This window comes from Oncorhynchus nerka, linkage group LG20, assembly GCF_034236695.1.
Source record: "Oncorhynchus nerka isolate Pitt River linkage group LG20, Oner_Uvic_2.0, whole genome shotgun sequence".
Lineage (NCBI taxonomy): Eukaryota > Metazoa > Chordata > Actinopteri > Salmoniformes > Salmonidae > Oncorhynchus > Oncorhynchus nerka.
This window is the reverse complement of record NC_088415.1, coordinates 8,917,601-9,060,674: the sequence shown is the minus strand read 5'-3', so window position 1 is coordinate 9,060,674 and position 143,074 is coordinate 8,917,601. Positions and strand designations below refer to the sequence as shown.

Below are 143,074 nucleotides of genomic sequence, written 5' to 3'. Positions count from 1 at the left end.
AGATGGAGAGATAGAGAGAGAGATGGAGAGAGAGAGATGGAAGGGGATGGAGAGAGAGAGATGGAAGGGGATGGAGAGAGAGAGATGGAAGGGAATGGAGAGAGATATGGAGAACGGATGGAGAGAGAGAAAAGGGGATGAGAGAGAGAAAGAGAGAGAGAAGGGGATGGAGAGAGAGAGGTGGAAGGGGATGGAGTGAGAGAGAGAGGGGGAGGGGATGGAGAGAGAGAGAGAGAAGGGGATGGAGAGAGATCGAGGGGAAGGGGATGGAGTGAGAGAAGGGGAAGGGTATGGAGAGAGAGAGGGGGGATGGAAAGAGAGGGGGTGGGGAGAGAGAGGGGGAAGGGGATGGAGAGAGTGGGGGATGGAGAGAGAGAAAGAGGGGGAAGATGATGGATAGAGAGAGGGGGATGGAGAAAGAGAAGTAGAGAAAGAGCACAGTGACCTTTTTCTGATCCAATCTCACTGATGAATCCTAATGAAGGATTTAATAAAATCACAGTTTACAATCTGCCTCTGCATCAAAGCGTGCAATCCAATTCAAAACAGTCCCATCTACATTTCCAATATCATCTCCAGCCCCCCACCCCCCCACCCTCCACCCCCTCACAACCTGCAAAATAAACAAGTGGCTGTATGAGGCGGAGGTTCTCAAAATTGGCCTGACTGGATAGAGAGCGCCTGGCCCATTTGTTCCAGCTGCAGCCTAATGTCACAACTCGTCACATTCATTTGGGCTTTAATGAGTGTGCAGTCAACAAGGTACATACACGAGTAGAACACACTCACACACACTCCTAATCACACCCCCCCACACACACACACACACACTCCTAATCACACCCACACACACACACACACACACACACACACATACACACACACACACACACACACACACACACACACACACACACACACACACACACACACACACACACACACTCCTAATCACACCCACACACACTCTCACACACACAGTGACCTTGACTTAATAAAGGTTACCTGTATTACATGTTTTATTGGTGGAAATGACAGGTGATAGTGACAGGTGATAGTGACAGGTGATAGTGATGTAGTGACAGGTGATAGTGATGTAGTGACAGGTGATAGTGACAGGTGATAGTGACAGGTGATAGTGACAGGTGATAGTGACAGGTGATAGTGATGTAGTGACAGGTGGTAGTGACAGGTGATAGTGACAGGTGATAGTGACAGGTGGTAGTGATGTAGTGACAGGTGATAGTGACAGGTGGTAGTGACAGGTGGTAGTGACAGGTGATAGTGACAGGTGGTAGTGACAGGTGGTAGTGACAGGTGATAGTGATGTAGTGACAGGTGATAGTGACAGGTGGTAGTGACAGGTGGTAGTGACAGGTGATAGTGACAGGTGGTAGTGATGTAGTGACAGGTGATAGTGACAGGTGGTAGTGACAGGTAGTAATGACAGGTGATAGTGACAGGTGGTAGTGACAGGTAGTAGTGACAGGTGATAGTGACAGGTAGTAGTGACAGGTGATAGTGACAGGTGGTAGTGACAGGTGATAGTGACAGGTGATAGTGACATAGTGACAGGTGGTAATGACAGGCGATAGTGACAGGTAGTAGTGACAGGTGATAGTGACAGGTGGTAGTGACAGGTGATAGTGACAGGTGATAGTGACATAGTGACAGCTGGTAGTGACAGGTGGTAGTGACAGGTGGTAGTGACAGGTGATAGTGACAGGTGATAGTGACAGGTGATAGTGATGTAGTGACAGGTGATAGTGACAGGTGGTAGTGACAGGTGATAGTGACAGGTGGTAGTGACAGGTGGTAATGACAGGTGATAGTGACAGGTGGTAGTGACAGGTAGTAATGACAGGTGGTAGTGACAGGTGATAGTGACAGGTAGTAGTGACAGGTGATAGTGATAGGTAGTAGTGACAGGTGATAGTGACAGGTGGTAGTGACAGGTGATAGTGACAGGTGATAGTGACATAGTGACAGGTGGTAATGACAGGCGATAGTGACAGGTAGTAGTGACAGGTGATAGTGACAGGTGGTAGTGACAGGTGATAGTGACAGGTGATAGTGACATAGTGACAGGTGGTAGTGACAGGTGGTAGTGACAGGTGGTAGTGACAGGTGATAGTGACAGGTGATAGTGACAGGTGATAGTGACAGGTAGTAGTGACAGGTGATAGTGACAGGTGATAGTGACAGGTGGTAGTGACGTAGTGACAGGTGATAGTGACAGGTAGTAGTGACAGGCGATAGTGACAGGTGATAGTGACAGGTGATAGTGACAGGTGGTAGTGACAGGTGATAGTGACAGGTGGTAGTGACAGGTGATAGTGACAGGTGGTAGTGACAGGTGGTAGTGACGTAGTGACAGGTGGTAGTGACAGGTGATAGTGACAGGTGGTAGTGACAGGTGATAGTGATGTAGTGACAGGTGATAGTGACAGGTGATAGTGACAGGCGATAGTGACAGGTGATAGTGACAGGTGGTAGTGACAGGTGATAGTGACAGGTGGTAGTGACAGGTGATAGTGACAGGTGGTAGTGACAGGTGGTAGTGACGTAGTGACAGGTGGTAGTGACAGGTGATAGTGACAGGTGATAGTGACGTAGTGACAGGTGGTAGTGACAGGTGGTAGTGACAGGAGGTAGTGATAGGTGGTAATGACAGGTGATAGTGACGTAGTGACAGGTGGTAGTGACAGGTGGTAATGACAGGTGATAGTGACGTAGTGACAGGTGGTAGTGACAGGTGGTAATGACAGGTGATAGTGACAGGTGATAGTGACAGGTGGTAGTGACAGGTGGTAATGACAGGTAGTAGTGACAGATGATAGTGACAGGTGATAGTGACAGGTGGTAGTGACAGGTGGTAATGACAGGTGATAGTGACAGGTGGTAGTGACAGGTGGTAATGACAGGTGGTAGTGACAGGTGGTAATGACAGATGATAGTGACAGGTAGTACTGACAGGTAGTAGTGACAGGTGATAGTGACAGGTGATAGTGACGTAGTGACAGGTGGTAGCGACAGGTGATAGTGACAGGTGGTAGTGACAGGTGATAGTGACAGGTGGTAGTGACAGGTGATAGTGACAGGTGATAGTGACAGGTGATAGTGACATAGTGACAGGTGGTAGTGACAGGTGGTAATGACAGGTGATAGTGACGTAGTGACAGGTGATAGTGACAGGTGATAGTGACGTAGTGACAGGTGGTAGTGACGTAGTGACAGGTGATAGTGACGTAGTGACAGGTGGTAGTGACAGGTGGTAATGACAGGTGATAGTGACGTAGTGACAGGTGGTAGTGACAGGTGATAGTAACGGGTGATAGTGACGTAGTGACAGGTGATAGTGACAGGTGATAGTGACGTAGTGACAGGTGGTAGTGACAGGTGGTAGTGACAGGAGGTAGTGACAGGTGATAGTGACAGGTGATAGTGACGTAGTGACAGGTGGTAGTGACAGGTGGTAGTGACAGGTGGTAATGACAGGTGATAGTGACGTAGTGACAGGTAGTAGTGACAGGTGATAGTGACAGGTGATAGTGACGTAGTGACAGGTGGTAGTGACAGGTTATTCATTCCATCTATATCAACGTTGTACACTACTTAACCTGGCCCTATCACAACACATACCTGTTTCAAAATCGAACAACATTATTAAGTCTATATGAAGCCAAATACATATGTTTCTCATAAATACACAGGTCATATGTGGACATCTGATCTGCATGTCCTTGGTCAGATGAATATCCATATGATATAAGTAGATGAGGAGATTTAAATATATCGTAGTTAGATGAGGAGATTTAAATATATATCGTAGATAGATGAGGAGATTTAAATATATATCGTAGATAGATGAGGAGATTTAAATATATATCGTAGGTAGAGGGGGAGATTTAAACATATCGTAGGTAAATGAGAAGGTTTAAATATATATCGTAAGTAGATGAGGAGATTTAAATATATCGTAGTTAGATGAGGAGATTTAAATATATATCGTAGGTAGATGAGAAGATTTAAATATATCTTAAGTATAGGAGGAGGTTTAAATATATAATTCATAGAGTTAGTTAAACCAGAAGAGAATTCTGAATGCAGCATCGTGAAGACCTACAAATACTGTCGGTTTGTAATATCCCTCTCTTCAAAGACGAACACAAACGTGTTCATTCTTTGCAACAGGGACATCTGCTGGTGAAAGAGCACATGGAAACAAAGCACATGGCAACCAGCAAATTAAAAAAATATATGTATATTTTAATGCAATAGATTTTCAAGCACACTCTCAATGAATGAATCTTAGACAAACTGATTAGTGTAGCTTGTCATTATTTACACAGTGAATACATGGAAAGTAAAGGGAGTGAAATAACATTTTAAAGCATAAACCAACTCAAATAATAAACATGTTTATAGTAATAATATATAAGACAACAAACCAATAGTAATGACTACAGGTCATTTTATATAGTTTAATTAATAGACAGAGCTATGGATGCCAGGACTGACTATTATGCTGCAATAGTTTGTGTCAGATGGCGTGGGTCAGTTATATCTGGAGTATTTCTCCTGTCTTATCCGGTGTCCTGTGTGAATTTAAGTATGCTCCCTCTAATTCTCTCTCTCTCTCTTTCTCTTCTCTCGGAGGACCGGAGCCCTAGGACCATGCCTCAGGACTACCTGACCTGATGACTCATTGCTGTCCCCAGTCCACCTGGTCGTGCTGCTGCTCCCATTTCAACTGTTCTGCCCGCATTATGGAACCCTGACCTGTTCACCGGATGGGCTGTTTTCGACTCTCTCTCTCTACCGCAGCTGTTGTCTCTAACTCTGAATGATCGGCTATGAAAAGCCAACTGACATTTACTCCTGAGGTGCTGACCTGTTGCACCCTCTACAACCACTGTCAATATTATTATTTGACCCTGCTGGTCATTTATGAACATTTGAACATCTTGGCCATGTACTCTTATAATCTTCTCCCGGCACAGCCAGAAGAGGACTGGCCACCCCACATAGCCTGGTTCCTCTCTAGGTTTCTTCCTAGGTTCCTGCCTTTCCAGGGAGTTTTTCATAGCCACCGTGCTTCTACACCTGCATTGTTTTCTGTTTGGGGTTTTAGGCTGGGTTTCTGTATAAGGACTTTGTAACATCGGCTGATATAAAAAGGGCTTTATAAATACATTTGATTGATTGACCATCCATGATATCAACACTAGACAGAGCTATGGACACAACGGCTGACCATCCATGATATCAACACTAGACAGAGCTATGGACACAACGGCTGACCATCCATGATATCAACACTAGACAGAGCTATGGACACAACGGCTGACCATCCATGATATCAACACTAGACAGAGCTATGGACAAAGGGCTGACCATCCATGATATCAACACTATCAGTATAACTTTAAACCGTCCCCTCACCCGGGCGCGAACCAGGGACCCTCTGCAGGGACCCTCACCCTCGAAGCATCGTTACCCATCACTCCACAAAAGCCGCAGCCCTTGCAGAGCAAGGGGAACCACTACTTCAAGGTCTCAGAGCAAGTGCCGTCACCGATTGAAACGCTATTTAGCGTGCACCACCGCTAATTAGCTAGCTATTTCACATCCGTTACATATGGACACAAGGGCTGACCATTCATGATATCAACATTATAATTTTAACCATGTTTTGAGGCCATACGGTGTTCATTGAAATGTATAATGTTTACAAACATTGAAGTAAAACAAGCTTATATTTTGTGATATGATGGGGGTTTGACAGTTAAACTAAGCCCATGAGATTTATATTGTAATTCTTCAAGAATCAATAGGTAAAATACTGTATCGTTCATTTATTAGTCCAAAAATGTATGTAGCAACTGCAGATGGCCCCTTTAAGATGGTTTGTGTTTCAATGTTTGCTTAATATCACATTGTTGTTCACTGTATATTGTGTATATTAGTTCACTGTATATCACTGTATATTGTGTATATTAGTTCACTGTATTTCACTGCATATTGGGTATATTAGTTCACTGTATTTCACTGCATATTGGGTATATTAGTTCTGTATAAGGAATACCTAGGATAGGATAAAGTAATCCTTCTCACTGGATGTCATAAGGTGAAAGCACCAATTTGTAAGTCGCTCTGGATAAGAGCGTCTGCTAAATGACTTAAATGTAATGTAAATATATTGTATATATTTGTTCACTGTATATCACTGCATATTGTGTATATTAGTTCACTGTATATTGTGTATATTTGTTCACTGCATATTGTGTATATTTGTTCACTGCATATTGTGTATATTTGTTCACTGCATATTGTGTATATTTGTTCACTGCATATTGTGTATATTTGTTCACTGAATATTGTGTATATTTGTTCACTGTATATTGTGTACTCTGGAAGTTAATTCCTCTGTCCATATTGTATAGATCTAAGGTTGCTTTGAAAAAAAGACCCATTGATAGGAAACGAGATAACTAAAGCCAGACTGCTGTAACTGTGAAAGTCTGTCATTTCTCACTGATTATATCAAACATTGTAATTACTTAGGCCCATATCAACTACATGTGTAAGTGAGAATGTTTGTGCCAGCATAACAATCAACATGAACCCAAGTGTGTTTTGAGGTGTGTGCGTGTGCGTGTGTGTGTGTACGTGCGGGCGTGCGTGCGTGCGGGCGTGCGTGCATGCATGTGCGTGCATGCGTGTGTGTGTGTGTGTGTGTGTGTGCGTGCGTGTGTGCGTGTGTGTGCGTGCGTGCGTGTGTGCGTGTGCGTGCGTGCGTGCGGGCGTGCGTGCGTGCATGCGTGTGCGTGCGTGTGTGTGTGTGTGTGTGTGCATGCGTGCGTATGTGGTAAGTGAGTGTGTATTCATCCATAGAAGAGTTGTACAGAGTGTGGAATGACAGCTGTGCTACAAATCAGATCCCATTTACTAGTGACAGAGTCATTACAGCCTGCTCATCTCATAAAGCACAATGCACGTAGTCAACTACCAGCCCCCATTCACTCCCATAACTCAGTCTGCTGGACACACACACACACACACACACACGCATACACACACACACACACACGCGCACACACACGCACGCACACACACACACAAAGCTATACCGAGTGTATCGATGGGATTGTGTGTGTGTGTGTGTGTGTGTGTGTGTGTGTGTGTGTGTGTGTGTGTGTGTGTGTGTGTGCGTGCGTGCGTGCGTGCGTGCGTGCGTGCGTGCGTGCGTGCGTGCGTGCGTGTGTGTGTGTCAGTGGGTGCCTGTTTGCTTGTAGATGCATGACAAGTAGGTCACAAACCATAGCAGTAACAATGGATATTTGTTAAAAGCAGAGAAGCAGTAAATATTTTCACGCCTCGAGTCATTTATAGTTTACGATAAGTGCAAACCACAAAAACACACTGCTTTCCATTCCCTTTTCGTGACACTTCATCTAAGGCTTCTCCTCTCAATTAACAATTCCTGTCCTCTTCCTCTCAGTTCTCATAGTACATACGGATAGGGGACTATACAACATACTCTACACTACAGGGTAAACAACCTTCCATTCTGTCTGTCCTAACCCTGTGTGTCATAATAACCAGGACAGTACATACAGTGGCTTGCGAAAGTATTCACCCCCCTTGGCATTTTTCGTATTTTGTTGCCTTACAACCTGGAATTAAAATGGGATTTTGGGGTGGTTTGTATCATTTGATTTACACACCATGCCTACCACTTTGAAGATGCAAAATATTTTTTATTGTGAAACGAACAAGAAATAAGACAAAAAAAATGGAAAACTTTGTACAGCCACCTTTTGCAGCAATTACATCTGCAAGTCTCTTGGGGTATGTCTCTATAAGCTTGTCACATCAAGCCACTGGGATTTTTGCCCATTCTTCAAAACAAAACTGCTCCTTCAAGTTGGATGCATCCGCTGATGTACATCAATCTTTAAGTCATACCACAGATTCTCAATTGGATTGAGGTCTGGGCTTTGACTAGAACATTCCAAGACATTTAAATGTTTCCCCTTAAACCCCCTGAGTGTTGCTTTAGCAGTATGCTTAGGGTAATTGTCCTGCTGGAAGGTGAACCTCCGTCCCAGTCTCAAATCTCTGGAAGACTGAAACAGGTTTCCCTCAAGAATTTCCCTGTATTTAGCGACATCCATCATTCCTTCAATTCTGACCAGTTTCCCAGTCCCTGCCGATGAAAAACATCCCACAGCATCATGCTGCCACCAGCATGCTTCACTGTGGGGATGGTGTTTTCGGGGTGATGAGAGGTGTTGGGTTTGCACCAGACATAGCGTTTTCCTTGATGGCCAAAAAGCTACATTTTAGTCTCATCTGACCAAAGTACAGTCTCCCACATGCCTTTTGGCGAACACCAAACATGTTTGCTTATTTTTTTCAGGCCACTCTTCTGTTTAGCCCAGCTCTGTGGAGTGTACGGCTTAAAGTGGTCCTATAGACAGATACTCTAATAATTTCACTTCACCAATTTTGATTGTTTTGTGTATGTCTATTACATGAAATCCAAATAAAAATCCATTTAAATTACAGGTTGTAATGCAACAAAATAGGAAAACACCAAAGGGGGTGAATACTTTTGCAAGGCACTGTAGAGTACAATACCACAGGGGGAGCTGAGCCTTGGTCATCATCGACCCTCCGCCAACACACACACACACACACACACACACACGCACATGCACGCACACACACACACGCACGCACGGACACACACACACGCGCGCGCGTGCGCGCACACGCGCACACACACACGCATGCACACGCACGCACGCACACACACACACACACACACACGCACGGACACACACACACACACGCACGCACACACACACACACACACACACGCACGCACACACACACACACACACACACACACACACACACACACGCACGGACACACACACACACACACACGCAAACACGCGCACAAACACACACGCACGCACTCACACACACACATTGATTTATGCAGCGTGAGAGAGAATGCCATCCAAGGGCACTGAGTTGCGAAGCACCACTCACTGCCTTCAACCTGATCTGGAGTCAGTCAGACACCTAAAGTCACCAACACAGTGAACTCACAGCTGGAGCTGACCAGGGGAATTCACCTAGCTATATGTAACAGTAGTTTTGGGATACCATCTTATCTATACGTAATTTATTTTCAGCCCAAATGGAAACGAAACAAGCAAACACGCGTCAGCAGCACACAATATGTTCTCTCTCTCTAATACCAGTAATGATGTTATTCATGACTGTAGGCAAAAAGGCCTCTGAGATTATCTGGTCCTCTAGAGTCATCCTGTCCTCTATAGTCATCCTGTCCTCTAGAGTCATCCTGTCCTCTAGAGTCATCCTGTCCTCTATAGTCATCCTGTCCTCTATAGTCATCCTGTCCTCTAGAGTCATCCTGTCCTCTATAGTCATCCTGTCCTCTATAGTCATCCTGTCCTCTATAGTCATCCTGTCCTCTAGAGTCATCCTGTCCTCTATAGTCATCCTGTCCTCTAGAGTCATCCTGTCCTCTAGAGTCATCCTGTCCTCTATAGTCATCCTGTCCTCTATAGTCATCCTGTCCTCTTTAGTCATCCTGTCCTCTATAGTAATCCTGTCCTCTATAGTCATCCTGTCCTCTTTAGTCATCCTGTCCTTTAGTGTCATCCTGTCCTCTTTAGTCATCCTGTCCTTTATAGTCATCCTGTCCTTTAGAAACACCCTGTCCTTTAGATTCATCCTGTCCTCTATAGTCATCCTGTCCTCTATAGTCATTATGTCCTCTATGTTCTCTTTAGTCATCCTGTCCTTTAGATTCATCCTGTCCTCTATAGTCATCCTGTCCTTTAGATTCATCCTGTCCTTTAGAGTCATCCTGTCCTCTATAGTCATCCTGTCCTCTATAGTCATCCTGTCCTCTATAGTCATCCTGTCCTTTATAGTCATCCTGTCCTTTAGAAACACCCTGTCCTTTAGATTCATCCTGTCCTCTATAGTCATCCTGTCCCCTATAGTCATTATGTCCTCTATGTTCTCTTTAGTCATCCTGTCCTTTAGATTCATCCTGTCCTCTATAGTCATCCTGTCCTTTAGATTCATCCTGTCCTTTAGAGTCATCCTGTCCTCTATAGTCATCCTGTCCTTTAGATTCATCCTGTCCTCTATAGTCATCCTGTCCTTTAGATTCATCCTGTCCTCTATAGTCATCCTGTCCTTTAGATTCATCCTGTCCTCTATAGTCATCCTGTCCTTTAGATTCATCCTGTCCTCTATAGTCATCCTGTCCTCTAGAGTCATCCTGTCCTCTATAGTCATCCTGTCCTTTAGATTCATCCTGTCCTCTATAGTCATCCTGTCCTTTAGATTCATCCTGTCCTCTATAGTCATCCTGTCCTTTAGATTCATCCTGTCCTTTAGAGTCATCCTGTCCTCTATAGTCATCCTGTCCTTTAGATTCATCCTGTCCTCTATAGTCATCCTGTCCTTTACATTCATCCTGTCCTCTATAGTCATCATGTCCTCTATGTTCTCTATAGTCATCCTGTACTTTAGATTCATCCTGTCCTCTATAGTCATCCTGTCCTCTATGTCCTCTATAGTCATCCTGTCCTTTAGATTCATCCTGTCCTCTATAGTCATCCTGTCCTCTATAGTCATCCTGTCCTTTAGATTCATCCTGTCCTCTATAGTCATCCTGTCCTTTAGATTCATCCTGTCCTCTTTAGTCATCCTGTCCTCTATAGTCATCCTGTCCTCTATAGTCATCCTGTCCTCTAGAGTCATCCTGTCCTCAAGAGTCATCCTGTCCTCTATAGTCATCCTGTCCTCTATAGTCATCCTGTCCTCTAGAGTCATCCTGTCCTTTAGATTCATCCTGTCCTCTATAGTCATCCTGTCCTCTATAGTCATACTGTCCTCTATAGTCATCCTGTCCTTTAGATTCATCCTGTCCTCTATAGTCATCCTGTCCTCTATAGTCATCCTGTCCTTTAGATTCATCCTGTCCTCTATAGTCATCCTGTCCTCTATGTCCTCTATAGTCATCCTGTCCTTTATAGTCATCCTGTCCTCTATAGTTATCCTGTCCTCTATAGTCATCCTGTCCTCTATAGTCATCCTGTCCTTTATAGTCATCCTGTCCTGTCAAATCTTGTACATTTAAAACCATTTTAAAAGTAATTTAGGAGACGCTCTAATCCAGAGCAATTAGGGTTAGGTGCATTGCTCGAAGGCATTGCTCAGATTTTTCACCTTGTCGGCTACGGGATTCAAACCAGCGATCTTTCAATTACTGGCCCAATGCTCCTAACTGCTAGGCTACCTGCCAGCCTATACCAGTGTCATACTGTAAACACATAAAAGACAATGTCTTATATAAATAATGTTAGAGAATAGGAAAATTGGACAGATGAGTCAACTAATTTCCACCCACAGAAATAATACTTATACTTGACACACACACATACAAGAAGTGGTCAATACTGTAATATTGAAGAGTTTAATTATATATATATTTTTTACATTTGGGGTTTTAGCTCTTTATCAGGAGAAACCTATTACCTTACAATCCTTATTGTTGGGTATGTTTACAGTACATCAGCACAAGGATCCTACCTTTCTCTGAGAATTCACAGACCTCCATGACCTTGGCTGAGTCTCTCTGTAGTGTTACAGCTGCCACCATAACCTCTAAATCAGACCACTGACCCGGCATCACCGACCTCCTGATGAGAAGACACACAAAGTTACGCTGCCTCTTCAATAAACAGTATCTGAAATAAGACATCTTCTCGGCACTATCCCCCTGCCACACGACAAAGAAACTGCACTTGTATTTTACGACTAGCACTAACTTTTGCTTATAACTTCTTTATTGAGGAGAAATGTCCTTACTACGACTGTGATCTGTGGTTGTCTCACCCAGCTATCTTAAAAGATGAATGCACGAACTGTACAAGGCTCTGGATAAGAGCATCTGCTAAATGACTATAAATGAACCAATGTAAACATTTAACTGTATTGTTCACAACACCCAACACTGCCACTAATGTGAATTCTCTGTTTAAAAACAAAGCGTTCACTTTCTCATACCAACAACATAACCTGAAAACATCTGACAGTGCCCCCTTCGCCCCAAAAAAACACATTACACTTACAGTAAATCTTGTTGAAGTTTAGCATTAAATGTTAACCGAATGATGTGTCTGTAACTAGATTTCTTTTTAAAAATGTAACCTTTTGATAAAAAGCTTACCTCAGCTGCAAAAAAGGAGTTAAAAAGTGATTTCCTCACTCTTTCTTTACAGTAAACTATTACTTACAACATGCAGTGTAGTGGCCTAACAGGACAGAAGAAGAAAATGTTCCTATTTCCTGAAAGAATGCTGTCGGAGTGGTTTTGTTGCTACTTAAACATTCACGAAGAAAAAGTCTCAATGCTTTTCTTTCAGAGGGGAGCGCGAGAGTAAAACAAGGGGGTCACACAAACCCAAATATGTCTGGGGGCTGTAAAGCTCTCCTCAAAGAAAAGAATATATACAGAATGCACCTCTTTATAGAAGACCAAACACTCCACTTAAACAAATCCCATCCCAAGTCCCAGGGTTTGTCCAAAGTCCACAACCCTGGCTGAACTACACAATACAATGTGCCATTTAGCAACAGCTGGTACTGTATAGATTTAGTCTCTAAACCGCAAAAGAAAATGTGAAAGAACACATCTTGGTTGTGATTCTGTGACATTTATGGAACTTTGAAAGGCTGACAAAGGCCTGATTGTTCATATTATATTATACATGTAGGCCTAAATATGTTCTCATAATATGGTAAAATGTCACAGACCTTAAAATATACGCAGCAAGAGTAATATGTCCTCATATTCTCCCAAGACCGTTATAACACATATTCCCTCTGAAGTTCAAACTGACTTAGTGTGGAGCCTCATTCTGCCTCAGACACCATTAACAGTCTCTCATTTCAGAAAACAGAGTTACTTATTGTCATGTCTTGTGACATTCTTCCCAACCATGTTTTTGTTAATCAAGTTAACCCATGCTAAAAGAAAAGAGGGAAAGAGATCACAAGACATGTTTGAGAGAGAGAGAGAGAGAAAAAAAAAGTTTCTGAATGTTTTCAAAAAGTTGACCCTGTTAATTTACATAGAGAGAGTAGGCTACTGAGTCAGGCAGAGGCACAGTCAAGAACGAAGTTAGTCTGAGAAGGATACATAAATGACCCTAAAACACACATGACAAACACATTACACTACTCTTCTCACTGTGTCCGATAAATAAACCGTTATTACAGAAAACATAATACAGTAGGTAGTAAAAACAGTCTACCTGACATTTCCCATAATACAGTAGGTAGTAAAAACAGTCTACCTGACATTTCCCATAATACAGTAGGTAGTAAAAACAGTCTACCTGACATTTCCCATAATACAGTAGGTAGTAAAAAGTCTAGTCTACCTGCATTTCCCATAATACAGTAGGTAGTAAAAACAGTCTACCTGACATTTCCCATAATACAGTAGGTAGTAAAAACAGTCTACCTGCATTTCCCATAATACAGTAGGTAGTAAAAACAGTCTACCTGACATTTCCCATAATACAGTAGGTAGTAAAAACAGTCTACCTGACATTTCCCATAATACAGTAGGTAGTAAAAACAGTCTACCTGACATTTCCCATAATACAGTAGGTAGTAAAAACAGTCTACCTGACATTTCCCATAATACAGTAGGTAGTAAAAACAGTCTACCTGACATTTCCCATAATACAGTAGGTAGTAAAAAGTCAGTCTAATACTGACAGTTTCCCCATAATACAGTAGGTAGTAAAAACAGTCTACCTGACATTTCCCATAATACAGTAGGTAGTAAAAACAGTCTACCTGACATTTCCCATAATACAGTAGGTAGTAAAACAGTCTACCTGACATTTCCCATAATACAGTAGGTAGTAAAAACAGTCTACCTGACATTTCCCATAATACAGTAGGTAGTAAAAACAGTCTACCTGACATTTCCCATAATACAGTAGGTAGTAAAAACAGTCTACCTGACATTTCCCATAATACAGTAGGTAGTAAAAACAGTCTACCTGACATTTCCCATAATACAGTAGGTAGTAAAAACAGTCTACCTGACATTTCCCATAATACAGTAGGTAGTAAAAACAGTCTACCTGACATTTCCCATAATACAGTAGGTAGTAAAAACAGTCTACCTGACATTTCCCAATACAGTAGGTAGTAAAAACAGTCTACCTGGTATTTCCCATAATACAGTAGGTAGTAAAAACAGTCTACCTGACATTTCCCATAATACAGTAGGTAGTAAAAACAGTCTACCTGACATTTCCCATAATACAGTAGGTAGTAAAAACAGTCTACCTGACATTTCCCATAATACAGTAGGTAGTAAAAACAGTCTACCTGACATTTCCCATAATACAGTAGGTAGTAAAACAGTCTACCTGACATTTCCCATAATACAGTAGGTAGTAAAAACAGTCTACCTGACATTTCCCATAATACAGTAGGTAGTAAAAACAGTCTACCTGACATTTCCCATAATACAGTAGGTAGTAAAAACAGTCTACCTGACATTTCCCATAATACAGTAGGTAGTAAAAACAGTCTACCTGACATTTCCCATAATACAGTAGGTAGTAAAAACAGTCTACCTGACATTTCCCATAATACAGTAGGTAGTAAAAACAGTCTACCTGACATTTCCCATAATACAGTAGGTAGTAAAAACAGTCTACCTGACATTTCCCATAATACAGTAGGTAGTAAAAACAGTCTACCTGACATTTCCCATAATACAGTAGGTAGTAAAAACAGTCTACCTGACATTTCCCATAATACAGTAGGTAGTAAAAACAGTCTACCTGACATTTCCCATAATACAGTAGGTAGTAAAAACAGTCTACCTGACATTTCCCATAATACAGTAGGTAGTAAAAACAGTCTACCTGACATTTCCCATAATACAGTAGGTAGTAAAAACAGTCTACCTGACATTTCCCATAATACAGTAGGTAGTAAAAACAGTCTACCTGACATTTCCCATAATACAGTAGGTAGTAAAACAGTCTACCTGACATTTCCCATAATACAGTAGGTAGTAAAAACAGTCTACCTGACATTTCCCATAATACAGTAGGTAGTAAAAACAGTCTACCTGACATTTCCCATAATACAGTAGGTAGTAAAAACAGTCTACCTGACATTTCCCATAATACAGTAGGTAGTAAAAACAGTCTACCTGACATTTCCCATAATACAGTAGGTAGTAAAAACAGTCAGTCTACCTGACATTTCCCATAATACAGTAGGTAGTAAAAACAGTCTACCTGACATTTCCCATAATACAGTAGGTAGTAAAAACAGTCTACCTGACATTTCCCATAATACAGTAGGTAGTAAAAACAGTCTACCTGACATTTCCCATAATACAGTAGGTACAGTCTACCTGACATTTCCCATAATACAGTAGGTAGTAAAAACAGTCTACCTGACATTTCCCATAATACAGTAGGTAGTAAAAACAGTCTACCTGACATTTCCCATAATACAGTAGGTAGTAAAAACAGTCTACCTGACATTTCCCATAATACAGTAGGTAGTAAAAACAGTCTACCTGACATTTCCCATAATACAGTAGGTAGTAAAAACAGTCTACCTGACATTTCCCATAATACAGGTAGGTAAAAACAGTCTAAATTTCCCATAATACAGTCAGTCTACCTGACATTTCCCATAATACAGTAGGTAGTAAAAACAGTCTACCTGACATTTCCCATAATACAGTAGGTAGTAAAAACAGTCTACCTGACATTTCCCATAATACAGTAGGTAGTAAAAACAGTCTACCTGACATTTCCCATAATACAGTAGGTAGTAAAACAGTCTACCTGACATTTCCCATAATACAGTAGGTAGTAAAAACAGTCTACCTGACATTTCCCATAATACAGTAGGTAGTAAAAACAGTCTACCTGACATTTCCCATAATACAGTAGGTAGTAAAACAGTCTACCTGACATTTCCCATAATACAGTAGGTAGTAAAAACAGTCTACCTGACATTTCCCATAATACAGTAGGTAGTAAAAACAGTCTACCTGACATTTCCCATAATACAGTAGGTAGTAAAAACAGTCTACCTGACATTTCCCATAATACAGTAGGTAGTAAAAACAGTCTACCTGACATTTCCCATAATACAGTAGGTAGTAAAAACAGTCTACCTGCATTTTGCCAGTTGAAGCCCGTCAACAGAAGAAAGGAAAGAAGAGGAAGATTGCAGTGATTTCCCTAAGCAACCAGACAGAGGAGTCTACCTGACATTTCCCTAAGCAAACAGACGGAGGAGTCTACCTGACATTCAAATATAAGGTGATGTGGAAAGACCAGCTTATTTATGTATGCACACCTCTCATTTCCCTACATTTAAATATAAAAGAGCATTGTAATTGACATGTTTTGTGAAAGCCATTGAGAAACAATATGCTGTATTAAAGGAAATGGAATTAACAATAGCCTAATAACTCAGAGTAACACTAATCTACACACTATTTACTTTCACTGGCTTACACTGCTATGATCTCGGAGCAAACCAAATGAAGTGTGTGACGACTGAGCTACCCAAGCCAAAACAAAATCTACTAACGATTTGGCATATCAACAATCTACAGTAAATAGAGTGGTTCATCCGGTTTCTAGAAAGCTCACAGCTACTCACCATCAGTAAATGTCTGCCCTCTTGTGGTAATAAGAACACAATGCAGAACCTGGAAATGGGGAACCAGGTCAACAAATGAGTATTTTTTGCTTTGTAACAATCAAAGTCAATGCAACTGATGCTCAGTGTTTCCCCTATATTCATTTAGCAGCGGAGGCCCACTGCTGTAGAATAATATCACATAATTTTTATAGAAAATACAGTACTAGTCAAAAGTTTGGACACCGTTTTATTTATTTTTCATTTGACTATTTTCTATGTTGTAGAATAATAGTGAAGACGTCAAAACTATGAAATAACACATATGGAATCCTATATTAACAAAAAAAAAGTGTTAAACAAATCAAAATATATTTTGGATTTTATATTCTTCAGAGTAGACACCCTTTGCCTTGATGACGGCTTTGCACACTCTTGGCATTCTCTCAACCAGCTTCATGAGGTAGCCACCTGGAATACATTTCAAATAACAGGTGTGCCTTGTTAAAAGTTCCTATGTGGAATTTCTTTCCTTTTTAATGCGTTTGAGCCAATCAGTTGTGTTGTGTTAAGGTAGTGTTGATATACAGAAGATAGTCCTATTTGGTATAAGACCAAGTCCATATTATGACAAGAACAGCTCAAATAAGCAAAGAGAAACAACAGTCGATCATTACTTTAAAACGTCAAGGTCAGTCAATCGGGAAAATCTCAAGAACTTTGCGCTATGATGAAACTGGCTCTCATGAGGACCGCCACAGGAAAGGAAGATCCAGAACTACCTCTGCTGCAGAGGATAAATTCATTAGAGTTACCAGCCTCAGAAATTGCAGCCCAAATAAATTCTTCACAGAGTTCAAATAACAGACACATCTCAACATCAACTGTTCAGAGGAGACTGCGTGAATCAGGCCTTCATGGTCAAATTGCTGCAAAGAAACCATCACTAAACAACACCATAATAAGAAGAGACTTGCTTGGGCCAGAAAACACAAGCAATGGACATTAGACAGGTGGAAATCTGTCCTTTGGTCTGATGAGTCCAAATTTGAGATTTTTGGTTCCAAGCGCCGTGAGACGCAGAGTAGGTGAATGGATGATCTCTGCATGTGTGGTTCCCACCGTGAAGCATGGAGGAGGAGGTGTGATGGTGTGGGGGTGCTTGGCTGGTGACATTGTCTGTGATTTATTTAGAATTCAAGGCACACTTAACCAGCATGGCTTCCACAGTATTCTGCAGGGATACGCCATTCCATCTGGTTTGCACAAAGTGGGACTATCATTTGTTTTTCAACAGGACAATGACCCAACACACCTCCAGGCGGTGTAAGGGCTATATGACCAAGAAGGAGAGTGGAGTGCTGCATCAGATGATGTGGCCTCCTCAATCACCCAACCTCAACCTAATTGAGATGGTGTGGGATGTTGGACTGCAGTCGAAGGAAAATCTGCCAACAAGTGCTCAGTACATGTGAGAACTTCTTAAAGTGGAAAAGCATTACAGGTAAAGCTGGTTGAGAGAATGCCAATAGTTTTTTCAACAGGACAATGACCCAACACACCTCCAGGCTGTGTAAGGGCTATAAGAAGGAGAGTGGAGTGTGCGAAGCTGTCATCAAGGCAAAGGGTGGCTACTTTGAAGAATCTCAAATATAAAATATATTGTTTACTACATGATTCCATATGTGTCATATTTTTGATGTCTTCACTGTTATTCTAGAATGTAGAAAAAAAGTCAAAAACAAAGAAAAACCCTGGAATGAGTAGGTGTGTCCAAACTTTTGACTGCTTTTGACTATATTTGTGCCAAGACACACTTTTAAATGGATAGTCGTTGGCTCAATGACAGCTAGCATGTCATTGCGCTATCACTAGTAACAATGCACCCCCCTGCCCCACCCTAGCTGGCACAGCTAAAAAGGCATAAAATCTGTGTGTTTTTTTTACCCTTGCCCCCCACTGCTGAAAAAAATTCTAGGGGAAAGACTGATGCTGTTTTGTTTCTGTTTGGAAAAATAACACCGTCCCTTACAAAGTAATAACCATTTAGCATAAAGCATAATCTTATTAGTGATATATCTAGAAGCAATAGCCTTGTATTTCTATCAATTTCACAATCTAACTTACCAAATCTGACCAAAAACAAATCTGATAAACCTTTTTAGACTTCAGCAGAATGTGGCAATGTATGATGTAATCACTTCCATATGAGCTATATCTGATCTTCACCTACGCAGTGGGCCTAGCAGATCATAGAGTCATTAGCCTATAATAAAAACTCTTGTCAGGGTATAATCCCAAACTGTGTACAGTATGAATGGATGGTAAGACCTATGGACAGATTCAAACATGACGTTGTCAAAAAATGCATTGGTGATAACTGGCCGAGGGTAGGCCAGCTCTTTTAATATTATTATACAGTAATAATAACAAAGCCAAATGTTTGTTTCCCCCTTTATCTAAACTGTTGCATGTTTAAGCAATAAGGCCCGAGGAGGCGTGGTATATGGCCAATATACCACGGCTAATGGCTGTTCTTATGCGTGACGCAACGCATAAGTGCCTGGATCTTAGCCGTGGTATATTGGCCATGTACTATAAACACCCGAGGCGCCTTATTGCTATTATAAACTGGCTACCAATGTAATTAGAGCAGTAAAAATACATGTTTTGTCATACCCGTGGTATACGGTCTGATATACTGATATACTGCCCGCCAATCAGCATTCAGGGCTCAAACCACCCAGTTTATAATATAATTTTAAAAATGGGTGGTTCGAGGACCTGAATGCTGATTGGCTGAAAGCTGTGGTATACCAGGGGTATGCCAAAACATTTATTGTTACTTTTCTAATTAAGTTGGTAACCAGTTTATAATAGCAATATGGTACCTCGGGGGTTTGGTATATGGCTAATGTACCACAGCTAAGGGCTGTATCCAGGCACTCAGAGTTGCATTGTGACAAAGAACAGCCCTTAGCCGTGGTATATTGGCCATATACCACACCTCCTCGGGCCTTATTACTTAATTATAACATGATGGAAGACGCGTGTTCAGAGAAGGTTGACTTCCTTTCGCTATAGTATTCCTATTGGTAAGTGTCTATGCACCTGTTAAACCCGTCCGCCAATCACACGTCCATGTTAATGTACTCCAAGATGGCGACCTCCACCGTTCTGTATTATACTGTATCGGCAATTGCAACAAAAGGACATTATTGACACACGTCAAAACTTTTATTGTTGGTTGCTGCAAAGACAAGCCGGTTTAGTATATCGAATCTGAAACGCTAAAATCTTCTCCAATGCTTTGTACATTTGTAGAACTGCGCGCCGTGTTAGACTGAGGGGATTTGCATTAACTGAGCATGGCCACCGACAACATAATTCCTTTCTGGAGGAAAAGCGCGAAGGTTCCAGGAAGGTATGTTTCAGTTCTCCCTCTCGGTAATGATGAATAATATTTCGTGATTTTTTAAAGATTATAAATGTGTATTCTGATAATGAGTTAACTCTGTATTTTAGTGGGCATCGTAGCGTTGGTTTTGCGTAATTACAGTGTCATTAAATGTTAATAAAAACACATGCTTAACCTTGTTTAATTAGATAGCTAGTTTATGAAGCCGTTGTGCGCAGGTTATCATTTTTCGCCATGAATCTTGTTCTGGGGGCCGCTGTGCAGAGTGGTCACTAGCTGGCACAGCCACAAAGTCATACAATCGTATTTTAAACCTAACCACACTGCTAAACCTAATAACTAACCCTAACCTTAAATTAAGTCCAAAAAGCTATTTTCTTGTTTTCATACATTTTTACAGTATAGCCAATTTAGACTTTGCAGCTGTTCTATGGGGGAATCGCTCAGTTCTGCCTCCAGGACAAGACTCATGACAATAAACATAAACCTTCCCTTTAGGCAATACGGAAGTGGTGGTCTTTGTTGCATATTGGAGCTCATGAGGTAATCTTCATGCCTTTGTCTTGGCTACCATATGTCCACACAACATGTCAGGTGGTCTGTAATGGGTGAATGTTGACATCTAGGATAAGCAGGAAAGACTGAGAAAATACTTCAGAAACGTCCCCAATACAGTATTACCAAATAGATTGGCATATGGCCTTTCTTGTGGAACCTCTTTATGGCTGGGAAAATTGACAGAAATTGACACAATGTGTCTCTGGAGGCAGGTGCCAAGGTAATGTGAGTGGTCTCTAAGGATTGGGTGTTGTCTTTGGTGGTAGCCACAATGCAAACACTAGGGCCAAGAACAGGAAGTAACATTTTTCCCAATCCCTGACAGAACAAGCTATGTAATAAGCTGTTATGAGATACCAACCAGACAGGGTTATTGCCATTGTACAAATGAATAGTCTACTAAAAGGTTACTAGATCATGTCGATATCCTACAATATCCTCCTAAGACCCAGCTGATGAGCCACTTTACTACAACATGAGCTATTATTGTGTTAAAGAGGCAATCTGCAGATGCTACATATATATATATATTTTTTTTTTTCTTATACTGTATAGCATTAAAATGTATTGCCTCATGGTTAAAACTATAATGTTGATATAATGGATGGTCAGTCCTTGAATTTAAGAGTGGGTACATTTCTCCAGCCCCATCCCTCATCTTCTTACCGACACTGAGGCTTTGTTCTTGTTTTAACTGCTGATTGCCGTTTTAAAGATCCAGTAACTTGACTAATTTAGTCATCTACAACAGTAGGGCTATTTCTTCTCCAACCGAGCTTGGTTCACGTCAGAAACACAAAGGGAGACAGACACACGGGGGGCCGTTGGACTGTGTGTTGCAGCTCTCAGATCTTGTAGCATCATCAGATCGGTGGTGAGTGGATACTCTCCATGGGGTGTCACTAAGGCTCTCGCCTCACGTCACATAATGTGTTACAGCTGTACTCCTACTGTACCATTTTCCAAAACCCGAAGAGAATAGGTTCATATTTGAGGGGGGATAAGAAAAAATGAAGTCCTCTGTCTGCCCATAGTGGTTGCTCTGGGGAGTCTATGCTTTATGAACCTGGCAAATTCATAATGAGTCTGCTATAATGGCCAACATTGTCAATGAAAACATGAAAAGAGGCCTCAGTGAGCCCAGTGAAGTGCTGCTAGGTCACTGCTCTTTCTCCTCTACAGTATACAGCCAGTTTATGGAGCACAGCACCCTCCCCTTGACCCCAGAATCCACCGCACGTAAGTGCTCTGCATGCAGCCCGCAGGGATTCTTTTTCACCCTTCATTCAGCATTTTAAAAATGTTTCATTTCTATTTGTATGCTTACTTTAGATCGTGGATGTTCGTGTCTATATTGCCAAAAGCCCTTGAACATGTGTGGATGAGAATGGCACTGTTGGTTTGATTGTGTCACGTTAACACTTCCAAACACACCGACAGCATCATTGCATTTTTTTGTTTGTTGGTACACCAGAATAACATTCATTTCCAATGAAACGCTGCGTTTGCCTTGCAGCATTGTGCGTTGCAGAGGCAGTTGCAGTGCGCGTTCGGTGTGGTACACACACACACACACAATGGATTTATCGAACTCGGTGTGCAGTCAAACTGTGCGCTGTAGAGCAGGAGGTGAAAGTTGGAACTTGTGTTGTAGAAACATCCAGATGATGCTGCGTACTGTTGTTCGTAACGACGGCCGTCGGTGTGTTTTGAAGCGTAAAACACATTGGTCTTTCTTTTTACCTCTATTTGTTTTGTTGTTGGCCTTTTTTATGCCATTTGGTCAGCTGTTCCTTTTGATATTGTATGTTGTCAATGCATCGTCTTGTCTTTAACATGAGAGTAGCTGCAGCTACTCAATGGTATCTTCATTGTATCAGTGTCAATGCATCGTCTTGTCTTTAACATGAGAGTAGCTGCAGCTACTCAATGGTATCTTCATTGTATCAGTGTCAATGCATCGTCTTGTCTTTACCATGAGAGTAGCTGCAGCTACTCAATGGTATCTTCATTGTATCAGTGTCAATGCATCGTCTTGTCTTTAACATGAGAGTAGCTGCAGCTACTCAATGGTATCTTCATTGTATCAGTGTCAATGCATCGTCTTGTCTTTACCATGAGAGTGCTGCAGCTACTCAATGGTATCTTCATTGTATCAGTGTCAATGCTTCGTCTTGTCTTTACCATGAGAGTGCTGCAGCTACTCAACGGTATCTTCATTGTATCAGTGACACGTAGATGACATTTCTTTCCTCCCCCTTTTTCTCTCTGCAGGTTTCCTAAAGACACTCCCAAGGGAGACAATCTCAAGTCTAAAAAAGCATCCAGTTTCCACGAATTTGCCCGTAGCACCAACGACGCCTGGGACATTGATGACGAGGACGACGAGGACTTGTTAGCTCCCATTCACCCCTCATCTCTCCCGTCCACCCTGCACTCCGTGCACCAGGTGCCTCCTCTTCCTTTACAACAACCCAGTGACACCACCAGGGAGCCAGCAGACCGGCTGGCTCCCCCAACAGCAGAGGGCTGTCTTCAGCAGGAGGAGGACGCAGACTGTGGACAGATCAATGGCAGAGTGGTGGTGAAGTCCAGCAGTGAGGCCCAGCTCAACACCAATACAGGTGATGTGAACACTGGACGCTAAAGTCAGGGGTGGGGTGTATTTTAGGAAACATGTCTTTGCATTTAGTGTTCATATCCCATGTGGATGTATTAAAGATACTTCTCATTATCAACTAAAAACTGATATTGTTGATAGTCTGCTCTCTGCGACTTGTCCCATCATCCTCCACTCTTGGTCTCTTCCTCCACAGTACGCTCCACCCTGCAGAAGCAACAGTCTCTCCCAGTTCGTCCTATCATCCCGTTAGTCGCCAGAATCTCTGACCAAAATTCCTCGGGGGCCCCAATCATGACAGTGCGAGACAAGAGCCGATTGGACAAATTCAAATACCTTCTGTCCTGTCCTAACACCGACCTTGGTGAGAATAAACTGCACCTTATAGATTGAAATAACTAATACAAGGCCAATGTTGTGTTTACAATGTATGTACTGTATTCTCATTCTATCTCCTGGTCCTTGTGATCCACAGAGGAGCTCCGGAAGCACAGCTGGTCAGGTATTCCACGAGAAGTGAGGCCCATTACATGGAGGCTCCTCTCTGTAAGTACCATGATGACCTTTGACTCGCTCTCTATAAGTACCATGATGACCTTTGACTTCCCTCTGTATGTACCATGATGACCTTTGACTTCCTCTCTGTAAGTACCATGATGACCTTTGACTTGCTCTCTGTAAGTACCATGATGACCTTTGACTTCCTCTCTGTATGTACCATGATGACCTTTGACTTGCTCTCTGTAAGTACCATGATGACCTTTGACTTCCTCTCTGTATGTACCATGATGACCTTTGACTTCCTCTCTGTATGTACCATGATGACCTTTGACTTCCCTCAGTATGTACCATGATGACCTTTGACTTGCTCTCTGTAAGTACCATGATGACCTTTGACTAGGCAGGAGATCACACACAAGGAGTATGACGATTGACCCCCCCCCCCCACCTTTTGCCCTCAGAGCAGTCTCAATTTGTCAGGGCATGGACTCTACAATGTGTCGAAAGCATTCCACAGAGATGCTGTCCCATGTTGACTCCAATGCTTCACACTGTTATGTCAAGTTGGCTGGATGTACCTTAAGGAGTGGACCATTTTTGATACTCACGGGAAACTGTTGAGCGTGAAAAACCCAGCAGCGTTGCAGTTCTTGACACGAACCGGTGCACCTGCCACCTACTACCATACCCAAAGGCAGTTAAACCTTTTGTGTTGCCCACTCACCCTCTGAATGGCACACAGACACAATCCATGTCTCAAGTCTTATAAATCCTTCTTTAACCCGTCTCCTCCCCTTCATCTAAACTGATTGAAGTGGATTTAACAATTGACATCAATAAGCGATCAAAGCTTTCACCTGGTCAGTCTGTGTCATGGAAAGAGCAGGTGTTCTTAATGTTTTGTACACTAAGTGTATTATATATGACAACTGCACACACATTGGGTATTTGTTGAGATACGATCTACATAATCTTGACTGTAGTATTGACCCTTGACTCGTATCACTCTTCTACCCTGTTCCGGTACTGTTCACATCTTCAAGAGAATATCCTCTTTTCTTCTCTTTCATTGTCGTCCTCTCTGTCATGGTAGGGTTACCTCCCAGCCAACATGGAGCGCAGAGATCTGGTGCTGAAGAGGAAGAGAGACGAGTACTTTGGCTTCATTGAACAGTATTACCACTCCAGGACAGACGAAACTTACAAAGACACATATAGACAGGTAATACACGTGTCATCAAAGCACTAAATCCTAACAACCAATGCTACCCACTCTGGTGAGTCAGTGTTTAAGTAGGATATGCCTACTGTAGTGAGTCAGTGTTTAAGTAGCCCTGCCTACTGTAGTGAGTCAGTGTTTAAGTAGCCCTGCCTACTGTAGTGAGTCAGTGTTTAAGTAGAATATGCCTACTGTAGTGAGTCAGTGTTTAAGTAGAATATGTCTACTGTAGTGAGTCAGTGTTTAAGTAGCCCTGCCTACTGTAGTGAGTCAGTGTTTCAGTATCCCTGTCTACTGTAGTGAGTCAGTGTTTAAGTAGCCCTGTCTACTGTAGTGAGTCAGTGTTTAAGTAGCCCTGTCTACTGTAGTGAGTCAGTGTTTAAGTAGCCCTGCCTACTGTAGTGAGTCAGTGTTTAAGTAGAATATGCCTACTGTAGTGAGTCAGTGTTTAAGTAGCCCTGTCTACTGTAGTGAGTCAGTGTTTAAGTAGCCCTGCCTACTGTAGTGAGTCAGTGTTTAAGTAGAATATGCCTACTGTAGTGAGTCAGTGTTTAAGTAGCCCTTTCTATTGTAGTGAGTCAGTGTTTAAGTAGAGTAATTCTACTGTAGTGAGTCAGTGTTTAAGTATCCCTGTCTACTGTAGTGAGTCAGTGTTTAAGTAGCCCTGCCTACTGTAGTGAGTCAGTGTTTAAGTAGAGTAATCCTACTGTAGTGAGTCAGTGTTTAAGTATCCCTGTCTACTGTAGTGAGTCAGTGTTTAAGTATCCCTGTCTACTGTAGTGAGTCAGTGTTTAAGTATCCATGTCTACTGTAGTGAGTCAGTGTTTAAGTAGCCCTGTCTACTGTAGTGAGTCAGTGTTTAAGTAGAGTAATCCTACTGTAGTGAGTCAGTGTTTAAGTATCCCTGTCTACTGTAGTGAGTCAGTGTTTAAGTATCCCTGTCTACTGTAGTGAGTCAGTGTTTAAGTAGCCCTGTCTACTGTAGTGAGTCAGTGTTTAAGTAGAATATGTCTACTGTAGTGAGTCAGTGTTTAAGTATCCCTGTCTACTGTAGTGAGTCAGTGTTTAAGTAGCCCTGTCTACTGTAGTGAGTTAGTGTTTAAGTAGAGTAATTATACTGTAGCGAGTCAGTGTTTAAGTAGCCCTGCCTACTGTAGTGAGTCAGTGTTTAAGTAGCCCTGTCTACTGTAGTGAGTCAGTGTTTAAGTAACCCTGCCTACTGTAGTGAGTCAGTGTTTAAGTAGAATATGCCTACTGTAGTGAGTCAGTGTTTAAGTAGCCCTTTCTACTGTAGTGAGTCAGTATTTAAGTAGAGTAATTCTACTGTAGTGAGTCAGTGTTTAAGTAGCCCTGCCTACTGTAGTGAGTCAGTGTTTAAGTAGAGTAATCCTACTGTAGTGAGTCAGTGTTTAAGTAGCCCTGTCTACTGTAGTGAGTCAGTGTTTAAGTAGCCCTGTCTACTGTAGTGAGTCAGTGTTTAAGTAGAATATGCCTACTGTAGTGAGTCAGTGTTTAAGTAGCCCTTTCTATTGTAGTGAGTCAGTGTTTAAGTAGAGTAATTCTACTGTAGTGAGTCAGTGTTTAAGTAGCCCTGCCTACTGTAGTGAGTCAGTGTTTAAGTAGCCCTGTCTACTGCAGTGAGTCAGTGTTTAAGTAGCCCTGTCTACTGTAGTGAGTCAGTGTTTAAGTAGAGTAATTATACTGTAGCGAGTCAGTGTTTAAGTAGCCCTGCCTACTGTAGTGAGTCAGTGTTTAAGTAGCCCTGTCTACTGTAGTGAGTCAGTGTTTAAGTAGCCCTGCCTACTGTAGTGAGTCAGTGTTTAAGTAGAATATGCCTACTGTAGTGAGTCAGTGTTTAAGTAGCCCTTTCTATTGTAGTGAGTCAGTATTTAAGTAGAGTAATTCTACTGTAGTGAGTCAGTGTTTAAGTATCCCTGTCTACTGTAGTGAGTCAGTGTTTAAGTAGCCCTGCCTACTGTAGTGAGTCAGTGTTTAAGTAGAGTAATCCTACTGTAGTGAGTCAGTGTTTAAGTAGCCCTGTCTACTGTAGTGAGTCAGTGTTTAAGTAGCCCTGTCTACTGTAGTGAGTCAGTGTTTAAGTAGAATATGCCTACTGTAGTGAGTCAGTGTTTAAGTAGCCCTTTCTATTGTAGTGAGTCAGTGTTTAAGTAGAGTCATTCTACTGTAGTGAGTCAGTGTTTAAGTAGCCCTGCCTACTGTAGTGAGTCAGTGTTTAAGTAGCCCTGTCTACTGCAGTGAGTCAGTGTTTAAGTAGCCCTGCCTACTGTAGTGAGTCAGTGTTTAAGTAGAATATGCCTACTGTAGTGAGTCAGTGTTTAAGTAGCCCTTTCTATTGTAGTGAGTCAGTGTTTAAGTAGAGTAATTCTACTGTAGTGAGTCAGTGTTTAAGTAGCCCTGCCTACTGTAGTGAGTCAGTGTTTAAGTAGAATATGGCTATTGTAGTGAGTCAGTGTTTAAGTATAGTAATTCTACTGTAGTGAGTCAGTGTTTAAGTAGCCCTGTCTACTGTAGTGAGTCAGTTTTTAAGTAGCCCTGCCTACTGTAGTGAGTCAGTGTTTAAGTAGAGTAATTCTACTGTAGTGAGTCAGTGTTTAAGTATCCCTGTCTACTGTAGTGAGTTAGTGTTTAAGTAGCCCTGTCTACTGTAGTGAGTCAGTGTTTAAGTAGCCCTGCCTACTGTAGTGAGTCAGTGTTTAAGTAGAATATGCCTACTGTAGTGAGTCAGTGTTTAAGTAGCCCTGTCTACTGTAGTGAGTCAGTGTTTAAGTAGCCCTGCCTACTGTAGTGAGTCAGTGTTTAAGTAGAATATGTCTACTGTAGTGAGTCAGTGTTTAAGTAGAATATGCCTACTGTAGTGAGTCAGTGTTTAAGTAGAATATGTCTACTGTAGTGAGTCAGTGTTTAAGTAGCCCTGCCTACTGTAGTGAGTCAGTGTTTCAGTATCCCTGTCTACTGTAGTGAGTCAGTGTTTAAGTAGCCCTGTCTACTGTAGTGAGTCAGTGTTTAAGTAGCCCTGTCTACTGTAGTGAGTCAGTGTTTAAGTAGCCCTGCCTACTGTAGTGAGTCAGTGTTTAAGTAGAATATGCCTACTGTAGTGAGTCAGTGTTTAAGTAGCCCTGTCTACTGTAGTGAGTCAGTGTTTAAGTAGCCCTGCCTACTGTAGTGAGTCAGTGTTTAAGTAGAATATGCCTACTGTAGTGAGTCAGTGTTTAAGTAGCCCTTTCTATTGTAGTGAGTCAGTGTTTAAGTAGAGTAATCCTACTGTAGTGAGTCAGTGTTTAAGTATCCCTGTCTACTGTAGTGAGTCAGTGTTTAAGTATCCCTGTCTACTGTAGTGAGTCAGTGTTTAAGTATCCATGTCTACTGTAGTGAGTCAGTGTTTAAGTAGCCCTGTCTACTGTAGTGAGTCAGTGTTTAAGTAGAGTAATCCTACTGTAGTGAGTCAGTGTTTAAGTATCCCTGTCTACTGTAGTGAGTCAGTGTTTAAGTATCCCTGTCTACTGTAGTGAGTCAGTGTTTAAGTAGCCCTGTCTACTGTAGTGAGTCAGTGTTTAAGTAGCCCTGTCTACTGTAGTGAGTCAGTGTTTAAGTAGAATATGTCTACTGTAGTGAGTCAGTGTTTAAGTATCCCTGTCTACTGTAGTGAGTCAGTGTTTAAGTAGCCCTGTCTACTGTAGTGAGTCAGTGTTTAAGTAGAGTAATTATACTGTAGCGAGTCAGTGTTTAAGTAGCCCTGCCTACTGTAGTGAGTCAGTGTTTAAGTAGCCCTGTCTACTGTAGTGAGTCAGTGTTTAAGTAGCCCTGCTACTGTAGTGAGTCAGTGTTTAAGTAGAATATGCCTACTGTAGTGAGTCAGTGTTTAAGTAGCCCTTTCTACTGTAGTGAGTCAGTATTTAAGTAGAGTAATTCTACTGTAGTGAGTCAGTGTTTAAGTATCCCTGTCTACTGTAGTGAGTCAGTGTTTAAGTAGCCCTGCCTACTGTAGTGAGTCAGTGTTTAAGTAGAGTAATCCTACTGTAGTGAGTCAGTGTTTAAGTAGCCCTGTCTACTGTAGTGAGTCAGTGTTTAAGTAGCCCTGTCTACTGTAGTGAGTCAGTGTTTAAGTAGAATATGCCTACTGTAGTGAGTCAGTGTTTAAGTAGCCCTTTCTATTGTAGTGAGTCAGTGTTTAAGTAGAGTAATTCTACTGTAGTGAGTCAGTGTTTAAGTAGCCCTGCCTACTGTAGTGAGTCAGTGTTTAAGTAGCCCTGTCTACTGCAGTGAGTCAGTGTTTAAGTAGCCCTGCCTACTGTAGTGAGTCAGTGTTTAAGTAGAATATGCCTACTGTAGTGAGTCAGTGTTTAAGTAGCCCTTTCTATTGTAGTGAGTCAGTGTTTAAGTAGAGTAATTCTACTGTAGTGAGTCAGTGTTTAAGTATCCCTGTCTACTGTAGTGAGTTAGTGTTTAAGTAGCCCTGTCTACTGTAGTGAGTCAGTGTTTAAGTAGCCCTGCCTACTGTAGTGAGTCAGTGTTTAAGTAGAATATGCCTACTGTAGTGAGTCAGTGTTTAAGTAGCCCTGTCTACTGTAGTGAGTCAGTGTTTAAGTAGCCCTGCCTACTGTAGTGAGTCAGTGTTTAAGTAGCCCTGTCTACTGTAGTGAGTCAGTGTTTAAGTAGAATATGCCTACTGTAGTGAGTCAGTGTTTAAGTAGCCCTTTCTATTGTAGTGAGTCAGTGTTTAAGTAGAGTAATTCTACTGTAGTGAGTCAGTGTTTAAGTAGCCCTGCCTACTGTAGTGAGTCAGTGTTTAAGTAGAATATGGCTATTGTAGTGAGTCAGTGTTTAAGTATAGTAATTCTACTGTAGTGAGTCAGTGTTTAAGTAGCCCTGTCTACTGTAGTGAGTCAGTTTTTAAGTAGCCCTGCCTACTGTAGTGAGTCAGTGTTTAAGTAGAGTAATTCTACTGTAGTGAGTCAGTGTTTAAGTATCCCTGTCTACTGTAGTGAGTTAGTGTTTAAGTAGCCCTGTCTACTGTAGTGAGTCAGTGTTTAAGTAGCCCTGCCTACTGTAGTGAGTCAGTGTTTAAGTAGAATATGCCTACTGTAGTGAGTCAGTGTTTAAGTAGCCCTGTCTACTGTAGTGAGTCAGTGTTTAAGTAGCCCTGCCTACTGTAGTGAGTCAGTGTTTAAGTAGAATATGTCTACTGTAGTGAGTCAGTGTTTAAGTAGCCCGTGCTTTGTTTCCACAGATCCACATCGATATTCCGAGGACAAACCCACTAATTCCACTTTTCCAGCAGCCCACTGTGCAAGAGGTGAGCTTCTCTCTCTCAGGTCTTCATACTAGTCGCCTGGCTTGGATGGACAGTCTGCCAATTCCACGTTTTGATATTCTGGAGAGAAGTTTTGTTACAACGTAATAGACATGACATTTCACTTTGGATTGAATCCTGTCCTGTCTGTGCCTTCATGTGTTCAATCAGGTGTTTGAGAGGATCCTCTTCATCTGGGCTATCCGCCATCCAGCCAGCGGCTACGTCCAGGGAATCAATGACTTGGTCACTCCATTCTTTGTTGTCTTCCTCTCCGAATTTGTTGGTAGGTTTGGCTGGAGGATAAGGATTTATTTGTAGGGTTTGATAAATTTTTTGTTAGGGCAAATCAAGTCTGACATTTTAAAGTGGAAATTACAAACTTTAGAAGCCATTTTAAGCCACGAATACACTACAAGTTTGCAATTTCCTCCTGTGCAGTAAACAATTCTCAGCAACAAATGCGATCAAATTAAGATCCTATAGCTGTAGAGGAGGACGGGCTCAGTGTAATGGCTGGCATGGAATAAATTGAATGGTATCAAACACATCAAACCTATAGAAACCATGTGTCATTTATTCCATTCCAGCCATTACAATGTGCCTGTCCTCTTATAGCTCTTCCCAAGAGCCTCCTCTGGTGGGGGTCATAGATTTCTGTCCAACCAGATGAGGCTTGTCCATTTGAAAGGAAAATGACCTCTGAATCCTCTTGACAGGGTGTCCAATTATCTTTGTTTTATATTACATACAGAAGGATTAAAGCATACATTTTTCCTGTCTGGTTATTTGTCAGCATTACAAACCAGTCGGCTTCCCTTAGTGCACATGTCAAACTCAAATATATCTATTTTTTTATCAAACCACCCGTGTGGCGAATTTAATTGGTAATACTTTTTCTTTGTATCCCTCCCGGGAAAACTGTCTCAATCGACATTGAAATGACTAAAACCAAATGGAAACTGTAGAAATTATAATGGAGCTACATTTACAGTCTCTAGATAACAGTCATCTATAGTCTCTTCACTCTGTCCAGCTTCCTAACAGTCATCTATAGTCTCTTCACTCTGTCCAGCTTCCTAACAGTCATCTATAGTCTCTTCACTCTGTCCAGCTTCCTAACAGTCATCTATAGTCTCTTCACTCTGTCCAGCTTCCTAACAGTCATCTATAGTCTCTTCACTCTGTCCAGATAGATAACAGTCATCTATAGTCTCTACACTCTGTCCAGCTAGATAACAGTCATCTATAGTCTCTTCACCCTGTATAGCTTCCTAACAGTCATCTACTGTACACTCTCTTCACGCTGTCCAGCTAGATAAGTCATCGAAACGAAAGCTAGGCAGTCAGGGAGCATCGAAAATGCCAAAACTCTTCTTCTTTTTTTTGCAAATTTTTACGGCAAGAAAAAATGATCATCTTTAAGTGCGGCCCCCAGGACCTCGGTGAAGACCGAATACGGCCCGCAGAGAAATGAGTGACACCCCTGCCTCAGTGAACTGGAAGTAGGGTTGTGTTTCGCTGACCGTGCACTGATCGTTTGGGTTTACATCCACAGAGGAGGATGTGGAGAATTTTGACGTAGCTTCCCTGCCTCTTAACACCCAGAGGAACATTGAGGCAGACAGTTTCTGGTGCATGACCAAGCTGCTGGACGGAATACAGGTTAGTCATGTTAGTCAGTTATTTTTCTGTGTCTTCTCTTATGGTCTTCATTCTGACCCACTGTTGTCTCCAGCAGCAACCCCCACCCTCCCCCTCCCCTTTACAATCACAAATAAAATCCTCCTGGTGACGTGTTGTTGATATTGTTGTTTAATCTGTGCAGGACAACTACACTTTTGCTCAGCCAGGGATTCAGAACAATGTGAAAGCTTTGGAAGAATTGGTCAGCAGAATCGATGGTGAGATATGATCTCCTCATGTTGTTACCGTGTATCTGAGGTGAGATCTTACCTTTTAATTCATATGAAAGTAGATCTCCGGTCTCCCATCATTTTCAGATGGTCTCAGGGTCAGTTTTCATCCTCTCTGTGTTTTCTCTACTTGCTGTGTGACTGCGTCCCTTTTCTCTCACAGAGGACATACACAACTACTTTAAGAGGTATGAGGTGGAGTACCTGCAGTTTGCTTTTCGCTGGATGAACAACCTGCTGATGAGAGAGCTGCCTCTACGCTGCACCATACGCCTCTGGGACACCTATCAGGTGACACACACACACACACACACATAGATATTTGCATTGAAACTTTGTGTTTAGTTTTGAACGTCTGAGTGATTTACATAGATGATGTGTACCTGTTCTACACATGCTGACCTGTCGTGTATCCCTGCAGGCTGAACAAGAGGGCTTCTCCCACTTTCACCTCTACGTCTGTGCTGCTTTCCTGATCGAGTGGCGCAAAGAGATCCTCTCCATGGTCGATTTTCAGGTACAATTAATTCTATCCTTTCTTGAGATTTGTTTGAGTGAACAATACTCGAGTACTTTCTATTTGAAAATGTGTAATTTTTTTTGTATGACCTGACCCCTCCAGTGAAAAGCTCTCATTAAAAACAGATCTGCATATTTCGGTGATTATGACACTGCAGATTGTGACTGAGGCCCACCAGGGTTTATTTACACACTTCCACCCACCCGGTTCCAAACATGGTATTAATGTCATCAAATGTCTCTTTGGCTTTCCAGGGTCTTCTCATGTTACTCCAGAACCTTCCCACAATCCACTGGGGGAATGAGGAAGTGGGCCTTCTCCTGGCTGAAGCGTACAGACTCAAGTACATGTTCGCTGACGCGCCCAATCACTACAGGAGATAGGCTTCTATGCAATGGTGTAAAACAGATTCTGATATACTGTTAGGAGGAATGTAAGGTTTCCTTCCTCTCTTTGATATGACTGGCCGACATATAGCTTGCACACAGGTACAGAATCATTTGCTCAAAATAGGAACCCTCAAACCCTATTTCTACTATAGTTTGCTTGCAGGTTCTCTCTGTTTGTTAAGACTTTTATTGGCAAGTTTCATTCCACTGTCCCTGCAGCGTATTATCTCCGAGCCACTGGCTTAGACATCTCAATAGCAGTCTGTTACAATTCATGCGGTAGGCATCGAGTAGGTTCTGGACATACAACACAGCTAATCCTCAACTGACTAGGTATCCCCCTTTCCCTTCAACCTTACTCCTATCAGCCATAACCTTATGTGAGTTCTGTTATTGACACTCTATACTGTTCTGGTATTGGAGCTCTACACTGTTCTGGTATTAGAGCTCTATGCTGTTCTGGTATTGGAGCTCTATGCTGTTCTGGTATTGGAACTCTATACTGTTCTGGTATTGGAACTCTATACTGTTCTGGTATTAGAACTACACTGTTCTGGTATTGGAACTCTATACTGTTCTGGTATTAGAACTACACTGTTCTGGTATTAGAACTACACTGTTCTGGTATTGGAACTCTATACTGTTCTGCTATTGGAGCTCTACACTGTTCTGGTATTAGAACTCTACGCTGTTCTGGTATTGCAGCTCTATGCTGTTATGGTATTGGAACTCTATACTGTTCTGGTATTAGAACTCTATGCTGTTCTGGTATTGGAACTCTATACTGTTCTGGTATTAGAACTCTATGCTGTTCCGGTATTGGAACTCTATACTGTTCTGGTATTAGAACTCTATACTGTTCCGGTATTGAAGCTCTACACTGTTCCGGTATTAGAACTCTATACTGTTCTGGTATTAGAACTCTATACTGTTCTGGTATTGGAACTCTATACTGTTCTGGTATTGGAACTCTATACTGTTCTGGTATTGGAACTCTATACTGTTCTGGTATTAGAACTCTATACTGTTCTGGTATTAGAACTCTATACTGTTCTGGTATTGGAACTCTATACTGTTCTGGTATTGGAACTCTATACTGTTCTGGTATTGGAACTCTATACTGTTCTGGTATTAGAACTCTATACTGTTCTGGTATTGGAACTCTATACTGTTCTGGTATTAGAACTCTATACTGTTCTGGTATTAGAACTCTATACTGTTCTGGTATTGAAGCTCTACACTGTTCTGGTATTAGAACTCTATACTGTTCTGGTATTAGAACTCTATACTGTTCTGGTATTGGAACTCTATACTGTTCTGGTATTAGAACTCTATACTGTTCTGGTATTAGAACTCTATACTGTTCTGGTATTGAAGCTCTACACTGTTCTGGTATTAGAACTCTATACTGTTCTGGTATTAGAACTCTATACTGTTCTACAACTCTATACTGTTCTGGTATTGGAACTCTATACTGTTCTGGTATTGGAACTCTATACTGTTCTGGTATTGGAACTCTATACTGTTCCGGTATTAAAGCTCTACACTGTTCCGGTATTAGAACTCTATACTGTTCTGGTATTAGAACTCTATACTGTTCTGGTATTGGAACTCTATACTGTTCTGGTATTAGAACTCTATACTGTTCTGGTATTGAAGCTCTACACTGTTCTGGTATTAGAACTCTATACTGTTCTGGTATTAGAACTCTATACTGTTCTGGTATTGGAACTCTATACTGTTCTGGTATTGGAACTCTATACTGTTCTGGTATTGGAACTCTATACTGTTCTGGTATTGCAGCTCTATGCTGTTCTTTTATTGAACTCTATACTGTTCTGGTATTGAACTCTATACTGTTCTGGTATTGAACTCTATACTGTTCTGGTATTGAAGCTCTATGCTGTTCTGGTATTGCAGCTCTATGCTGTTCTGGTATTGAATTCTATACTGTTCTGGTATTGGAGCTCTATGCTGTTCTGGTATTGCAGCTCTATGCTGTTCTGGTATTGAACTCTATACTGTTCTGGTATTGAATTCTACACTGTTCTGGTATTGAATTCTATACTGTTCTGGTATTGAACTCTATACTGTTCTGGTATTGAACTCTATACTGTTCTGGTATTGGAGCTCTATGCTGTTCTGGTATTGCAGCTCTATGCTGTTCTGGTATTGAACTCTATACTGTTCTGGTATTGAATTCTATACTGTTCTGGTATTGAATTCTATACTGTTCTGGTATTGAACTCTATACTGTTCTGGTATTGGAGCTCTATGCGGTTCTGGTATTGCAGCTCTATGCTGTTCTGGTATTGCAGCTCTATACTGTTCTGGTATTGCAGCTCTATGCTGTTCTGGTATTGCAGCTCTATACTGTTCTGGTATTGGAGCTCTATGCTGTTCTGGTATTGCAGCACTATGCTGTTTTGGTATTGCAGCTCTTTACTATACTGCATAAATGAATGATATTTTAATCCAGAGGGGATAAATACTTGACCATCGGTTTATGGTCTTTTAAATTCAAATTCATACTGGCATTAATCAGTATTGGTTGTCTCAGAAGTTTTAACATATATTTGAAAGAACTCTGAATGGATGATGAGTGTTTAAGTGATCATCGTTCAAGTTTCAGAGAGAATATATTTGGAGTTATTTCGATTTTTATCTAACAGAGTTTTGTGGTAGAAGCTAGTCCGCATATTTGACCACTTTGTCCACCACTTGTTCCCTTCATGGCTATATTGAGTCCAGTAAAAGGCCAGTGTGAATATCTACTCTAACAAATTGTTCAATGTAGTACAACATGATATAATGAGGTGTCACAGCTGTTACTAATAGCCGCTCAGTAGACCAGGAAAAGGTACTTTATTTCAGGGCTTATCTATAGTGGTGCCATATTGAATCACAAGGCCTCAATGTGAATAGGGTGAGAATGGGGACCGTGTGTTTTTAGATGGTGTATTATTTTGAACACTTTGAACTACATTTTCAGTTCATCTGTATCTTAGGTTATGTTTATCTCAACTGATTACTAGCTATTTTGCTTTGTAATTCTCAGGCTTCATTTTTCACATTCAGATTAGTCACACTTTCTTTTTAGATCATTTGAAACTGTGGCACATATGAAAGTTGCTAAATTGTTTCAAAATGAAGTTGTCATTTGAAACTGATGAGACCTTCAAGTAATGTACATTTAAGAGTATCTGACACTTTACCAAATGTATATTTTGTATGTTTGCGGTGTCCATAACATGCGCTGAAGATTTTGCATTGTTTATTTCCTCTTTCTGAATATATATACAAAGCAACCAGTGCAATCTAAATCAACAATCTGCAACACGATGTAATGACCATCCAGGAAGCTCTTCAGAAAGGAGAGAAAAATGACTGTTGTACTTCCCTGTCTGTTGTTTGCAACAGCATCTACTCTTATTTAGTATGTTTAACTTAAACACTTGTCTGTAAACTTTAATAATATAGAAGTGAAAATTGTGTATATTAAGAATTCAAATGTTAAGATGTTTTTCAGTAAATGAATGTGTTTTGACTTGCCTCTGAGGGTTGTCTGCTAATGCTGATGTTGATATTCAAAGGCAACTTTTAAGTAGCCCTCCCGAGTCCCTACACAGTTACTTGATCTGTTGGAAACTGTGATATCAACACAGCTGTATTTCAAGTCTGTAATGATGCCTTTGTTATAAGCATTTGTAATGCACTTTGACTAGCATAGAAAACTGAAATGTTATCATTTGGCCCTGTTTTGTTTGTACAGCATTTGTGTTTCAATTTAAATATTGGGGTTATGTAGTAGCTTACCTGCTGTGACCTCACTTAGGGGACGTAAAGCAGGAATAGTATTTATGTTATTATTTTACCAACCTTCATAACCATTTCTCTGCTATGGTACAAAAGGTTTGACAATCATTATTTAGATTTGTATAATTCTTGTATTGGCATTGAGGTTCAAGTTTGTGAAATTGACATGTGGATATGGCATTGAACAAAATGGAGTAAATTTGATTTGTCAGGTTTTAGTGACCCCTATGACAACCTAAAAAAAACATGTTTTAACTGAAGTTGGGGTTTTTAAATCATCAGTACTAGGACAGTGACCTTGGTGGTATTAGACCTGTAATGATATGAATTAACTTCATGATACTGAGGAAACAGAAGTGCCATAACTTCCGTACCAGTATTATTCTCATTTTGGTTTTCAAAGATCACCATGTAGTTCAATTTGGATTTTTCTGCAATTTAAATCATTCTACTTTTGATTTCTGCATTGTTCCCAGTGGACATTTTACCATGTCTTCTCAATTCAGGGTTTTTGTAGAACAAATTCAGACTCATGTTCGTTGTTGGCATTTTCAAATATATAATGATTACTTTGTGTATTTGAATATTTACCTTTCAGCCTTAAAAGTAAACTATGCTCTGTCCTCATGTGTTTATTTGCTCCCAAAAATGTATGACTATTATTTTATTGAATTCATTCTACATGTGTATTATTCAATCCATGTCCCGTGTTGTTTTAGGGCCATTCAAAGGTTTCACTGCATTTAGGTTTTAAAAACAAGGTGTACAGTAACGTAACCTGAATTCATTGTCTAAAATTCATCTGTAGTCATTCAGTTTTCATTTTCTTATCTTCAATGCCAAACTATTTGGCCAATAATGTTTTCAATTCAGTTCAATGCTTCTGTAGTCAATTCTGGTTTTAGCCTTAAATGGAGGAAATATTACAGTAATTTACATTTACATTTAAGTCATTTAGCAGACGCTCTTATCCAGAGCGACTTACAAATTGGCTGTATATAAATGTTCTGTTTATATTAAACGATTGCTACCCTTTGTTTTGACTGTGTCATGGTGTTGTGCATAAGAGGGGTCGTGGGAGAGGATGCATACCTCACCTCATTGAAATACATGTGAGAGATCACCAAGCGCAACATAGCTTCTGCGTGCATATCAGCTAGAAAGATGTGTCGGCATCGAGTAATTGTCTCTGGCCCCCTCCCAGTTAGGGGGAGTGATGAGCTCTACAGCAGAGTCTCACAACTCAATCGCTGGTTGAAAACTGTTTTCTGCCCCTCCCAAAAGATAGAATTTGTAGATAATTGGCCCTCTTTCTGGGACTCACCCACAAACAGGACCAAGCCTGACCTGCTGAGGAGTGATGGACTCCATCCTAGCTGGAGGGGTGCTCTCATCTTATCTACCAACATAGACAGGGCTCTAACTCCTCTAGCTCCACAATGAAATAGGGTGCAGGCCAGGCAGCAGGCTGTTAGCCAGCCTGCCAGCATAGTGGAGTCTGCCACTAGCACAGTCAGTGTAGTCAGCTTAGCTATCACCATTGAGACCGTGTCTGTGCCTCGACCTAGGTTGGGCAAAACTAAACATGGCGGTGTTCGCCTTAGCAATCTCACTAGGATAAAGACCACCTCCATTCCTGTCATTACTGAAAGAGATCATGATACCTCACATCTCAAAATAGGGCTACTTAATGTTAGATCCCTTACTTCAAAGGCAATTATAGTCAATGAACTAATCACTGATCATAATCTTGATGTGATTGGCCTGACTGAAACATGGCTTAAGCCTGATGAATTTACTGTTTTAAATGAGGTCTCACCTCCTGGCTACACTAGTGACCATATCCCCCGTGCATCCCGCAAAGGCGGAGGTGTTGCTAACATTTACGATAGCAAATTTCAATTTACAAAAAAAAAAATGACGTTTTCATCTTTTGAGCTTCTAGTCATGAAATCTATGCAGCCTACTCAATCACTTTTTATAGCTACTGTTTACAGGCCTCCTAGGCCATATACAGCGTTTCTCACTGAGTTCCCTGAATTCCTATCGGACCTTGTAGTCATAGCAGATAATATTCTAATCTTTGGTGACTTTAATATTCACATGGAAAAGTCCACAGACCCACTCCAAAAGGCTTTCGGAGCCATCATCATTTTGTCCAACATGTCTCTGGACCCACTCACTGTCACAATCATACGCTGGACCTAGTTTTGTCCCATGGAATAAATGTTGTGGATCTTAATGTTTTTCCTCATAATCCTGGACTATCAGACCACCATTTTATTACGTTTGCAATTGCAACAAATAATCTGCTCAGACCCCAACCAAGGAACATCAAAAGTCGTGCTATAAATTCACAGACAACACAAAGATTCCTTGATGCCCTTCCAGACTCCCTCTGCCTACCCAAGGACGCCAGAGGACAAAAATCAGTTAACCACCTAACTGAGGATCTCAATTTAACCTTGCGCAATACCCTAGATGCAGTTGCACCCCTAAAAAATTAAAACAATTCTCATAAGAAACTAGCTCCCTGGTACACAGAAAATACCTGAGCTCTGAAGCAAGCTTCCAGAAAATTGGAACGGAAATGGCGCCACACCAAACTGGAAGTCTTCCGACTAGCTTGGAAGGACGGTACCGTGCAGTACCGAAGAGCCCTTACTGCTGCTCGATCATCCTATTTTTCTAACTTAATTGAGGAAAATAAGAACAATCCGAAATTCCTTTTTGATACTGTCGCAAAGCTAACTAAAAAGCAGCATTCCTCAAGAGAGGATGACTTTCACTTTAGCAGTGATAAATTCATTAACTTCTTTGAGGAAAAGATTATGATTATTAGAAAGCAAATTACGGACTCCTCTTTAAACCTGCATATTCCTCCAAACCTCAGTTGTCCTGAGTCTGCACAACTCTGCCAGGACCTAGGATCAAGAGAGACGCTCAAGTGTTTTAGTACTATATCTCTTGACACAATGATGAAAATAATCATGGCCTCTAAACCTTCAAGCTGCATACTGGACCCTATTCCAACTAAACTACTGAAAGAGCTGCTTCCTGTGCTTGGCCCTCCTATGTTGAACATAATAAACGGCTCTCTATCCACTGGATGTGTACCAAACTCACTAAAAGTGGCAGTAATAAAGCCTCTCTTGAAAAAGCCAAACCCTGACCCAGAAAATATAAAAAACTATCGGCCTATATCGAATCTTCCATTCCTCTCAAAAATTTTAGAGAAGGCTTTTGCGCAGCAACTCACTGCCTTCCTGAAGACAAACAATGTATACGAAATGCATCATAGCACTGAGACGGCACTTGTGAAGGTGGTAAATGACATTTTAATGGCATCGGACCGAGGCTCTGCATCTGTCCTCGTGCTCCTAGATCTTAGTGCTGCTTTTGATACCATCGATCACCACATTCTTTTGGAGAGATTGGAAACCCAAATTGGTCTACACGGACATGTTCTGGCCTGGTTTAGATCTTATCTGTCGGAGAGATATCAGTTTGTCTCTGTGAATGGTTTGTCCTCTGACAAATCAACTGTAATTTCGGTGTTCCTCAAGGTTCCGTTTTAGCACCACTATTGTTTTCACTATATATTTTACCTCTTCGGGATGTTATTCGAAAACATAATGTAAACTTTCACTGCTATGCGGATGACACACAGCTGTACATTTCAATGAAACATGGTGAAGCCCCAAAATTGCCCTCGCTAAAAGCATGTGTTTCAGACATAAGGAAGTGGATGGCTGCAAACTTTCTACTATTAAACTCGGACAAAACAGAGATGCTTGTTCTAGGTCCCAAGAAACAAAGAGATCTTCTGTTGAATCTGACAATTAATCTTAATGGTTGTACAGTCGTCTCAAATAAAACTGTGAAGGACCTCGGCGTTACTCTGGACCCTGATCTCTTTTGAAGAACATATCAAGACCATTTCGAGGACAGCTTTTTTCCATCTACGTAACATTGCAAAAATCAGAAACTTTCTGTCCAAAAATGATGCAGAAAAATTAATCCATGCTTTTGTCACTTCTAGGTTAGACTACTGCAATGCTCTATTTTCCGGCTACCCGGATAAAGCACTAAATAAACTTCAGTTAGTGCTAAATACGGCTGCTAGAATCCTGACTAGAACCAAAAAAATTGATCATATTACTCCAGTGCTAGCCTCTCTACACTGGCTTCCTGTCAAAGCAAGGGCTGATTTCAAGGTTTTACTGCTAACCTACAAAGCATTACATGGGCTTGCTCCTACCTATCTCTCTGATTTGGTCCTGCCGTACATACCTACACGTACGCTACGGTCACAAGACGCAGGCCTCCTAATTGTCCCTAGAATTTCTAAGCAAACAGCTGGAGGCAGGGCTTTCTCCTATAGAGCTCCATTTTTATGGAACGGTCTGCCTACCCATGTCAGAGACGCAAACTCGGTCTCAACCTTTAAGTCTTTACTGAAGACTCATCTCTTCAGTGGGTCATATGATTGAGTGTAGTCTGGCCCAGGAGTGGGAAGGTGAACGGAAAGGCTCTGGAGCAACGAACCGCCCTTGCTGTCTCTGCCTGGCCGGTTCCCCTCTTTCCACTGGGATTCTCTGCCTCTAACCCTATTACAGGGGCTGAGTCACTGGCTTACTGGGGCTCTCTCATGCCGCCCCTAGGGGTGGTGCGTCACCTGAGTGGGTTGATTCACTGTTGTGGTCATCCTGTCTGGGTTGGCGCCCCCCCCTTGGGTTGTGCCGTGGCGGAGATCTTTGTGGGCTATACTCAGCCTTGTCTCAGGATGGTAAGTTGGTGGTTGAAGATATCCCTCTAGTGGTGTGGGGGCTGTGCTTTGGCAAAGTGGGTGAGGTTATATCCTTCCTGTTTGGCCCTGTCCGGGGGTGTCCTCGGATGGGGCCACAGTGTCTCCTGACCCCTCCTGTCTCAGCCTCCAGTATTTATGCTGCAGTAGTTTATGTGTCGGGGGGCTGGGGTCAGTTTGTTATATCTGGAGTACTTCTCCTGTCCTATTCGGTGTCCTGTGTGAATCTAAGTGTGCGTTCTCTAATTCTCTCCTTCTCTCTTTCTTTCTCTCTCTCGGAGGACCTGAGCCCTAGGACCATGCCCCAGGACTACCTGACATGACGACTCCTTGCTGTCCCCAGTCCACCTGGCCATGCTGCTGTTCCAGTTTCAACTGACCTGAGCCCTAGGACCATGCCCGAGGACTACCTGACATGATGACTCCTTGCTGTCCCCAGTCCACCTGGCCATGCTGCTGCTCCAGTTTCAACTTCCACCTGACTGTGCTGCTGCTCCAGTTTCAACTGTTCTGCCTTATTATTATTCGACCATGCTGGTCATTTATGAACATTTGAACATCTTGGCCATGTTCTGTTATAATCTCCACCCGGCACAGCCAGAAGAGGACTGGCCACCCCACATAGCCTGGTTCCTCTCTAGGTTTCTTCCTAGGTTTTGGCCTTTCTAGGGAGTGTTTCCTAGCCACCGTGCTTCTACACCTGCATTGCTTGCTGTTTGGGGTTTTAGGCTGGGTTTCTGTACAGCACTTTGAGATATCAGCTGATGTACGAAGGGCTATATAAATAAATGTGATTTGATTTGATAAACTCAGATGGATGGAGGTAAGTGAGCAGATTCTTTTTGTTGTTGCATTAAATGCCCACATTGATTTCCACATAGAGAGCAGAGTTCATTTGAATTGCCATGCTAAATCTGATCATTTACACTTTGCAACACTTTGAATGTACATACTAAATCTGGTGTTTTTATATACTCTCTGGATAAATCTAATACTATTTTACTGTGCACTTCATTCTCTAATCATAAACCATGGGGTTCAACTCTACCATTATTACCAACTTTCCTGAAGCCATTTGTGTTCTTGAATGCCTCATTGGTCGAAAAGAAAGTACCAGAATGCAAAGTTTTGTAGTCCTACCAAAGCTCAAAAGTACACAAACAACTTGGCTTCACTTTGGAACACATGGCTACGGTGCAGCACGGAAATGAAAACAACGTTTTGGTATCCAAGTATTTATCTTAAAAAAATAAAAATAAATGACTTCCATTAAACTTGTTGGAAACTGATATGTCGCCAATATTCAGATTTGTTTGACCAAAAAAGGTAGGCTAATTGCGTTGCATGTTTTAACATTCTGCCTTGTTTAAGCTAGCTAGTTAGCCGACTAAACTCCACAATGTCGATGGCTAACAGTAACATTAGTGTGGACGTCACTAAATGTTTTTTTGTTTTTTTAACTACTGATTTGAGCACCCAAAGATCAGCCCGCAATTACGAATAACAATATCGTGTTTAATTGTCGGCTATTCTTTGTGTGCTCAAATCAGTAGTTAAAAAAAATGTGTGTGTGTATACAAACGTAAAATCGTGGAGTTGAGGTTAATAGCCTAGTTAACGCTAGTAGCAATAGCGATTTCCTGCATAATGTTTCATTCGATTTGCTTTATTACCACGTTATCACTGCACGTAGCCTGTTGTTGTTGCTATACAGGCGGTAAAGCTTTTCAGTCGTTTAGAAATGGGGAAATGCCTACACTCACCTACCACACAGTTCACCATTACATTACACAGAAGTCATTGGACGAAGGCGTTTTGTTAAGAGCCCTGACGCTCGGTCTGAACATTAAAACGCATCGCGGTTTTGGAAACATACGGCCCTTATCTTTCATGGCAGGGAGAAATCTTGTTTTTTTAAACTAAAGGTTAAATTGATAACACACCATTTTTATAGGATTCCGACACGGGTTATATTTCCATGTTATATAGCACTTGTTTACAGAAAACGGACTGAAGATAGTGGACTACCTGGGCTAATTGTAACTACCTGCGTCTCCGAACACCTGTGTTTTATCAGAATATGTTCTTCACAAATGTGTTACTGACGGTGTTAAAACAGTGTACAAGTAGTGTGTATTTTGCGTTTGTGAAATGATTTTGATAGGATATGAAAGTAGAGGGATTATGTTTCTAGAGCCGTACCGCAATTGACAATCAATTCACATTTAGATGAAGTATTTGGCTGTTTTGGCATTGAGTACATTTGCCTTTATAACAAAACATGTAATGGTCTTACACTATAAGGAGTAATGTTATGCTCCTTTAGTCTATCATTGGGCTTACCACCCAGCTAGCCACATTTGCAGTGGCTGCTGGGATTCCATTTTTTTAACCTTATGTCAGTAGCTATACAACAAGTTATTGCTCACTTATACCCTTGAATCATATCTCAGTGGAAAGCTTAGATACACATTTCCAGAATGTTCAGGTCAACAGAAATGTAACCATTGATCTCTAGAGAACATGTCAGAATCACCTGTATAAAAATGGCTTTAAACACAGAAAACCCTGAATCATTTTAAACTTATGTTTGACAAGTGGTTCTAACTTCTGAAATTATATAATATAACGAACTTTGAAAGCATCAGCTACAATAATTGTTTAAAAATCGCCCATATTGTGACATTTAAAATGGTGGATGCTTAGCCATAGAATTCCATGTAATGGGGCAGCTATATTTTTGAATTTCAACTGAATTGCGCACACGGCTAGAACAGGGGTTTAAAAAGGATTTGTACATATCGGGCCATCACAGAATTCACCCATTAACTTCCCCTTAATCCCACAGAATCCTTTTCCCAATATGGCTGCCAAACAACTCAATTGGGGTCTTATTGGATAATTTCACATGGCAATACCTGTATGAAATATAAGTGTAGTATGCACAGAAATATCTTAATGTTCATATAGTGATGTAGAATACACAACCACATGAGCCAGGCGTGCCAGATTATGTGAAGTTGTCAAATTATTCACAGAATTGGATTTTTCTTTATGAGGACTATAAACCATGCCCTGTACATTCCATTGCAATGTACAGTAATAAAATCCAATGTTGGGCCTGTTGAGGCCAATTACATTACTTTTAGTATTGTAGTAACAGACCAATCTGCTATGGCCCCATAGTACGGAGCCACTCCTTAGTTGCCCTGGCTGTGTGTTTCGGGTCGTTGTCATGCTGGAAGACCCAGCCACGACCCATCTTCAATGCTCTTACTGAGGGAAGGAGGTTGTTGGCCAAGATCTTGCGATACATGGCCCCATCCATCCTCCCCTCAAAACGGTACAGTCGTCCTGTCCCCTTTACAGGAAAGCATCCCCATGATGTTTCCACCTCCATGCTTCACGGTTGGGATGGTGTTCTTGGGGTTGTACTCATCCTTCTTCCTCCAAACACGGCAAGTGGAGTTTAGACTAAAAAGCTCTATTTTTGTCTCACCAGACCACATGACCTTCTCCCATTCCTCCTCTGGATCATCCAGATGGTCATTGGCAAACTTCAGACGGGCCTGGACATGCGCTGGCTTGAGCAGGGGGACCTGGCGTGCGTTGCAGGATTTTAATCCATGACGGCATAGTGTGTTACTAATGGTTTTCTTTGAGACTGTGGTCCCAGCTCTCTTCAGGTCATTGACCAGGTCCTGCAGTGTAGTTCTGGGCTGATCCCTCACCTTCCTCATGATCATTGATGCCCCACGAGGTGAGATCTTGCATGGAGCCCCAGACCGAGGGTGATTGACCGTCATCTTGAACTTCTTCCATTTTCTAATAATTGCACCAACAGTTGTTGCCTTCTCACCAAGCTGCTTGCCTATTGTCCTGTAGCCCATCCCAGCCTTGTGCAGGTCTACAATTTTATCCCTGATGTCCTTACACAGCTCACTGGTCTTGGGCATTGCAGAGAGGTTGGAGTCTGTTTGATTGAGTGTGTGGACAGGTGTATTTTATACAGGTAACGAGTTCAAACAGGTGCAGTTAATACAGGTAATAAGTGGAGAACAGGAGGGCTTCTTAAAGAAAAACTAACAGGTCTGTGAGAGACAGAATCCTTACTGGTTGGTAGGTGATCAAATACTTATGTCATGCAATAAAATGCAAATTAATTACTTAAAAATGATACAATGTGATTTTCTGGATTTTTGTTTTAGATTCCGTCTCTCACAGTTGAAGTGTACCTATGATAAAAAATTACAGACCTCTACATGCTTTGTAAGTAGGAATACACTGCTGATTTTGCAGGTTTCAAATACTTGTTCTCCCCACTGTATGGGGCTCCCGAGTGGTGCAGCGGTCCAAGGCACTGCATCTCAGTGGCATCACTACAGACCCTGGTTCGATTCCAGGCTGTATCACAACCGGCCTTGATTGGGAGTCCCATAGGGCGTCGCACAATTTGCACAGCATGGTTAGGGTTTGGCCGGGGTAGGCCGTCATTGTAAATTAGAATTTTTTCTTAACTGACTTGCCTAGTTCAATTTTTTTTAAATATGGCACACCTGGCTCATGTGGTTGTGTATTGTGGTCGCTATGAACATTTTAAGATATTTCTGTGCTAACTACAATTATATTTCATACAGGTATCGCCATGTGAAAGCCAACAAGACCCCATTGAGTTATTTGGCAGCCATATTTCATAAAATGACATTGTTTGTCATATGGGGAAAATATAAGTGGATGGGGGGATGAAAGAAAGAAAGAATGATAGCACACGCATTTTCCAACTAAGGGACATAAAACCTTGAAAAAAAATCCCTACGAGACAACATCGGTCCAAGTGAGTCTGACGGCCCAAATTTGGGGGTCTGGCTCATGGACTATCATTGGTAGCTACGCGTCAAGGGGGAATATACCATTTAGCAAACGCTTTTATCCAGAACCATTTAGTCACGTGTGCATAGATTTTACGTATGGGTGGTCCTGCGATTTGAACCAACTATCCTGTTGCAATAGCAGCTGAGCTACAGAGAAGGTGACAGATATACAGTCTGTCTCTGCAGCCAACCATTAGTGCTATAAAAAGAGAGATCAGGGAAATGTTTTGTAGGCTATAGCTAAGTTTTCCCTTATCAGGATGATGAACATGTCTAATAGACTGTCCTCTGTACCTCCCAAATAGGTGCCTTGGTTGAAGATGGATGCAGTTCCCTGCAGTTGGAACACTACAAGAGTTCAGGAGTCGTTTGCTCGGACTAAGCCTGCCTCAGACACTCTAACAAAGCTGGCAAAACTTGTTGCACAAAAGCAAGATAGTCAAAGCCAAAACCAACTACTGCCTGATGTGTGCCCGTGTGTGTGCGCACAGTGCAGCCAGGGATTCTCTGACATGGCTGAGTTATTGCACCACCAGCAGGGAGAACATGCCTTACGTAAGTGTCATTGCTGCCTTTCCTGTGGCAAAGAGTTTTCTCTCCTATCCTCTTTGCAGTTGCACAAGTGCATTCATGATGCTGCTCCTTGTCAGGTCTGTTGTGGTAAAACCCAGCTAGCTGCTCCATGCAGTGCATGCAAGGCTTCAACCTCAGACTCTCAGAGTGTCCGGGATAAGTCCCTTCATCACCAGTCCCACCATCATGATAGCAGATCATATGCCTGTGCTCCGTGTGGTAAAAGCTATAGCCAAAAGCAATCTCTGCTTCGCCATCAGCAGGCTGGCTGTAGTAAATCTGCCACGCGAACTGCAAAAGTTGTCGGCCCTCCCGCGGACTCTCCCTCGCCTGATGCCACTAGTGACCCAGATCCTGACAGGCCAATTCAATGCCCACTTTGCGCCAAGAGGTTTCGCTCAGGGGCTGGCCTTGCATGCCATCAGCGATCCACCCATCGGAAGGAGTGGATCATCTCCAAGTATCCTCTACTAAAAGGAGGATGCACAAATGGGGTTCATAGATTATCGAAGCAGATGGCTGGGCCACCCCAACCAAAAAGAAGAGGCAGAAAGAGCCAGCTCCTCTCCTGTCGTTCCTGTGACAGGGTCTTCCTAAGCACTGCCAAGCTGTACTTGCACAGACAAGAATCCCACAGCAGAGAGAAGGATATCAGAAGAGATCCAAGGCCACTGATTAGCAAGCGGAGGAAAAGAGAGACTTACCCATGTGACGTTTGTGGTAAAGTGTTCTTGCACCATTTGTCACTTAAAGCACACGTCAAGAATCATAGTCGAGAACCACCAAGCCATGTTCAGCAGGTTGGGAAAGCAGCCAAGGAGACCAAGTTCGGTGAGAAGACGCCAAAAAAGCCTAAAGGCAACATATCACGGAAGATGAGAGGAACTTTGGTCAAGGCTAGCAGAGGGAGACCAAAGAAAATTCCCATGAAAGAGGAAGAGGGAGAGTTTCCTTGCCCGTCTTGTGCTGAGGTGTTTTCTTTGCAGTCTGCTCTGAAGGAGCATGAGGAGCTGCATCAGCCTACAGGGAGTATGAGACACTGCAGCGTGTGCAGTCAGGGCATGGGTATCTCTAAGAAGCCTGGGGCCAAGCTTCGGAGGGCCTACCATTGTGTTCCCTGCTTGAAGGCTTTTGTAACACTGGACACTTTCTTAGAACATTGCCAAGATCACCTCGTTGACAGTGGCGATGAGGAAGGGAGCAATTTACGACCCTGACAGCAAAATGTGAGATGATGTACGCTTCCTTTTTTGTTTTTTTAACAAGCTGTACTGAGTTCCCCAAGAGAATATCATGTGTTCATGTACATTTAAAAATATGTTTAGACCACTCACCAGAATAGCTGTTTGAATGTAATTCATGCGATTCAATGCGATTCAAGTTGCAACAAAACATTTTTTTTGTGTGTGTGTGCTGTCTGATACCATTCATTTTGTGACTGACTAACAGTGGTACGCTGTGAAAGCAGTACAAAAACAGTCTTACTAGGCCTCTTGATCCTAAATCCTCTTCATTTAGACCTTTTATATTCCTTTACAAATGTTGGATCGGATCCAACCATCCATTTGTCATTATGGTTTAAATTAAATGAATTTAGGCAATAACTCATTTAATATTGTTGCTGCAGCAGTTTTTTAAAAATCTCAATATCAAATCATTTCTGGTTAACAATACCTTACTGTGTTATTTGTTTTCAATTCAAATGGTCAAAATGGAACAAAAATAGCTTCTTAGCAAAGAGCAATTTCTCAAGCAAGAATTTAGCTTGGACTGTCTGGAAGTGGTCTGAGTGGGGAGGGGAAAACTGAACGCTGTTATTGGGATTGAGGTTTGGAACTCTTTCTTATTTGCTATTAATTAATTTACCCTACACAAATTTACTCCATGACACCAAAACTGACATTTCAGGCTGTCTTTCCAAACAGCTCTTACACTAAAAGGGCATTATCATAATTTTCATAATTTCACAGTATTATTCCAACCTCACAGTGTGGAAAGATACACGGAGTATAACAAACACTATGAACTCCTTCCTGATATTGAGATGCCCCCCCCCTCTCCTTTTGCCCTCAGAACAGCCTCAATTCGTCAGGCCAAGGACTCTAAACAAAAAACATTGAACTTTTAGATTTTTTTTATTTGGTACAGGAAAACTTTTTTTACATTTTATTTTTTAACTCTTGATGACATTTTGACTTGTGTGACACTGATTTAGCATTAATTTACTAATTATTTATCTCTGTCCGTCTGTCTGTGTGTGATGCATACTCATGGAGCCAGTTAAGACAATGTGACGTAATATAACATGGATATTATGCAAAACAAGCAGTGATTGCAACCTTGCTGCTACTGTTGGTTTAGAAATGAGGTTACCAGGTTATCCATTTATTTTCTGCAGTTTAGTAAACCAAAAACAGAAGAAAATAAGGCTTAAAGGGAGACCTTGAGCTTCAACACTCTCTTAGTTGTTGTGGGAATAGACCCACTATGCTGTTTTACTTTCTGCGTCTAATTTAGCATATTTTTTAAAGAAAGTCATGTTTTATTTAGGGGGAAAAAAGGTTTTTAAGTTTCTACTTCTGGAAAGTGCCTTTTGTGTCCCGAGTTAGCAACCTTGTCTTAGAACATACCTCATTAAAAGTATTCTCCCAGGATGTTTTGCGTTGACTCCATTCATCTTGTTACAGAAAACAACAACATTGTTATATTATTAAATTGACACAATACTGTCTATATATACACGATATCCTTTACAACATAAGAAAGGATCTTGGGCTTGAAGAGTTGTTCACATGTCTCACTGCCCTGCATTGTAAAATGGGATTTGTTGATTTACGTGGCACGTTTTTACACTGATTGCAGATCGTGAAACTACCCTCAATCAATAAATAATTCAGATTTATAGAGAGTGAGAAATGTTATGTGGCAAAGTAAAATAGGCACACATTTCAAACAACTTTTCTGTCAAGGTAGTTCTGCAATTTATATAAAGAGAGAACTCCTCAATGATCTACTCCCATACAGTAGAGCAGGACGTGCTTGCTTATGTTAGAGGAAGTTTGCATGAGGTTATTTGAAGTACAGAGTTAGGTAGGAGGATTTAGAAATGTGGAACTAATGTTGTAACCCGCAATTGACCACACACTCCAGCACAGTAGGTGACGGCATGCACCTTTAACGTTAGTTTGCGGAACGCCATTATTTCGTAGAAGAAGAATTACGTTTCCGGTTCCGGTCGTTGCGCATGCTTTCTCCTTTTTTTCACAAAAGGAAGTCTCACGAGCTGAAGGCCCTCAACAAAAAGAAGAAACATGAGTAAAGCACACCCACCAGAGTTGAAAAAGTGAGTTATTAAAACAAACAAAAAATACATATTCATAGTTGGTTTTCGACCCAGTCTAATTTCTAATATTTCGCTGTTTATTTTAGATAATGTGGCTAGCAAGCTAACATAGGTAGTAGCTACGCGCTAGCACAAAGCTACCGGTAGTCGGCAACTAGTTAACACTGTTGTGGCTAGTAAAATGGCTAGCTAACGTTCGTTATTGAATGAAACGGTTAGATAACTAAACCATGCATTCATTGACATTTAATTGATGTACGAATATCAATAAGTGTCAGTATTATGAACGGCTCGACGACAACGAGTTGCCTCTGCGCTCTTGTCGCATTAAAATGTTAATAATGGAGATCCCCTAAGTTATACTGATTTAGTTTCGCACTGTTGTGGGAGCAAGAACGCTAACTTTCGGTATCAACAGCCAATATAGTTGGGTCTTGAAGCCATTGTGAGCTTCGATTGGTCAATCACGACCCGATGTCGCGGAGTATTTGAATAATGTTTAGTTTAGTTTCCATTTTTTTCTCAAAGGTTCCCCAGCCCACTTCGCTTTCTTTATTGAAAATTAATGGCATTTCCGTTTTAATCGTTCCCAACGTGCTATATGGATATCTTGTGTAAAAATGTTTTATTTTAAAAACGTTTGACGCTTTAGCGAAAAACGAGTTATTGTCCAGCTTCTAGTGAAAATCAGAGCCATGGACCAGAGCCAAACCGTCTCTGGTGTAGCCATACAATCGGTGGCGTTGTGATCTCTATTAGCAACTAATAATATTTTTCCCCCATTTCAGATTCATGGACAAGAAGCTTTCATGTGAGTACCGATTCTGAGTGTTTATGGTTCTGCTGAGTTGAACGGACAAACCTCATCTCTTTGCTTGCAGAGTTGAGACTAATGTTGACAAACCCAATTAGAGCTGGGTCAAAAAACCTTAAAATCATATCTAGATTATGGGCAGCTCACAAGACAAACTGTGGACACCTGCTTGTCGAACATCTGATTCCAACATCACAGGCATTAATAAAGAGTTGGTCCCCCCCCTTTAGTTGCTACAACAGCCTCCAATCATCTACTAAATGTTGGAACATTGCTGCAGGGACTTTCTTCCATTCAGACACGAGCATTAGTGAGGTCGGTTCCTGATGTTGGGCAATAATAGGTGTTCCAAATCATCCCAAAGTTGTTAGATGGGGCTGAGATCAGTGCACTGTTCAGGTCAGTAAAGTTCGTCCACACTCATCTTGACAAACTATTCCTGTATGGACCTCTCATTGTGCACGGGGGCATTGTCATGCAGAAACAGGAAAGGGCCTTCCCCAAACAGTGGACACAAAGTTGGAAGCACAGAATCGCCTAAAATGTATGCTGTAGCGTTACGATTTCACTTCCTTGGAGCTATTTTTTTAATTGAACCTTTATTTAAATAGGCAAGTCAGTTAAGAACAAAATCTTATTTTCAATGGCGGCCTAGGAACAGTGGGTTAACTGCCTCATCCAGGGGCAGAACGACCGATTTTTACCTTGTCAGCTCGGGGATTCGATCTTGCAACCTTTCGGTTACTGGCCCGACGCTCTAGGCTACCACTAGGCTACCTGTCGCCTTACTAAGGGGCCTAGCCTGAACCATGAAAAACATCCCAGACCACTATACCGCCTCTACCAAACTTTACAGTTGGCACTATGCATTGGGGCAGGTAGCGTTCTCCTGGCATCCGCCAAACCCAGATTATTCTGTCATCACTCCAGGGAACGTGTTTCCACTGCTCCAGAGTCCAATAGTGTGATCTTTACACCATTCCAGCCGACGCTTGGCATTGTGCATGGTGATCACAGGGTTGTGTGCGGCTGCTCTGCCATGGAAACCCATTTCATTCAGCTCCCGTCCAACAGTTTGTGCCAACTTTGCTTCTAGAGGCGATTTGGAACTTTGTAGTGAGTGTTGCAACTGAGGACATATGATTTTTACGCGCTTCAGCTGTCCGTTCTGTGTGGCCTACCGCTTCACGGCTGAGCCGTTGTTGCTCCCGAGTGGCGCGGCGGTTTAAGGCACTGCATCTCAGTGCTAGAGGCGTCACTACTGACCCTGGTTCAATTCCAGGCTGTATCACAACTGGCCGTGATTGGGAGTTCCATAGGGCGGCGCACAACTGGCCCCGCGTCGTCCAGGTTAGGGTAGGCTGTCATGGTAAATAAAAATGTGCTCTTAACTGACTTGCCTTGTTAAATAAACGTTTCCACTTCACAATAACAGCACTTACAGTTGACCGGGGCAGCTCTAGCAGGGCAGAAATCTCACTAACTTACTCTTTGGTAAGGTGGCATCCTATGACGGTGCCACATTGAAAGTCACTGAGCTCTTCAGTAAGGCCATTCTCCTGTCAATGTTTGTCTATAGAGATTGCATGGCTGTGTGCTCGATTTTTATACACCTGTCAGCAACGGGCTTTGCTGAAATAGCCAAATTTGCTGATTTTGAAGGGGTGTCCACATACTTTTGTATATGTATTGTATCTACATAATAAAAAATGGTGCAACAAAGCTTATATAGAGAATAAAGTTCAAACAATCAGGAATATCTAATGAATTCAGGGCTTGTAGAATTATACCTAGCTTAAATATAAGCCTTCTACAACCATAAGATAAGACCCACTAGTTTACAGGGGCTGCATTAGCTTTCAGAAATCTGCATTTTCAAAATGCAGGCCTTTAAATATATATATATGTTTTAATGAAATTCGCCTGCATTTGACATAAAGTCAATAGTGTTATTTAAACATTTAAAAAAAAGTTGCCAACAATTGAGTGTTAAGGGGCGAGCAATATTATAGTTTTTCTAAACAACACTAGTGCAACACATTGAGAAGAGTATTTTCATCAGATGACAACAGAAGTGCATCTCTGTTTTGCCTAGCAGCTATACAGGAGGAAATTGGCTTACAATCAATGTCTCCTGCCAATTCAATGTTCCCTCTAAGCTGCGCGCCTCCCCCGCCAATTCAATTTTCCCTCTAACCTCCGCTGGGCTGCCTGGCATTAGAAATAGCATCCTGCGCAGAGAAGCACAAGATTGAACTCCTCAACTTTCTATAGTTTTCTCCGTTAAAACACTATCAGCGTTTCCCTTTACTGTGGGTTATTGTGATCAATTCAGTGCAATATTAGCCACTTTTAAATGCAGCCTAACAAAAAAAACTATGCATGAGATTTTGTTGTAGGCACAATGGATTGGAGTATGCAACTAGACCATTGCCAAATATGGATCTGTGCCATTCATTTTGAACTGGACTGTGTTTACACCATGAGCGGTTGTGAGTAGATGCGCTTATTTTGAGATCAAAGTGAGAGCTGTATGTAGCCACGTGTGCACATTTGTTCATATCCTTTGCTAGTGGTGAGTTATTAGCCCAGTTATAGATAATATCTAGTCAGCAATGGAGGAGTGATTGCATTTTACAAAAGCACTAAACATGTACATTTCTTGAAGTCTTCAAAAAGCGAGTCCCTTAAAGAGCATTTATTTCAGTCTTAAAGGGGAAGTGTTGTATTTTGAGACAGGCATGAATAAGCTAAGTAGCCAATACGCAGAGGGAGCCATTTGATCATCTGTAATAATGTTATGGGAATAATGCATTTTATAAAGTGGTTTCTTGCATCAAACAATACATTTTCAGTCACCTTGTCTGAAGGACAAGTGGATAAACAGGCTAATGTCAAGCCCTGCGTGTCTTTTTTCTTCAAAAGTCTCATGGCATGTAGGCCTACATTGAACACCACACATTGGCTGCTACTGTAGGCTGAATGATAGAACAGCTATTTCCATGATAAAATGTTATGGGATGCATTTTCTCCATTGTTTTATTATGGTAGGCCACTCTGTTAGGTCTACATTATGATCCAATAGCCACTGTCGCTGTTAATTGTAACTTAAAGGGGGTACAGCTTCAGTGTTCCAAGTAAACGCGCACAACATTTTCACATTCAAGTTTGCGCTCTGCAGACCTGACATTTGCTCAGTGCTGAAAAAAATGAGGGAACATTGCTTACAATGAAAAGCCAAGTTTTTTATTTTTTATTTAAATGTATACTTTTTTTTTATTTTTTTGCCAAAAATGATCAGGCCATCGTATTTCTAATGTTTATCACAGAATGTAGCTAGCTACATTTCCTAATGTTTTGCTCAAAGTTAATTTTGCATTTTGAACTTGCTATCGGAGGAATGTACTGTAGAAAATTGCCTACACATCAGTCAGAGAACTGTCTGGTGATCCAATGAGGAGAGCAAAGATAAGTAGCACCAAATGTGTTCGTTTACGTTCATGATTTAGCGCGAACTGTGACTGAAGCCAAGCAAAATGTACAATAAGAAGCCGTTTAGATCTGCATTTTCTGTTTAAAAAAAAAAAAAAAAAAAATGTCGTCAACACCGAACCCTGCTTTTTAACCTGCTTTTTACCATCACTGATCTGGCTTTCAAGTCAGTCTATGAAATTGTATTTTTTTTTTTTGTTACGCATTTTATCAGAACTATAACAATGACTAACTTCAGGTAGCAGGTGTTCTAGAACATTAACACTTTTCATAAACAATATCTCTAGCACAAGCCCACATGCTAGTGAGTAGCCAGCTAATCTTTTTATATTTTAAAGTCTAGCCAGCTTGGATCTATTTGATTTGCTAACAAGGTAGAACAGTTATGAACACACCCTCCTGTCTGTCTCCAACTGAACAACACGGCCTGTTCATTTTGTTTAGATGTTGAATTCAAGTGCTCCAACCTGGATGAGATGATGCTAGCTGCAATACCGTGTGCAACAAACTGGACGTTAACACAATCATGTTAATTCATACACGTTTTTAGTGTCTGCGCTGTATTTTTTTTTTTTTAAATGTCTAAGACATGAGGGTATCATTTAGAAGGGCTATCAACTGATTTCATTTGGACCAAACCTCAATTGACAATAGCGAGTTCAAACTGCTTGTCAGAGAGGAAGAAGTCATCTCTTTATCTTTTGTAGTTAGGGGCGTGGTGTCTGAGTGGAACGGTGCACAGAAGGAGCAAAGGAGACGAGACCTGAAAGAAACAAACGCTCATAAAAACATTTTTAACTTGATTCTTGCGATACAGGCATTTGAAAAACGTTCATTTGATGGTGCATTCGGAAAAGTATTCAGACCTTGATCTTTTCCACATTTTGTTACGTTATAGCCTTACCACAACAAAAAACACACAATACCCCATAATGACAAAGCGGAAAACAAGTTTAGAAATTCTTGCAAATTGATATATATAAAAACATGCCTTATTTACACAAGTATTCAGACCCTTTGCTATGAGACTCGAAATTGAGCTCAGGTGCATCCTGTTTCTATTGATCATCCTTGATGTTACTTGATTGGAGTCCACCTGAGGTAAATTAAATTGATTGGACCTGATTTGGAAAGGCACACACCTGTCTAAGGTCCCTCAGTTGACAGTGCACGACAGAGCAAAAACCAAGCCATGGGGTCAAATGACTTCTTTCGTAGAGCTCAGAGACAGGATTGTGTCGAGGCACAGATCTGGTGAAGGGTACTAAAACATTTCTGCAGCATCAAAGGTCTCCAAGAATACAGTGACCTCCATTCTTAAATGGAAGAAGTTTGGAACCATCAAGACTCTTCCTAGAACTGACCGCGCGGCCAAACTGAGCAATCGTGGGAGGCCTTGGTCAGGGAGGTGACAAAGAACCCAATGGTCACTCTGACAGAGGTCCAGAGTTCCTCTGTGGAGATGGGAGAAACTTTCAGAAGGACAACCATCTCTGCAGCATTCCACCGATCAGGTATTCATGGTAGAGTGGCTTTGGGACAAGTCTCTGAATGTCCTTGAGTTGCCCAGCCAGAGCCCAGACTTGAACCTGAGCCAACCTCTCCGGAGAGACCTGAAAATAGCTGACTGAGCTTGAGAGGATCTGTAGAGAAGACTGGGAGAAACTCTCCAAATACAGTTGTTCAGGCTATAATTGCTGCCCAAGGTGCTTCAACAAAGTATTGAGTAAAGTGTCTGAATACTTGTGTGAATGTGATATTTCAGTTTTTGGCACATTTCTAAAAACCTGTTTTTGCTTTTTCATTATGGCCTATTGTGTGTAGATTCATGGGGGGGGGTCATTGAATCAATTTTAGAATACGGCTATAACATAACAAAATGTGAAAAAAGTAAAGGGGCTTGAATACTTTCCAAATGCGATGTATATCACCCAGCCCTAAACCCAATTGACATTTTCTTGGCCATAACTTGTTGGACTGAAATGAAAAGTGGGTCCGGTCCAACTTGTCTTATTGCAGGGATCATCAACTAGATTCAGATTAGGTTGTATTTATTTTCTCTTTTTTTCTTTTTCTTGAGCGGATGTTCGAGGTGGGCTGGAATGCAATAAGGCATGTGGTATATGGCTGTTCTTAAGACACAATGCAACTCGGAGTGCCTGGATACAGCCCTTAGCCGTGGTATATTGGCCATATACCACAAACCCCTGAGATTCCTTATTGCTATTATAAACTCGTAACCAACTGTTAGGTTCTATTTTTCAGAGTACAAACTCCCAAGCTTTAAACCCAAGTTTATTCTGCCCTGAGGGTCAACACAGCTGCATTAGACAAAGACATGGTTTCATCCATGGTAGTATACATACCCCACTCTGGGTGGAGTCTCCTCATTATCGCCAAACATTGCATCAGTATTGCCTGTCAGGGAGTTGAGTGATCTGGTCCTTAGACGGTTCCTCCACTTATCTGTACTGCCACGTGTTTACCCTGCACTCAGCCCCTCCCAACCTTCATTATGGTACCCCTCATGTCTCTTTTAGAACTTATGATTCATAATTATTAAAGCTCAAAAACCAAACCTATCACAATATAATTAGAGCAGTTAAAATAAATGTTTTGTCATACCCGTTGTATACAGTCTGTCAGCCAATCAGCATTGACCTCAACAGCCCAGTTTATAATTACAAATAATTTGTAGACTGCAAGAAGCCCAACACACATATGTTTGACCCCCAAAAAAATCATTTCAAACCTTGCTTACATTGGTATACAATCACGTGTCTCTATGCTTGAACAGATTTCTTATTAAAATCACTGGAGCTCATTTCCTGGTGTTTTTACAGTCTTGTGTATATGAAACCGCCCGCGGGCAGCCAGTTTGGGGAACCCTGCCGTACTGCCTCAACTGTTCTTACAGTTCTACATGTTTCTCCCTCCAGTGAAGCTGAACGGTGGCAGGCAGGTCCAAGGAGTCCTGCGAGGATTTGACCCCTTCATGAACTTGGTGATGGATGATTGCTTGGAAATGGCCCCTGGGGGAATACAGAACACCATAGGCATGGTGGTCAGTACCAAACAGCAGTACCCAACAGCGTTGTTAACTACGCTATCTCTGGGGACAGACACATTGTGCTTTTATTCTCAATGTTATCACATACCTTGTTTTTTTCTTCAAGTAAATATATATATATATTTTTTCTTCACGGGTCTGTAGGTAATCAGAGGAAACAGTATCATCATGTTGGAGGCCCTTGAGAGAGTATGAGGAGTTGGGATGGCAGAATCGTCTTCAGGAAAGTGGAATAATGGACCTTTTCTATCTGGATACGTTTACAGATGTTTAATTTGGAAATGTTTTGAATTGTGAAATCTTGTGAATAAACTTGGATATTTGTTTTCTTTATTTTTGTGTAATTCTCTTTTTAGCCCTACATGTTTAAAGCACTTGATTGATTATTCTTGACAATGTGTGCATACATAGGCGTTTATCAGAAGATACGTTTAAAAAGGCATTGCGCGAACTCTAGTTGACAACTTTCTTCAAACTGCACGCAGGGACATACAAATGGTACCCACAAATAAGAGCTAATTTACTCGAACCGAGGCCGACATTCTACATTGGGTTAGGGCTAGGTAGGGAAAGTATTTTATTTTAGGGTATGGACAGAGCTCTGCTACCACTAAATTAATTACTAACATTTTGATACTGAGCCATTCGCTGCTCTACAGTCATATCTGACTAAGATCATAAATGTCAGAAGGGCTTCAACCTCGTCAAATATAAAACGAGAGATTATTACACAGAAAATAACGTTCCTTGCGTTTTGTCGAAGTTTAGTGACGAAAAGTAGCTAAATGCTCTCATGTCTCGTCATTGAGCAGAGCCGAGCCAGCATTGCTATATGGATACTCAGCCGCCATGAGCAGGGAGCCAGTGACCGGTGCAGCTGATGGATTTACTAACGGAGTCAATTTATTTCTGGTTTCGTGCGGGTCTCATAGTTTAAACACCCAGCTAGATAATGTGCACTAGATTGAATTGATGCGGAATGGTTTATCAATAGACAACACAAGGCGTCGCCCACTCACCACACAAGCGTTCTATAATACAGAAAGGACTTTTATTTTGACAGGTTGATAACGTTGCTGTTGCTGCACGGTCGGTGGATTGAGGGTATGTGGAAAGTAGGAATGTCGGAGGAGGTTGGAAAAGCGTTACAAGCGGTGGTAGACAGGGTAAATCAAGCCGCGGCACGTCGACCCAAGGTAAATCCAGTTCAATATTATCTTGGGAAGAACCGGTGTATATACTTTAGCTTGTCATGTCGTGAGAAATGTTCTTATCATTTAAGTGTCGAGGGTCGGTGGACCAGTTATGCAAGGAAAAACACCAACCTTTGAATTGAGAAAGCACACCATAACATTCACATTACATTTTGATACGTGCTGATTATTTTACTGCAAACTCTTTAAAGGCGCGCGCTGCATGCAACCCGTTTGCGCGTGGAGGGTTCTAGAGGATCTGCTGCTTTTATCATTTTGATGTTAACGTCAACAATGTTTTGTAAACGTTGCAAAACATTTCTTCATTCAACTTCCGTTCACTCCTGATCATAAGGAATGACCGTTTTGATTGGTTCAGTTGAGACCATCCCACCACCATTCGAAAACAGTAGGTATACTAGAAGTTGATAGACTCCTTCCAAAATTCAAATTGACGTATCAGACCACACATACACAGAAATTAGATGGAGCAACTGTCAATTCCAGCCAGGGTTAATTAAATTCATCAGGCAAATTCACTGCTGCACAATTTATTTTATTCATTTTTTCACCTTTTATTTAACCAGGTAGACTTTGAGAACACGTTCTCATTTACAACTGTGACCTGGCCAAGATAAAGCAGTGCAGCACAAACAACACAGAGTTACACATGGAATAGTCAAACATACAGTATATATACAGTGTGTGCAAATGAGGTAGGATACTGGAGGTGAGGCAATAAATAGGCCATAGTGGCGAAATAATTACAATATAGCAATTAAACACTGGAGTGATCGATGTGCAGAAGGTGATTGTTAAAGTAGAGATACTGGGGTGCAAAGGAGCAGAAATAAATATGTATCAGTACGGAGATGAGGTAGTTGGATGGGCTTTTTACACACAGGCTATGTACAGGTGCAGTGATCTGTGAGTTGCTCTGACAGCTGGTGCTTAAAGCTAGTGAGGGAGAGATCCAGCTTCAGTGTTTTTTACAGTTCGCTCCAGTCATTGGCAGCAGAGAACTGGAAGGAAAGACGACCGAAGGAGGAATTGGCTTTGGGGGTGACAAGTGAAATATACCTGCTGGAGCTCGTGCTGCTATGGTGAACAGTGAGCTGAGATAAGGCGGGGCTTTACTTAGCAAAGACTTATAGATGACCTGGAGCCAGTGGGTTTGGCGACGAATATGAAGCGAGGGCCAGCCAATGAGAGCATATAGGTTGCAGTGGTGGGTAGTGTATGGGGCTTTGGTGACAAAACGGATGGCACTGTGATAGACTGCATCCAATTTACTGAGTAGGGTGTTGGAGGCTATTTTGTCAATTACATCGCCGAAGTCAAAGATCGGTAGGTTAGTCAGTATTACGAGGGTATGTTTGACAGCATGAGTGAAGGATGCTTTGTTGTGAATTAGGAAGCTGATTCTAGATTTAATTTTGGATTGGAGATGCTTAATGTGAGTCTGGAAGGAGAGTTTACAGTTTAACCAGACACCTAGGTATTTGTAGTTGTCCACATATTCTAAGTCAGAACTGTCCAGAGTAGTGATGCTGGTCGGGCGGGCAGGTGTGGGCAGTGATTGGTTAAAGAGCATGCATTTAGTTTTACTTGTATTTAAGAGCAGTTGGAGGCCACAGAAGGAGAGTTGTATGGCATTGAAGCTCGCCTGGAGGTTAGTTAACACAGAGTCCAAAGAAAGGCCAGAAGTATACAGAATGGTGTCCTCTGCGTAGAGGTGGATCAGAGAATCACCAGCAGCAAGAGCGACATCATTAATATATACAGAGAAAAGAGTCAGCCCGAGGATTGAACCCTGTGGCACCCCCATAGAGACTGCCAGAGGTCTGGATAACAGGCCTTCCGATTCACTGAACTCTGTCTGAGAAGTAGTTGGTGAACCAGGTGAGGCAGTCATTTGAGAAACCAAGGCGGTTGAGTCTGCCAATGTCAATCACCGCATTCTCAGAGTCGAAAGCCTTGGCCAGGTCGATGACTACAGCTGCACAGTATTGTCTCTTATCGATGGCGGTTATGATATCGTTTAGGACCTTGAGCGTGGCTGAGGTGCACCCATGACCAGCTCAGAAACCAGATTTCATAGCGGAGAAGGTACGGTGGGATTCAAAATGGTCGGTGATCTGTTTGTTAACTTGGCTTTCGAAGACCTTACAACGGCAGGGTAGTATAGATATAGGACTGTAGCAGTTTGGGTCTAGAGTATCTCCCCCTTTTGGAAGAGGGGGGTGACCGTGGCAGCTTTCCAATGTTTGGGGATCTCAGATGATACGAGAGGTTGAACAGGCTAGTAACAGGGGTTGCAACAATTTTGGTTGCAACAATTTTGGCATGCTTGTTTAAGATGGTGAGGAAAGTACTTTTAAAGAATAACCAGGCATCCTCTACTGACGGAATTAGGTCAATGTCCTTCCAGGACACCCGGGCCAGGTCGATTAGAAATGCCTGCTCGCTGAAGTGTTTATAAAAATATATATACCTGGGACACGACGAGGACAAAAAGACGTCTGACTGCTACGCCATCTTGGACAAACAATGAAACATAATACAGTGTAGACAGACAAAGACGACCCTTTCAGATTCCTGTCATCTTGATTGTAAGGAAATGCCAGCATGCTAAAATAAGTGCATTTGGACAGCATATCTTGGTTGTGTTCAGGAAGGCATAATGTTTTACACGTTACCAGTACAGCTAACACAATATAGTTTTCTACATGACCGAGGCATTCCTGTTCTGTATTGTCCCCCAATATGTCTTCCTGAATGAGCCTCAGATGTCGGCTGGGTTCATATAACACATAATTTATTTACAATATATTTTTTTGCTTTTCCTTTTCCTCTGCTCTCCCACCCAAGACGTTGCCCGCGGTGCCGCCCCGCCTAGTAGCTGTAAGTAAGACGAAACCACCTGACATGGTGATCGAGGCGTACCGGAAAGGACATCGCAACTTTGGTGAAAACTATGTGAGTGTTATACTGAGTATTGTACACTGGTCCTCTAGCTTAGTTAGTAGAGCATGGTCCTTTGTAGTTCAGTTAGTAGAGCATGGTCCTCTGTAGTTCAGTTAGTAGAGCATGGTCCTCTGTAGTTCAGTTAGTAGAGCATGGTCCTCTGTAGTTCAGTTAGTAGAGCATGGTCCTCTGTAGTTCAGTTAGTAGAACACGGTCCTCTGTAGTTCAGTTAGTAGAACATGGTCCTCTGTAGTTCAGTTAGTAGAACATGGTCCTCTGTAGTTCAGTTAGTATAGCATGGTCCTCTGTAGTTCAAATAAAATGTATTCATTTATATAGCCCTTCGTACATCAGCTGATATCTCAAAGTGCTGTACAGAAACCCAGCCTAAAACCCCAAACAGCAAGCAATGCAGGTGTAGAAGCACGGTGGCTAGGAAAAACTCCCTAGAAAGGCCAAAACCTAGGAAGAAACCTAGAGAGGGACCAGGCTATGTGGGGTGGCCAGTCCTCTTCTGGCTGTGCCGGGTGGAGATTATAACAGAACATGGCCAAAATGTTAAAATGTTCATAAATGACCAGCATGGTCAAATAATAATAATCACAGGCAGGACAGTTGAAACTGGAGCAGCAGCACGGCCAGGTGGACTGGGGACAGCAAGGAGTCATCATGCCCGGTAGTCCTGAGGCATGGTCCTAGGGCTCAGGTCCTCCGAGAGAGAGAAAGAAAGAGAGAATTAGAGAGAGCATACTTAAATTCACACAGGATACCGGATAGGACAGGAGAAGTACTCCAGATATAACAAACTGACCCTAGCCCCCCAACACATAAACTCCTGCAGCATAAATACTGGATGCTGAGACAGGAGGGGTCAGGAGACACTGTGGCCCCAACCGATGACACCCCCCCCCCCCCCCCCCCCAGACAGTGCCAAACAGGAAGGATATAGTTCAGCTAGTAGAACATGGACCTCTGTAGCTCAGTTAAGAGAACATGGTCCTCTGTAGCTCAGTTAGTGGAACATGGTCCTCTGTAGCTCAGTTAGTGGAACATGGTCCTCTGTAGCTCAGTTAGTGGAACATGGTCCTCTCTAGCTCAGTTAGTAGAACATGGTCCTCTGTAGTTAGTAGAACATTGTCCTCTGTAGTTAGTAGAACATGGTCCTCTGTAGCTCAGTTAGTAGAACATGGTCCTCTGTAGTTAGTAGAACATGGTCCTCTGTAGTTCAGTTAGTAGAACATGGTCCTCTGTAGTTCAGTTAGTAGAACATGGTCCTCTGTAGTTCAGTTTGTAGAACATGGTCCTCTGTAGTTCAGTTAGTAGAACACGGTCCTCTGTAGTTCAGTTAGTAGAACACGGTCCTCTGTAGTTCAGTTAGTAGAACACGGTCCTCTGTAGCTCAGTTAGTAGAACACGGTCCTCTGTAGCTCAGTTAGTAGAACACGGTCCTCTGTAGCTCAGTTAGTAGAACACGGTCCTCTGTAACTCAGTTAGTAGAACACGGTCCTCTGTAGTTCAGTTAGTAGAGCACGGTCCTCTGTAGTTCAGTTAGTAGAGCACGGTCCTCTGTAGTTCAGTTAGTAGAACATGGTCCTCTGTAGTTCAGTTACAGATCCATACAGCTATGGATGCTTTCATCCGTCGACACCACACTTCTGCAACACTTTCCCGAGTTACGCTTACACACAGGTGGTCGGTGGATGCTTCATAGCTAATTAGCACAGGTGGTTGCCTCTTGTCTTCCCTCCGTTTTCCATAAACAAACACTGTCACATGGATATATGGCTGTGTGGAAACATTAACCCTATCAAGGTGTGTATCAATGTAACCTTTTCTTGTTTTTTAGAAAATAATTTATTGTTGATGTGAACGATAAAATCCTTATGCTTCCAAAACCGTACCGCAAGCGATCCGTGTTCATTTTCAGATTGAGTGTCGGGGGCTCCGAAACAAAAAATCCCCCCTACAGAAGACTTCTTTGTCCAATGAGAGTTGTGTGATGTAATGGAACTTAGAGTTGGGATCAAAGTCCTCTGTAGCTCAGTCGGTTGAGAATGTTGCTTTGTAATGCCAGGATGGTGGTTTTGATTCCCGGGACCACCCGTACGTATAATCAATGCACGCATGATTGTGAATCGCTTTGGATAATACAAATCTGATAAAAAAAAAACGTTATATACAGTGGGGAGAACAAGCATTTGATACACTGTCGATTTTGCAGGTTTTCCTACTTACAAAACATGTAGAGGTCTGTAATTTTTTATCGTAGGTACACTTCAACTGTGAGAGACGGAATCTAGGTTCCGTCTCTCACAGTTGAAGTGATAAATATAGCTTGCCTATGATAAAAATTACAGACCTCTACATGCTTTGTAAGTAGGAAACACTGCCCAATTTTGCAGGTTATCAAATACTTGTTCTCCCCGCTGTGCATGATGGGAACATGATGTACAGTTCCACATAAAACCTTTATTAGTAGTGTGAAGACATTTGCGGCTTGACTTTATTTTTGTTCCTTTCACCTCTCACTTTTAGGTGAATGAACTTGTGGATAAAGCTTCAAATCCTCAGGTGTGTTGAAAGGTTTAAGTCATATTATTCTTTACCATATGTAATATGTCTATCCAGCAACCGATAAAAAAATATATATTTCTGTCCTAACCTAGATTTTAGAATCTTGCCCAGATATCGAGTGGCATTTTATTGGCCATTTACAGAAGAATAATGTCAACAAACTTTTGGGTAAGTAATATGTCACATCTTGTGCAACATTCTATGCCTCCATATCTCTAAAGCTTTTAACTTCAACTTGCATGTCTTCCTATACCCAGTGGTCCTTGTCAAAAAGAACGTTTTTTTGAACACCATTCTGTAGAAGCCTTTAGTAACACTGGCATATCTTCACTCTGCCCACACACTTCCCACAGGTGTACCAAACCTGTTCATGGTGGAGACAGTGGACTCTGTCAAATTGGCCGACAAGGTAAACAGCTCCTGGCTGCGGTTGAGAACAGCTAGTACGCAGACGTTAAAGATCATGGTTCAGATCAACACCAGTGGGGAGGAAAGTAAGTGTTCACACCAGGGGTTGGAACCCCAACATATTTTTCCCCAAATCGTTTTGTTCTGAACAGAACCATATTTTTTTTTTTGTTGTTACGTTACACTGTTCTGACCAGAAAAATAAAGTTCTGAACCGGTTCGAACCGCTAAAAAAGTACCACTTTATATCTTTCTGTTCCTTTTTAAACCTCTGAAATATACATTTATTTTTACATTAAGCTCGTTATTAAATTACCAATCAGTGCGGATAGAGCAGCTTTCTGTGGAGTGGATAAGCGATTTAATCTGCATAGGAAATCCGTTATGAACAAATTTTGCAGTGAAATCATGGTTTAATCCTATTGAAAGACAAACACACACTGTGCTGCCAGGCACTGTGTAGGGGGGCACGAGATGCATCAGGAATGTTGAGGATGGAGGAAGCTTGCCTTGAAGTGCTGGGCATCTTGTTATGACATGCATTATTGGAATTAGGCCCGCAGAATTATAGCTACGGAGCAGCGGCTTCTATGAAGGAACTTTGAATGTCTTTGAACTACCGAGTTCATTTAACGTTGGACCAGAGCTAGCTAGCTAGCTAACAAGCTTGTGTGTGCAGAGCGGCACCAGAATTTAAAATAAAACATCTACCTTTTTTGTAGTTAATAAATCCAATGTGGAACATGGTAACTATAGTATCAAATAGCATTGAAAAAGTCAATTCATTCTTCTCTAATTAAACATCTCTCCCTAATTTCTGAATGACACTTTGTCAGTAGGCTACAGTAACCTATGCTTACATGGGGAGGGGCAGGTAGCATATAACCGACCGACTGGAAAAGATTTCCAACTGGCAGGCAGATGCTGGAATAAGTCTCTGTGTGACAGAGTGAGGGATTTGCATAGGCGCTTTGTTGCGTTTTTTTGTGTGGGACTGGAATAAAATGCTCGGAACGTGAAATAACGTTACTAACCGGTTCCCATGCTTTTAAAATTACGGTTCTGTTCCGGAACAGCATAGATCACTTTCGTTTTCGGATCGGGTTCTGTTCCTCAAATAACTTTGTTATTTTCTGGTTTTTGGTTCTGTTTCATGAACCGGTTTCAACCCTTGGTTCACACACACGCAGGTTGGTATTTATTGAGGTGACTCATGTACTGGAGGAAGCACTGCAGAGGTCACTAGCTGGCACATCCGCAATGTCATAAAATCTGCTTTTAAATTGAATCCTAACCCTGACCATAAAATAAGACCAAAAAGCTCATTTTTGTTTTTAATATTTTATCCAACATATATATCTAGACAATTTTGACTTTGCAGCTGGCCCATCTAGTAGAAATCACTCAGTTCTGTCTCGAGGGCAACAATCATGAAGTCAACCTGATTCACAGACAGATTCAACTACTGTTCCACACGGTGTACAAAACATTAAGAACACCATCCGAATATTGAGTCCCCCGCCCCCATTATGCCCTCAGAAGAGCCTCAATCCGTCGGGGCATGGACTCTACAAGGTGTCGAACGCGTTCCACAGGGATGCTGGCCCATGTTGACTCCAATGCTTCCCACAGTTGTTAAATTGTCTGAATGTCCTTTGGGTGGTGGACCATTCTTGATACACATGGGAAATTGTTGTGTGAAAAACCCAGCAGCGTTGCAGTTCTTGACACAAACTGGTGCGTCTGCACCTACTACCATAACCAAAGGCAGTTACACTTTTATTCTTGCCCATTCACCCTCTGAATGGAACACATACACAATCCATGTCTCAAGGCTTAAATATCCTTCTTTATCCTGTCTCCTCCCCTTCATCTACACTGATTTGAAGTGGATTTAACAATTGACATCAATAAGGGATCATAGCTTTCACCTGGATTGGCCTTGGTCAGTCAAAGTCATGGAAATAGCAGGTGTTCTTAATGTTTTGTACACTGTGTACATTACCTCTAGGTAAACATGGACTGCCTCCTGGTGAGACCGTGACCACAGTGAAACACATTTTATCCAAATGCTCTGCCCTACACTTCTCCGGACTCATGACCATTGGTCGCTATGGTTACGACCTAGCTGATGGCCCTAACCCGGATTTTCAGGTATTTGACTGTTATGATTACCCTAATGTTTTATGTTAAGGCTTTTGGTAAACATCTATAGGTGTGTGTGTGTGTGTGTTAAGTCTGCTGCGCATCACCAACCAGGCTTTGCTGAGTCGGCGACAGGAAGTGTGTGCCAGTCTACAGCTGCCGCTTGAAGATGTGGAGCTTAGTATGGGCATGTCCACTGACTTCGAACACGCGGTAAATTCCACTGTTCCAGCCTTCTTAATGGCTAATACAATATGTTCTTAACATACTGAATGATCAAATATTGATTAGGCTACCCATTTGCAACTCGAATGCTCATGCTGTTTGTATAAGTTATAACCTTCTGAGGTATATCTCCTCTTCCATTTCCTCCTTTTAGATTGAGGTGGGTTCAACCAACGTGCGAGTGGGTAGTACTATTTTTGGTAACAGGGATTATCCCAACACTCCCACTCCCAGTCCAGAGAGAAAGTCAAAGGTTCCTACAGAAGAGGCAGCTAAGAAGATGGAGCGTCTCACTGTGACAGAACAGTGATGTTTCTCCTTCCTACACTCACAACAGGCTGAAAAGGATTTAGTATTTTATGAGATTTTCTGGGGGAAAAAAACAACAGCAGGTTTCCACAGTATGTCTATATGATGTCTTTGGTTGATGTAGTAGTTTTCTACAGAGCCCATTCATTTATTTGAGCATTTTGGGATGACGTTCGATCTTTTAAGTTGACATTAGACATAGATTCTCATTAATCAATTGATGGTATAGGATATAAGAAGTTCCCTACCTCACATCTTGATCTTGTGCCAACCCTAGATTCAATAGATACCGTTTTACACGATAACGGAAATCGAGATAATTTGGAGAGTCAAGCAGAGGTCGACTCTCTCGACTCCCCCTTATCATGACCTATGGTATGAGTCAATTCAAATGTTTTGTATGGTGTCAGATATTTGACGTTTTTATAATTGATAAACCAAATTAGGAAACGGCAGGTAAAAAATGATTCATACCATATGTTTACATTGCCACATTATCTCATTTTGTGTGATGTCAGTGATTCTTCTGGTCTGAATTATTTGTTGGTGCAGTAAAAAGATTTAAGAATGAACCTATGCAAAGAGGAAATAGTTTTAGTTTGTTCTGTTATGAGATGTTCTATCCTATAGTTATTATGGAACAATAATGCTGTAGTTACCATCAATGTAAAACTAAATCCGTAACTAAGGATGATAATAAACACATTCAGTGAATTGTATTGCAAAACATTCACTTAAACAAGATACAGGGTTAAATTGATACTGAGGAAGGTGACAAGCAATAAAATATTTATTGAAAATAACTGTTAGAATAAAATCCTGTTCAGGGAATGCTACATAAACAGACCACAGATGGGAATCAAAAACTTTTTCCAATTTGATTGAGTACATTGAAGTGACAGCCAACCAAAAGTTTAAACAACCTTAATAATGACAAATGACTTTATTCCTTGTCATAACACTACAGTATTTGTATTAGCATCTTACTGATATCTAGCTTGTAACCTAAACCCTTGTTCAGTTTTGAATAACTCAAGGGTATTTTATCATGGGCATTCATTTCACAACATTCAAATTTAATCGGCACCTAATTTAATTAGTTGGTCTTTTTTCTTTAAACGGGGCTGTTTGGACCTCTGGAAATATAAATAATGTCATATTTTCTGGAATGATACTGCTCTTCAACAGAAGGTAAGGTTGTGGATGCCATTCTACTTGTGAACTGGTGTTTGGGCATGAACAGGTTAGTCATTAAGATATCCCTATTATTAGCTATGTTACAATCATGTTAGTAGACTAAAACACAATATAGTCCAAATAAATACAAGTGTTTTAAACCAAAAGTATACAGTTTTCAGAAAGACCCAGATCTACATAAGACTAGTAATGTGGATCTGACTGCTACTTTTGCCACTGCTTATATGTACAGTCCAACAAAGTTTTATACAACAACTACACAGCAGTAGACCTAATACAACAAAATGGACACAGGTGCTGCTTACTCCTTAACACAATAATTAAAATCACTGAATAATAATGGACAATACAAAACGCACTGGATGGCATCAATTCATTTGCTTCCCAGGGTTGAAAGGGGCAATCTGCAGTTGTTACATTTTTAGACTTACAAATGATTATGTACCCATTGATTCTTGAATAACTTACAAATGCCTCATGAGCTTAGTTCAACTGTTGTACCTCATCAGAACCTAAAATAAAAGCTTGTTTTACTTCATTGTTTATAAACAAAGGAAATGTAAACAATTTTGATCTCAAAGTTGGTCAGTCCTTGAATTTATAGCTTTGACTAAAAATTTGAGTGTGGTTAAATTTCTCCAGCCCTATCCTTCAGCTGCAGGTTGCCCATTTAAAGGGCAACTCCACCACTTCTCATCCATCTCCAGCATAATACCATTGTTGACATATGTGAAATGGCACATTTGTTTATATAAAAAATTAAGTGAAGTTCTACCTGATGACATTAAAAGTTAACACTTTAAAAACTGATTTTCAAACAGATTTGTGGTGACATGGGGAGCAAGAGAATAATTGCAGGTTTGGAAAATCCCTTTTTACTTTTAATCCACAGAGAAGCATTTTTTTTAGGACCTTATCAATTTAACCACAAATGAGCTGGTATCACATATGTACACTTGAGGTTTAAAGTGGCGGAATTGCCCTTTTTAAGCATCTACTAAATCACATCAACACCTTGTCTCTCTGCCAGTCAGCTCTGTATGGGTGTGATGACTGTCTTAAACTCAATCAGTGATGGCCTGAGAACATTACACCAACTTCTTGGCCTCAAAAAAGCTCTTGAGGTGCTTCATCTGCCAGATGCCAGTGACGATGAGAATAAGCGTCTGAGCTATCGACCACCAAAGCACACGCTGGTTGGTGCTCTCACTTGTCATGCGGAACCGCTCCTCACGATACTGTTAAACGAGATACACAGACAGTCACGAGAACATTGAAAGACAAGGGGAAGTCCTCACGATACTGTTAAAAGAGATACATAGACAGTCACGAGAACATTGAAAGACAAGGGGAAGTCCTAACGATACTGTTAAAAGAGATACATAGACAGTCACGAGAACATTGAAAGACAAGGGGAAGTCCTAACGATACTGTTAAACGAGATACACAGACAGTCACGAGAACATTGAAAGACAAGGGGAAGTCCTAACGATACTGTTAAAAGAGATACACAGACAGTCACGAGAACATTGAAAGACAAGGGGAAGTCCTAACGATACTGTTAAAAGAGATACATAGACAGTCACGAGAACATTGAAAGACAAGGGGAAGTCCTCACGATACTGTTAAAAGAGATACATAGACAGTCACGAGAACATTGAAAGACAAGGGGAAGTCCTCACGATACTGTTAAAAGAGATACATAGACAGTCACGAGAACATTGAAAGACAAGGGGAAGTCTTCACGATACTGTGAAGAGACAGACATTCCACAACATGGATTTGTATGGCATGTTTAAATACATTACAAGATTTTATTATCACATATGTTGTAGCTTAGTCTACATTTTTGAGTTGAATAATTATCTTTCAACTCACCCGCTGATAGTTCTGCTCTTTCTGGATTTGTTCTACTTGGTCCAGTAATTGTCGAGCTCTTAATTGCAGCTCTGTGAGCTTGTCTTTTGCTGCGATTTCAGGGTAGTTGTTGGTATGCTCACCAACCTGAATATCCAGGTGGACTCTCTGTAAGATAGAACACAAGGTTATAATGACAGACTTGTGTATGTGTGTCGTTCAGAGGGTGAATGGGCAAGAAAAAAAAGGTGTAAGTGCCTTCGAAACAGGGTGTGGTAGTCGGTACCAGGCGCACCGGTTTGAGCGTGTCAAGAACGGCAACGCTGCTGGGTTTTTCACGCTCAACAGTTTCCTCATGTGTATCAAGAATGGTCCACCACCTAAACGACATCCTGCCAACTTGACACAACTATGGGAAGCATTGGAGTCAACGTGGGCCAGCATCCCTGTGGAACGCTTTCAACACCTTGTAGAGTCCATGCCCCAACGAATTGAGGCTGGTATTCTTAATGTTTTGTATACTCAGTGTTTTTACTGCTTTGTGGCAGATTATTTTGTTGTGAGCAGAACATTTTTCTGAACAACCCATTCTGTATGAGCAACACATCCCACTCATACCAGTTTGCCACCAGCAAACAGGGCCATCTTGGTGGAGTTGGAGTGCAGGCAGATTTGATGCTCGCCTGGGGTATGGGATGTGAAGGTGAACCGTCCATCTGACCCATACTGACGAGACAGGATGATCTAGAATAAGAAGGATTTGGAGAGAAATAGAGACATGCCAATGAAATATACGTGGAGGCATTGTGTGCATGTAGATGTAATATTTAGATTTGTCATGTGTATATGTATTGTGTGATGCAAAATGAATTGCCTCATTGAGGTCATTCAAGTTCTCTGAATATACAAACTGTAGTGACTGTACACATTTGAGAGTGTGGTAACTTTATTTCTAATCTCTCATTGAATTGACAATGTACATTACGCAAAATTGTTGTTCTGGGTTAACCTGAGATTACATTACATCTAATGTCTTTTCTCAATGATGAACAACTGACCTTAGTATCTGGATCCTTGATCTCCACATGCATTCCAAGGCCAGGTGTGGCTGGGAGGAACGATCCAGTCTGCTTGTCCCACAGCTGGGTCCTGTATTTCCCTAATAATAGAGAGATGACATTTGTCAAATAAAATGGATGTCATAAGGTGAATGCACCAATTTGTAAGTCGCTCTGGATAAGAGCGTCTGCTAAATGACTTAAATGTAAATGTAAAATCATTTTATGAAAGCTATTCCTCATATCCTCAATAGATGGCCTACTCCATCTCAAATAACAATACACTGCACTGGCTCACCACATATTAAATCTTCTCATATTTTGTAGCTAGCTCGAAAACTCTTTATTTATTAATACCCATGTGATAGATATTTTTCCTCCATCCGGAAATGAAAGACATGCATATGCACTAACTGACTGAGTAAAAATAGCCTATGAGCCAGAAGCAGCTAGATACCTAGCTAGCTAAAGCTAAAACCATAACTAGCTAACTTACCAATAACCATAGTTTCATCTGGAATTTCCTCTATAAAGCATTTTTTCTCCGTCTCCCCAATGTGAAAATAGAGAGCGTAACTTGGAGAGAGCCAAGCAAATAATATGATAATTCCGGCGCCGGGTACAGTGAGCATCATGTCAAAACAGCTTTGTTGTCACCATCAGCAGAGTCAGCGCAGTAGATGCTAGTGATGAGTCGTTCGCGAACAAACGACTCTTTTTTTTTGTTTACGGATCTCTTTGGTGAAATTGGGAACCGAACCGCATCGGTGAAAGAGCCGTTCATTTGGTTCCCTGATTTGCATACTGCTACTACTGCTTTTTGAGCTCAAATCAAACGTTTTTCTGTAGATAATAAAAAATAATGATCCAAAATAGGATGAATCCTCACTGCAGAAACAATAAATAGTGGGGAGAGGGCGTCAATCTGATCCGTTTGGGAGACAAACGAGCCGGCTCTTTTACGTGAACGGAGCCGATTGAGCCGGCTCACTAAAAAGAGTCCGAATGCCCATCACAAGTAGACGCAATTAGCTGCTGCTGTACTTTTATTTTGAAACCCCGTCGGAAGTGTTTTTATTATTTTTACAGGATCACACACTACCCAGAATGCACTTCGTCGAGACAGATCTTGGTGGCGTTATGATGTGGGGATATCTCGGCATCTACAATTGCATTTTGCTGTGGGACCTTATAAAACGGTGTTTGGATGTTGTAAAGACTATTTGTCTGTGGCAGTTAGCTACTTTTTTTTCTGATTCAAAGATATGGCTTAGTACAAAGATGCAGAAAGCGAGGCTGGAAGAGCCATGCAGCTGATTTTTAAAAAAGCGTGAAAGAGAACAACTTTCACAGCTAAAGGAGAAAATTGCTCATGTCAGTCAACTTTTTAACGTTAGTTAGCTAAGTAACGTTATTATTCTTGCATATTCAATGCTTTGCAGTTACTGGGGGTGGAAGAGTAGCCTAGTGGTTAGAGCGTTGGACTAGTAACCGGAAGGTTGCGAGGTCAAATCCCCGAGCTGACAAGGTACAAATCTGTCGTTCTGCCCCTGTTCCTAGGCCGTCATTGAAAATAATAATTTGTTCTTAAAACTGACTTGCCTAGTTAAATAAAGGTACAATTAAAAAAAAAAAAAAAAAAACTGAAACCCTTCAACATGACCTATTTCCACCCCTCTTAACCATCTGAATGTCTCCTGCAGGACAACATGGTCAAGTCCAACATCAATAAAAGTTCAAAGCTCAATTATGATGCGGTGGAAGCAGAGCTCAAATCCAGCACTGTTGATAAGTATTGTAGCTAGAAGTTAAGAAAAATAATGGTATTCTTGTATGTCAGGCACATCTTTATTACTAGAATGAATGTTTCAATACGTGATTGTGAAGAGCGCAATCTTATTGCAATCGTGTGTTACCTTGTCAGGTCTGGTGACACTCAATGATATGAAGGCCAGGGCAGGAGGCTCTTGTGAAAGAAAGAGAAAAGCAACTGGCCAAGAAAGAGCAAACAAAGGAGTTGATGCTGTGAGTTACTGTATTCCCTGAGTTACTGTATTCCCCAAGTTACTGTATTCCCTGAGTTACCTTATTCACTCCCACTTTTGTCTGTTATGATCTCTCAGTGACTCATGATTATGTACGAAGTCTTCTGTCGAAAGCTGTTGTCAGTATCTTGTCTCTGCTCTCCTGTCTACCACCAGGAAGCTGGAGATGAAGAGAAAGGATGCCAGTTTATCCTTTAATCCTGAAGAAGAGGAGGAAGAGTGGTGTTAATAATAAATCAGGTGATTATATCCACAATACTTATGTATATTATTAATGTCTAAGAACAATCAATTAATACAGACTTTTATTTTATAAAGATTTCCCTGCCAAGAAAAAGTAGTTAGGGAGGAACCCAGATGTGGACACCAGTTTCCTGCCAGAACGGAACAGAGAGGTGAGGCTTATGCATACACCCTATCCATGACACGAGCCACTCGTCTCTTTCTTATGGTTGAGTCATATGAACACTGACCTTAACCGAGGCAAGTGAGGCCTGCTGTTCTTTTAGATGTTGTTGTGAGTTCTTTTGTGACCTCTTGGATGAGTTGTCGCTGCGCTCTCGGGGTAATTTTGGTTGGCCGGCCACCCCTGGGAAGGTTCACCACTGTTCTAAATGTTCTCCACTTGTGGATAATGTCTCTCACCGTGGTTGGCTGGAGTCCCAAAGCTATAGAAATGGCTTTGTAACCCTTTCGAGACTGATAGATGTCAATTACTTTGTTTCTCATCTGTTCCTGAATTTCTTTGGATCGCGGCATGATGTCTTGCTTTTCGAGGTCTTTTGGCCTACTTCACTTTGTCAGACAGGTTCTATTTAAGTGATTTCTTGATTTAACAGGTCTGGCAGTGGCTAGTGAAATTCCAAAAAATGTGATTAACCACATTAAATTCATGATTTAACAATGGGGCGCAATTACTTTGTCACAGGGCCATGAAGGTTTGGATAGCTTTTTTCCCCTTAATAATTCAAATGATCACTTAAATGCATTTTTTTTGTGTAATATTAAAATGTGTTTGATGATCTGTGACAAATGTGCAAAAAAAAAAAAAATAGAAATCAGGAAGGAGGCAAATACTTTTTCACAGCGCTGTATGTGATTGGTATCGTAGGTTTTTATTTACGGCTCTCTGGCTGTTTCTGTTTTCTGTTTTGTCTCTCATTTTCTCACACGCCCAAATTAATAATCAAAGGAATGTTACATCAATTGCTAGATAGATTATTATCATGCATAGTGGCTCATGATTTATGGCCGTTTTGAAACCGCAACAACAGGATTGTTCCATAGGTATGCTCCTCATGACGACGAATGGGTGTCCGTTCTTTAAAGTGCGGCATGCATGGGCCTGTTCACTTTCAGTTGTTAGTTCATAAAACATGTCAGAAATGTCTGAGGCAACTCCAAAATAAGGCCTCTTAATAATTCTGGCAGGTAAAAAATTGAACTGAAGTTGGGAGGCTGATCTTAAAATGTGCAATAATTTCTTGTCTTTCAGATCCGGTGAAAATATTGCCTTCGGGATCATTCTGGACCCAGATTTTATTTTCATGTTTAACTATTAATGTATTGTCAGATGCATTCTCCTTTCAGATGAATACATTGCATTAACTTTAAAACATTAGGTTACTCTTCATTGTTACTCCTCTACCTTTTTTAATTGAAATTCCCCAAAGTGTTGTTTCCTAAATCATGAAACCATAGTGATCTCTTCACCAATAACATAACAGTCCTGTTGAAGAAATATTCCCATTTGAATTCCTATGAAAATGTGATCCTATTTTCTTTATACAAATAAACCTACACTTGGATGCTGTCCACTTTGTTGAAATAAATTAGATTATATCAACTTGATTTATTTATATTATTTAAAAATATATATATTTGAATTTGTCCTTGTTGTTTTTAAGTGTCATGAATGAGAATATGGTTTGGTTGGCTCTTGGAGACTAAACAGTTAAAGTGTGCAGGTGCCTGTGTTTTTCTTTGCCCTTTAGCTTCAAGGTACCACACCCTTGTTTCCTTCTCTCTCACGCACTCACCCCGATGTGTCAACTTCATAGCGTTCTCCATGCTGTACATACAAGGACCCGACAACACCTATTGTTTCGCAGAAAACGGATATACAGTCCGATTGGGAGATGTTTGAGTCCAAGTGCTTTGCTTTTGGGTACTGCTATGTGTGCTTTGGCAGCATGCGGAGATCCAAGCTCATCTTGCTCCAGGTCCTGACTCTGAGTCACTACCTCTGGGCCCAGGAGGACCTAACAGCCATCTCACCACAGGACTGCAGTCTGGAATGTGTCCTGCAGGTAAGCCTCCACACACATGAATTAGGCCTCTGCCCACTACCTGACTTTCTATATCTTTCACAAAATATTTGGCTAATTTTCACTGCTATTGTTGGAACACTGAAGGGTAGGAATCAGACTGGGTTATTAAGAAAGGGGGATACCTAGTCAGTTGTACAAATGAATGTATTCAACTGAAATGTGTCTTCTGCACCTGTGAATCAGAGAGGTGAGGGGGGGCTGTCATAATCGACATCCAGGTTTTCGGGGAATGGCAGGTTAACTGCCTTGCTCTCAGGGGCAGAACGACAGATTGTCACCTTTCAGTTACTGGCCCAACGCTCTAACCAATGGACTACGACTTGTACCAACAAAGTTGATTTGATTTGAGGAAATAATCTGGCAGCTGCAAAGTTTCCTGCACCTCAGATAAGAAATACTGAAAGGTAAAATGCTTTGTTTCCTGCACCTCAGATGAGGAATACTGAAAGGTAAAATGCTTTGTTTTCTGCCGCTACACACTTATATTACAAATCGTGTTGTCAAGAGTTCTTGACAAACCTGATATGTCCTGTTTACTACATGCATAATATGCATTTTCTGGTTACATTTTTTAAATTTTTTATAATCTAAAATATTACAAAGGTAACTGACCAGCGAAGGCCTGTGACATGCAGGATAAAAAAAGGGCTAAATTAAGGACAACATCTTTAAATGGACTACAGAAGTACAAAATTATTAATCCCAGTAAATAGTCAACTGTAGAGTAGATTTAAAGTAGTACAGTGATTGATCGTGTGAAGTTTTGCCCTAGTACAGTATGTACATTTCTCCCATCTGACTTAAGAAGTGATATATGCCATTAACAAGCAGACCCTTCATCCAAAGTGATTTACAGCCATGCATGCAAAGGTAGTAGGCAAGATGGAGGCCTTTAACCTACCTAGTTTACTACCCACCTGACAAGTGAGAGCCTGGGCTCTCTGGCTGTTTCTGTTTTCTCTCTCATTTTCTCCAGCTGTGTGTTGTCTCTTAGACTAGCAATGACTCCTGAGGACACAGTCAAAAGGGAAAGAAAGGATGGCTCCTCCTCTCCTCCACCACTGTGTTTACCTATTCACGGTGTCACGTACAAGTCCTTTATGCTTACCCTGTCCTCTCACACACCGTCTTAGGGGGGTCCAGGATGTGTATACTGCAGAATCAGCAGAGAAGATGTTGGAAGAACCCTAGGCGTTCCCTCTGTCGAGGCATTTGGAAGTAAGTGTGTTTGACTGGTCTGACTAAACAGGTTCTCATCCTACAGAAATGATTCACATCTCTTTTACTTTTTTTTTACCACATTTTGTTTTTACAGCCTGAATTTAAAATGGATTAAATTGAGATGTTGTGTCACTGATCTATACACAAAACCCCATAATGTCACAGTGGAACATTTTTGAGAAATTAATAAAAACTTGAGTCAAATATTCAAACCTTTTGTTGTGGCAAGCCTAAATAAGTTCAAGAGTTAAAAATGTGTTAAAATAGCTTAATATGTTGAATAAACTCATTCCGTGTTCAATAATAGTTGTTAAACATTAATTTTGAATGGAGTACCCCATCTTTGTACCCCCACACAAACGTTTATCTGTAATGTCCCGCAACCGAGTAGTGAATATCAAGCACAAAGACCGGGGAGGTTTTCCAATGCCTCTCAAAGAAGGGCACTGATTTGTAGATGGGTACAAAAATCCGATGCTTAATATCTCTTTTACCATGGTGAGTTATTAATTAGGCTTTGGATGGTGTAACAATACATCCAGTCATGACAAGGATACAGGAGTCCTTCCTAACTCAGTTGCCAGAGAGGAAGGAAACTGCTCAGGGATTTCACCATTAAGTCAATGGTGCTTTTAAACACGTTACATAGTTTAATGCTTGTGATATGAAAACTTAGGATGGATCAACAACATTGTCGTTACTCTTCAATACTAACCTTCACTAACAGAGTGAAAATAAGGAAGCCTGTTCAGATTAAAAAATATGCCAAAACATGCATCCTGTTTGCAACAAGGCACTTAAGTAATAATGCAAAACATTTGGCTAAGAAATTAACTTTTTGCCCTGAATACAAAGTGTTATGTTTGCCGCAAATACAACACAACACATCAATGAATACCTCTCCAGATATTTTCAAGCAGGGTGGTGGCTGCATCATGTTATGGGTATACTTGCCATCGGCAAGGACTAGGGAGTTTTAGAGGATAAAAAGAACCGGAATACAGCTATAAGCACAGACAAAGTCCTAGAGGAAAACCTGATTCAGTCTGCTTTCCAACAGTCAATAAGAGACAAATTCACCTTTCAGCAGGACAATAACCTAAAACACAAGGCCAAATCTACACTGGAGTTGCTTTCCAAGACGACATAGGAACATTCTAAGTGGCCTAGTTACAGTTTTGACTTAAATTGTCTTGAAAATCTATGGAAAGACTTGAAAATGGCTGTCTAGCAATTATCCACAATTTGACAGAGCTTGAATAAGTTTTAAAAAGATTTGACAAATATTGTACAATCTAGGTGTGCAAAGCTCTTAAGAGACTTACCCAAAAAGACTCGAAGAATCATTAATGTAGATGCTAGCATGATTACAGATAAACATTAATTAATTGTGAATAATAATAATAATGATGAGTGAGAAAGTTAGAGGCATAAATATCATGCTTCCCACAGTTGTCCAGTTGGCTGGATGTCCTTTTGGGTGGTGGACAATTCTTGATACACACAGGAAAACGGTTGAGTGTGGAAAAACTCGGCAGCATTACAGTTCTTGACACAAACCGTTGTGCCTGGAACCTACAACCATACCCCTTTCAAAGGCACTCATATTTGTGTGTCTTTCCCATTCATCCTCTGAGTGGCACATATAAAATCCATGTCTAAATTCTTTCAATGTTTAAAAATTGTAGCCCGTCTCCCCTTCATCTACACTGATTTGAAGTGTATTTAACAGGTGACATCAATAAGAGATCATTGCTTTCACCTGGATTCACCTGATCAGTCTGTCATGGAAAGAGCAGGTGTTCTTAATGTTTTGTATACTCAGTGTATACAGTACATTCAGAAGGTATTCAGACCCCTTCTCTTTTTCCACAATTTGTTACATTAGTCTTATTTTAAAATTGATTAAATGTTTTTCATCGTTAATCTACACACAATACCTCGTAATGACAAAGTGAAAACAGGTTTTTAGAAATGATTGCAAATGTATTAAAAACAGAAATACCTTATTTACATAAGTATTCAGACCCTTTGCTATGAGATTTAATTGAGCTCAGATGGATCATGTTTCCATTGATCATCCTTGATGTTTCTACAACTTAATTGGAGTCCATCTGTGATAAATTAAATTGGTCGGACATGATTTGGAAAGACGCACACCTATCAGTATAGGATCCCACAGTTGACAGTGCATGTCAGAGCAAGTAATGAGGTCGCGGGAATTGTTCGTAGAGCTCCGAGACAGGATTGTGTCGAGGCAGAGATCTGGGGAAGGGTACTAAAACATTTCTGCAGCATTGAAGGTCCCCAAGAACACCGTGGCCTCCATCATTCTTAAATGGAAGAGGTTTGGAACCACCAAGACTCTTCCTAGATCCGCCCAGCCAAACTGAGCAATCGGGGGAGAAGAGCCTTGGTCAGGGAGGTGACCAAGAACTCGATGGTCACTCTGACAGAGCTCCAGAGTTCCTCTGTGGAGATGGGAGAACCTTCCAGAAGGACAACCATCTCTGCAGCACTCCACCAATCAGGCCTTTATGGTATAGTGGCCAGACGGAAGCCACTCCTCAGTAAAAGGCACATGACAGCCTCTTGGAGTTTGCCAAAAGGCACAGAAGGACTCTCAGACAATGAGAAACAAGATTCTCTGGTCTGATGAAACCAAGACTGAACTCTTTGGCCTGAATGCCAGGACAACGACCCTAAGCACACAGCCAAGACAATGCAGGAGTGGCTTCGGGACAGGTCTCTGAATGTCCAATCGAACATCTCTGGAGAGACCTGAAAATAGCTGTGCAGTGATGCTCCCCATCCAACCTGACAGCGCTTGAGAGGATCTGCAGAGAAGAATGTGAGAAACTCCCCAAATACAGGTGTGCCAAGCTTGTGGCGTCATACTCAAGAAGACTCAAGGCTGTAATCTCTGCCAAAGGTGTTTCAACAAAGTACAGAGTAAAAGGTCTGAATACTTACACTACCGTTCAAAAGTTTGGGGTCACTTAGAAATGTATTTGTTTTTTAAAGAAAAGCATTAAAATAACATCAAATTGATCAGAAATACAGTGTAGACATTGTTAATGTTGTAAATGTCTATTGACCTTACAGTGAAATGCTTACTTACAAGCCCTTAACTAACAATGCAGTTTTAAGAAAAATAACTTGTGTAAAAAATAACTGAGTTAAAAAATAAAAGTAACAAATAATTAAAGAGCAGCAGTAAAATAACAGTAGCAAGACTATAAACAGGGGGTACCGGCACAGTCAATATACGGGGGCACCGGTTAGTCGAGGTAATTGAGGTAATATGTACATGTAGGTAGAGTTAGTCAAGTGGTCTGGAACTTTTCAAATGCACTGAGTGTGTGTATATATATATCTATCTCACTGTATACTAAACACTGATTTAAAATACAGCAGTATGTTCTATGTTAATCATTGCTATTGTTATTATTATTATCATCATGAATTTCCCCAGGTTGTGTTCCGTGGCCATGTTTTGTCTTTCTGGGTGGACAGAGCTCTGATGTGTGCCAGCATTATGTCCATGCTCCACACGATGTGACTGTAGAGTTCCTAGCTGATGAGAACACTAAATATGACACTGTCGTTGTCTCCTGGCAACCCAGCCAGTTTGGTAAGATACAAACCCTTTCCTGTAATCATCAATCGTCTACTGTAGATCCAATGTAGTGGTTGTTTGTGATGTCACTCAAATGGAATATGAATTCATTGAATGAAAAGGTACAGGCCTAGATGGCATCAATCTGAATATACAGTAATAATGGTGACTGTCATTGTGTATTGCCATAAAAATTACATTCATGTTACTGAATAGTATTGCCATGCATTCTTGTGTATGTCAGTTGACTCACTCTTTACTCTGTATGTTAGTTGACTCACTCTTTACTGTGTGTGTTAGTTGACTCACTCTCTACTGTGTATGTTAGTTGACTCACTCTCTGCTGTGTATGTTAGTTGACTCACTCTCTGCTGTGTATGTTAGTTGACTCACTCTCTGCTGTGTATGTTAGTTGACTCACTCTCTACTGTGTATGTTAGTTGACTCACTCTCTGCTGTGTATGTTAGTTGACTCACTCTCTACTGTGTATGTTAGTTGACTCACTCCTTACTGTGTATGTTAGTTGACTCACTCTCTGCTGTGTATGTTAGTTGACTCACTCTCTACTGTGTGTGTTAGTTGACTCACTCTTTACTGTGTGTGTTAGTTGACTCACTCTCTACTGTGTATGTTAGTTGACTCACTCCTTGCTGTGTATGTTAGTTGACTCACTCTCTGCTGTGTATGTTAGTTGACTCACTCTCTGCTGTGTATGTTAGTTGACTCACTCTCTACTGTGTATGTTAGTTGACTCACTCTCTACTGTGTATGTTAGTTGACTCACTCCTTACTGTGTATGTTAGTTGACTCACTCTCTGCTGTGTATGTTAGTTGACTCACTCTCTACTGTGTGTGTTAGTTGACTCACTCTTTACTGTGTGTGTTAGTTGACTCACTCTCTACTGTGTATGTTAGTTGACTCACTCCTTGCTGTGTATGTTAGTTGACTCACTCTCTGCTGTGTATGTTAGTTGACTCACTCTCTGCTGTGTATGTTAGTTGACTCACTCTCTACTGTGTATGTTAGTTGACTCACTCTCTACTGTGTATGTTAGTTGACTCACTCTCTACTGTGTATGTTAGTTGACTCACTCTCTGCTGTGTATGTTAGTTGACTCACTCTCTACTGTGTATGTTAGTTGACTCACTCTCTACTGTGTATGTTAGTTGACTCACTCTCTACTGTGTATGTTAGTTGACTCACTCTACTGTGTATGATAGTTGACTCACTCTCTACTGTGTATGTTAGTTGACTCACTCTCTACTGTGTATGTTAGTTGACTCACTCTCTACTGTGTATGTTAGTTGACTCACTCTCTTCTGTGTATGTTAGTTGACTCACTCTACTGTGTATGTTAGTTGACTCACTCTCTACTGTGTATGTTAGTTGACTCACTCTCTACTGTGTATGTTAGTTCACTCACTCTCTACTGTGTATGTTAGTTCACTCACTCTCTGCTGTGTATGTTAGTTGACTCACTCTCTACTGTGTATGTTAGTTGACTCACTCTCTACTGTGTATGATAGTTGACTCACTCTCTACTGTGTATGTTAGTTGACTCACTCTCTACTGTGTATGTTAGTTGACTCACTCTCTACTGTGTATGTTAGTTGACTCACTCTCTACTGTGTATGTTAGTTCACTCACTCTCTGCTGTGTATGTTAGTTCACTCACTCTCTGCTGTGTATGTTAGTTCACTCACTCTCTGCTGTGTATGTTAGTTCACTCACTCCTTACTGGCCTTGTCCCTGTGTTTATTCCAGGGATCTCCTTCCTCAGAGGGTTCCAGGTCTCCCTTCAGGCCTTGGGAGGATCTCATATGGCCTGTCAGCTTTTTCTCTTTCAAATCAATATTTCTCTCTCTGCCTCACATGCCCAAACGGTAGGACACTTTACTAACATGACACCATTGCTCAAAATTTGTCATAATCTTTTTGTTTAAAAACACATATATGGAAAAAGGTGGATAAAACCCAGTACAACCTCAATACCAAGTTCTTATAGAAGTTTTCTATACTATTTTTTTTTTTCTACTGTAAAGTGAAACTGTTTTAAAGTCAGAATGTGAGACGTAATTGGACCAGTAAAGCAGGGTTTGTCTTGTCAACGTTCCCAACATGTTTAATAGGCTTTATTGGGTGTTGTAGGTGTACCAGTCGGACGCCTTCGCCCGTCTAACCCTGGGGGCCCAGTATGCTGTCACTGTGATGGCCCTGCCAGTTCCTGAGTTGTGGGATAAATTCTATCACAGCACAATGTTCTCCACACGCAGTAAATCTTCCTTCTCAATATACAGTACACCACATCCAATGGAACACGAGAACATTGTTCACTAACACTGTTGGCTTCATCTATGACAAATGTTTTTTTATTTTTGTAAATTTACAATCAACCATAATCCAGTCAAAACAAACAAAGTGAATGTATTGTAAAGGTGTGAATTCCCTTGCTGTTTTGCAGCATGCCCGGAGAAGAACGGACTTGAACATTGCAAGAAAGGTGAGAAATAAAACACTGCTGCGTTTGTTTACAATCTTATGAATCGCTCTCTGTGCCGCATTGGTTCATTTAGTTTGTAAACGTTTTGTTGTTGTTGTTGTTGTTGTTTGTTTTCTGTTATAGATTGGTACCCAAAACATATAGAAGTTCAGCAGGAAGAGCATGACGTTATTGTGACGTTCAACCTTGCTCCCCCACATTTTGGAATCAACCGCTACTTCTCATTATGTTATGGAGAGGGGCGGCGGGGAGGAGGTGGCCTGAAGAGATACATCATTAAACCTGTGAGGGAGAGCTTTTGATCCAACTATTTGACAAGTCTACGTGGAGAATGATTTACTGTCATTCATTAGTCTGCCATGTATAAAGATTTCTACCTTTCTATTGGTACTTTCTGTAGAATTCCACAAAAAACAGAACTCACCACAGTTATCATCTCCAAGGCCTGATGGTAGGGTTCAACTACACGTGTGAGGTGAGTCATTAAAAAATGTTACACAACTCATACTCTATACACACAAAACTTATAGTTCCAGACAATATTTCCATAAATCACTCCTCTTTTTATTGATTTATTATTTTTATTTTTTTAATCACAGATCGCAGTTGACGAGGTAGACGCTGTAAGAAAAGCATTCAATGTTCAAGTGATGCAGATGAAGCAAGGTATGTTCCAATCAATACCAACATTTATACAACTTATACACATTCTTGTAGATGTTTTTTTGCTGTGTACTTAAGCGTAGGTATGAGAGATTTTTTTTGATTGGTTTATTTTATTTCCGTGTCATACACCGATTGGTTTATTTTATTTCCGTGTCATACACCGATTGGTTTATTTTATTTCCGTGTCATACACCGATTGGTTTATTTTATTTCCGTGTCATACACCGATTGGTTTATTTGATTTCCGTGTCATACACCGATTGGTTTATTTGATTTCCGTGTCATACACCGATTGGTTTATTTGATTTCCGTGTCATACACCGATTGGTTTATTTTATTTCCGTGTCATACACCGATTGGTTTATTTGATTTCCGTGTCATACACCGATTGGTTTATTTTATTTCCGTGTCATACACCGATTGGTTTATTTGATTTCCGTGTCATACACCGATTGGTTTATTTGATTTCCGTGTCATACACCGATTGGTTTATTTGATTTCCGTGTCATACACCGATTGGTTTATTTTATTTCCGTGTCATACACCGATTGGTTTATTTTATTTCCGTGTCATACACCGATTGGTTTATTTTATTTCCGTGTCATATACCGATTGGTTTATTTTATTTCCGTGTCATACACCGATTGGATTATTTTATTTCCGTGTCATACACCGATTGGTTTATTTGATTTCCGTGTCATACACCGATTGGTTTATTTGATTTCCGTGTCATACACCGATTGGTTTATTTTATTTCCGTGTCATACACCGATTGATTTATTTTATTTCTGTGTCATACACCGATTGGTTTATTTTATTTCCGTGTCATACACCGATTGGTTTATTTTATTTCCGTGTCATACACCGATTGGTTTATTTTATTTCCGTGTCATACACCGATTGGTTTATTTTATTTCTGTGTCATACACCGATTGGTTTATTTGATTTCCGTGTCATACACCGATTGGTTTATTTGATTTCCGTGTCATACACCGATTGGTTTATTTTATTTCCGTGTCATACACCGATTGGTTTATTTTATTTCCGTGTCATACACCGATTGGTTTATTTGATTTCCGTGTCATACACCGATTGGTTTATTTGATTTCCGTGTCATACACCGATTGGTTTATTTTATTTCCGTGTCATACACCGATTGGTTTATTTGATTTCCGTGTCATACACCGATTGGTTTATTTGATTTCCGTGTCATACACCGATTGGTTTATTTGATTTCCGTGTCATACACCGATTGGTTTATTTGATTTCCGTGTCATACACCGATTGGTTTATTTTATTTCCGTGTCATACACCGATTGGTTTATTTGATTTCCGTGTCATACACCGATTGGTTTATTTGATTTCCGTGTCATACACCGATTGGTTTATTTGATTTCCGTGTCATACACCGATTGGTTTATTTTATTTCCGTGTCATACACCGATTGGTTTATTTTATTTCCGTGTCATACACCGATTGGTTTATTTTATTTCCGTGTCATATACCGATTGGTTTATTTTATTTCCGTGTCATACACCGATTGGATTATTTTATTTCCGTGTCATACACCGATTGGTTTATTTGATTTCCGTGTCATACACCGATTGGTTTATTTGATTTCCGTGTCATACACCGATTGGTTTATTTTATTTCCGTGTCATACACCGATTGATTTATTTTATTTCTGTGTCATACACCGATTGGTTTATTTTATTTCCGTGTCATACACCGATTGGTTTATTTTATTTCCGTGTCATACACCGATTGGTTTATTTTATTTCTGTGTCATACACCGATTGGTTTATTTGATTTCCGTGTCATACACCAATTGGTTTATTTGATTTCCGTGTCATACACCGATTGGTTTATTTTATTTCCGTGTCATACACCGATTGGTTTATTTCATTTCCGTGTCATACACCGATTGGTTTATTTGATCTCCGTGTCATACACCGATTGGTTTATTTGATTTCCGTGTCATACACCGATTGGTTTATTTGATTTCCGTGTCATACACCGATTGGTTTATTTTATTTCCGTGTCATACACCGATTGGTTTATTTGATTTCCGTGTCATACACCGATTGGTTTATTTGATTTCCGTGTCATACACCGATTGGTTTATTTTATTTCCGTGTCATACACCGATTGGTTTATTTTATTTCCGTGTCATACACCGATTGGTTTATTTTATTTCTGTGTCATACACCGATTGGTTTATTTTATTTCCGTGTCATACACCGATTGGTTTATTTTATTTCTGTGTCATACACCGATTGGTTTATTTTATTTCCGTGTCATACACCGATTGGTAGGGTCTTCAATAAATCAAATCAAATCAAATCAAATCAAATTTTATTTGTCACATACACATGGTTAGCAGATGTTAATGCGAGTGTAGCGAAATGCTTGTGCATTTAAGTACTTGCACACAAAACTAAATGATATGCAGAATGAATCATAAAGTATGGCCATAAATCACCTTGTCATATTATGCAAACAATACACTTCTCCTTCTCCTCCTAGGCTTTGAAAAGAAATTGGGCAATGTCAAAAACTCCCTTTCTGAAAATGAGAAACAGTGTAGTGTGTATAACAGTATAGAGCATATCTAGCTATTTATACTGAACAAAAATATAATCACAGTATGTAAACTGTTGGTCCCATGTTTGATGACCCAGAAATGTTCCATACGCAGAAAAAAAAAGCTTATTTCTCTAAATTTTATTTTCTGAAAATTTGTTTACATCCCTGTTAGTGAGCATTTTTTCATTTTTACAAAATAATCCATCCACCTGACAGGTGTGCCATATCAAGAAGCTGATTAAAGAGCATGATCATTACACAGGTGCACCTTGTGCTGGGGACAATAAAAGGTCACTCTAAAATGTGCTGTTTTGTCACACAACACGATGCCACAGATGTCTCAGGTTTTGAGGGAGAGTGCAATTGGAACGCTGAATGCAGGAATGTCCACCAGAGCTGTTGCCAGACAATTGAATGTTAATTTCTCTAACATCAGCCACCTCCATTGTTGTTTTAGAGAATTTGACGGTACGTCCAACCAGCCTCACAACCGCACACCCTATGTAACCACGCCAGCCCAGCACCTCCACATCTGGCTTCTTCACCTGCGGGATTGTCTGAGACCAGTTACCTGGACAGCTGATGAAACTACAGCTTTGCACAACCAAAATAGTTCTGCACAAACTTTCAGAATCCGTCTCAGGGAAGGTCATCTGCGTGCTTGTCGTCCTCTTCAGGGCAGGCTGGAGAAGTGTGCTCTTCATGAATGAATCCCGGTTTCAACTGTACCAGGCAACTAACACAATTGAATTTTATATATGGCAATTTGAATGCACAGAGATACCGTAACGAGATCCTGGGGCCCATTGTCGTGATATTCATCCACCGCCATCACCTCATGTTTCAGCATGATGATGCACAGCCCCATGTCGCAAGGATCTGTACACAATTCCTGGAAGCTGAAAATGTCCAAGTTCTTCCATGGCCTGCATTCTCACCAGACATGTCACAGTTTGAGCATGTTTGGGGTGCTCTGGGTCGATGTGTACGACAGCGTGTTCCAGTACCCGCCAATATCCAGCAACTTTGCAGAGCCGTTGAAAATGAGTGGTGCAACATTCCACAGGCGACAATCAACAGCCTGATCGACTCTATGCGAAGGAAATGTGTTGCGATGCATGGGGCAAATGTTGGTCACACCAGATACTGACTGGTTTTCTGATCCACGCCAATACTGTTTTTTTTTTAAAAGGTATCTATGACCAACAGATGCATATCTGTATTCCCAGTCATGTAAAATCCACAGATTAGGGCTTAATAATTTAATTTCCATTGACTAATTTCCTTATGAACTGTAACTCAGTAAAATCTTTGAAATTGTTGCCTGTTGTGTTTATATTTTGGTTCAGTGTATTTAGTCTACCTTGCTCCCCTCAGATCCACCTCCCATTGCCACACCGTCCCTGACCCTGCTGCTCCCTGTTGGCGTTGCCCTGGCAGCCGTGTTAGTGGTGTTATTACTGGCTGTCGTCTGGAAGAATCACAGGCAGATTAGGAGGAAGACGGAGATAAATCCAGGTCGGCATTTTTACATTTCACTAACGATACCAATGCTTTCTTTGCATGTGCTTGTCAGACATACAAACGTTTTCCTCTAACAAGAACATGGTAATTATTATTATTATTTTTTTGTTTGTTGTGGTTTTCAGAAATAATCGAGCAACATCATGACAAGAACGGGAACGAGGAACATGTGTCACTGACCAGCAGGTTAACTCCGCCCCGATTACTGATTTGCTACAGCAGCGATGACGGCCACGCCCATGTCCGAGCTGTAATGCAGCTAGCAGTCTTCCTGCAGCAGCACATGGCAACACAGGTAACACTGGGAGGAAAATATCAGTACGACAGAACGCCGTGCAACGTTTCATTCAACACAAACGGTTCTGTACTGAACGACCGGTTGAAGAATGTTGTGATTATAGTGGCCCAGAGAGTGATTGTGTGTGACATGTTGGACGTGATTTCAAATGGTCACATCCATATTGATCAAGCCACCCCTTGCCACACCCACCAAACAGGAGCAAATGTTCCTCAAAGGCTGTTGAAGAATGGTACACATTGTTTTGGCAGGAAACGTGTTATTTAATTTCAAACCGTTATGAAACAGCAATCTTTGAACCCGAATGGAATGCACCCCTGCCCTGGTCTGTGTTAAATAAATATAAAATAAAAAAGTATTGGTTGAAATTGCATTTTAAATGGACAAATGTAAATGTTATTTATAATATATTATATTATTTGTATTATTATTATTATTATTATCATTATGATATTATTTGTTGTTGCATTGTCGCGCCAGGTATTTCTGGACCTGTGGGATTCTCTAAGCTTGGCAGAGGAGGGGATCATGGGATGGCACTGCAGGAGGATCCAGGAGAGTGACTTTGTTCTGGTCATCTGTTCCCGGGGACTACAGAGGCGGCCACCGGAGAGAGATGCGGGGGAAAGCAGAAGCACCGCTGCAGCCGTAGTATCCCTGATGGGAGAAGAGCTTGGCCGTGCCAAAGCCAAGGGGAGAGACATCTCCAAGTACATGGCTGCTATATTTGAGTACTCTGAGGAGAAGGACATCCCTGCCGAGCTAGGGTTTGTGTCACGCTACACCCTAACTAGAGACTTGCCTCTGCTCTTCTCCCACATCCATGGTGTGGCCCTACATAAGCCCGGGAAGTATCTGAGAATAGAACACATTACAGAGGAGGGTTACACCAAACTGCCAGCCGGTGCTGCTCTACAATGGTCTATATATGAAGCTGGCATGGCATTGACTAATCATCAGGAATCATGTGATGAATGGGGAGGTAAATCTCAAGACAATCGTGTGGAATGTGTGTGAGCATCCCAGTTGGGCCCTGCACTGCAAACTCCGGGGCAATTGACATATGACGACTGTATTACCAGTATTATTAAAGCACTCCTTACCAAAGTGATCCTCGATGGGGAACTATTCTGTGACTACTGAGCCGCGATAAGCTTTTAAAAATTGCCTTGCTCATACAATACGTTAGGAGGAATATATTATTGGTGTGTTATGTGTGCTGTGGTTAGAGTTGGCCATGGGCTATGGTGGATCATTTTAGATTCCCTACAAATAATCTGAGAATAACATCAGACACAATCTATACATTTTCATTAGATGTTTTGGGAATTACCACACTAACATATCACACAAGCAAACCCCTGAGGCTATCCATATCTCTACACCGCTGACGTAGATGGAAAATTATTTTTGAAATGGGGAAATATAGGCTGAAGAAATTCTGATTGTGAACATGTTTGATGCCATGCGATTTTAATGAACTAAATATAAAATCCAGATGTATTTTCTTCTGGTACTGATAATATTTATTTACATGAATTATATTTATGTAGAATGCTACAGCCTGAACAGCCGCTAGTGGTCGCAGTGTACCTGTCTATTGACGGTCTCACAATCTGCAGGCTAGGATATAAACTAAGAGATAGAATATAAACTAATTTGACATTGTCATTTAATTGTCCAGAAAAAAGTATGAATCAAATTAATATAGTTTTTATTTGCAATAGGTTACATTTTATGTTATTTCATATGTTATTTAAATGAAGAATGCTGCGGAATGGGAAACAGGATTTTGATTGCCTTGACAGATGAATAGGTTTTCTCATCTCCGTTCTGCTAGCAGCAGGAAGTTATGCTGGACTCTTTTTTTCTCTCAAAATAAGAGTCCCCCTGCAAAGACACTAAACATTAGGAAAATCGATTTTCGAAGCACTCTAGTGCAGTGAAACGTGTTGCACAGCGTTGCAACAATCTTGGAAAAATAGATATATCAGCATTATTATTTTGAAAGTTTACACAAATACTGGTATGTTCAACTCTATTTAAATAGAGGGGTATGAAGTGCTCCTGGATGTGTATGAGAGTCCCCCTCAAAACCTGAACATATTCGGTTAGTAGAGACCCCACCGAGTATTTACCATCAAGCTTTGTTGTTGTTGCTATAGCCCAATGTGTAATAGGCTGTATTCAATGGCGACTCGTCATTCTGCCCCACCTGTTTTGAGACCCACATTTTTTGCAAAAAAAACAAATGTTTTGGGGGGCTTGCATGTTATTTGGACATTAATGTGTCACATCAGTTTGCAAACAATGTAAAAACATTTTTTTAATATATAATTGAGTTAATAAAGCCGCACACAACCTTGGTCTCTTGTTTGTTTTCTTGAGTATTAGCAGATCCTAAATGCAGGTGTTTCAGTCTAGCTCAGTGCTTTCTGTGGTGGTAGGTCGGGCCAGCAGAAAATAGTAGCATTGCGCCGTGATTCGCTCACTATTCTGTCACTCATGGGGACCTTACGCAATCGCCTAGCTTCAGTCCTTTAGTAATGGTAGACATCCAAAATTTCAGCCTTTTGGGTCCTACCATAGAGTTATATTACAAGTGCCCTTCCAAGAAGGCTCAAGGTCATTGGCCACAGAAATGAAGTCAAATCACGTTATATGTACAGTAGCTTTGATTGGACTGATCATGTCAACATCGTACTTTCATTTAGCTAGCAGTCATCATCGTGAATCAAGTCTACTGGCAAATCCTTTTTAATCCTTGTCATATGAAGAGAAATAATGAAGAGAAAATATAGATATAACTAGAAGTTACTGGCGGAGAGGTTTGGAATTCTTTGTTATTGGTCTATTAACCAATTTATCACGTCAATGTCACAATGTAAAGCTGAAACATGATTTAGAAGGCCTGTGTAGATTGTATTTTCAACCAGCAACTACTGTATCAGCAAATAGCACTGAACTTTTTCAAGCTTTTACAGTATTAGTTGTATCAGCTGCTGTAGAATTAGACATAAAACAAAGGAAATACGTATTTTCACTGCACTGGGCCTTAACATAAAAAATAAAAAAAGTTGGGTAAAATAATTTTTAAAAAGTCAGTTATTGACGTTGCAATGTTGAAACGCGGGCTTTTAATCTGAAGGTTTCCTCATTGCCATACCAGAGTGACGTCATCGTTTGTGCTGCTGGCAGAACGAACGTCTCTGAAACTACCGGATCCAACATGGAGAGAAAAGGTAATCTTCATAAAGACACAAAATACAAAACGTTTAATCAGTTGTGTGTTAACATATAATTAACAAATGTCAATGGATGTCGTTTTTAAAAAAAGGTGACAGTTAATTATATCGACAATATTTATGTACGAAGTGTTTTGTGCAACTGCATCTCTTGCTAAGCTGAACGCATTGGCTCAGCTAGCTACCTTTTTTACTAATTAGCACCGTCAACCTGACCCTACAATCATGTCTAACTGCTTCTATTTCATGTGCTTTTCATGGAAAAAGTAATTGAGTAAACGTGGAGGGAATAATGCAATATGTATACGACAGATCTTCAGTGAGCGTTGCTGCCAAACATCTCAGTGCCTCTTCCTGTTTTTAAAAAGAGGACGTTACTAAATATTTTCAATCACTATCTTCACTTATGTAAATACGAACCAGAATTGAATTTTATTCTGTTTTCTGCGACAATAGCTAACAAATGTTTGCTAACGTTAGCTAGCTAATCATTTATTTGATATACCTCAGCCAGCTTTCAAACGTCTTTGGCTAACTAACGTTAGCTAGCTAGCACATAACGTTCAACCCAGAAGAAGAAACATATAGCTCCTAAAATACGGGTTCACCAGAAATGGGATATTTAAGTTAGCTAGACATTGAATAAATGTGTTGTTTAAAAAGAAAATCATTTGCATTTACAGTTCTAGCACTTCAAGCAAGGAAGAAGAGGGCGAAAGCAAAGAAGTCGAGCAAGAAGTGAGTAATTGTGTAGTGCACTGTTAGCATGTCTCGCTACATTTGACACAGGACATTTAGTTTGACCATAAGCATTGAATCACGTTTCCATTGGGTCCTGAAAAAGGACTGACTGTGGTCCGGCATGTCGACGAGAGCCACAATTCCTACCAGACTTCACTTGCGGCAGATGTCGTGATGACGTGTATTTTTAGTTTTTAATAAATTGTCAGTTGCCTGTCAAATTCAAGTACATCCGTTTTCTACCACATCATAAACACCAGTTAATTCTTTATTTAGGAATGAAATTATATGAGATGTTGTATGAAAAATGCAATGAATATTTTTTTTTTGTGTGAAGTTTCGTGAAAAGACTTTAGATGGCACCTGTCCCTCGTTTCCATAGCAGCAGTTAATTGGTTGGCTTTGAGTGTGTCTGGTTTATTCTCTGTAGTCAGAAGGAATGCAGCATATCTGGAAATGTAATGAGTTAATAACGTCAATATTTACATGGTGACACAAACTTGCCATCACATCAGTGTATGGTATCGTGTGAGTGTGACCACGGCACGTCTAAGGTAGATATGGACATCTGAATGCATAGAGCAGGGCTACTCCTGGGCGACAAAGCACTTCTGGGTTTTGTTTCCATCGGATTGTTAATTTGCACACAGTTAATTGGTGTCCTAGGCCGACACTAAATCAGTCCCTAAGTAGGAGGCGAGATTGAAAGCTGGCAGAAGTGTAACTGGCCTCGAGGGCCAGATTTGTGAGTAGCACCTGCACAAAGTTTAGTACCAATGTAGGTGACACTTGGGCCTGCCCTGAACAAAAATATACCTAAAAAAAGAAATCCTATAACACCCATTTTAAATATTCTGAATGATGTTGAGTATTTTAGTTAATGTTCCTATAGAACAGATTGAGATCTTTGTGGTTTACCCAACAACAGCCAAGCCAACCCACACTATGCCAGCAGACATCCTTTCTGTAGGCACGATATTATGTAATGCCTAGCTGTTGTGCTGCTATTTAGAGCAGCAGGAGAACGATGAAGTCCTCAGCACGGGTCAGCTGAAGCACAACGTTATGGATAAGGGAAAACGCCCTGCCCTTGAAGTTATTCGTTTGTCAGTTCCTCCTTTTGCTGACCTAAACAATGCTAAATCACATTTTTTTTAACATTACATAGGCAAAATGACTCAAGTGAATGTTGTCCTTCAAAACAATGGATTCACACATCATATGTGTGAACGTTGTTTTATAGAGGATTATGCAATGGGTGGGTCTAATCCTGAATGCTGATTGGTTAAAACCGCATTCCAGCTGGTGTCTAGTCCACAAATTACAACCGGCTAAAATTATGGCGTTGTAATGCCTATTTACTCTTCAATCTGACTGCGCACTCCACTGTCTCATCAGCCCAGCCAGGCAATTTATAAACTTGATCTCTAGATTACAAATCATCTAAACTAACATGTTAGTTTTCAACAGAAGAGATTTGTAATAACCTTGCTGTCTGTCTGATATTTGCAACATTGTTTCAATATTCAAATTCGATCTCCGGTTGTCCCACAGTAATAATCTGGTTGGGATGAGACATTTAGGTAGGCAGCTTTTGTCAGCCAGCCATCGATCAGCATAATTTTTATGGATATATTCAAAGAACTATCAATGGAAAACAGGTCATATTAAATAAAGTGTAGCTAGTTTGCTTTCCCGCTTCAGTTTGAAGTGATTGTGTTAGCTGTGTTGTTGACTAGCTCCTCTGAACAACAGTGTCTTGACTAGAGAGCACATTTTCTATGCCAAGCTAGCTCATTGTTATGGATGTATCAAAATAAATGTCACTAGAAAACAGCTTATGCAAATGCACTGCTTTGCTGTTATTCTGGCTGCACTTTTTGACGTGACTAAGTTAACCAACTATGGCTATCTAGCAATGCAAGGGATAAGGTCGTTGCCAGCCAGTATGGCAATGGAATATTTAGAACAAACGACTGGGTTGCATCGCGTCTCTGGCAACCAAACCGATAAAACGAACGACCAGCCGGCTTGAGTAACGATTTGTGTCGGAACTTTATATTGTGGAAGGATGAATTGGTATGAATATATTTATCAAAAATGTTTTTAATTAAAATATGTAAATATTTTTTTAATATTTGAATATGTAAGTCATTGTATAAAAGTCATAATGCCCTCCGCCGGTGTTTGGAGGATATATCAGCATCCCCCTCACATCTGATTGGTTTGAAGGGCATTCTAGAGCGTGCATTATTTCCCTTTATAAACTGGGTGGTTAGATCCCTGAATGCTGATTGGCTGACAGCCGTGGTATATCAGACCATATACCAAAGGTATGACAAAACATTTATTTTTGCTGCTCTAATTAAGTTTATAATCAGTTTATAACAGCAATAAGGCACCTCAGGGGTTTGTGGTATATGGCCAATATACCACAGCTAAGGGCTGTTTCCAGGCACTCGGTGATGCGTCTTGCCTAAGAAAAGCCCTTAGTCATAGTATATACATATACCACAACCCCTCATGCGTTATTGCTAAAATAACACAGTATATTTCACGGTAGAATTCAATGTCTATAGTTCATTCTTACATGTTTGGGTCTGCTTTTGAAAGCAAAAGCCGAATTGAAAACATTGTTGAATTCAATTTTCATAATGGCAAGCTATAGGACTGATGGTTTGGTTAGCTAAACTAGCAAGTATGTTGGTTTGGTTACCAAGGCAACTACGGTAGCTGTATCTAGTTAAACGTTCTATCTACTTCAGTGGATGTTGAACACATTTCTAGACGCAAATGTGTTAAAGTTATAGCCATGGTATAAAAGGCATAATCACCTCGGTGCTCTATGCGTTCTCTAGAAAATAATGCAACTCAGTGGAATATTGTTCATTATTTTCCATAGAACGCCTAGCCCCCCCCTACACACACACACACTGATTATCCCTTACAGTTAGTGGGCTGTCACTCTACTGTGAGATGTCGTGAATGGAAAGGGTGACAGTCCTGTATTAAATGTTTGTGTATTAAATGCCATGCAAGTATCACTCGTTTCTTGGAAAATGTCTGTGCCAAGTGCTCAGGAAGAAGGTCTCTAACCATTGTTATGCATGTCCTCCATCCAGACAGACAGCCCACCCCAGGGGTGCAGCACCCCAGCAGCAGCCCCAGCCAGAGGCCTCTCCCCAGGAACCAGATGAGCCTGAGGAGATCTTAGGCTCTGATGATGAGGAGCAGGAGGATCCCAATGACTACTGCAAGGGTGAGGGGATGACTGCTGCGAGGGTGAGGGGATGACTGCTGCGAGGGTGAGGGGATGACTGCTGCGAGGGTGAGGGGATGACTGCTGCGAGGGTGAGGGGATGACTGCTGCGAGGGTGAGGGGATGACTGCTGCGAGGGTGAGGGGATGACTGCTGCGAGGGTGAGGGGATGACTGCTGCGAGGGTGAGGGGATGACTGCTGCGAGGGTGAGGGGATGACTGCTGCGGGGTGAGGGGATGGCTGCTGCTGCGAGGGTGAGGGATGGCTGCTGCTGCGAGGGTGAGGGATGGCTGCTGCTGCGAGGGTGAGGGTGAGGGATGGCTGCTGCTGCGGGTGAGGGGCTGAGGGATGGCTGCTGCTGCGAGGGTGAGGGGATGGCTGCTGCTGCGAGGGTGAGGGGATGGCTGCTGCTGCGAGGGTGAGGGGATGGCTGCTGCTGCGAGGGTGAGGGGATGGCTGCTGCTGCGCGAGGGTGAGGGATGGCTGCTGCTGAGGGGAGGGTGAGGGATGGCTGCTGCTGAGGGGATGGCTGGCTGCTGCGAGGGTGGCTGCTGCGGGGAGGGGATGGCTGCTGCGAGGGTGAGGGGATGGCTGCTGCGAGGGTGAGGGGATGGCTGCTGCGAGGGTGAGGGGATGGCTGCTGCGAGGGTGAGGGGATGGCTGCTGCGAGGGTGAGGGGATGGCTGCTGCGAGGGTGAGGGGATGGCTGCTGCGGGTGAGGGGATGGCTGCTGCGAGGGTGAGGGGATGGCTGCTGCGAGGGTGAGGGGGCTGCTGCGAGGGTGAGGGGATGGCTGCTGCGAGGGTGAGGGGATGGCTGCTGCGAGGGTGAGGGGATGGCTGCTGCGAGGGTGAGGGGATGGCTGCTGCGCGAGGGTGAGGGGATGGCTGCTGCGGGTGAGGGTGAGGGGATGGCTGCTGCGAGGGGATGAGGGGATGGATGGCTGCTGCGGGTGAGGGGATGGCTGCTGCGAGGGAGGGGATGGCTGCTGCGAGGGTGAGGGGATGGCTGCTGCTGCGAGGGTGAGGGGATGGCTGCTGCTGCGAGGGTGAGGGGATGGCTGCTGCTGCGAGGGTGAGGGGATGGCTGCTGCGGCGAGGGTGAGGGGATGGCTGCTGCGCGAGGGTGAGGGGATGGCTGCTGCGAGGGGTGAGGGGATGGCTGCTGCTGCGGGTGAGGGGATGGCTGCTGCGCGCGGGGTGAGGGGGCTGGCTGCTGCGTGAGGGATGGCTGCTGCGGCGAGGGTGAGGGGATGGCTGCTGCGGCGAGGGTGAGGGGATGGCTGCTGCGGCGAGGGTGAGGGGATGGCTGCGGCGAGGGTGAGGGGATGACTGTGGCGAGGGTGTTACGATGATGAAGTGCCCCAGCTAGTCTTTAGGGAGTTCCTGCGGTGTCTGCTTTCTTTCTGAGTTCTGGCTGTGTGGATAGAACTGACCAGAAAGTTACGTTCTTTCCTAATATGTGAAACTTGCCACTGGTTTCAGGCAGAGCCAAGAGTTTAAAGTTGGCAAAGTCAACCAACTCATTGTATGACTTTTTAAAAGTAGAATGTTATTTCATTATTAGTCCTCTCTAGTTATAATACATTAACTTGGGAGTCAACAATGGTCTACATGCTTATTTAGGTTATTTTGGACTTTAGGGCTGAGCCAATGACTCGTGTGAATGATGTTCTCTATCTCCCTCTGCTGCGTGTCTAGGTGGCTACCACCATGTAAAGATAGGAGACCTGTTCAATGGGAGGTACCATGTGATCAGGAAGCTGGGCTGGGGACACTTCTCCACTGTGTGGCTGGCTTGGGACATTCAGTAAGATCACTTCTCATATCATTGTCTGTGAAGGCCTGAGACTGAATCACACTAGATTCTGATCAACACATCTTCACAATACCAGAAGCAGTATTTGTTCAATCAACTTTTTTGTTGTTGTTGCTGAAATAATCCTATATTGCATCGAATCAAACATACATTGTCTTCTGTGTCAGCTTGACTGACTGACTGTTTGTTTTGTAGGGTGAAGAGGTTTGTGGCTATGAAAGTGGTGAAGAGTGCAGAGCATTACACAGAGACGGCTGTAGATGAGATCAAACTGCTCAGATCTGTGAGTATTAACTTGGTCAATCATACTCACCAGCATGACAACAGCCTGATATTTTCATCTGTAAAAATGCTACCTTTTCTTCCTTGTCCCTTTGTTCACCTTTTCCTTTCAGACATTTGGTTCTGATAAAAAAAAAATATATATTTCCTGTTTTTTTTGTGTGTGTTTCGTAGGTGAGAAACACAGACCCTGACGATCCCAAGAGGGAGATGGTGGTTCAGCTACTGGATGACTTCAAGATCTCCGGGGTCAACGGGACTCATGTGTGCATGGTGTTTGAGGTGCTGGGGCACCACCTACTGAAGTGGATCATCAAGTCCAACTACCAGGGCCTTCCTCTGCCCTGCGTCAAGACCATCATACGACAGGTAATACCACAGGACGTAGTCCTCCATACCGTGGCTATCCAAACCTAATCCTAGACCTTGTTACGGATCAGGATTGGGGTCCGTTCCATATCAATTCGGCAAGTGAACGAAGATTCCTTATTTCCTCCATTGAAAAGCAATGAATTGAAATTGAATTGGCACCAACCCTGCTACTGATCCTTCACCTCCATGACCTTGTAAACGATTCAGTCCTATTTTTTTTAATGTCTTATCTACTTATCTACTTAAACTATCACATGACCTCTGGCTGAAGGGAAATAGATTTCCAGACTTCCTTGACCAATGATCAAGAGGGATGGCAATATGGGACTAGTAGGGTGTGGGGATGACTGCGGCGAGGGTGCTTCTACACCTGCATTGCTTGCTGTTTGGGGTTTTAGGCTGGGTTTCTGTACAGCACTTTTGAGATATCAGCTGATGTACGAAGGGCTATATAAATACATTTGATTTGATATTACTGAGTGGTGCAGCGGTCCGAGGCTCTAGAGGCGTCAATACAGCCCGCCCTGGTTCGATCCCGGGCTGTATCACAACCCGGCCGTAATCAGGAGTCCCATAGTGCGGCGGTGTCTGGGTTAGGGGAGTGTTGGGCCGGGCTAGGACGTCATTCTAAATAAGAATTTGTTCTTAACTGACTTGCCTACTTAAATAAAATAATTGGTGCCCATTGTGCAGGTTCTCCAGGGGTTGGACTACCTTCACACCAAGTGTGAGATCATCCACACTGACATCAAGCCAGAGAACATCCTGTTGACGGTGAATGAGCCATACGTGAGGAGGCTGGCAGCAGAGGCTACAGAGTGGCAGAAAGCAGGGGCTCCCCCTCCCTCAGGGTCCGCAGGTAGGGGTTAAGTCCATGCACCCCACATACGCACCGCACAGACGCCGACAGAAAGACAACAGCACTCGTGCAAAAGTTCCCCAAAATATGGTACTTCGGTGTACAGAAGTATGTTGATTTGTCTCTGTTCTATTTTCAGTCAGCACAGCTCCAGCTCCAAAAGCAGTAAGTCTCCCCTTTTTCACTCATTGCCCTTTTCTTACAATTTCAGCCATTCAGTGTTAATGTGCTACTGCAACCACAACCAGTAGCTATTTTATTCAGTAAACCCTGTTGACGTCTGTCCTGTCTGTCCTGCTTCCGCCTCTTCTCCAGACGACCAAAATGTCCAAGAACAAGAAGAAGAAATTAAAGAAGAAGCAGAAGCGTCAGGCGGAGCTGTTGGAGAAGTGCATTCTGGATCTGGAGGAGATGGAGAAGGAGAGGGAGGAGGAGGAGGAGGAGGATGATGAAGAGGATCCCGAGTCTCCCGTATCTCCCAAGCAGCAGCGGCCATATTGTGCTCCTCTCGGACAAGTCTCCTTACAGGAAGTAACCAGCCAAGACACAGCAGGTGACTTTCTGTAATTCAATTCAATACTACTTTGTCACTCAAGGGGACGTTAGTATTTTTTCAATCATGGGCCTGGAGATCCACACTGGGTTGAACAGGCTTTTTGCTCAGCAGTGATGCACCTGATTCAACTAATCTACTAATTATCAAGCCCTTGATTAGTTGAACCAGCTGAGCTGGGACACAAGCCTGCACACCCAGTTGGGTCTCCCAGATTAGGATTAAGAACACAGAATTAGACTAATTAGAAGGGAACTACTAGTCCAGCCTCCACTAGATCTAGTGTTATTTTCTCATTTACCCAGGATGCATTGCGGGTGCGGAGGTGACGTGGTTAGGACCAAAAGGGATAACAACCGACACAGAAGTGAACTGTAACGGCCTTCATCCTGAGGCAGAGGACAATGAAACGGAGGAGAGGAAGGCACAGTGGAGAGAGCAAGACCAACACAACGGTAACGTAGACCAAACAGGGGATTGTCTTCTTCAGGAGTCTCCACCACCTCAACCCGTGTATAACGGCCTGGTGTCCCCGGATACCCCAGAGAGTGAGGAGGGGAGTGGAGCACTGACCAGGAAGGAGGCTGAAATAAAGACTAAAGCATCCGAGACTGAGACGAAAAGCTTTGGCGGCCGGGAGGAGCTATCGTCAGAGGAGCAGAAGAATCAGGAAAGGAGTCAAGTGGAAGTCACAAAGGAGGCGCAGGGCAGGAGTCGTGGAGAGGAGGCCACAGAGGAGGCGCTGGAGAACGTCCAGTATGGAGGAGAACAGGAGAGTCTGAAGGATGGTGAGAAGACTGGTATCAAAAATCACATATCTGTATATTTAAACGGGCGGATTTTGGATTATTATGCTAATTAGATGTTGGTGTGGGCGTCTGACTATAGTACAGTACGTTGTTGTATTCCTTTATTTGACGGTCAGATCAGTGTTGTAATGGCAGGTTACTGAGTCTCCTATCTATCTATCTATCTATCTATCTATCTATCTATCTAGCCAAATTAGCAGCAGGGAACCTCCTGGTGAACCCTCTGGAGCCACTCAACGCAGACAGACTGAAGGTCAAGATAGCAGACCTGGGCAACGCCTGCTGGCTGGTGAGTATCTGTGTGCAGATGACCTAAGGGATTTCCTGCTTAAATCTTTTCCCCGTCATTCATGTCGCCTACCTGCTTGCTTGAGTTTGCCAATGGAATAACCCCCCCCCCAAAATCATAACTCAACCCCAGCTGCCGCTCTATACAGGCTCAATCAAATGTGGAAAGAATTTTAAAAAAAAAAAAAAAAATTTAACACTGCTTGAACCCAGTTCTGCAATAGCAGTCTCATTGACCTGGCTCCCCCTTGCCCCTTTCTCTCTACTCCGCAGCACAAGCACTTTACGGAAGACATCCAGACGAGACAGTACCGTTCTCTAGAGGTGCTCATAGGGTCTGGCTACAGCACACCAGCTGACATATGGAGTACAGCCTGCATGGTAAGACTGGACAACACACTTTACATTCAAATAAAACCAGTAAATAAACAGAAAGTAGAAGACATTAATTTAGTCATTTCCTTGCTGTAATTGGATGCAGTCTTGGATGGATTGTGACGCTACGACGGACTAGAATTCCCTTTTTACATGTGAATTTCCCCACTTGGGATAATTAAGCAATAAGGCGTGAGGGGGTGTGGTATATGGCCAATATACCACGGCTAACGGCTGTTCTTACGTACGACGCAACGCGGAGTGCCTGGATACATTGGCCATATACCACAAACCGCTGAGGAGCCTTATTGCTATTATAAACTGGTTCCCAATGTAATTAGAACAGTAAAAATAAATATTTTGTCATACCTGTGCTCTACGGTCTGATATACCACGGCTCTCAGCCAGTCAGATAATTGACTCAGATGGAAGAAAGAGGGACATCTGTACAAGAAGGAGATCCTATTTAGAATGTCTTTCCAAGATCTTCCTCCCTACACGTACACTGTCTGCTTCCTGCCATTAGGCTGTCTGTGTGTTGTTGTTTATTGTGCCCTTCTCTGCAGGCGTTTGAGCTGGCCACTGGGGACTACTTGTTTGAGCCGCATTCCGGGGAAGATTACTCCAGGGACGAAGGTAGTTATGCAGCCGAATATTAATCTGCTTGATTTGAATAGATGTTTAGTAGTCTAATTTTAGAAGGTTGCCTCTGTGCTAATCTTACATATCTGATTCTAATAATTAGCTGGTTCATCAGCTGAATCCGGTTATTTACAACTGGGGTTGGAGTTAAAACCCTACAGGAGGGTAGCTCTCCAGGAACAGGGTTGGAGAGCCCTGGTGTAAACCTACAGGAGGGTAGCTCTCCAGGGACAGGGTTGGAGAGCCCTGGTGTAAACCTACAGGAGGGTAGCTCTCCAGGAACAGGGTTGGAGAGCCCTGGTGTGAACCTACAGGAGGGTAGCTCTCCAGGAACAGGGTTGGAGTGTAAACCTACAGGAGGGTAGCTCTCCAGGAACAGGGTTGGAGTGTAAACCTACAGGAGGGTAGCTCTCCAGGAACAGGGTTGGAGAGCCCTGGTGTAAACCTACAGGAGGGTAGCTCTCCAGGAACAGGGTTGGAGAGCCCTGGTGTAAACCTGCAGGACGGTAGCTCTCCAGGAACAGGGTTGGAGTGTAAACCTACAGGAGGGTAGCTCTCCAGGGACAGGGTTGGAGACCCTTGGTGTGAACCTACAGGAGGGTAGCTCTCCAGGAACAGGGTTGAAGAGCCCTGGCCTACAGAGAAGAGCTGTTTTGGATTCTTGGCATTAACCGTTTGCGTACTGTGAAATGCATTCCGAAATATTAATAGGTTTTCATTCAATCTCTTCTTGTCACTTTGGGATTTTACTTGGTCCTAAATATTCATAAATGCATTAATGATTTAAAAACCAAGAGTTATACATTATGCAGTAGGTGGTGAGTACAATACTGTGCAATGCATTTCATGGTACAATATTGATTAGTAGTCTAGTTGACAGTAAAGACTACAGTGATTTTGTAATTGGTTTAATAGCCATCTGGACACATTGTTTTAGCATGTGTCAGCTAGCCTGGGCCTGTTCATTACTGTAGCCAGCTGGTCACATTGTTTTAGCATGTGTCAGCTAGCCTGGGCCTGTTCATTACTGTAGCCAGCTGGACACATTGTTTTAGCATGTGTCAGCTAGCCTGGGCCTGTTCATTACTGTAGCCAGCTGGACACATTGTTTTAGCATGTGTCAGCTAGCCTGGGCCTGTTCATTACTGTTGCCAGCTGGTCTATCATTGTTTTAGCATGTGTCAGCTAGCCTGGGCCTGTTCATTACTGTAGCCAGCTGGACACATTGTTTTAGCATGTCAGCTAGCCTGGGCCTGTTCATTACTGTAGCCAGCTGGTCTATCATTGTTTTATTACTGCCAGCTGGTCATGTGTCAGCTAGCCTGGGCCTGTTCAGCTAGCCATGTGTCAGCTAGCCTGGCCTGTTCATTACTGTAGCCAGCTGGTCACATTGTTTTAGCATGTGTCAGCTAGCCTGGGCCTGTTCTTACTGTAGCCAGCTGGTCACATTGTTTTACATGTGTCAGTAGCCTGGGCCTGTTCAGCTGGTGGTCTATCATTGTTTTAGCATGTGTCAGCTAGCCTGGGCCTGTTCATTACTGTAGCCAGCTGGACACATTGTTTTAGCATGTGTCAGCTAGCCTGGGCCTGTTCATTACTGTAGCCAGCTGGTCTATCATTGTTTTAGCATGTGTCAGCTAGCCTGGGCCTGTTCATTACTGTAGCCAGCTGGTCACATTGTTTTAGCATGTGTCAGCTAGCCTGGGCCTGTTCATTACTGTAGCCAGCTGGTCTATCATTGTTTTAGCATGTGTCAGCTAGCCTGGGCCTGTTCATTACTGTAGCCAGCTGGTCACATTGTTTTAGCATGTGTCAGCTAGCCTGGGCCTGTTCATTACTGTAGCCAGCTGGTCTATCATTGTTTTAGCATGTGTCAGCTAGCCTGGGCCTGTTCATTACTGTAGCCAGCTGGTCACATTGTTTTAGCATGTGTCAGCTAGCCTGGGCCTGTTCATTACTGTAGCCAGCTGGTCACATTGTTTTAGCATGTGTCAGCTAGCCTGGGCCTGTTCATTACTGTAGCCAGCTGGTCACATTGTTTTAGCATGTGTCAGCTAGCCTGGGCCTGTTCATTACTGTAGCCAGCTGGTCACATTGTTTTAGCATGTGTCAGCTAGCCTGGGCCTGTTCATTACTGTAGCCAGCTGGTCACATTGTTTTAGCATGTGTCAGCTAGCCTGGGCCTGTTCATTACTGTAGCCAGCTGGTCACATTGTTTTAGCATGTGTCAGCTAGCCTGGGCCTGTTCATTACTGTAGCCAGCTGGTCACATTGTTTTAGCATGTGTCAGCTAGCCTGGGCCTGTTCATTACTGTAGCCAGCTGGTCACATTGTTTTAGCATGTGTCAGCTAGCCTGGGCCTGTTCATTACTGTAGCCAGCTGGTGTCACATTGTTTTAGCATGTGTCAGCTAGCCTGGGCCTGTTCATTACTGTAGCCAGCTGGTCACATTGTTTTTCAGCATGGTGTCAGCTAGCCTGGGCCTGTTCATTACTGTAGCCAGCTGGTCACATTGTTTTAGCATGTGTCAGCTAGCCTGGGCCTGTTCATTACTGTAGCCAGCTGGTCACATTGTTTTAGCATGTGTCAGCTAGCCTGGGCCTGTTCATTACTGTAGCCAGCTGGTCACATTGTTTTAGCATGTGTCAGCTAGCCTGGGCCTGTTCATTACTGTAGCCAGCTGGACACATTGTTTTAGCATGTGTCAGCTAGCCTGGGCCTGTTCATTACTGTAGCCAGCTGGTCACATTGTTTAGCATGTGTCAGCTAGCCTGGGCCTGTTCATTACTGTAGCCAGCTGGTTTTAGCACATTGTTTTAGCATGTGTCAGCTAGCCTGGGCCTGTTCATTACTGTAGCCAGCTGGTCACATTGTTTTAGCATGTGTCAGCTAGCCTGGGCCTGTTCATTACTGTAGCCAGCTGGTCACATTGTTTTAGCATGTGTCAGCTAGCCTGGGCCTGTTCATTACTGTAGCCAGCTGGTCACATTGTTTTAGCATGTGTCAGCTAGCCTGGGCCTGTTCATTACTGTAGCCAGCTGGTCACATTGTTTTAGCATGTGTCAGCTAGCCTGGGCCTGTTCATTACTGTAGCCAGCTGGTCACATTGTCATACCATGTGTTTGATAGGAGCGATGAAGTTGTTGACTATAGAACGTTGTGTATGTCAGCTATAGTCAAATCCTAAAGGGCCAGTTTCCCAGATTATTTTAAAGCCTTGACTTGGACTGGAAAGTAATGTTCAGATTTTACATTGAAAGTGTTTTTAATTTTTTTTTATAGTCCAAAGGAAACCTGCTACCTGTTATTATGAACCTTTCCACCCCACTTTTACAGCTTTTCTGCTATGTAATAACCTGCTGTGTTAATGAACCTTTCCACGCCTCTTTTACAGCTTTTCGGCTATGTAATAACCTTCTGTGTTAATTAATGAACCTTTCCACGCCTCTTTTACAGCTTTTCTGCTATGTAATAACCTGCTGTGTTAATTAATGAACCTTTCCACGCCTCTTTTACAGCTTTTCTGCTGCGTAATAACCTGCTGTGTTAATGAACCTTTCCACGCCTCTTTTACAGCTTTTCTTCTATGTAATAACCTGCTGTGTTAATTAATGAACCTATCCACGCCTCTTTTACAGCTTTTCTGCTACGTAATAACCTGCTGTGTGTTTATTGGCCATTATTGTTATGAGTAAATCTATGATCATGTGATGTTGATGTTGTGTACCTACCTGCAATCCTGTGTTTATTTTCCCCTCGTGACAACTGGAGCTATATTTCTGTCAACACTGCACATCCTCTCCAGTGTCCCACGCCCTCTACTCTTCTCCTCCTCCTCCCCACGCCCTCTACTCTTCTCCTCCTCCTCCCCACGCCCTCTACTCTTCTCCTCCTCCTCCCCACGCCCTCTACTCATCTGCCGCCTCCTCCCCACGCCCTCTACTCATCTGCCGCCTCCTCCCCACGCCCTCTACTCATCTGCCGCCTCCTCCCCACGCCCTCTACTCATCTGCCGCCTCCTCCCCGCCTCCCCCGCCCTCTACTCATCTGCCGCCTCCTCCCCACGCCCTCTACTCATCTCCTCCCCACGCCGCTGCCGCCCTCCCCACGCCCTCTACTCATCTGCCGCCTCCTCCCCACGCCCTCTACTCATCTGCCGCCTCCTCCCCACGCCCTCTACTCATCTGCCGCCTCCTCCCCACGCCCTCTACTCATCTGCCCCCTCCCCCCACGCCCTCTACTCATCTGCCTCCTCCTCCCCACGCCCTCTACTCATCTGCCGCGCCTCCCACCCCTCATCTGCCCTCTCCTCCCCACGCCCTCTACTCTGCCGCCTCCTCCCCACGCCCTCTACTCATCTGCCGCCTCCTTCTCCTCCTCCTCCTCCCCACGCCCTCTACTCATCTGCCTCCTCCTTCTCCCCACGCCCTCTACTCATCTGCCTCCTCCCCACGCCCTCTACTCATCTGCCGCCTCCTCCCCACGCCCTCTACCCATCTGCCGCCTCCTTCTCCTCCTCCCCACGCCCACGCCCTCTACCCATCTGCCGCCTCCTTCTCCTCCTCCCCGCCCTCCATCTGCCCCTCCTCATCTGCCTCCTCCCCCCACGCCCTCTACTCATCTGCCTCCTCCCCCCGCCCCTCTACTCATCTGCCTCCTCCCCACGCCCTCTACTCATCTGCCGCCTCCTCTCCACGCCCTCTACTCATCTGCCGCCTCCTCCTCTGCTAGGCTTTTTGCTCAGACTTGCGTATGTTGAGTAACTTTCAATAAAAAAAATATTTAAAAAAATTGGCACAGCTTGATTTGATTCAGTGGCACGTTAGGTATTTGCAGAGGTGGGTGGAAGCTCGCCCAGGGCTAACTGTCATAAGCTACAACTCTCCATCTGCTGCGGCCACGTGTTGACTACTCACAGCTTGAACCTGAACACCTAGTTATAGATTGGTCCGACGTTGTGCTTGTGGACACGTATTACTCTACTTGTGAGTACCAGAAGTCCTTACAAGAATCCTAAATAAGCTCTAAAATGTAGAAGTTGTGGACAGTCCTCACTGTTTTTTAAGGCTATTATAGGGTTAGGTTTAGTGAAAATAGGATTTTGAATGTCAAGTATAGTAAGACATAGGTCTGTGTGAGTTGATCTGAGGATCTTCTAACCCCATGTCCATTCTTTATCTTACTGGCTTGTAATGTCTGCGTGTAGCAGATCTGGTCTTCCTTCTGCTTTGTGACTTCAGTCTACTGAAACGACTTTCTGCCGTAGAGATAAATCTACAGAGATGATGATGTTAAATGGATTATCGCTATGGTTTCTAACAGCTCTGTTCCAAAGACCGAAGGTGTTCAGTTGGTAAAGACACTGTGGTTGTCGTCTACATGTGCTTCATGTCATACTACGTTGTCGTTGTCTTTAATAGTGTTTTATTTAAGCTTTTACTTAACGAGGCAAGTTATTTACACCGGACCAAGCTGGGCCGATTGTGTGCCGCCCTATGGGACTCAATCACGGCCAGTTGTGATACAGCCTGGAATCGAACCAGGGCGCCTCTAGCGCTGAGATGCAGTGCCTTAGACCGCCTCGCCACTCGGGAGCCCTAAAATATGCTGCTGCTTGGCTCTGTTCTGCTTCTTTGTTCCTCTCTGCTTCCTCCTGGCTTTCTCTCTTCCTCCACTTTCTCATGTCTCTATCTCTCTTTTATGTATGTATGTATATATATATATATATATATATATATATATATATATATATATATATATATATATATATATAATCAGATTTATTAAGTTGTTGGGGAAAGTTCCCCACCTCTATGCACAGAGTGGGAAATTCTCCCAGGAATGGTTCACCAGAAGCGGTACTGTGTGTCTGTGGCCAGCACTGGGGGGTGTGGGGAGGTAGAGCAGGCAAGGTCCTCTGACAGCAGTACTGTGTGTCTGTGGCCAGCACTGGGGGTGTGGGGAGGTAGAGCAGGCAAGGTCCTCTGACAGCAGTACTGTGTGTCTGTGGCCAGCACTGGGGGTGTGGGGAGGTAGAGCAGGCAAGGTCCTCTGACAGCAGTACTGTGTGTCTGTGGCCAGCACTGGGGGTGTGGGGAGGTAGAGCAGGCAAGGTCCTCTGACAGCAGTACTGTGTGTCTGTGGCCAGCACTGGGGGTGTGGGGAGGTAGAGCAGGCAAGGTCCTCTGACAGCAGTACTGTGTGTCTGTGGCCAGCACTGGGGGTGTGGGAGGTAGAGCAGGCAAGGTCCTCTGACAGCAGTACTGTGTGTCTGTGGCCAGCACTGGGGGTGTGGGGAGGTAGAGCAGGCAAGGTCCTCTGACAGCAGTACTGTGTGTCTGTGGCCAGCACTGGGGGTGTGGGGAGGTAGAGCAGGCAAGGTCCTCTGACAGCGGTACTGTGTGTCTGTGGCCAGCACTGGGGGGTGTGGGGAGGTAGAGCAGGCAAGGTCCTCTGACAGCAGTACTGTGTGTCTGTGGCCAGCACTGGGGGGTGTGGGGAGGTAGAGCAGGCAAGGTCCTCTGACAGCAGTACTGTGTGTCTGTGGCCAGCACTGGGGGGTGTGGGGAGGTAGAGCAGGCAAGGTCCTCTGACAGCAGTACTGTGTGTCTGTGGCCAGCACTGGGGGGTGTGGGGAGGTAGAGCAGGCAAGGTCCTCTGACAGCAGTACTGTGTGTCTGTGGCCAGCACTGGGGGGTGTGGGGAGGTAGAGCAGGCAAGGTCCTCTGACAGCGGTACTGTGTGGGGAGGTAGAGCAGGCAAGGTCCTCTGACAGCGGTACTGTGTGGGGAGGTAGAGCAGGAAAGGTCCTCTGACAGCGGTACTGTGTGGGGAGGTAGAGCAGGCAAGGTCCTCTGACAGCGGTACTGTGTGGGGAGGTAGAGCAGGCAAGGTCCTCTGACAGCGGTACTGTGTGGGGAGGTAGAGCAGGAAAGGTCCTCTGACAGCGGTACTGTGTGGGGAGGTAGAGCAGGCAAGGTCCTCTGACAGCGGTACTGTGTGGGGAGGTAGAGCAGGCAAGGTCCTCTGACAGCGGTACTGTGTGGGGAGGTAGAGCAGGCAAGGTCCTCTGACAGCGGTACTGTGTGGGGAGGTAGAGCAGGCAAGGTCCTCTGACAGCGGTACTGTGTGGGGAGGTAGAGCAGGCAAGGTCCTCTGACAGCGGTACTGTGTGGGGAGGTAGAGCAGGCAAGGTCCTCTGACAGCGGTGCTGTGTGTCTGTGGCCAGCACTGGGGGGTGTGGGGAGGTAGAGCAGGCAAGGTCCTCTGACAGCACCAGGAGACCCAACTGCTACATTCCAAATGTCAACACTTGTATACTACGTAGACTCAGAACCACTTTAAATCCAGTCTCTGTCATGTGAAGGTGTTCTCTACTTAGTTTTAGGCAGCGGTCTTTGTACTGTTTGACAGGTAGTTATAGAGATTGTACACCCCCAAAATAAAAGGTGGGTTCCTCAGTGATGTCAGACTGACCCCCTTCACCCTCACCCAGGGTGGGCTTGTGACTGACTGGCACACCAAGTCTGACTGTTTGTCCTCTTCTCTTCCCCCGGTCTCTTTCCTCTCGTTGTGTCTGTCAGACCATATCGCATTGATCATCGAGCTGCTGGGGCAGGTCCCACACAAACTCGTAACAGCTGGGAGATATTCCAAGGATTTTTTCACCAAGAAAGGTAAAGAAAAGTGGTTATGTAAAGGTTTTTAAATTACCTTTCTCTCCTTTGTTGTAAATCTATGCGTGTATTTCATAGTGCCTTAGTTTTTTGTGTTGGATTTTCTTGTATGCTGTAATTTAAAGGAAAGCTTTTAGTAACAGTCGTGTGTGTGTGTGTGATGGTGAGTCTTGTCGTGTGCTGTGGTGACGTGAAACCCTGTGGCTGGCTGGCTGGCTGACTGCTGTCTCTCTCTGTCTAATCCTTCTATGTGTCTCTGAGGCTGACTGTCTCTTCTCTTTCCTAGGGGACCTGAAGCACATCACCAAGCTGAAGCCGTGGGGGTTACTAGAGGTGCTGCAGGATAAGTACGAGTGGTCCAAAGAGGAGGCTGATTGTTTCGCTGACTTCCTCCTCCCCATGCTGGAGCTGGTACCAGAGAAGAGGGCCACGGCTGCAGACTGCCTGCGCCACCCCTGGATCGCCCCCCAGTGACGGCCCCCCTGTACTGCAATGCAAAACACCTAGGGCCTGTTCAGTCGGCAAACGTTTTTGAATGTTGCAGCTAATTGCAATGACTGGAGTCGATTTAACTCATTTTTCTACTTTTCATTGAGGCATGTTTGTTCTCCGTTAAGGAGTTCTATCCGAACGTTCCATAAAGTTTTGCCCTGCTGAATGCGGCCCGGGCCTGGTTTGCCCCTGATGAAACCTTCCAACCACTGTAATGTAAAACCCTGGGGCTATGTTCAGGAGTATGTAACCTCCAGTAAGCCCAACTCCGGTCCTCCAGTAAGCCCAACTCCGGTCCTCCAGTAAGCCCAACTCCGGTCCTCCAGTAAGCCCAACTCCGGTCCTCCAGTAAGCCCAACTCCGGTCCTCCAGTAAGCCCAACTCCGGTCCTCCAGTAAGCCCAACTCCGGTCCTCCAGTAAGCCCTACAGCAGCCCTTTTGTTGTAGACCTGGACAAACACACCTGATACAGCTCACTGAGGACCTGATGAATAGTTGAATCAGGTGTGCTTATCTGAGAATGTGTACTGTTGTGGAGTTAGGAAATACTGTGGGAAATGACTCCAAATGTGAAAGTAGCGTTTCACATCCCTGAATTACATCGTATACTCTCTAGTGGAGGCATCTGGAAACTGGGATGCAAATGAAACCTCTTACAAGAGACTTGTTGCAACAGATCACTTTCCAATTGGATCATCTGAGATGGCTATTTATTTTGGGTTTGTATTCTTACATTTTGTTCTTATTGTCATCATCAAGGACTCTTTGTCTTTTAAAAAAAAAAATTGTTTCTCCTTTTTTCTTTCCTTTTGTACTGATGTTTAAGAAGCCAGTAGACAACACTGACCATAAACCAATCATTTTGATGGTCCAGAATTCTGTGCTCTGTACACTTCTCACCCATGTACACTATATATACAAAGTATGTGGACACCCCTTCAAAATGAGTGGATTTGGCTATTTCAGCCACACCTGATGCTGACAGGTGTATAAAATCGAGCATGCAGCCATGCAATCTCCATAGACAAACATTGGCAGTAGATTGAATGGCCTTACTGAAGAGCTCAGTGACTTTCAACGTGGCACCGTCATAGGATGCCATCTTTCCAAAAAGTCATTTTGTCAAATTTCTGCCCTGCTAGAGCTGCCACGATCAGCTGTAAATGCTGTTGTTGTGGAAACGTCTTGGAGCAACAACGGCTCAGCCGCGAAGTGGTAGGCCACACAAACTCACTGAAGCACGTTTAAAATCATTTCCTTGGTTGCAACACTCACTACCAAGTTCCAAACTACCTCTGGAAGCAACGTCAACTCCATATTAATGGTTTTGGAATGAGATGTTTGTTGAGTAGGTGTCCACATACTTTTGGTTATGTAGTGTAAGAGAACTTGTGATTCCCACCACCACTTGCTTTGTTCTACCCCAGCACAAGACCTGGAGCAGAACACGATCAAGGAACTGTAGTCACTAGTGCCCTCCACCACTTTTCTCTGTCATATAACTTGATACCACTTGGTTTTTCTTCTGATAAAGGCTAAGAGTACTAATGTGTTACATCTTCACCCATAAGCCATTTTGTTTTGTATTAGGAAGTTGCACATAGGGAAAACGAACATGAACAAACGTGTAGGTTGCACTCCACTCTCTCTCTGTTCTGACTGAACGATTTCTAGTTCTCCACAGGAAATTCATTTAGAGGACTGTCTAGCTGTTCGGATCAGTAAAATCCACACCACCTTGTTTGTACAGAATCTGTTATTGTTCTACCTTGTCATTGATTCATTCTCATCGGATAAGAGACTGGTTTTCTCATGTTTTGTGGGTTTCATTAAGTAATATTATGTTCATAAGAGCCCCCCATCCAAAATGAGACATTTTGAAAAATAAACTTGTCTGTGTGTATATACCTGTACCAAAGAGTTGTTCTGTATGTTACAGCCATGTAGAGTTAACAAATCCTAGGTTGTGTCCGAAATGGCACCCGCTTCCCTTTACGGTGCACCCGCTTCCCTTTACGGTGCACCCGCTTCCCTTTACGGTGCACCCGCTTTACGGTGACCCGCTTCCCTTTACGGTGCACCCGGAAAGTACTCAGACCCCTTCACTTTTTCCACATTTTATATTACAGCGTTATTCTAAAAATGGATTCAATTTGACATTTTTTCCCCTCATCAATCTACACACAATACCCCATATTGACAAAGCGAAAGTAGGTTTTTAGTTTAATTTAAAATAAATGTGAAAACATTTCTATCACATTTACATAAGTGTTCAGACCCTTTTCAGTACTTTGTTGAAGCACCTTTGGCAGTGATTACAGCTTTGAGTCCTCTTGGGTATGACGCTACAAGCTTGGCACACCTGTATTTGGGGAGTTTCTTCCCTGCAGATCCTCTCAAGCTCTGTCAGGTTGGATGGGGAGTGTTGCTGCACAGCTATTTTCAAGTCTCGATAGAGCTGTTCGATAGGGTTCAAGTCCGGGCTCTGACTGGGCCACTCAAGGACATTCAGAGACTTGTCCCGAAGCTACTCTTGCGTTGTCTTGGCTGTGTACTTAGGGTCGTTGTCCTTGCATTCTGGCCAAATAGTTCAATCTTGGTTTCATCAGACCAGAGAATCTTGTCTCTCATGGTCTGAGAGTCCTTTAGGTGCCTTTTGGCAAACTCCAAGCAGGCTATCATGTGCCTTTTACTGAGGAGTGACTTCCATGAAGGCCTGATTGGTGGTGCTGCCGAGATGGCTGTCCTTCTGGAAGATTCTCCCATCTCCACTGAGGAGCTCTGTCAGAGTGACCATCGAGTTCTTGGTCACCTCCCTGAACAAGGCCCTTCTCCCCTGATTGGTCAGTTTGGCCGGGCGGCCAGCTCTAGGAAGTGTTGGTAGTTCCAAACTTCTTCCAATTTAAGAATGATGGAGGCCACTGTGTTCTTGGGGACCTAAAATTCTGCATACTGTTTTTGGTTCCCTTCCCCAGATCTGTGCCTCAACACAATCCTGTCTCGGAACTCTACTGACAATTCCTTCAACCTCATGGCTTGGTTTTTGCTCTGACATCCACTGTTAACTGTGGAATCTTGTATAGACAGGTGTGTGCCTTTCCAAATCATGTTCAATCAATTGATTTTACTACAGGAGGACTCCAATCAAGTTGTAGAAACATCTCAAGGATGATCAATGGAAACGGGATGCACCTGAGCTCAATTTTGAGTCTAATAGCAAAGGATCTGAATACCTATGCAAATAAGGCATTTCAGGTTAATTTTTTAATACATTTGCAAAAAATGTCAACCTGTTTTAGCTTCATTATTATGGGGGATTGTGTGTAGAAGAGGAAAACATTTAATACATTTTAGAATAAGGCTGTAACGTAACAAAAATGATTCTGCAGAGAAGAATGGAAGAAACTCCCCAAATACAGGTGTGCCAAGCTTGTAACATCTTACCCAAGAAGACTCAAGGCTATTGTCTCTGCCAAAGGTACTTCAACCAAGTACTGAGTAAAGGGTCTGAATACTTATGTACATGTGATATCAGTTTAAGACATTTGAAAACATTTCTAAAAACCTGTTTTTGCTTTGTCATTATGGGTTATTGTGTTTAGATAGATGATCCATTTTAGAATAAGGTGCCAGGAGGGGGGGACTATTTAATCCATTTTAGAATAAGGTGCCAGGAGGGGGGACTATTTAATCAATTTTAGAGGTGCCAGGGGGGGGGACTATTTAATCAATTTTAGAATAAGGTGCCAGGAGGGGGACTATTTAATCAATTTTAGAATAAGGTGCCAGGAGGGGGACTATTTAATCCATTTTAGAATAAGGTGCCAGGAGGGAGGGGGGGACAATTGAATCCATTTTAGAATAAGGTGCCAGGAGGGAGGGGGGGACAATTGAATCCATTTTAGAATAAGGTACCCAGGAGGGAGGGGGGGACAATTGATTCCATTTTAGAATAAGGTGCCAGGAGGGAGGGAGGGGACAATTTAATCCATTTTAGAATAAGGTGCCGGGAGGGAGGGGGGGGGGACAATTGAATCCATTTTAGAATAAGGTGCCAGGAGGGAGGGAGGGGACAATTGAATCCATTTTAGAATAAGGTGCCAGGAGGGAGGGGGGGGGGACAATTTAATCCATTTTAGAATAAGGTACCAACGTAACAAAATGTGGGAAAAGTCAAGGGGTCAGAATACTTTCCAAATGCACTGTGTGTAGTGCACTACATGGGAAGTAGGGTGCAATTTGGAACGGACCCTACTATGTCTTAGCTAAAAATGATTTCGCTGGGTAGTGAAGTTTTAGTAACGCATTCGGGAAGAAGCAAAGAGCTTTTGTACGCTTGTCCATCAGCTGTTAAATGGCACTGTCTCCTAGAGGTCAACAGTTTGATATCACACCATTTTTCTGACATGAATGTCACTTTTGATTTGTCTTGCCTTCCAGGGTGAAACCCACTTGGTCATTGGGTAAATACATATTATTTTCTGGATCTACTGCATGGAACTATCTCGTTGTTATTACATGATTAGAGATCCGTTTTGTTGCACCCACCATGCATCATGTCCGCGATGGTCATGTGAGGTGAAATGTGTATTTTTGGGATGTGAGCACTCAGTTTGTTTTGACCTGACGAAGATCTGTTTTGAATCGAAGCGTTGTCCATAAAGACGTGAATTGGGAGCTTTAACAGTGTGCGGGTGTTCTTCTTCTGTACCAGTCATCTTTTATGAGCCCAGCGCCTATTGGGAGCTTTAACGGTGTGCGGGTGTTCTTCTTCTGTACCAGTCATCTTTTATGAGCCCAGCGCCTGGGAGCTTTAACAGTGTGCAGTCATCTTTTATGAGCCCAGCGCCTTATGGGAGCTTTAACAGTGTGCGGGTGTTCTTCTTCTGTACCAGTCATCTTTTATGAGCCCAGCGCCTATTGGGAGCTTTAACAGTGTGCGGGTGTTCTTCTTCTGTACCAGTCATCTTTTATGAGCCCAGCGCCTTCTTTAACAGTGTTGTTCTTCTTCTGTACCAGTCATCTTTTATGAGCCCAGCGCCTTTAGCTTTAACAGTGTGCGGGTGTTCTTCTTCTGTACCAGTCATCTTTTATGAGCCCAGCGCCTATTGGGAGCTTTAACAGTGTGCGGGTGTTCTTCTTCTGTACCAGTCATCTTTTATGAGCCCAGCGCCTATTGGGAGCTTTAACAGTGTGCGGGTGTTCTTCTTCTGTACCAGTCATCTTTTATGAGCCCAGCGCCTATTGGGAGCTTTAACAGTGTGCGGGTGTTCTTCTTCTGTACCAGTCATCTTTTATGAGCCCAGCGCCTATGTTTTTAAGTATGTGCGTATGAACATAAAATAAAAATGACTGATGATTATACAGTTATATTGTATACAGAAAACATTGCTAATTATCAACATGATGAAGTAAAACTGCATTCAATTACCAAGGCTCGAAAAAGGGGGGGAAAATCACATGAAAACAGGGTCCCAATGGATACAGTAAGGTCCAATCAACTGTCCTCTAGCATAATGAGTAATAAAACTGTCCTCTAGCATAATGAGTAATAAAACTGTCCTCTAGCATAATGAGTAATAAAACTGTCCTCTAGCATAATGAGTAATACACTGTCCTCTAGCATAATGAGTAATTAAACTGTCCTCTAGCATAATGAGTAATAAACTGTCCTCTAGCATAATGAGTAATAAACTGTCCTCTAGCATAATGAGTAATAAACTGTCCTCTAGCATAATGAGTAATTAAACTGTCCTCTAGCATAATGAGTAATAAAACTGTCCTCTAGCATAATGAGTAATAAAACTGTCCTCTAGCATAATGAGTAATAAACTGTCCTCTAGCATAATGAGTAATAAAACTGTCCTCTAGCATAATGAGTAATAAAACTGTCCTCTAGCATAATGAGAAATAAAACTGTCCTCTAGCATAATGAGAAATAAAACTGTCCTCTAGCATAATGAGTAATACACTGTCCTCTAGCATAATGAGTAATACACTGTCCTCTAGCATAATGAGTAATAAAACTGTTCTCTAGCATAATGAGTAATTAAACTGTCCTCTAGCATAATGAGTAATTAAACTGTCCTCTAGCATAATGAGTAATAAAACTGTCCTCTAGCATAATGAGAAATAAAACTGTCCTCTAGCATAATGAGTAATAAAACTGTCCTCTAGCATAATGAGTAATAAAACTGTCCTCTAGCATAATGAGTAATAAAACTGTCCTCTAGCATAATGAGTGTCCTCTAGCATAATGAGTAATAAACTGTCCTCTAGCATAATGAGTAATAAACTGTCCTCTAGCATAATGAGTAATAAAACTGTCCTCTAGCATAATGAGTAATAAACTGTCCTCTAGCTGTCCTCTAGCATAATGAGTAATTAAACTGTCCTCTAGCATAATGAGTAATACACTGTCCTCTAGCATAATGAGTAATTAAACTGTCCTCTAGCATAATGAGAAATAAAACTGTCCTCTAGCATAATGAGTAATAAAACTGTCCTCTAGCATAATGAGTAATACACTGTCCTCTAGCATAATGAGTAATTAAACTGTCCTCTAGCATAATGAGTAATTAAACTGTCCTCTAGCATAATGAGTAATTAAACTGTCCTCTAGCATAATGAGTAATAAAACTGTCCTCTAGCATAATGAGTAATAAAACTGTCCTCTAAACACTGTCCTCTAGCATAATGAGTAATAAACTGTCCTCTAGCATAATGAGTAATACACTGTCCTCTAGCATAATGAGTAATACACTGTCCTCTAGCATAATGAGAAATAAACTGTCCTCTAGCATAATGAGTAATACACTGTCCTCTAGCATAATGAGTAATACACTGTCCTCTAGCATAATGAGTAATACACTGTCCTCTAGCATAATGAGTAATACACTGTCCTCTAGCATAATGAGTAATAAAACTGTCCTCTAGCATAATGAGTAATAAAACTGTCCTCTAGCATAATGAGTAATAAAACTGTCCTCTAGCATAATGAGTAATTAAACTGTCCTCTAGCATAATGAGTAATACACTGTCCTCTAGCATAATGAGTAATTAAACTGTCCTCTAGCATAATGAGTAATAAAACTGTCCTCTAGCATAATGAGTAATAAAACTGTCCTCTAGCATAATGAGTAATAAAACTGTCCTCTAGCATAATGAGTAATACACTGTCCTCTAGCATAATGAGTAATTAAACTGTCCTCTAGCATAATGAGTAATAAACTGTCCTCTAGCATAATGAGTAATAAACTGTCCTCTAGCATAATGAGTAATAAACTGTCCTCTAGCATAATGAGTAATTAAACTGTCCTCTAGCATAATGAGTAATAAAACTGTCCTCTAGCATAATGAGTAATAAAACTGTCCTCTAGCATAATGATAAAAACTGTCCTCTAGCATAATGAGTAATAAAACTGTCCTGTAATGAGTAATAAAACTGTCCTCTAGCATAATGAGAAATAAAACTGTCCTCTAGCATAATGAGAAATAAAACTGTCCTCTAGCATAATGAGTAATACACTGTCCTCTAGCATAATGAGTAATACACTGTCCTCTAGCATAATGAGTAATAAAACTGTTCTCTAGCATAATGAGTAATTAAACTGTCCTCTAGCATAATGAGTAATTAAACTGTCCTCTAGCATAATGAGTAATAAAACTGTCCTCTAGCATAATGAGAAATAAAACTGTCCTCTAGCATAATGAGTAATAAAACTGTCCTCTAGCATAATGAGTAATAAAACTGTCCTCTAGCATAATGAGTAATAAACTGTCCTCTAGCATAATGAGTAATAAACTGTCCTCTAGCCTAATGAGTAATAAACTGTCCTCTAGCATAATGAGTAATAAACTGTCCTCTAGCATAATGAGTAATTAAACTGTCCTCTAGCATAATGAGTAATAAAACTGTCCTCTAGCATAATGAGTAATTAAACTGTCCTCTAGCATAATGAGTAATACACTGTCCTCTAGCATAATGAGTAATTAAACTGTCCTCTAGCATAATGAGAAATAAAACTGTCCTCTAGCATAATGAGTAATAAAACTGTCCTCTAGCATAATGAGTAATACACTGTCCTCTAGCATAATGAGTAATTAAACTGTCCTCTAGCATAATGAGTAATTAAACTGTCCTCTAGCATAATGAGTAATTAAACTGTCCTCTAGCATAATGAGTAATAAAACTGTCCTCTAGCATAATGAGTAATAAAACTGTCCTCTAGCATAATGAGTAATACACTGTCCTCTAGCATAATGAGTAATACACTGTCCTCTAGCATAATGAGTAATACACTGTCCTCTAGCATAATGAGTAATACACTGTCCTCTAGCATAATGAGAAATAAACTGTCCTCTAGCATAATGAGTAATACACTGTCCTCTAGCATAATGAGTAATACACTGTCCTCTAGCATAATGAGTAATACACTGTCCTCTAGCATAATGAGTAATACACTGTCCTCTAGCATAATGAGTAATAAAACTGTCCTCTAGCATAATGAGTAATAAAACTGTCCTCTAGCATAATGAGTAATAAAACTGTCCTCTAGCATAATGAGTAATTAAACTGTCCTCTAGCATAATGAGTAATACACTGTCCTCTAGCATAATGAGTAATTAAACTGTCCTCTAGCATAATGAGTAATTAAACTGTCCTCTAGCATAATGAGTAATAAAACTGTCCTCTAGCATAATGAGTAATAAAACTGTCCTCTAGCATAATGAGTAATACACTGTCCTCTAGCATAATGAGTAATAAAACTGTCCTCTAGCATAATGAGTAATAAAACTGTCCTCTAGCATAATGAGTAATACACTGTCCTCTAGCATAATGAGTAATAAAACTGTCCTCTAGCATAATGAGTAATTAAACTGTCCTCTAGCATAATGAGTAATAAACTGTCCTCTAGCATAATGAGTAATACACTGTCCTCTAGCATAATGAGTAATAAAACTGTCCTCTAGCATAATGAGTAATAAAACTGTCCTCTAGCATAATGAGTAATAAACTGTCCTCTAGCATAATGAGTAATTAAACTGTCCTCTAGCATAATGAGTAATTAAACTGTCCTCTAGCATAATGAGTAATTAAACTGTCCTCTAGCATAATGAGTAATTAAACTGTCCTCTAGCATAATGAGTAATTAAACTGTCCTCTAGCATAATGAGTAATAAACTGTCCTCTAGCATAATGAGTAATAAACTGTCCTCTAGCATAATGAGTAATAAAACTGTCCTCTAGCATAATGAGTAATAAAACTGTCCTCTAGCATAATGAGTAATTAAACTGTCCTCTAGCATAATGAGTAATAAAACTGTCCTCTAGCATAATGAGTAATACACTGTCCTCTAGCATAATGATTAATACACTGTCCTCTAGCATAATGATTAATACACTGTCCTCTAGCATAATGAGTAATACACTGTCCTCTAGCATAATGAGTAATACACTGTCCTCTAGCATAATGATTAATACACTGTCCTCTAGCATAATGAGTAATAAAACTGTCCTCTAGCATAATGATTAATACACTGTCCTCTAGCATAATGAGTAATTAAACTGTCCTCTAGCATAATGAGTAATTAAACTGTCCTCTAGCATAATGAGTAATTAAACTGTCCTCTAGCATAATGAGTAATTAAACTGTCCTCTAGCATAATGAGTAATTAAACTGTCCTCTAGCATAATGAGTAATTAAACTGTCCTCTAGCATAATGAGTAATTAAACTGTCCTCTAGCATAATGAGTAATTAAACTGTCCTCTAGCATAATGAGTAATAAACTGTCCTCTAGCATAATGAGTAATACACTGTCCTCTAGCATAATGAGTAATAAACTGTCCTCTAGCATAATGAGTAATTAAACTGTCCTCTAGCATAATGAGTAATTAAACTGTCCTCTAGCATAATGAGTAATAAACTGTCCTCTAGCATAATGAGTAATACACTGTCCTCTAGCATAATGAGTAATAAACTGTCCTCTAGCATAATGAGTAATTAAACTGTCCTCTAGCATAATGAGTAATTAAACTGTCCTCTAGCATAATGAGTAATTAAACTGTCCTCTAGCATAATGAGTAATTAAACTGTCCTCTAGCATAATGAGTAATAAACTGTCCTCTAGCATAATGAGTAATACACTGTCCTCTAGCATAATGAGTAATAAACTGTCCTCTAGCATAATGAGTAATTAAACTGTCCTCTAGCATAATGAGTAATTAAACTGTCCTCTAGCATAATGAGTAATTAAACTGTCCTCTAGCATAATGAGTAATTAAACTGTCCTCTAGCATAATGAGTAATTAAACTGTCCTCTAGCATAATGAGTAATTAAACTGTCCTCTAGCATAATGAGTAATTAAACTGTCCTCTAGCATAATGAGTAATAAACTGTCCTCTAGCATAATGAGTAATACACTGTCCTCTAGCATAATGAGTAATAAACTGTCCTCTAGCATAATGAGTAATTAAACTGTCCTCTAGCATAATGAGTAATTAAACTGTCCTCTAGCATAATGAGTAATAAAACTGTCCTCTAGCATAATGAGTAATAAAATTGCCTTTAGCATAATGGAATGGCCTAGTCAAAGCCCAGACCTCAATCCAATTGAGAATCTGCGGTATGGAGACATTCCCCATGAGTCTTGTGGCTGTAATTGCTGCAAACTGTGGCTCTACAAAGTATTGACTTTGAGGGGGTGAATAGTTACGCACATTCAAGTTAATTTTTTTTGTCTTGTTTCGCAAATAAAACAATATTTTGCATCTTCAAAGTGGTAGGCATGTGGTGTAAATCAAATGATACAAACCCTGCAAAAATCTATTTTAATTCAAGGTTGTAGGGCAACAAAATAGGAAAAATGCCAAAGGGGGTGAATACACTGTAGGTGTCAGAATCTGCACTGAAACAGAATCCACAGTGATGTTGTCATCTAGTGAGGGCTGGAATCCACAGTGATGTTGTCATCGAGTGAGGGCTGGAATCCACAGTGATGTTGTCATCTAGTGAGGGCTGGAATCCACAGTGATGTTGTCATCTAGTGAGGGATGGAATCCACAGTGATGTTGTCATCTAGTGAGGGCTGGAATCCACAGTGATGTTGTCATCGAGTGAGGGCTGGAGTCCACAGCGTTGTTGTCATCTAGTGACAATAGCACTGAACTCATGCCACATCTGAAACAGGACAGATTTCACTTGGGGGTCACAGACTGGACAGGGTAGGTTGGTCATCTCACCTCTCCTGGACAACAGGGATGACAACTTCAGTCACTGGGGATTACAGCCAGGGGCCTGTATGACTGTTCATGAGCTAAGGTTGCCTAGAGGAAGGACAGCAAGGGCATTTTGAAACGGCCTCTAGGTCAGCACCTAGCTATACATGTTGGCTCAGCAAACACGGGATGCTACACATTAAAATGTGCAGGTTAGTTAGGCTAGATCCTTACAATCTCACCTGATGCAAACTGAATCCACTCCCGGTGTTAAAACCAGAACAGAGTGAAACAGAGTGAAACAGACCATACAGCACACAGCAGCATGGAGGTACCTACGGAGAAGAGGGCTGTTCTAAAGGGATGGATGTGAAGTTCAGAGAACTTCCTTTATGAAGAAGAAGGAGGGAAAGGGGGATGAGGGGAAGGAGAAGTAGAAGGGGGAGGATGAGAAGACATTGTTTTTCAGCACTTTGAGTCACTGTGAGTCACTGTGTTTGAGTTTCTCTTCACTGCCATCTCGTTTTCAGTCTCCGTTTGGTCGTCTGCCAGACAATTCCAAGCATCCAGATTAATTTGTCATATGAAGTAATAACTGAATGAAAATTAATGTCACACTTCTGTCCACAAAACAAATCCTTCCTAATTCAAGTCCCCATCTATTGAGATCTGAGGTTGTTCCCACTGGGTACACACTGCTTGAATCAATGTTGTTTCCATGTCATTTCAATTCAATTACTTTGAACCAAGGTGAGAAAAGGGGTTGAATTTACCTCTGTGCCCAGTGGGTTCTCTCTGCTTTTCTTTGGCTTGTCCTGAAGTCTGTGAGAAAATCAATGTTCTGCTGGATCTGGACAGCAGCTCAACATTTCAGAACCAAGGACAGCGCGCCTTCACAAAGATGGTGGATAAATGAAGATGTCTTTCTCAGGCTGTTTGTAAGTCGCTCTGGATAAGAGCGTCTGCTAAATGACTTAAATGTAAATGTAAAAAAACAACAACACCGTTCCTGTCTCTTTAAGCTTTGTCAAAATGGACTTTTCATAGCAGGTTTAGGAGAAGTTACGCAGCAGGTTAGGGTAATTAGGTTAAGGTTAGGAAAAGGGTTAGGGTTAGCTAAAATGTAAAGGAGTCCAAGAAATTTGACTTAGCTTGGGAAGAAATCTTATACAATGTCTGACTGATCTGTTCACTTCCCATAAAAGAGGATATGCATTCATGGGTTGCACCTCTGTCACGTCGTTACCATTGTTATCAATGTTCTACAGATGCCGCAGCATATTGATGTCTGACTTAGGGTTCGTGCATAGTCTTTCTGAACAGGGGCTAATGACTGTTTAATCAATGTTGTCAAGTTTACTTTACTAGCTCATGGCAACACTGCAGACCGCATCACCCTCTGGAGAGCCCTGTGGTTGCGGGTGGTGAAATTGCCGTACCAGGCGGTGATACAGCCCGACACCATGCTCTCAATTGTGCATCTATAAAAGTTTGTGAGGGTTTTAGGTGCCAAGACAAAAACAATTCCGCCTCCTTCTTCACCACACAGTCTGTGTGGGTGAACCATTTCAGTTTGTCAGTGATGTGTACGCCTAGGAACTTGAAGCTTTCCACCTTCTCCACTGCGGTCCTGTCAATGTGGATAGGGGGGTGCTCCCTCTGCTGTTTCCTGAAGTCCACAATAATCTCCTTTCTTTTGTTGACGTTGAGTGAGGGGCTATTTTCCTGGCACCACATTCCCAGCCCTCACCTCCTCCCTGTAGGCTGTCTCGTCATTGTTTGTGATGTATTTAATATATTGACATCAGTCCTAAAACGAACGTTCAAAGCAATAATGTGACGAAACATACAAACCATGAATAATTAAATTGAGAGTTCATCTACATTATCATTAAAAAAAAACATATTTGCTAACGGAATAATATTTGGGAAAATTGGGTCTATGATTTATTTTCCTAACCCATTATTATTATTAGAATTAAATAGTCTACCTAAAAGATGTCAAAAGTAGAATTAAACTACGTAGAATTGCAGGAAATTAGCTTAAAAACAATCACATTTTCCTTTAAATTAAACTAAATCAAGCTGGTGGTTTATTTAATATAGTGACATTTTTCAAATGTGAAAAAGGGGGCCGTGGTGAAAAAAAGTTTGGGAACTCAGTCAACTGGGTGGGACTTCCTATTGGTTAAGGAAATATCACATAATTCCTTCCAGGTCACCAGGGGGGCTGAGCCAATGAATTCTACTCATAAGAAAACATTCCGTAACTGCAGGTGGCATTAATCGCCAACCTTGGCTTTACACATGTTTCAACAACACCCTCCAGGGGGCAGTGTTCACCCTTTCAGTTTGTTTACCAACTCATAGAAGTAGTAGTAGAAGAAAATTAAATATTTTCAACTGAGATGGCATTAGAGGCACTGCTCTCACAGATGCCATGCAGAGGTGAGAAAGGACAGTCCTCAGGGGCGTGGTTGGTGTCACACTTAGTGTCACCAATCAGGTCCCCCGAGGACTGGAATTGCCCACCCCTGCGTGGAACAGATACAAAGATGCGATGTCTGTCTTAAGTCTATGGTCTGGTCTGCTTAGTTCATTGACCGTATATGAACAAAGAAAAAAGGAGTGAGTGAGATGTCTTGTTTCCTCTGCCGTCTCTGGCCTTTACCCTCCCTGGAGATACAATGTCTCCGGTCAGAGTGAAGATGATTACTATTGATGATATTTGCATGATTTACCACAAGTTATGGTAGTTTAGGTTTCCTAGGTTTAGTCATGCTAAGTGCTACTTGTTAAGAGTTGGTATGTCCCCTGTGTTGGAGACAATCGTCATGCCAGGACAGGTGTGAGGTATTGAATTATTCAAGGTAAGGAGATGAGAGGCGGTAGGAGTAAGGTGACAGAACATGTTGCATAGTGGAACCAGATACACCTAGCTAGGTGTTATTCTTTTGATCGATTTATAAGACATCTGACTAAATATTAAACATCTCAATTCTCCAATGTGATGTGATAACCTCAACATTGTTACAAATGCAAAAAGTAGTTGTTGTTTTTTTAAACATGACTGCAACAATATTAAAATGTTCCTTCTTCTGTGCTTGTGCATTAATGTGTTTGGGTTTGTCCAACACATGGACCAGATGTACTGTAGTCCAGTCAGGAATCACACACTTGAAGATGTAATGAACAAATCTGATCTGTGTAATGCATCTGTGTAATGGGTGGAATGTTTTCCTGTGTGGAATTATGTCAAACATTTGTTTGTTGTTGCTGTAGTTGCCTAAAAAAAAGACCTAATAGTCTGACTAAAGCCACATGTAGCTGATACTGTACTTTATGTCCCTGGGTGTTATATTGAGGATGTGATTATATTTCACTCCCTGATATAATATGTGTACTTGTACTGTATGTGTGTTTTCCCACCACTACAGAAGAACGGGGAGGAGATATGTGCCAGCAGAGTAGTGTAGTCGGCTGCCACCGACCCAAAGGCACCAGTCTGCCCCAGCTGTGTCCTCCCTCTCTGCCGAGAATCAGTGCTCCAAACTGGTACGCGCACACACACACTCACACACACGCGCACGCACACACACACACACACACACACACACACACACACACACACACACACACACACACACACACACACACACACACACACACACACACACGCACGGACACACACACACACACACACACACAGAAGAGATATAAGGGATTTTGCTCTAGCCTACTTGAATTAGAGGACCATGTTAAAAAAAAGACATGGACAACAGCTCCCTCCAGTGGACAGATGTGGTAGCACGACTACTACTACTAGACATGGAGGGAAAGATTTTGCTCTCTTCTCTAGCACCTGCTCCGAATACTATCCTAACTGACCATGTTGACAGTGATGAAAAGGTGTCATAGAGATGCACACAGCCAATCTGTAAATAGCACACCCAACTACCTCATCCCCATATTGTCATTTATCATCTTGCCCTTTTGCACCCCAGTATCTCTACTTGCACATCATCATCTGCACATCTATCACTCCAGTGTTAATGCTTAATTGTAATTATTTCACCTCCATGGTCTATTTATTGCCTTACTTCCCTACTCTTCTACATTTGCACACACTGTACATCGATGTTTCTATTGTGTTATTGACTGTACGTTCGTTTATGTGTAACTCTGTGTTGTTGTTTTTGTCACACTGCTTTGCTTCATCTTGGCCAGGTCGCAGTTGTAAATGAGAACTTGTTCTCAACTGGCCTATCTGGTTAAATAAAGGTGTTCTCAACTGGCCTACCTGGTTAAATAAAGGTGTTCTCAACTGGCCTATCTGGTTAAATAAAGGTGTTCTCAACTGGCCTACCTGGTTAAATAAAGGTGTTCTCAACTGGCCTACCTGGTTAAATAAAGGTGTTCTCAACTGGCCTATCTGGTTAAATAAAGGTGTTCTCAACTGGCCTACCTGGTTAAATAAAGGTGTTCTCAACTGGCCTATCTGGTTAAATAAAGGTGTTCTCAACTGGCCTACCTGGTTAAATAAAGGTGTTCTCAACTGGCCTACCTGGTTAAATAAAGGTGTTCTCAACTGGCCTATCTGGTTAAATAAAGGTGTTCTCAACTGGCCTACCTGGTTAAATAAAGGTGTTCTCAACTGGCCTACCTGGTTAAATAAAGGTGTTCTCAACTGGCCTACCTGGTTAAATAAAGGTGTTCTCAACTGGCCTACCTGGTTAAATAAAGGTGTTCTCAACTGGCCTACCTGGTTAAATAAAGGTGTTCTCAACTGGCCTACCTGGTTAAATAAAGGTGTTCTCAACTGGCCTACCTGGTTAAATAAAGGTGTTCTCAACTGGCCTATCTGGTTAAATAAAGGTGTTCTCAACTGGCCTACCTGGTTAAATAAAGGTGTTCTCAACTGGCCTATCTGGTTAAATAAAGGTGTTCTCAACTGGCCTACCTGGTTAAATAAAGGTGTTCTCAACTAGCCTACCTGGTTAAATAAAGGTGTTCTCAACTGGCCTACCTGGTTAAATAAAGGTGTTCTCAACTGGCCTATCTGGTTAAATAAAGGTGTTCTCAACTGGCCTACCTGGTTAAATAAAGGTGTTCTCAACTAGCCTACCTGGTTAAATAAAGGTGTTCTCAACTGGCCTACCTGGTTAAATAAAGGTGTTCTCAACTGGCCTACCTGGTTAAATAAAGGTGTTCTCAACTGGCCTACCTGGTTAAATAAAGGTGTTCTCAACTGGCCTACCTGGTTAAATAAAGGTGTTCTCAACTGGCCTACCTGGTTAAATAAAGGTGTTCTCAACTGGCCTACCTGGTTAAATAAAGGTGTTCTCAACTGGCCTACCTGGTTAAATAAAGGTGTTCTCAACTGGCCTACCTGGTTAAATAAAGGTGTTCTCAACTGGCCTACCTGGTTAAATAAAGGTGTTCTCAACTGGCCTACCTGGTTAAATAAAGGTGTTCTCAACTGGCCTACCTGGTTAAATAAAGGTGTTCTCAACTGGCCTACCTGGTTAAATAAAGGTGTTCTCAACTGGCCTACCTGGTTAAATAAAGGTGTTCTCAACTAGCCTACCTGGTTAAATAAAGGTGTTCTCAACTGGCCTACCTGGTTAAATAAAGGTGTTCTCAACTGGCCTACCTGGTTAAATAAAGGTGTTCTCAACTGGCCTACCTGGTTAAATAAATGACAACAACCATAAGTGTGCAAGTGGTCTGAAGTGTAAGGGAGACATCACCAACACCAACTTTGCCAGGTGAGAAGACTCCCAACGCCAAGAAGCCCAACACCAACTGAGACGAGCATCAACTGAGATGAGCATCAAGATGACTTCCGGGTTAATAAAGGTTAAATTAAAATGATCTGAAGTCACACGTCAGACTGTGACCAGTGACCACTCTGACTGAGAGAGGAAAGGATACTATACTCAATGAATATAAAGAATCTCTCTCTCTCTCGCTCTCTCTCTCTCTCTCTCTTTCTCTCTCTCTCTCTCTCTCTCTGTCTCTCTCTCTCTCATCCCCATTGCATCAGAAATAAATCTCTCCGGGTTTTAGTCCTAAAAAACGGAAATTAGTTAGTATTTTCTACCTCTGGTTTGTTGGGCATTCCTGGGGGGAAATGACTGGAGAAAATAATGGGATTTTGGGATAAAAACAGAAGAGAAGGCCTGAGGTTAACACAGACTGAACTATGAAGTCTTTATGTACTCAAAATACGTCTGTCCCTGAAGAGTCGCTGTCTGTCAGAGAAATGGAAACGCTACATTAGCTGCAATATTTTCACATCATTAATTAGCTAAACAAGATAGTTAGCGTTCTGCTTACCAGCTAAGCCTGTGTTTAACACAGACCTTTAATATCCCCATAGGGCAATGGTGGAGTTAGACTTTGTTAGTGCCCACAAAAAGACCCCATTACTATTGCTCTCTATAGGGCAGCATTTACATTTATTTAACCATTATTTAACTAGGTAAGTCAATTATTTACAATGATTACAATGAAGGATCTCAACTTGAGTGGTGATATTAAACTATTCTATAAACTCTGATTATTCAAACTCTAGTCATCCATCCAAACCTATCTGTGGTTGGACATCAATGGATGCAGTGGGACATTATACCATTAAACGTTGATTGATATTTTCACCTGTGTAGCTCAGTTGGATGTTGTTTCTTTAGATAAAAGCGGCTGCTAAGTGGCATATAAATTCACCATTCTGTATGTTCTGTCTGCTTGTGGTGTTACCGTGGGAACCAAATTCCCTGGCTTGGCTGATTGGCGATTCAATTGGCTCATAAATCAAGTGTCTTTTTTGTTAACACGTTTGAAAGATTGAATATCTGCTCTTCCTAAACACATTTTGCGTATGACACCAGTGCAATGGATGCATTTAAGTTAAGTCTGATAAACATATCGGTCTGGGTTTATATTTGAAATGTAAATCCCCTCACATCACTGTAGTGTTGCAGAGGAAACAGCAATGAATATAGATGATACAAACCTCAAAGACATTAAACAAACACAATCAGTACACAGCCAGAAGTGAAAAACTATATGATGATGACGATATGATGATGATATGACGATACGAAGATGACGATATGACGATGATGATATGACGATATGATGATGGTGATATGACGATACGATGATGATATGACGATATGATGATGATATGACGATATGACGATACGATGATGGTGATATGACGATATGATGATGGTGATATGACGATATGATGATGGTGATATGACGATATGATGATGGTGATATGACGATATGATGATGACGATATGATGATGATGATATGACGATATGATGATGATGATATGACGATATGATGATGATGATATGACGATACGATGATGGTGATATGACGATATGATGATGACGATATGATGATGGTGATATGACGATATGATGATGACGATATGATGATGATGATATGACGATACGATGATGGTGATATGACGATACGATGATGGTGATATGACGATATGATGATGACGATATGATGATGATGATATGACGATATGATGATGATGATATGACGATATGATGATGATGATATGACGATACGATGATGGTGATATGACGATACGATGATGGTGATATGACGATATGATGATGATGATATGATGATGATGATATGACGATATGATGATGGTGATATGACGATACGATGATGATGATATGACGATACGAGGATATGACGATATGATGATATGACGATATGATGATATGACGATATGATGATATGACGATACGAGGATGATGATGATATGACGATATGATGATGATGATATGACGATATGATGATGATGATATGACGATATGGATACGATGATGGTGATATGACGATACGATGATGGTGATATGACGATACGATGATGATGATATGATGATGATGATGATGATGATATGACGATATGATGATGATGATATGATGATGATGATGATGACGATATGATGATGGTGATATGACGATATGACGATACGATGATGGTGATATGACGATATGATGATGATGATATGATGATGATGATGATGACGATATGATGATGATGATGACGATGATATGACGATATGATGATGGTGATATGACTATACGATGATGGTGATATGACGATATGATGATGATGATATGATGATGATGATGATGACGATATGATGATGATGATGACGATGATATGACGATATGATGATGATGATGACGATATGACGATGATGATATGACGATATGATGTGATGTGTTTAATCTTCACATACAGTAAAATAAAGCATAAAGATGCTGCTCAGAACTAGAACAGACTCTTTCCATGGCTCTCTAACTTTTAATGCGTTTAAATCCCCCCACGTTCCCTATTTGATCTTTCAGCTGATAAGATTTCAGCCACTAGTGACCCAGCGTCGACCGGGTTTGGCCGGGGTAGGCCGTCATTGATAATAATAATTTGATAAACAGGTTAACTGACTTGCCTAGTTAAATAAAGGTTAAATAAAAAATACAATATTCTGCCCTACCAAGCAGAAGGCAGTAACTGCTCATAGTGTGGAACTGAGAAATATTTATTTTATTTACCTTGGTTTCACAGTAACGTTATGCAGTTACATGCTAACATGACCCCCATTTTCTCCAAAACAAAACACAAACACAAGCATTCAGACCACAAACAAATCAGTATGTGTGACAGGTGGGCTTTGATGGCGTTGTAAAGAGGGTTAGGCCTTGGACTGCCCTGTGATTGCAGGGGATTGTGTGTGTGACAGGCGGGGCTGCTTTGAATGCCTCTACTGAGGGTCAGGCCTAGGCTATAGCTATTTGCTGGTTTACTTAGCTTCGCCATTGTCTGGCTGACAGACTTGTCAACAGCAGCTACAACTCACTCACTCTGCTACGACTCACTCACTCTGCTACGACTCACTCACTCTGCTACGACTCACTCACTCTGCTACGACTCAATCACTCTGCTACGACTCACTCACTCTGCTACGACTCACTCACTCTGCTACGACTCACTCACCCTGCTACGACTCACTCACCCTGCTACGACTCACTCACTCTGCTACGACTCAATCACTCTGCTACGACTCACTCACCCTGCTACGACTCACTCACTCTGCTACGACTCAATCACTCTGCTACGACTCACTCACTCTGCTACGACTCACTCACTCTGCTACGACTCACTCACCCTGCTACGACTCACTCACCCTGCTACGACTCACTCACCCTGCTAGGACTCACTCACCCTGCTACGACTCACTCACTCTGCTACGACTCAATCACTCTGCTACGACTCAATCACTCTGCTACGACTCACTCACTCTGCTACGACTCACTCACCCTGCTACGACTCACTCACCCTGCTACGACTCACTCACTCTGCTACGACTCACTCACCCTGCTACGACTCACTCACCCTGCTACAACTCACTCACTCTGCTACGACTCACTCACTCTGCTACGACTCACTCACCCTGCTACAACTCACCCACCCTGCTACAACTCACCCACTCTGCTACGACTCAATCACTCTGCTACGACTCAATCACTCTGCTACGACTCACTCACTCTGCTACAACTCACCCACCCTGCTACAACTCAATCACCCACCCTGCTACAACTCAATCACTCTGCTACAACTCAATCACTCTGCTACGACTCAATCACCCACCCTGCTACAACTCACCCACCCTGCTACAACTCAATCACTCTGCTACGACTCACCCACCCTGCTACAACTCAATCACTCTGCTACGACTCACCCACCCTGCTACAACTCAATCACTCTGCTACGACTCACCCACCCTGCTACAACTCAATCACTCTGCTACGACTCACTCACTCTGCTACGACTCACTCTGCTACGACTCACTCACTCTGCTACGACTCACTCACTCTGCTACGACTCACTCACTCTGCTACGACTCACTCACTCTGCTACGACTCAATCACTCTGCTACGACTCACTCACTCTGCTACGACTCACTCACTCTGCTACGACTCAATCACTCTGCTACGACTCACCCACCCTGCTACAACTCAATCACTCTGCTACGACTCACCCACCCTGCTACAACTCAATCACTCTGCTACGACTCACTCACTCTGCTACGACTCAATCACTCTGCTACAACTCAATCACTCTGCTACGACTCAATCACTCTGCTACGACTCACTCACTCTGCTACGACTCACTCACTCTGCTACGACTCAATCACTCTGCTACGACTCACTCACTCTGCTACGACTCACTCACTCTGCTACGACTCACTCACTCTGCTACGACTCAATCACTCTGCTACGACTCACTCACTCTGCTACGACTCACTCACTCTGCTACGACTCAATCACTCTGCTACGACTCACCCACCCTGCTACAACTCAATCACTCTGCTACGACTCACTCACTCTGCTACGACTCAATCACTCTGCTACAACTCAATCACTCTGCTACGACTCAATCACTCTGCTACGACTCACTCACTCTGCTACGACTCACTCACTCTGCTACGACTCAATCACTCTGCTACGACTCACTCACTCTGCTACGACTCAATCACTCTGCTACGACTCACTCACTCTGCTACGACTCAATCACTCTGCTACAACTCAATCACTCTGCTACAACTCAATCACTCTGCTACGACTCACTCACTCTGCTACGACTCAATCACTCTGCTACGACTCAATCACTCTGCTACGACTCAATCACTCACTCACTCACTCTGCTACGACTCAATCACTCTCACTCTGCTACAACTCAATCACTCTGCTACGACTCAATCACTCTGCTACGACTCACTCACTCTGCTACGACTCAATCACTCTGCTACGACTCAATCACTCTGCTACGACTCAATCACTCTGCTACGACTCACTCACTCTGCTACGACTCACTCACTCTGCTACGATTCACTCACCCTATTGCGACTCACTGAGGTTTGAGTCTAAATATGAATAAATGTGAGCTTATGGCCATACATGACCATCCATTCATTTTCATTTCGTAATATCCCTATGAAGTACAATTAAATATCTGGGAGTTGATGTCACAAAGGACGGTGATGCAAGTGTGAAATCAAAATCTTGAAAACCGTTTATTGAAAGCTGAAGCTACTGGCTTCAAAGAGATGTATCTATACTGTGCAAAAACATAAACACAACATGCAAGAATGGACAAAATCCCCAACAGGGACTATTGGTCATGTTTCATGAGCTGAAATAAAAGATTGCAGAAATGTTCTATACGCACAAAAAGCTTATTTCTCTCAAATGTTGTGCACAAATTTGTTTACTTGTTCCTCCCTGAAAATGTGCCTCAGGCAATTTTATGAATTAGTCTTCATTATTGCGTCTGTCTCTTTAGATGGTAGGATGCTCTTTTGATTCTAATCTGATCCCAGATCTATTTGAGTTTTGTCAGACCAATTAGAACTGATTCACTCTGGCTACGTTTACACAGGCAGCCCAATTCTGATCGTCAAAAGACCAATTAGTGGTTAAAAAAATATCAGAATTGCCTGTGTAAACGTAGCCCCTTTGTCTTTTATTTTATAGTGGTTTAATCATTTTAATTAGGCTGCTTATGAAGTAGATCTTGAGCAATTAATAACATATCAGATGATGATAATTGAAATCTGTGAATAAAGGCCAATTTCACATACCTTCACTGCACAAGTGATGCATTTAAAGCTTTGTCAAGACATCTTGTCACAGCATACGTTTGAGATCTAGATGTATAACACCAAATGAAAGTGTTAGGGATCAAACATTTATGGACAGAATAAATCATGTCATTAAATGTTCTCTCTGGCATTGATTTCTTATAAATGGACAGGCTCCCAGACTGGGAAATACATAGCTACATCATATTTTATACCAGCAGATGTCCGAAATGGCACCCTATTCCCTATATAGTGCACTACTTTTGACCAGGGATCATGGCACCCTATTCCCTATATAGTACACTGCTACGGGTTAACAGTTGTGCACCATAAAGGGAATAGGGCACCATTTAAGATGCATCCTGGGTAATCCAATAGAAGGGCAGAAGCATTAAAAAATGCCACCTGGCACAGTGGCAGTTCTAATAAACATGGCAGCTTTATTACATTTACAGGCTAGCTTTCCTCAGGCAGAGCTACGCTAATTTATCTGTGTGATTGAGGACTCCAAATGTTGCATAATCAGTTGCTGTGTGGTCACCTTCGGATTTCAGTCGTTGATCTCCTCACAGTGACAGTTTCCTTTCCAAACAACAATCCCACGCTTGTTTATCCATGTGCTTAAGAAACACTGACATATCATCATCAGTCTTCCCAAATCCCATTCAAGGCAGAAAATGAGGAGAACAGAATAGTATTTGAGGAGAACAGAACACCATTGGAGGAGAACAGAACACTATCTGAGGAGAACATAACACTATCTGAGGAGAACAGAACACTATCTGAGGAGAACAGAACACTATCTGAGAACAGAACAGAACAGTATATGAGGAGAACAGAACAGAACAGCATATGAGGAGGACAGAACAGAACAGCATATGAGGAGGACAGAACAGAACAGCATATGAGGAGAACAAAACAAAACAGAACAGTATATGAGGAGAACAGAACAGTATATGATGAGAACAGAACAGTATATGAGGAGAACAGCACAGTGTATGATGAGAACAGCACAGTGTATGATGAGAACAGAACAGCATATGAGGAGAACAGAACAGTATATGAGGAGAACAGCACAGTGTATGAGGAGAACAGAACAGTATATGAGGAGAACAGCACAGTGTATGAGGAGAACAGCACAGTATATGAGGAGAACAGAACAGTATATGAGGAGAACAGCACAGTGTATGAGGAGAACAGAAGAGTATATGAGGAGAACAGAACAGTATATGAGGAGAACAGAACAGTATATGAGGAGAACAGAACAGTATATGAGGAGAACAGAACAGTATATGAGGAGAACAGAACAGCATGAGGAGAACAGAACAGTATATGAGGAAAAGAGAACAGCATTTGAGGAGAATATAACAGTGATAAGTCATCGGATTTTAAAGTGAGAGAGCTGAAAAAGAAATGAGATAAATTCATTTGAGTGCAGCAGCCACACATCTATCCCCAACATCCCCCAGCACCCCCTAACACCCCCCACCACCCCCCAGCAGGGTACACCAGAGTTCTAGAACTAAATTAATTGGAGTGCAGCAGCCACACATTTATCCCCCAGCATCCCCCAGCAGGGTACACCAGAGTTCTAGAACTAAATGAATTGGAGTGCTAAATATATCCCCCACCACCCCCCAGCAGGGTACACCAGAGTTCTAGAACTAAATGAATTGGAGTGCAGCAGCCACACATATATCCCCCATCACCCCCCAGCAGGGTACACCAGAGTTACATTTACATTTACATTTAAGTCATTTAGCAGACGCTCTTATCCAGAGCGACTTACAAATTGGTGCATTCACCTTATGACATCCAGTGGAACAGTAATGCATCTAAATCTTTTAAGGGGGAAGAGGGATTACTTTATCCTATCCTAGGTATTCCTTAAAGAGGTGGGGTTTCAGGTGTCTCCGGAAGGTGGTGATTGACTCCGCTGTCCTGGCGTCGTGAGGGAGTTTGTTCCACCATTGGGGGGCCAGAGCAGCGAACAGTTTTGACTGGGCTGAGCGGGAACTGTACTTCCTCAGTGGTAGGGAGGCGAGCAGGCCAGAGGTGGATGAACGCAGTGCCCTTGTTTGGGTGTAGGGCCTGATCAGAGCCTGGAGGTACTGAGGTGCCGTTCCCCTCACAGCTCCGTAGGCAAGCACCATGGTCTTGTAGCGGATGCGAGCTTCAACTGGAAGCCAGTGGAGAGAGCGGAGGAGCGGGGTGACGTGAGAGAACTTGGGAAGGTTGAACACCAGAAGGGCTGCGGCGTTCTGGATGAGTTGTAGGGGTTTAATGGCACAGGCAGGGAGCCCAGCCAACAGCGAGTTGCAGTAATCCAGACGGGAGATGACAAGTGCCTGGATTAGGACCTGCGCCGCTTCCTGTGTGAGGCAGGGTCGTACTCTGCGGATGTTGTAGAGCATGAACCTACAGGAACGGGCCACCGCCTTGATGTTAGTTGAGAACGACAGGGTGTTGTCCAGGATCACGCCAAGGTTCTTAGCGCTCTGGGAGGAGGACACAATGGAGTTGTCAACCGTGATGGCGAGATCATGGAACGGGCAGTCCTTCCCGGGAGGAAGAGCAGCTCCGTCTTGCCGAGGTTCAGCTTGAGGTGGTGATCCGTCATCCACACTGATATGTCTGCCAGACATGCAGAGATGCGATTCGCCACCTGGTCATCAGAAGGGGGAAAAGAGAAGATTAATTGTGTGTCGTCTGCATAGCAATGATAGGAGAGACCATGTGAGGTTATGACAGAGCCAAGTGACTTGGTGTATAGCGAGAATAGGAGAGGGCCTAGAACAGAGCCCTGGGGACACCAGTGGTGAGAGCACGTGGTGTGGAGACGGATTCTCGCCACGCCACCTGGTAGGAGCGACCTGTCAGGTAGGACGCAATCCAAGCGTGGGCCGCGCCGGAGATGCCCAACTCGGAGAGGGTGGAGAGGAGGATCTGATGGTTCACAGTATCGAAGGCAGCCGATAGGTCTAGAAGGATGAGAGCAGAGGAGAGAGAGTTAGCTTTAGCAGTGCGGAGCGCCTCCGTGATACAGAGAAGAGCAGTCTCAGTTGAATGACTAGTCTTGAAACCTGACTGATTTGGATCAAGAAGGTCATTCTGAGAGAGATAGCGGGAGAGCTGGCCAAGGACGGCACGTTCAAGAGTTTTGGAGAGAAAAGAAAGAAGGGATACTGGTCTGTAGTTGTTGACATCGGAGGGATCGAGTGTAGGTTTTTTCAGAAGGGGTGCAACTCTCGCTCTCTTGAAGACGGAAGGGACGTAGCCAGCGGTCAGGGATGAGTTGATGAGCGAGGTGAGGTAAGGGAGAAGGTCTCCGGAAATGGTCTGGAGAAGAGAGGAGGGGATAGGGTCAAGCGGGCAGGTTGTTGGGCGGCCGGCCGTCACAAGACGCGAGATTTCATCTGGAGAGAGAGGGAGAAAGAGGTCAGAGCACAGGGTAGGGCAGTGTGAGCAGAACCAGCGGTGTCGTTTGACTTAGCAAACGAGGATCGGATGTCGTCGACCTTCTTTTCAAAATGGTTGACGAAGTCATCTGCAGAGAGGGAGGAGGGGGAGGAGGATTCAGGAGGGAGGAGAAGGTTGCAAAGAGCTTCCTAGGGTTAGAGGCAGATGCTTGGAATTTAGAGTGGTAGAAAGTGGCTTTACCAGCAGAGAGAGAAGAGGAAAATGTAGAGAGGAGGGAGTGAAAGGATGTCAGGTCCGCAGGGAGGCGAGTTTTCCTCCATTTCCGCTCGGCTGCCCGGAGCCCTGTTCTGTGAGCTCGCAATGAGTCGTCGAGCCACGGAGCGGGAGGGGAGGACCGAGCCGGCCTGGAGGATAGGGGACATAGAGAGTCAAAGGATGCAGAAAGGGAGGAGAGGAGGGTTGAGGAGGCAGAATCAGGAGATAGGTTGGAGAAGGTTTGAGCAGAGGGAAGAGATGATAGGATGGAAGAGGAGAGAGTAGCGGGGGAGAGAGAGCGAAGGTTGGGACGGCGCGATACCATCCGAGTAGGGGCAGTGTGGGAAGTGTTGGATGAGAGCGAGAGGGAAAAGGATACAAGGTAGTGGTCGGAGACTTGGAGGGGAGTTGCAATGAGGTTAGTGGAAGAACAGCATCTAGTAAAGATGAGGTTGAGCGTATTTCCTGCCTTGTGAGTAGGGGGGGAAGGTGAGAGGGTGAGGTCAAAAGAGGAGAGGAGTGGAAAGAAGGAGGTAGAGAGGAATGAGTCAAAGGTAGACGTGGGGAGGTTAAAGTCGCCCAGAACTGTGAGAGGTGAGCCGTCCTCAGGAAAGGAGCTTATCAAGGCATCAAGCTCATTGATGAACTCTCCGAGGGAACCTGGAGGGCGATAAATGATAAGGATGTTAAGCTTGAAAGGGCTGGTAACTGTGACAGCATGGAATTCAAAGGAGGCGATAGACAGATGGGTAAGGGGAGAAAGAGAGAAATGACCACTTGGGAGAGATGAGGATCCCGGTGCCACCACCCCGCTGACCAGAAGCTCTCGGGGTGTGCGAGAACACGTGGGCAGACGAAGAGAGAGCAGTAGGAGTAGCAGTGTTGTCTGTGGTGATCCATGTTTCCGTCAGTGCCAAGAAGTCGAGGGACTGGAGGGAGGCATAGGCTGAGATGAACTCTGCCTTGTTGGCCGCAGATCGGCAGTTCCAGAGGCTACCGGAGACCTGGAACTCCACGTGGGTCGTGCGCGCTGGGACCACCAGATTAGGGTGGCCGCGGCCACGCGGTGTGGAGCGTTTGTATGGTCTGTGCAGAGAGGAGAGAACAGGGATAGACAGACACATAGTTGACAGGCTACACAAGAGGCTACGCTAATGCAAAGGAGATTGGAATGACAAGTGGACTACACGTCTCGAGTGTTCAGAGAGTTAAGCTTACGTAGCAAGAATCTTATTGACTAAAATGATTAAAATGATACAGTACTGCTGAAGTAGGCTAGCTGGCAGAGGCTACGTTGTTGACTATGTAGGCTAGCTGGCAGTGGCTGCGTTGTTGACACTACACTAATCAAGTCGTTCCGTTGAGTGTAATAGTTTCTACTGTGCTGCTATTCGGGGCTAGCTGGCTAGCTAGCAGTGTTGATTACGTTACGTTGCGTTAAAAGAACGACAATAGCTGGCTAGCTAACCTAGGAAATCGCTCTAGACTACACAATTATCTTTGATACAAAGACGGCTATGTAGCTAGCTATGTAGCTAGCTACAATCAAACAAATCAAGCCGTTGTACTGTAATTAAATGAAATGAAATGAAATGAGTTCTAGAACTAAATGAACTGGAGTGCAGCAGCCACACATATATCCCCCACCACCCCCCAGCAGGGTACACCAGAGTTCTAGAACTAAATGAATTGGAGTGCAGCAGCCACAAATATATCCCCCACCACCCCCCAGCAGGGTACACCAGAGTTCTAGAACTAAATGAATTGGAGTGCAGCAGCCACACATTTATCCCCAACATCCCCCAGCACCCCCTAACACCCCCCACCACCCCCTAGCAGGGTACACCAGAGTTCTAGAACTAAATGAATTGGAGTGCAGCAGCCACACATATATCCCCCAGCAGGGTACACCAGAGTTCTAGAACTACATTAAAGAAATCCAGGCACAGCCCATTACTTCCTAGGGAGGGAACCTGTATCACCAGCCTCTTCCGTCCCAATTGGCACCCTAATCCCTTCATATTGTACTACTTTTTACCAGGGCCCTTAGTGCCCTAGTGAAAAGTAGTGCACTATGTAGGGAATATAGTACCATTAAGGACGCACGCCTTCTAGTAGAGACCCTGTAGAGACCCTGTGTAGAGAGCCTGTACAGCCAACCTCTTAAGCCCAGAGGGGCTATGAGAACGTAATAATTCACTATATATTCTATATTTAATTCTATAGTCTCAGCTACATCTAAAGAATAAAGGTCCCTATAGAGGGCTTGCAGTTCAATCACAAACTCAGCAAAAAAAGAAGCGCACTCTCACTGTCAACTGCTTTTATTTTCAGCAAACTGAATATGTGTAAATATTTGTATGAACATAAAAAGATTCAACAACTGAGACATAAACTGAATAAATTCCACAGACATGCGACTAACAGAAATGTAATAAACGTGTCCCTGAACAAAGGGGGGTGTCAAAATCAAAAGTAATAGTCAGTATCTGGTGTGGCCACCAGCTGCATTAAGTACTACAGTGCATCTCCTCCTCGTGGACTGCACCAGATTTGCCAGTTCTTGTTGTGAGATGTTACCCCACACTTCCACCAAGGCACCTCCAAGTGCCCGGACATTTCTGGGGGGAATGGCCCTAGCCCTCACCCTCCGGTCCAACAGGTCCCAGACGTGGTCAATGGGATTGAGATCTGGGCTCTTCACTGGCCATGGCAGAACACTGACATTCCTGTCTTGCAGGAAATCATGCACAGAATGAGGAGCATGGCTAGAGGCATTGTCGTGCTGGAGGGTCATGTCAGGATGAGCCTGCAGGAAGGGTACCACATGAGGGAGGAGGATGTCTTCCCTGTAATGCACAGCATTGAGATTGCCTGCAATGATAACAAGCTCAGTCCGATGATGCTGTGACACACTGGCCCAGACCATGACAGACCCTCCACCTCCAAATCGATCCTACTCTAGAATACAGGCCTCGGTGTAACGCTCATTCTTTCGACGATGAACGTGAATCCGACCATCACCCCTGGTGAGACAAAACCGCGACTCATCAGTGAAGAGCACTTTTTGCCAGTCCTGTCTGGTCCAGTGATGTTGTGTTTATGCCCATAGGTGACATTGTTGCCAGTGATGTCTGGTGAGGACCTGCTTTACAACAGGCCTACAAGCCCTCAGTCCTGCCTCTCTCAGCCTATTGCGGGCAGTCTGAGCACTGATGGAGGAATTTTGCATTCCTGGTGTAACTCGGGCAGTTGTTGTTACCATCCTGTACCTGTCCCGCAGGTGTGATGTTCGGATGTACCGATCCTGTGCAGATGTTGTTACACTTGGTCTGCCACTGCGAGGACAATCAGCTGTCCGTCCTGTCTCCCTGTAGCGATGTCTTAGACGACTCACAGTACGGGAATTGCAATTTATTGCCCTGGCCACATCTGCAGTCCTCATGCCTCCTTGCAGCATGCCTAAGGCACGTTCAAGCAGATGAATTGCGTATCGTCTGTAAGCTGTTAGTGTCTTAACGACCGTTCCACAGGTGCATGTTCATTAATTGTTTATGGTTCATTGAACAAGCATGGGAAACAGTGTTTAAACCCTTTACAATGAAAATCTGTGAAGTTATTTAGATTTTTACAAATTATCTTTGAAAGACAGGGTCCTGAAAAAGGGACGTTACTTTGTTTTGCTGAGTTTAAGTTTGCAAATGTTGGGAACAAAAATGCAGTTTAAAAGTCACACAATGTATAAACCTATTACATCTGCAGCAGGCCAACCCTGCAGGGTGTGCAGGATTCTGTTCCAACCCAGCACTAACACACCTGATTCAACCTGATCACCTGATCAAACCTAATGAGTTGATAGTCAAGTGTGCTGTTACTGGGCTGGAATAGAAGTCTGCTCCCCCAGTAGATCAGTCATCAGTGGAGGGAGGTTGGACACCTCTGGTATTGAATTTTGTTTTTGGTTCACCTGAAATTGTGTTTTAGTAATAATATCCTACTTGTAACAAAGCTTACTTGTACTCTTTGAAATTATGTCAAAGCATTGATTCTTTGAAGTTAATTGTTTAAACTTGTTTTAATTGTTAACTAAACTATTATTCAAGATTAACTAGGGTCAATGTTGATTAATCACAGATTACAATCCTGCAATAAAGCAGGAAAGGGAATCTGTCTCTAATCTGTCTGTGTTTTATTCTCAAATGAACATGACCTTTTTGTTCAGTCATAAGCTCTCCAATTAGTTTTATTTGATTTAAAAAACAAATTCAGGATATCAGCCATTTGAACCCATTTTTCAGCTGATAATGGCATGTAACGCCACTGCAGCCATAGGCCTACAGCGGGGGTTCCCAACTCCAGTCCTCCAATACCCCCAACAGCCCAACTCCAGTCCTCCAGTACCCCCAACAGCCCAACTCCAGTCCTCCAGTACCCCCAACAGCCCAACTCCAGTCCTCCAGTACCCCCAACAGCCCAACTCCAGTCCTCCAATACCCCCAACAGCCCAACTCCAGTCCTCCAGTACCCCCAACAGCCCAACTCCAGTCCTCCAATACCCCCAACAGCCCAACTCCAGTCCTCCAATACCCCCAACAGCCCAACTCCAGTCCTCCAGTACCCACAACAGCCCAACTCCAGTCCTCCAATACCCCCAACAGCCCAACTCCAGTCCTCCAGTACCCACAACAGCCCAACTCCAGTCCTCCAGTACCCACAACAGCCCAACTCCAGTCCTCCAGTACCCACAACAGCCCAACTCCAGTCCTCCAGTACCCACAACAGCCCAACTCCAGTCCTCCAGTACCCACAACAGCCCAACTCCAGTCCTCCAGTACCCACAACAGCCCAACTCCAGTACCCCCAACAGCCCAACTCCAGTACCCCCAACAGCACCATGTTGTTTTAGCCCTGGCCAAACCTACCTGATTCAACTCATTGAGGAACACCTGATGAATAGTTGACAAGTTGAATAAGGGCTACAATAAAACTGTACTGTTTGGGGACTGGAGTTTAGGACCGGAGTTGGGATCCACTGGCCTACAGTATGATTAACCTTATGGGCATTTACAAAGCACCCCTTGACATTGTGCATCTGAAGCAGAGAATAGCTTAACTTACACATGGTTGACATATTGTTCAGCTATACGTTCTCAGTTTAAAAACGATACCAGTAGACAATGTATAGCAGACCCGTTACTGACAGTTGTCTGTGTTCAGGTTTTGACGGGCAAAAATGTTTCTTTGCTTTTCCGACAGCTCTTGAGTCTTATCTTGGTGTCACCAATGGGGTTTCATGATTGCGGAGAATATGAAAACATGTCATTTGGGTTAGCCATTCGGCTGTTGTTGTCAGCAGAATTAATGCGGTGGTCTTCCAACATGGCCGCCAGGGGGAGTCGTAGGTAAACTGCAAGCCCTCTATTGGAATTCAGAGGACCATCTCTCTAATCCTGCAGAAACTAATCTTGACATTGTAGAGACAGTGATCTGATCAGTATGTATTCCTATTATCTTGTGATTATGTTTGATCACATTAATAATTCAGAAAGCACACAATACTCCCACGGGTTGGTGGAAAGATAAGCCTGTTCTAACCCGAGAACATAGTGGAAAATCTACTGTTGAACCATCAATGGCCTGTCCTCACAGTCCATGTCAAAATTAATCTTGAATCAGCACTATGGACAGCACCCAGCAAATCTTCGTGTGCAGCACCCTTCAGAGCTCAGTGTGCAGCACCCTGAAAAGCCAGATCTCATGTACTGTATTTGTTGAGGCTGAGGCTTGTCTGAATGTTTGAGAGTGAGGCCTGTCTGTAGGGATGAGGCCTGTCTGTAGGGTTGAGGCTGAGGCTTGTCTGTAGGGTTGAGTCAGGCCTGTCTGTAGGGTTGAGACTGAGGCCTGTCTGTAGGGTTGAGCCTGAGGCCTGTCTGTAGGGTTGAGGCTGAGGCCTGTCTGTAGGGTTGAGGCCTTTCTGTAGGGTTGAGGCGGAGGCCTGTCTGTTGGGTTGAGTCTGAGTCCTGTCTGTAGGTTTGAGGTTGAGGCCTGTCTGTAGGGTTGAGGCGGAGGCCTGTCTGTAGGGTTGAGTCTGAGTCCTGTCTGTAGGTTTGAGGCTGAGGCCTGTCTGTAGATTTGAGTGAGGCCTGTCTGTAGGGTTGAGGCGGAGGCCTGTCTGTAGGGTTGAGGCCTTTCTGTAGGGTTGAGTCTGAGGCCTGTCTGTAGGGTTGAGTCTGAGTCCTGTCTGTAGGTTTGAGGCTGAGGCCTGTCTGTAGGTTTGAGGCTGAGGCCTGTCTGTAGGGTTGAGGCGGAGGCCTGTCTGTAGGGTTTAGTCTGAGTCCTGTCTGTAGGTT

At 42.5% G+C, this 143,074-nt stretch overlaps 7 protein-coding genes and 1 long non-coding RNA gene across 12 annotated transcripts; 7 read left to right on the top strand and 1 right to left on the bottom strand.

Moving 5' to 3' along the window:
* Positions 1-19,924: 19,924 nt before the first annotated feature.
* Positions 19,925-34,625, top strand: LOC115101935 (TBC1 domain family member 22B-like). Of its 2 annotated transcripts, XM_029621391.2 has the most exons (13): positions 19,925-20,194; positions 21,929-21,985; positions 23,021-23,370; positions 23,563-23,730; positions 23,842-23,912; positions 24,961-25,089; positions 30,335-30,400; positions 30,569-30,683; positions 31,956-32,062; positions 32,226-32,301; positions 32,477-32,604; positions 32,735-32,830; positions 33,088-34,625. In XM_029621391.2, exons 1-13 carry the CDS (start codon positions 20,139-20,141, stop codon positions 33,214-33,216), a joined length of 1,548 nt encoding a protein of 515 aa, XP_029477251.2. In that variant the 5' UTR covers positions 19,925-20,138; the 3' UTR covers positions 33,217-34,625. The 2 variants fall into 2 exon arrangements, with proteins under 2 accessions (XP_029477251.2, XP_029477252.2); XM_029621392.2 differs by lacking the exon at positions 21,929-21,985.
* An 8,364-nt stretch (positions 34,626-42,989) lies between these two features.
* LOC115101936 (zinc finger protein 569-like) lies at positions 42,990-49,943 on the top strand. Of its 2 annotated transcripts, none has more exons than XM_029621393.2 (2): positions 42,990-43,171; positions 47,022-49,943. In XM_029621393.2, the coding sequence occupies exon 2, from the start codon at positions 47,037-47,039 to the stop codon at positions 48,504-48,506; it is 1,470 nt and encodes a 489-aa protein (XP_029477253.1). In that variant the 5' UTR covers positions 42,990-43,171; positions 47,022-47,036; the 3' UTR covers positions 48,507-49,943. The 2 variants fall into 2 exon arrangements, with proteins under 2 accessions (XP_029477253.1, XP_029477254.1); XM_029621394.2 differs by lacking the exon at positions 42,990-43,171 and adding an exon at positions 43,398-43,884.
* Positions 49,944-50,524: 581 nt separating this feature from the next.
* LOC115101941 (small nuclear ribonucleoprotein G-like) lies at positions 50,525-58,341 on the top strand. The gene is made up of 4 exons (XM_029621399.2): positions 50,525-50,632; positions 51,421-51,443; positions 57,878-58,002; positions 58,153-58,341. Exons 1-4 carry the CDS (start codon positions 50,601-50,603, stop codon positions 58,201-58,203), a joined length of 231 nt encoding a protein of 76 aa, XP_029477259.1. The 5' UTR covers positions 50,525-50,600; the 3' UTR covers positions 58,204-58,341.
* A 91-nt stretch (positions 58,342-58,432) lies between these two features.
* Positions 58,433-68,405, top strand: LOC115101939 (pyridoxal phosphate homeostasis protein-like). Of its 2 annotated transcripts, XM_029621396.2 has the most exons (8): positions 58,433-59,204; positions 62,073-62,180; positions 64,704-64,739; positions 64,835-64,910; positions 65,096-65,236; positions 67,162-67,304; positions 67,410-67,508; positions 67,675-68,405. In XM_029621396.2, exons 1-8 carry the CDS (start codon positions 59,115-59,117, stop codon positions 67,828-67,830), a joined length of 849 nt encoding a protein of 282 aa, XP_029477256.1. In that variant the 5' UTR covers positions 58,433-59,114; the 3' UTR covers positions 67,831-68,405. The 2 variants fall into 2 exon arrangements, with proteins under 2 accessions (XP_029477256.1, XP_064861264.1); XM_065005192.1 differs by lacking the exon at positions 62,073-62,180.
* Positions 68,406-68,601: 196 nt separating this feature from the next.
* Positions 68,602-72,761, bottom strand: tmed4 (transmembrane p24 trafficking protein 4). Its single transcript, XM_029621397.2, has 5 exons — positions 72,438-72,761; positions 71,942-72,042; positions 71,502-71,627; positions 70,905-71,051; positions 68,602-70,264 (listed from the first exon to the last, which is right to left on the bottom strand). The coding sequence occupies exons 1-5, from the start codon at positions 72,574-72,576 to the stop codon at positions 70,115-70,117; spliced, it is 663 nt and encodes a 220-aa protein (XP_029477257.1). The 5' UTR covers positions 72,577-72,761; the 3' UTR covers positions 68,602-70,114.
* A 267-nt stretch (positions 72,762-73,028) lies between these two features.
* LOC115101942 (uncharacterized) lies at positions 73,029-75,832 on the top strand. The gene is made up of 5 exons (XR_003859373.2): positions 73,029-73,469; positions 73,645-73,966; positions 74,143-74,226; positions 74,305-74,381; positions 75,482-75,832. It is a non-coding gene; the product is annotated as an uncharacterized LOC115101942 (long non-coding RNA).
* Positions 75,833-76,002: 170 nt separating this feature from the next.
* On the top strand, positions 76,003-91,098 carry si:ch211-207e14.4 (interleukin-17 receptor D). The gene is made up of 12 exons (XM_029621395.2): positions 76,003-76,295; positions 77,450-77,534; positions 81,013-81,171; positions 82,923-83,041; positions 83,307-83,430; positions 83,620-83,658; positions 83,782-83,942; positions 84,059-84,133; positions 84,258-84,324; positions 88,288-88,428; positions 88,560-88,729; positions 89,213-91,098. The coding sequence occupies exons 1-12, from the start codon at positions 76,125-76,127 to the stop codon at positions 89,747-89,749; spliced, it is 1,848 nt and encodes a 615-aa protein (XP_029477255.1). The 5' UTR covers positions 76,003-76,124; the 3' UTR covers positions 89,750-91,098.
* Positions 91,099-91,447: 349 nt separating this feature from the next.
* On the top strand, positions 91,448-112,047 carry LOC115101943 (SRSF protein kinase 1-like). 2 transcript variants are annotated; one of them, XM_029621401.2, is made up of 16 exons: positions 91,448-91,560; positions 91,902-91,974; positions 92,661-92,715; positions 95,841-95,977; positions 97,679-97,787; positions 97,992-98,079; positions 98,253-98,447; positions 99,144-99,309; positions 99,449-99,474; positions 99,625-99,862; positions 100,168-100,650; positions 100,860-100,960; positions 101,233-101,340; positions 101,901-101,970; positions 109,560-109,652; positions 109,939-112,047. In XM_029621401.2, exons 2-16 carry the CDS (start codon positions 91,962-91,964, stop codon positions 110,124-110,126), a joined length of 2,070 nt encoding a protein of 689 aa, XP_029477261.2. In that variant the 5' UTR covers positions 91,448-91,560; positions 91,902-91,961; the 3' UTR covers positions 110,127-112,047. The 2 variants fall into 2 exon arrangements, with proteins under 2 accessions (XP_029477261.2, XP_029477260.2); XM_029621400.2 differs by having other exon boundaries at positions 91,881-91,974.
* The last annotated feature ends 31,027 nt before the right edge of the window (positions 112,048-143,074 follow it).

What these genes read in the sequence shown, in the direction of transcription:
- LOC115101936 (XM_029621393.2), top strand. Translation starts at nt 47,037, where the DNA reads ATGGATGCAGTTCCCTGCAGTTGGAACACTACAAGAGTTCAGGAGTCG.
- LOC115101943 (XM_029621401.2), top strand. An exon ending in AACCAGCCAAGACACAGCAG is followed by an intron (nt 99,863 to 100,167) that starts GTGACTTTCTGT and finishes TCATTTACCCAG; the next exon opens with GATGCATTGCGGGTGCGGAG. An exon ending in AGATTACTCCAGGGACGAAG is followed by an intron (nt 101,971 to 109,559) that starts GTAGTTATGCAG and finishes TGTGTCTGTCAG; the next exon opens with ACCATATCGCATTGATCATC.
- LOC115101935 (XM_029621391.2), top strand. Translation starts at nt 20,139, where the DNA reads ATGGCCACCGACAACATAATTCCTTTCTGGAGGAAAAGCGCGAAGGTT. An exon ending in CTGTCCTAACACCGACCTTG is followed by an intron (nt 23,731 to 23,841) that starts GTGAGAATAAAC and finishes TGTGATCCACAG; the next exon opens with AGGAGCTCCGGAAGCACAGC. An exon ending in TCTCCATGGTCGATTTTCAG is followed by an intron (nt 32,831 to 33,087) that starts GTACAATTAATT and finishes TTGGCTTTCCAG; the next exon opens with GGTCTTCTCATGTTACTCCA.
- LOC115101939 (XM_029621396.2), top strand. Translation starts at nt 59,115, where the DNA reads ATGTGGAAAGTAGGAATGTCGGAGGAGGTTGGAAAAGCGTTACAAGCG. An exon ending in TAATGTCAACAAACTTTTGG is followed by an intron (nt 64,911 to 65,095) that starts GTAAGTAATATG and finishes CACTTCCCACAG; the next exon opens with GTGTACCAAACCTGTTCATG. An exon ending in CAACACCAGTGGGGAGGAAA is followed by an intron (nt 65,237 to 67,161) that starts GTAAGTGTTCAC and finishes CATTACCTCTAG; the next exon opens with GTAAACATGGACTGCCTCCT.
- LOC115101941 (XM_029621399.2), top strand. Translation starts at nt 50,601, where the DNA reads ATGAGTAAAGCACACCCACCAGAGTTGAAAAA. An exon ending in CACCCACCAGAGTTGAAAAA is followed by an intron (nt 50,633 to 51,420) that starts GTGAGTTATTAA and finishes CCCCCATTTCAG; the next exon opens with ATTCATGGACAAGAAGCTTT. An exon ending in AGAACACCATAGGCATGGTG is followed by an intron (nt 58,003 to 58,152) that starts GTCAGTACCAAA and finishes ACGGGTCTGTAG; the next exon opens with GTAATCAGAGGAAACAGTAT.
- tmed4 (XM_029621397.2), bottom strand. Translation starts at nt 72,576, where the DNA reads ATGATGCTCACTGTACCCGGCGCCGGAATTATCATATTATTTGCTTGG. An exon ending in AGATGAAACTATGGTTATTG is followed by an intron (nt 72,043 to 72,437) that starts GTAAGTTAGCTA and finishes CTCTATTATTAG; the next exon opens with GGAAATACAGGACCCAGCTG. An exon ending in TGTTTGCTGGTGGCAAACTG is followed by an intron (nt 71,052 to 71,501) that starts GTATGAGTGGGA and finishes TCTATCTTACAG; the next exon opens with AGAGTCCACCTGGATATTCA.
- si:ch211-207e14.4 (XM_029621395.2), top strand. Translation starts at nt 76,125, where the DNA reads ATGTTTGAGTCCAAGTGCTTTGCTTTTGGGTACTGCTATGTGTGCTTT. An exon ending in ACTTGAACATTGCAAGAAAG is followed by an intron (nt 83,659 to 83,781) that starts GTGAGAAATAAA and finishes TTTCTGTTATAG; the next exon opens with ATTGGTACCCAAAACATATA. An exon ending in GGTTCAACTACACGTGTGAG is followed by an intron (nt 84,134 to 84,257) that starts GTGAGTCATTAA and finishes TTTTAATCACAG; the next exon opens with ATCGCAGTTGACGAGGTAGA.